The sequence below is a fragment of the Arachis hypogaea genome, chromosome 14 (genome assembly GCF_003086295.3).
Source record: "Arachis hypogaea cultivar Tifrunner chromosome 14, arahy.Tifrunner.gnm2.J5K5, whole genome shotgun sequence".
NCBI classification, from domain to species: Eukaryota; Viridiplantae; Streptophyta; class Magnoliopsida; order Fabales; family Fabaceae; genus Arachis; species Arachis hypogaea.
In genome coordinates this window covers 45,769,968-45,889,766 of record NC_092049.1, presented here as the reverse complement: position 1 = coordinate 45,889,766, position 119,799 = coordinate 45,769,968, and the positions used below count along the sequence as shown (strand labels likewise).

At 36.9% G+C, this 119,799-nt stretch overlaps 1 protein-coding gene, 1 long non-coding RNA gene, 3 other non-coding genes and 1 pseudogene across 5 annotated transcripts; 1 reads left to right on the top strand and 5 right to left on the bottom strand.

Moving 5' to 3' along the window:
• Positions 1-12,672: 12,672 nt before the first annotated feature.
• On the bottom strand, positions 12,673-12,779 carry LOC112746156 (small nucleolar RNA R71). The gene has a single exon (XR_003174052.1). It is a non-coding gene; the product is annotated as a small nucleolar RNA R71 (small nucleolar RNA).
• A 48,646-nt stretch (positions 12,780-61,425) lies between these two features.
• Positions 61,426-61,533, bottom strand: LOC112745117 (small nucleolar RNA R71). Its single transcript, XR_003173061.1, has one exon. It is a non-coding gene; the product is annotated as a small nucleolar RNA R71 (small nucleolar RNA).
• Positions 61,534-70,146: 8,613 nt separating this feature from the next.
• Positions 70,147-73,345, bottom strand: LOC112742027 (uncharacterized protein At4g06744-like). The gene is made up of 2 exons (XM_025791242.3): positions 72,152-73,345; positions 70,147-71,036 (listed from the first exon to the last, which is right to left on the bottom strand). The coding sequence occupies exons 1-2, from the start codon at positions 72,697-72,699 to the stop codon at positions 70,313-70,315; spliced, it is 1,272 nt and encodes a 423-aa protein (XP_025647027.1). The 5' UTR covers positions 72,700-73,345; the 3' UTR covers positions 70,147-70,312.
• Positions 73,346-76,100: 2,755 nt separating this feature from the next.
• On the bottom strand, positions 76,101-76,790 carry LOC112742029 (uncharacterized). Its single transcript, XR_011871797.1, has 3 exons — positions 76,661-76,790; positions 76,397-76,445; positions 76,101-76,263 (listed from the first exon to the last, which is right to left on the bottom strand). It is a non-coding gene; the product is annotated as an uncharacterized lncRNA (long non-coding RNA).
• A 2,689-nt stretch (positions 76,791-79,479) lies between these two features.
• Positions 79,480-108,135, bottom strand: LOC112742569 (uncharacterized; annotated as a pseudogene).
• Positions 108,136-115,934: 7,799 nt separating this feature from the next.
• On the top strand, positions 115,935-116,042 carry LOC112746211 (small nucleolar RNA R71). Its single transcript, XR_003174106.1, has one exon. It is a non-coding gene; the product is annotated as a small nucleolar RNA R71 (small nucleolar RNA).
• The last annotated feature ends 3,757 nt before the right edge of the window (positions 116,043-119,799 follow it).

Sequence of the window (119,799 nt, the reverse complement as noted above, 5' to 3'; positions counted from 1 at the left end):
ACTCAAACAAATCAAAGATTGCAATCATAGAAAGAGAACAATGCACACAAGAATGAAAATAAGTGGTTGTAAGATGTAACCACACAATTGGCTCAAAGGTCACATGCTTGTGTTCTTAACTCAACAACCAGTTCCAAAATAAATTCTTCAAGCAAGTTCAACAAGAAAAATTTTTCAAATTGGTAGGGTGCCCTAAAAACAGTTTCTTGAAAAAGAAATCATCACCCTAACCAAGTGGTCCTAACATAAAAAGAAATGATAGAATATATACAAATTATAACTAACATGCAACCTATCATGCAATGCAACAACTAACTAGCAAAGGAAATTAAGAATTGGTGATGAAAGAAAGAAATTGTTACCCATGGAGATCGGTCGGACGACCTCTCCACACTTAAAAATTTGCACCATCCTCGGTGCATGCAAAGAAGAGCAAGGTGGACGGGTTGCTATAACTTGTTGAGCTTCTTCAAAAGGTTGTGCAGATGACTTGTTTGTTGCCCCATTTAAAAGCTTTTCCTTTCCTTCTTTTGGTGGCCAACCTCAAAGGAGAGAAAAAGAAAGAAAATTAAGCCTACAACAAAGATATTAAAGCAAATAGAACATAGGCAGGGGCTAATGCCAAATAAAATTAGGGTTCTCACTACATGTTAGCTACGCATGTGAGTGAGAAAGCAATATAGGCAAAGGGCATATTAACTAACACTTGATGCAAGAACAAAGTTAAAGCATGAGTGAATGACATGAAGAGCACACTCGAAAGCATCAAGTTCAAACACAAAAGAGTGGGTCATGAGAGACATTAAAAGTTTATGTCAATGCAAAAAGGACACAAGAGTTATCAAAGATTAAGCATTAACCTAAAAATTTCATCACCCAACAATATTCAACAAGTCAAAAAGCACCAAAATAATGCAAGAAAGTCTTAACAATTGAATATAAGAATCCAACATCATTATTAAAATAAGAACTTAGAAAAGAAAACAAGAACAAGTTATGAAAACAAAATTAAGATGCAATGAATGACAATATGCAAATGCAACATATGAAAGAAAATGAAAATTAAAAAAAAATGAGAAGTGGGAAATTGAAAATAGAGGAAGAGAGAAAGCAAGAAAGGAATAAGAAAGAAGAAAGAAAGAAGAAAGAAAAGAGGAGAAGAATGGAATAGAAAACAGGGCAGAAACAGGGGAAAACAGAGCGCAGAAGGCGACGCGTAAGCGTCACCCATGCGTGCGCGTGGGTGGCAGGGTTGACAAGCGACGCGTAAGCGTCGTGCACGCGTATGCATATATGGAGAGAGTGCGAATCGATGCGTCCGCGTGATGCACGCGTACGGGTGGGATGAGAATTGTGCCTGAGGCACAATTCTGGCACTAAGTTGGCATAACTCTCGAGAAAAAGCATGGGTGCTGCACTGACCCATCAATGCGTACACGTGATGTACGCGTACGCGTGCCTACCCCCCTTTTTTTAAAAAAACATGGAATCATTAACAGGGCACTCTCCTATTCTACAAGCATTCTAAAACAATCAAAATTAAAATTCAACAACAAATCTTTTTTTTTTTGCTTTTGAAAAATTTTCAAATACACTACAAACAAAACTTACACTCCAAGCAAAATACTATTCAACAACAACCATTCTAAACAAATCATGAACCTAATAAGCAATCTATCAATCAAAACAAAATGTATAAGACTATAGAAAATAAGGAAAACTACCTACAATGGCAACTCAATTCATTCATTGATTATATATACAAGAGAATGGAAAGAGTTTACCATGGTGGGGTGCCTCCCACCTAGCACTTTTATTTAAAGTCCTTAAGTTGGACATTTGGGAGGCTCCTTGTCAAGGTGGTTTATGCTTGAACTCATCTTGGAACTCCTACCAATGCTTGGTTGTCCATTGTGCTCCAAGATTTCCAATGAGTTTTACCAAGTCTTGATGGAGTCCTTCACAGGCTAAGCACTCCCAAAATTAATCCTCAAACATACCCGGATCCCAAATCTTATTTCCACACCCATCTTCAAGTTGATCAAGACAATTCCATTTGGGTGGCAAGTGATCCGAATTCTCATGTGAACACCAAAGCATTCTCTTAGACCCTTTTAGTTGAGAATTATACCAACCATTGCACTTAGAATTTAAATTTCTAACCATAAATAACCTTGTTTGGCATTTCCACCCACTAATCAATTTCCTTTTGCTCTTAACCCCACAAAGAGTTCTAAGTTGCCCATCATTTTCAATCAAACCATATTCAAGTGGGAAAGTGAAGATTGGAGACACTACAAGAAAAACACCCATTCTGGTACACTTGAAAAGTGTAGCCAAAAGTGAAAAAATGATGCCTTAGGCTACGGCTACGCTTTCTGGGCTACGACTACGCTTTCTGAGGTGATTTCTATTCGGCCGTTGCCTATTCTCAAAGGGTACACTTTTCTGCACCAAGGGCTACGCTTTTGGTGTTTGGGAATAGGGTGCGCTTTTCAAGCGATGCTGTCTAGGACCAAAGGCTACACTTTTCAGCTTCCATTTTTGCCAGAATAGGCTACGCTTTTCAACGCTACTGCATCACCTATAAAGCGTAGTCACATTGTATACTATAGCTACTCTATATAAGTGTAGCCTTAGGTCCCTCATTATTTTTTTTTGTTTTCTATATATATATATATATATATAATATTCTAATAATCTTTTTTTCTAAAACCTAATATTTAGTGAAATGATTATATATATAATCTTGTATTTTTAATTAAATTAGTAAAAAATTATAAAATAAAAATAAGTACATAATAATACCATACAATATTCTTTAAATAATAAAAATTATCCTTAAACAATATATTTATAATGAACTAAAAATATTAGAATAATCATAATTGAGTATTCATACATCTCACACTAAATTAAACATGTCCATATCAAAATATACACTAGACCACTTAGAATTTATTACTAATAAACTACTCAAAAATAAAATATTGCATACTACATAATTATCTTCTAATAAAAGCCATAAATCTTTTGATAGTAGAGAAAAAATTGTTGACATCAAATAGAACATCTAGCATGACCAAATTGAACATATATTGAAGCAAATTCTTGGGTTCTCCCATTGAGCGCAACTGATTCCAGCGTCCCCTATTCATAAAGGCCCGTTCTCATTCCTTTGCCTCGAAAATCTGAGAAGCCATTAGCACAAGTGATATTCAGAAACAAAACATATAATTTTTATTCATAATGATATCAAAATCTAATACTTAAATACGTAAACACTCAAATTAAAAAACTAATTATTGAATAATAGATAATTAGAAAATTGAATAAAAGTTCATGAATCAGAACTATCTAATAAATAAAAGTGTACATCAGTTGAATAAAACTCTTAACAATGTAATAACTCTTCCTTTGTGATAGCAAGTTAATCTCTTAAAAAAATATCTTTATTCTGCTTTTGTTTTACCCTTTTGCCCTTGAGATCCCTTGAAAAATGGATAACTTGTGAAGGTATAAAAGTAATAAACTTCTCTATCTAATGTAAGTATTTCAGCAGCCCTGGAACTAGAATCTCATAAACATGAGAGTAGCCAATATGAAAGGAATCTATTTCAGCTAAATGTAAATAGTCGCTGAGAGAATACCAAACTCGTTTAGTAGCTAGCCACCTGGCATGTTTGAGGATATTTACATAGAAAACAAAGTATAACAGTACAATGACATTAACTGAGAAAACAAACCTTTCGCACAACAATGAAATCAGCCTTTGAAAAGCTCAACTCCTTTTCTGATTAGCACTAAAAGAATGCATTGCCTTCAAGATTATTAAATGTTAGTGACATCAAAGTAATCCTCAAGAATCAAATTGATACTTCAAAAACAAAATAAAAAAATAAAAATTCAAGAACCACAATGGGGATTTACTCATTGTTTTGTGATATCACATGCCACAAATTTTTATCAATGCTCAATAGTTCTAGTTTCTATTTCAGTAATGTAATAAGTAAGCCAGATTTTCATGGTAATGTTTGATTTCCATGATTGAAGTAATTAATCAGTTTTCAATATGTTAAATAATTAGAAACAAGGAAATGATATAAAGAGAAATGATAGGAATAAAAGTCAGAATAAGCAACCCCCACCCCCAAAAAGTCTCAGAATCAAAAACACCAGAAAAGATGAAGTTCAAACATGTTCTACTTATTCCATTTCCAGCACAAGGGCATGTGAACCCTCTAATGCACTTGTCTCATAAATTAGCACAACATGGCTGCAAAGTTATGTTGCAAGGAAAATATGCAAGAGCTCATTGATGATGGAATCATGGATACCAATGGTAATAGTTATAATTTTCACTCTTTACTCAACTTTACTATTTCGGATAAATCGCAAAAACTACTCATGCTAAATTTCATAGAACTACAGAACATTGAGAACAAAATTGGAAATAAAACTGATTTTAGTTTAAACCATGTTGTAGATGTACAAATTAACATGTCTCTAAAATGAATCAAGCAAGAATATATTATTATTTTCCTAGTTATTCACTTTTTTATAATAGATGATGATACAAAACAGCAGCATTAATGCATAAAATTTTAGTAAAAGAAGAAGTATAAAAAGGTATTCACAAACACCATTGCAAAGTGAAAACTAACAAGCGATGATACATCTTTATTATTACTAGCTATAGTAAATAACACACATAATAAAGTAGAAGAAGGAGTTTTTGCAACCTTGGATTAATTTCATTATTAACAGCACTACTAGGATGTGGAGGTGGAGATCATGGAAGTGGAACTCCTCCTCCTACTCCTCTTTTTCTTCCAGCATAATAATAAATTGCTCCTTTTGTATATGCTCCCTTAAAACCTGCATGTGTTTTTATGTATGCGTACCAAATTGGTCGATTAATAAATTCGTCTATATTGCTTAAATTAAAGATAGCTAATATATACAGAAGAATATATATCATACCCACAAATAGTAAAAGCCTTCTAATGGGTCCTTTCACTACCTGAAAAATTAAAGCATTATTTCTTACAACATAAATTAGAACTTATTAGAACACAAATTAAACATGGGATGGATGACATGATATACAAACCATATTGAAGGAGCTGAGTACTCTATCTTACCTTTGATTGGTTGGACCTCTCGAGCTACAGGAAGGCCATGCAAGCCAAAACTAACAATGCAATAAAAATCCCCTTCATGCTGTGATTATTGAAAGGTATCAAGAAAAATTGAACACTTGTTTACAATCTATTTAAATCTAAAGAGACAAGAAAAATTGGTTGAACAGATCTTGCAAAAATTTCGTTAAATCTAACGTATTTTTGAAATGTTTTAGTACTATCACAGTATCCTTATCCTCCACAGGTACTCTAATTTGCTTTCTCAGGTCCTGACATATTCTTCTTTTATCATAAACTCCTACCACTGTTAAGCTAGTAAAAAGAATATAAAGTACAAGCATTCATATTTTCATCTGTTTTGTCTATTAATAATTAATGTCTCACAGTTCTTACTATACATATCAAGGGGAAGGAACGATTTGATATTAGGGACAAGCACAAGAATTAACCTATGAGATCGCAGGAGAGTTAGGATAGTAAAGTTAGCATCTGTAAGGAGGATGTTCCCCTGGGCATAAAGTTCCAATATAACATAGTTTGCATTCTCCCCCAATCCAAATTGAAAGAGAATAATCTGACACAGTTTAAAGAAAACAAAAATCAAAACATAAAATAAATTTCTATAGATTAATAGGAGAACAAAAAAGGTAGGGGTAATACCCTATCATAGCCAAGCTACCTAACATCTTCAGGCCTCCTAGAACGAATATGCTTCCTCAATTTGAGAGTAAAACCAGAAGGAGTATTGCTCTTGTCACTATAATAATCATGATTAAACAACCAATTAAATTAAGATCATTGAATGCTCTATTATTAAAATTGAAACTATAATAAATAAATTAGAATATAATGATGTGAAGATTGAAGGATTACCACATGTACACAGTGGTGTGCAATCTGACGCCACTTTCCATGAGAAGGAGGACCTTTTCGCTTTCGCCGGATTTCGAAACTCCGCTACTGTTCATCAGCTTGAAGACATACATCTGCATAATAAGATTGAGATCAAAATCAAAATTAAAATAATTAGTAAGGATTTAATTTTGATTAAAGATTAGAAAAAAAAAAGAATATGAGAATAGAGAAGTGTTTTTCCTACCTTGGGAGTGAGGTCGTAGACATTGGAGCAACACATTCCGATCAAGCGACAAAGGCACTTAACCTCCACCGCCACATCAGCAGTGTTCATCTGCACCTTCACCATGTTTGTGTTATATGGCTTTAGTGTTCGGTGGATGGCGATGGCAGCGTTGCGACGGTGACCCCCTCTCACTCTCTGTTCTCTCGCTTGCGCTCTCATTTCTGTATTCCTCCTCTCCTCCCTCTAGTTCACTCATTCTCTCGGATCTGGGTGTGTGCATGAAAGGGTGCTTGGCGAAGGTGAGTTAGGGTTAGGGTTTTGAACAATTAATTAGAAGGTGATTTGCAAAGGTGAAGGGGTGAAATTTTTCTCTGATCTGACGGCGAAAGTAGGGTGTTCGAATGTGAATATGACTTAGTGATAAGGAGAAAAAAATTACTAAGTGTTTTGGGTGTATTTGGCTCTAGATACATTAGGTATCATTTTTAAAACGCCCAAAACTCAACAAATAGGCTACCCTCTAAGAGCGTCTTCTTTGATACGAAAAGTGAACCTATAGATATCAACCTACGGCTACGCTTTATAAGTGATTTCTATAATACCTAAGGCTACACTTTTTAAATGATGCCACAATTGTGTATCTTTTTCTCCTATAAAAAGGCAACACGGAGAAAAGCATAGCCTATTCATAGAATAGGCTACGCTTTTCAAATGTAGCTTAAATAAAGTGTGGCTAAATGGGTATTTTTCTTGTAGTGAGATAAGAACTTTACCCACTTGAATGTTATATTGGATGGTGAATTAGGAAGGGGTGTTTCCAACAATCTTGCAAGTTCTACTCCCTTATGCTCTTCTTTGAGTACCTCTACCTTTTGACAACTTCCCTCAACTTCTCCTTGCTTGTCAACTTCTTCCATTTCCTTATCATCATCAATCAAATCAAATTTGGAAGGTTGTGTGAAATCCACTTCAACATCAACTTCACGTCTATTAGGAGAATCTTTAACAAGGTTATCAATGTCACTTGGTGTGGAGTTGTCTTCAATTATGGAACTTGTCTCTTGCCCAACTTTTTCCAAACCTTCCTCTTGGTAGCTTCCTTCCAATTCAATCTCTTCTTCATTGCTTACCAAGGGTATGAGAGGCGAGGTGTCTTCTTTCATTACCTCAATTTCATGTCCAATGGGACAAGATTCAATTGTACACAAGAATTCATCAATGATTGAATCCACCTCTCGATCAACCTCTTCAAAATCTTCAACCATGATATGCATTGGAGGTTGCGCACCCTCCTCAACATCAATATTAAGCTTCTTGAAAGAGGGCTCTCTAATGCTACATTCCCATGGACTTCCAACATCTCCTAGGTTTTCAACCACTTCTTCCTTTTCAATCATCTCTACCTCCCCCTCTTGTTGCACTCCTTGCTTCAAGTTCTCTTCTTCACCTTGAAGCGCCAAACTCACTCCCTCACTATGCTCATTGATTGCTTATCTACATTCAACAATGGGAGTGCCTTGATCGCATAGACTTAGGTAGGAGGAGACCATATTGTGAACGACTTCCGCCACAATAACCATCTTGGCTTTTAACTCCTTAAATATTTTTTCCATCTCCTCTTGTTACCTTAGGATACGAGATCTAAAATCTCCTTGCTCTAGCATGAGGGCATGGAGAGACTCATCCATTAGAGGTGGTGTAAGAGAGGGTTCGTTGTTTGGGGAAAAGGGTTCATAATTAGAAGGTGGTTCAACTTGGTAAGGGTATGGAGGTGGTTCTTGGGATTAGTTGTGTTGGAATTGCGGTGGCTTCATGTATGGTTCATATGGCTCAAAAGGTGGTTGGTATGATGGATAAGGATTAGGGTCATATAGAGGTGATTGGGGATAAGGGACTTGTGATTAAGGTGGTTCAAAACCATGTTGAGGGGTGGTTCATAGGCATATGGTGGTGGTTGTTGACAATCACAATAAGGGTCACCACATCCATTAGATTGATATGCATTAGGATTGGAATTATACCTATAGGAATCCAGCGAGTAGTCATGTTGGGGTGGTGATTGAATGGCTCGGATGGAATAAAATGCCTTTTGTTCCTTGTGCATCTCCGTGAGAAGGGTAGTCATGTCCCCAAGCACTCTTGTCAAACTCGAATCGGAAGAAGGTTGTCGCCAAGAAGGTTGTCCATAAGCTTGGGGCTCCTCCCTCCTTTGATCTCCAAATCCTTGATGCATGTTATCATTGTAAATTTCATCTCCTACAACATAGTTTGAACCATACTCATAGCCAAAGTGATGAGAATTCATAGTGAAAGCGGAAATAAAACAAAAACTAATAAAACTAATAAAAACTAACTCCTAAAGCAAACAAAGAAACATATTCACATATATACAATAGCCAATAACATAGCACCATTGCAACTCCCCGGCAACAGTGCCATTTTGATGTTGAAAATTTATTGTGTCGGTCTAGAATTTCTCTTATAGAAATAAGAACTTCGTTGTAAACATAGCTCCAAACCAACAAACAATTCTCACATAAAAAAATTTGAGTTTTCATAAGTACAAACCCCAATAAAAATTAACTGAAGTATTTAAACCTCGGGTCATCTCACAAGGAATTGCAATGAAGTGCTCAATTATTGGCTATGAAGATGCAAGGGGTTTGATTTTATAAATGGCAAGAAAAGTAAACAACAAGAAAGTAAATGATAAGGACTAATAAAATAAATGGGAAAGAACTCTTGGCTAGACATAGGTAATTGAGATCACCATCCTTATCTACAAATCATGTATTGACAATTATGAGGAACCAAGCTCATTAAGTCTACTTTCAAAGGCCTTAAGTACGTAATATCTACTCCTAGGCTTGAAGTACGTCAAATGGCTTGATCAACATCAATCCATGAGTTCTAACCTAGCTACTAATTAACTTAGTAGTAGGCTAGAGTCAATGGTTATCAAATTGACCACTAAGGGTTCTCAAATCACCAATTCATTGAGACCCAATGACTCAAGGTCACCCAATCCCCTTAGCCTAAGCCAAGAGTAAAGAAAACTACTCAAAAACTAGTGTAAACATTTTATCAAACACCTAGAGTGCAATAAAAGTAAACATCACAAAATGCTAGAATTTATGAAACCCATGACTACCACAAGCATGAAATCAACAATAGCAATTAAGATGAACATAAAAAGGACATCGAAACATAAAATTTCATTAGAAGAAATCAAGATCCACAATGGTTCATCAACATAAAAGAGAGCGAAATAAGGAATTAACAAGAGAAACTAAGAAGATTAAGACAATAGAACACTAAAATATAAAGGAAATTGAAATCAAAATAAGAATTGAAAAAGAAAATTGAGAGAGATTAACCTAACTTTACCCTAATTTCTATCCTAAATCTAGAGAGACGCGAGAGTTTCTCTCTCTAGAATTCTACCCTAAAACATGATGAAAACTAAACTATGACTCCTTGGTTCATTCCCTCTTCAATCCTTGGGTTCAATAGCATCAAAAATGAATTGAATTGGGCCCAAAATGCTTCAGAAATCGCTGGCCACGAGTTGCCTTTAGTGAGTCATGTGCATCCTCCCATGCGTATGTGTGATGCACACGTACGCATCCCTAGATGTAGGCAACTATGGCAAATTTTATATCATTTTGAAGCCCCAGAAGTTAGCGTTCCAACACAACTAGAACCGTTTTATTTGGATCTCTATAACTCAAGTTATGATCAATTGAGTGTAAAGAGGTCAGGATTGACAGCTTTGCGACTCCTTCGTATCTTCATGAGTTCTCCCGCTTTGCATGCTTTTCCTTCATTCCTTCAATCCAATCTTTGCCTTCTAAACTTGAAATCACTTAATAAACATATCAAGGAATTGAATGTAATTAAAGTGAATTAAATTTAGCTATTTTAAGGCCTAAAAAGCATGTTTTCACACTTAAGCACTAATTTAGGGAGAATTATAAGACCATGCTATTTTATTGAATAAATGTGAGAAAAGTTGATAAAATCCCCCAAATTAAGTACAAGATAAACTACAAAATTGGGGTTTATCAAATGCCCATGGCTCCCCCTTTTTTTGTATCCTTGGTGCAATTAAACGCCCATTATGGACCTAAAACGCCCTAAAGGGATCAAAACTTTGCATGCGAACGCTCAAAGTGGGCATGAAACGCCCAAACCAATACTCCCCTCATGGCGCTAAATTCCCTCTGTGGTGTTTAGCCCCCGCAGCATTGATCCTCCAGGGTGTTCTATTCTTCTATCTGAACTCTTTTGTCCCTGTTCTAAGCTCTGCACATGATCACCAACATTGGAAAAACTAGGAAAACTACAAAAAGTAATGAAAAATAAAATGAAACGAAATCAAACTAAAATAGACTAAAGCAAATGAAAGGATACTGACGGTTGGATTGCCTTCTAACAAGCGCTTCTTTACATTAGCTTGACATTTACAACTGCTTTGTCTGCAGATGGGTGGATCTCTGACAGTCAATCTCATCTCCAAAGTAATGCTTTACCCGCTGGCCATTGACTATGAATTTGCGGTCTGAATTCCTATTTTGAAGTTTCACATGACTAAAGGGTGACACACCCGTGACCACAAAGGGTCCTAACCATCTAGATTTAAGCTTCCCAAAAAAGAGCTTGAGCCGAGAATTGAATAGTAAAACCTTCTGGCCAGGCACAAATACCTTCGGGCCGCGTTTTGACCCAATTTTCGGCCCAAAAACACATAATAAAGCCAGGGGATACGCAGAGACTCAACAACAGATTAAATACACATCAATACACATTCGCATATTCTCATTAGGATAGTTTTTAGGTTTTTAGATCTGAATTTAGAGAGGATTACTTCCCCTCTAGGTTCTCTTTACATTCATAGTTAATTAGCTTATGCTTTTGGATATTGAAGAAGTCATTACCTCCATTGAAGACATTATTCTAGTTTGTTTACTTTGTCCCTTATTCTTCCATATCCTTATTTATTTTATTTAGAGTTCTAATTAGGATTTTTTCATGAATTGTTGATAAAGAATATTACTTTTACTTTTAATTTATTTTCAGTCTCTATTTTATTTTAATTAATTTATTATGTCTTCTTATATTTTTATGAGCGTTATATTCATGTCAATGGAGTAGACTCCATACTTGACATGGGGGTTGATTAAGAGGAAACACTTGAGTTGGAAGGCTTAAGTGCTGTTTAATTTGGACGTTGTTGGCTAGTTCTGTATTTACTACTGCTAGACCTTCCCAAGGGAGAGGACTAGGATTTGTGAGTAAAGGTTAGCTTAATCACTTGACTTTCCTTTATTTAGTAAGGGATAACTAAGTGAAAACAACAACCTTTTTAATACTACACTTAAGAGATCCCAACAAGGATAGAACTTCCAATTAATCATTCCCCCGGTCAAGGCTTTTTATTTAGAATATCAATAATCATTTTTAGCTTATTGCTTTAATTTATAATTATTTAATTGCTCATTATTCAACTCTCAAAACTCTCGGAAAATTCCTAATTAATAAAATAGCATCCTTTCGTGCAACTCGTTGGGAGACAACCTGGGATTCATACTCCCAGTATTTTTATTTAAAATTTTTGTGACACCTTTCTAAATTGGTGAGGCAGATTTTAGCTGGTTAAGGGATATACTTACAACGCTGTTCTCTTATTAAATATCCCTTAATTGGTCAAACTTCTGCCACACACCAGTTTTTGGCGCCGTTGCCGGGGAGTTACAATTGTGTGCTAGATTATTAATTAGTGTACATTTTTTTATTTTTATTTGCATATTTTATTTTTATTTTTTTTTACCATGAGCTATATGTTTTTCTCATTGAATGACGCGTTCACTGCCTGATCCGAGCTTAGCTGCTTTTGATCTTGAAATTGAAAGAACTATTTCACGTATAAGGCGAGCTTGACGTCGGTTAGCCTCTGAGGGTGGTGAAGTAATTGTTATCAATTCACCAGTCTCATCTGAGGGCGTATCTGAACCGCCGTCTGAGAGCAAAACAAGCTCCTTTACTACTGATTCAGTTAATTCACGTGCAGATAGAATGGCAGAACCTAGGAAGATTACTCTCTAGGAAGCCGAAGCCCCAGATTTTACAATGCAGCCGTATCAAGTGCATCATCCAACTCTGGCTGCAGATTTTGAACTGAAGACTGCACTAATCATCTTGATGCCCAAGTTTCATGGCTTACCTGCTCAAGAGCCTATTAAGCACCTTAGGGATTTTCAGACAGCCTGTTGTACTGTTAGGCGTCAGGGTGCGAATGAAACTTCTATTCTATTAACTGCCTTCCCGTTTTCTCTTGAGGGAAAGGTGAGGGAGTGGTACTACTCTCAACCTGAAGGAACTGTTACCAACTGGGATACGCTCAGGAAAGAATTTTTGGAGAAATACTTTCCAGCTGAAGTTACAGACAGACTAAGGAAAGAGATCTCATGCATTGTTCAAGGTGATCAGAAACTCTCTAGAAGTACTGGGAGCGTTTTAAGAACCTCCTGGACGCATGCCCCCATCACATGATTGACAGGCTAGTGTTGATCAGCTATTTCACTCAAGGCATGAAGCCTCGGGATAAAACTACACTAGATGGTACTAGTAGTGGTTCTCTTAAGAAGTACAAGACCGCAAATGAAGCATGGCAACTGATCAGCGACTTAGCTGAGTCCACTAGGAATCACAGGCACAGGAGCACCCACTCAAAAGTTGTTGCAGAGGTTTCCTCTAACATTGAGACTACTGCTCTTACACAGAGTATATGTGAAATGACCAACCTACTGAAGCAATTACAGTTGAACCAACAACAACAAGCTCAGCCTTCCCTACCACAACAAAGCCAACAGTTAGTACCCCAAAAAGTATGCGGCATATGTGCTGATTATAGTCATTATAATGACGAATGCCTGTAGCTCCAACAAGAAGACAATACTGTGGCAGCTACTCATAACTTCTATGACCACCCGAATCAAGGATATAATCAACATGGTGGCAACCACAACCAAGGTGGGAACTATAACCAAGGATGGCAGGACAACTACAACCAAGGTTAGAGGGATAATTCCAATCATGGCCGAAGGGACAACTATAACAGAGGAGGCAGAGACAACTACAGAAACCAGAGGTGGAATAACAACAACAAACAATAGAATCAGAACCAACCTTACAGAGCTCCTTACTTAAGATAGTCACAAGGACCCCAGTAAAACCAACAACAAGTACCACAGATCACTTATCCTACTTCCTCATCAAATGACGAGATGCTTCGTTCTCTTGCACAAGGACAACAAGATATGCAGACTACACTAAACTCTACTCTAAATGGTCTGAACGCCACTTTACAAGCTCTTGCCGTCGGATAGATTCATTACCTACTTCCACTAACCAACCTTTAAACTCTAGCTGAATTCCTTCTTAACCCTTACCTAACCCGAAGGGTGGCATCAATGCCATCACTTTGAGGTCCGAAACCACACTGCCAGAGAGGAATCAGGAGGAGCCAAGCCCAATAGAACATGCCTCAGCTGAGGATGTGATAGAAGTAGAAGATGCTGAAATGGAAGATGTCGAAGAGGAAGATAAAGTACAAGACAAGGTTGAAAAAGAAACGGCTCAGCCAAGGAATGGAGCACCAAAGGATGCAGAGGCTACAAGTGGCGCCATCCCTATCCCATTCCCACACCTTGCAAGGAAGTCTAGAAAGCAGATGGAACTTGATCCCAAAATGGTAGAAATTTTCAAAAAGTTTGAGGTAACTGTTCCCCTTTTTTATGTTATTCAGCAAGTACCTAAATATTCAAAGTTTCGGAAGGATTTATACATACATAAAGATAAAATTAATGAATTAGAAACTATTCCTTTAGGTAGTTCTATATCTGCTTTAATGGGAAGTATACCTGAAAAATGTAGCGATCCAGGTCCATGCATGGTTAACTGTATCATTGGAGGTGTAATATTTTCTGATTGCATGTGTGACTTACGAGCGTGTGTTAGTATAATGCCATTGTCTACATATGATACCTTAAGGCTCCCTCCCTTAAAAAGGTCGGCAGCTCGTTTTGTGTTAGTAGATAAAAGCATTATTACAGTAGTTGGAATTGCTGAAGATGTATTAGTGAGCATTAACGGGCTCACATTTCTCATTGACTTCTATATCCTGGAAATGCCCCCTAATGACTCAGGAAGACCATCATCAATCCTGCTTGGAAGACCACTCCTGAAAACTTCAAAGTTCAAGCTGGATGCATTTTCAGGAACTTACTCCTTTGAAATAGATGGCAGAACAGTAAGTTTCAGTTTAAATAAAGCTATGAAGCACCCTCCAGAAGATCATTCTATCTTCCAGTGCGACATCATTGATGAAACTGTAGCTGAAGTTCACCAAGAAGAATTAGAAGAGAAGCACATGGAGCAAGGTCCAAGTGTGGGGACACCCTCTGAACATCATGACAACACTTTACCATTACCACTAGCCCCATATGATCCAGAACCTAGCCATGAGCAGAAATTGGAATTAAACCCCCTTCCTCCACACCTCAAGTATGCATACCTTGAGGATAATCAGAAGTTTCCAGTTATCATTGCAAGGGAACTCACTTCTCAACAGGAAGAGCAACTGCTTAGTGTGCTAAGAAAACATAAGAGAGCAATTGGATGGAGCTTGGTGGATATAGTAGGCATCAGTCCTCAAGTTTGTGAGCACAGAATATATTTAGAAGAGGAATCAAAACCCGTATGTCAACCCCAAAGAAGATTGAATCCCACCATCTTAGAAGTTGTCAAGAAAGAAGTGACCAGGCTACTTGAAGCAGATATCATTTACCCCATCTCAGATAGTGAATGGGTCAGTCCAGTACAAGTGGTGCCCAAGAAGTTTGGAGTCACAACAGTAAAGAATGAACATGGAGAGCTCTTGACAACTAGAGTGCAGAATTCATGGAGGGTTTGCATTGACTATAGGCGTCTCAACCAAGCTACTCGCAAGGATCATTACCCCTTGCCATTTATTGATCAGATGCTCGATCGTCTATCAGGTAAATCCCATTATTGCTTTTTAGATGGTTATACAGGCTACTTTCAAATTCATATAGCTCCTGAAGATCAGGAGAACACCACTTTTACATGTCCCTTTGGAACATATGCTTATAAAAGAATACCTTTTGGCTTCTGTAATGCACCTGCTACTTTCCAAAGATGCATGATAAGTATCTTCTCAGATCTTATTGAGAACTGTATGGAAGTATTTATGGATGATTTTAGCGTATATGGTGATTCATTTGACCTTTTCTTGGATAGTTTAGCTAGAGTATTAGACAGGTGTGTTAGTTCAAACCTTGTATTGAATTTTGAAAAATGTCACTTTATGGTAAAACAATGGATTATTCTAGGACATATTGTCTCTAAAACTGGTATTTCAGTAGATCCATCAAAGGTAGATGTCATTTCTAGTTTTCCTTACCCCTCCTCCGTGAGGGAAGTCCGTTCGTTCCTTGGCCATGCAGGTTTTTATAGGAGATTTATTAAGGGCTTCAGTAAGGTAGCATTACCTTTATCCAGACTGCTGCAGAAAGATATTGAGTTCGAGTTCAGTGAGGATTATATGAAAGCGTTTGATAAGCTCAAGATCGCCCTGACTCAAGCTCCGATTATGAGAGGACCAGACTGGAGCTAGAAATTTGAAATTATGTGTGATGCCTCCAACCATGCAGTAGGAGTGGCACTGGCTCAGTGCGAAGGTAAGAATCCTTTCGTAATTGCTTATGCATCTAAAATATTAGATGTTGCTCAGTCTAATTATACTACTACTGAAAAAGAGCTTCTTGCTATTGTTTTTGCTCTGAATAAATTTCGAGCCTATTTACTTGGTACTAAGGTAGTAGTATACTCAGACCATGCAGCTCTAAAATATTTATTAGCTAAAAAGGAGTTCAAACCAAGGTTAATACGTTGGATACTGCTGCTGCAAGAATTTGATTTAGAAATTAAGGATATGAGTGGTAACCAGAATTTAGTGGCAGACCACTTGAGTCACCTTGAGCACATTAAGAATGAATCCACTCCTATAAATGATGCTTTCCCATTTGATAGCTTGGATGCAGTATCTGAAGTAGTTCCTTGGTATGCACCTGTAGCTAATTATCTAGTTAGCCATACGTTCCCTCCAAATTTTACTAAACATCAAAAGGACAAGCTGAAAAGCGAGTCTAAATATTATATATGGGATGACCCATATTTATGGAGGTGTGGTGCTGACCAGGTAATTAGAAAATGTGTACCTCAATTAGAATTCCAGTCCATTTTAGAGATATGCCACTCTTCTAAGAGTGGAGGACATTTTGGCCCTCAAGGAACAACTAGAAAAATCTTAGACTGTGGATTCTGGTGGCCTACTCTTTTTAAAGATGCTGCTGAATTTTGTAAATCTTGTTCCCCATGCCAAAGATTAGGTAATATCTCCAAGAGGGATGAGATGCCTCAACAAATTATGCTTTTCTGTGAAATTTTTTATGTTTGGGGCATTGACTTCATGGGTCCATTTTCAAACTCTAATGGTTACCTTTATATATTGTTAGCTGTAGATTATGTTTCTAAATGGGTGGAAGCGATTCCTACCCGTACTGATGATGCTAACACTGTTGTTTCCTTTGTTAGAAATCATATTATATGTCGCTTTGGATCACCACGAGCAATTGTGAGCGATCAAGGCACTCACTTTTGTAACAGGAGACTAACATGATTACTAAAAAAGCATGGGATAGTTCACAAAGTAGCAACCGCTTATCATCCCAGACCAATAGATAAGCAGAAGTGTCTAACAGAGAAATTAAACGTATTCTGGAGAAGATAGTAAAGCCCCATAGGAAGGATTGGAGTGCCAAACTACAAGATGCACTTTGGGCATATAGAACAGCGTATAGGACACCCATTGGGATGAGCCCTTCCGCTTAGTATACGGAAAGGCTTGCCACCTTCTAGTGGAGGTGGAACACAAGGCTTTCTGGGCTGTAAGGGAATGCAATATGAATTTTGAAGAATCTGGTGCTGAAAGAAAACTGCAACTAGCAGAATTAGAAAATCTTCGTCTAGAAGCATATGACAATTCCAGGCGATACAAAGAGAAGATGAAGGCTGTCCATGACAAACACATAAAAAGGAGAGAATTCAGACCAGGGGAGTTAGTTCTTCTTTATAACTCCAGACTGAGGCTTATGCCAGGCAAACCAAGATCAAGATGAGAAGGTCCCTATATAGTAGAGAAGGTAAAGCCATACGGAGTTTTCCACCTGCGTCACCCTTCTAGCTCCAAATTCCTAAAGGTCAATGGACATCACCTGAAGCTTTATCATGGAGAGAAGATGAAGGATCACAAAGAACTAGAGGTTTTCCTTTTGGAAGATCCACCAACAGAAGCAGAATGAGCCTAAAGACGTCCAACTTAAGGACGTAAAAGCAAAGTGCTAGGTGGGAGACAACCCACCAAGGTATGATCGTTCAGTTTCAGTCTTAGTTTTATTTTTGTTTTTGTTAATGACTCTTCTTATAACCTCTGCATATAGCTGCATATAGCCTGCATTTGTATTTGCATACTGCATATAAAAAAAAGAAAAAAAAGAAAAAGAGGCACGCGACGCGCCAGCGTCGCTGACGCGTCCGCGTCATAGGTGCCTTGGATACGAGAAGAAAAGCAGCAGAGAGTCATGCGAGAGCGTGGCTGGAGGCGTGCCTTAGGCACAAACATGCCCACGCGACCGCGTCGCTGACGCGGCCGCGTCATTTTGAAAATAGCATCCCACGCGTCCGCGTCACCCACGCGTCCGCGTGCCCCTGCAAAATCGGCGTAAAAAGGTATATGGCAGCAAGTTATGAAGGAGCTGGGCTGGAATGGTGCTAGAAGCACAAGCCCTATCACGCGAACGCGTGCCCCATGCATCCGCGTCATTTTCAAAATATGGCCATTCACGCGATCGCGTCACCCAGATTTTTGGCAAAATACGTATAAAACACGGAGTTGTGCGTACGCGAGGCTACACTCGCGGTAATAGCACAAATCATGCCACGCGATCGCGTAACCCACGCGTCCACGTCACCTGAAAATTATCGCATACCACGCGATCGCGTGACCCACGCGTCCGCGTCACATGCGACGCACAACTTATCCAAATCGGTCAAGATATCTTATCTTTTCTTTCCCAAATCTAAATCTTTTCTTATCCCTTCTTATGTCTTTCTTCTCTCTTCTTCCTTCTTTATTCTTTCTCACCTTTTACTTTCTTCCTTCCCTATTTTTCACATCCATTATCAATGTTCTTTTCTTTCTTTCCTTACTTTTTACTTTTCTTTTATTATTTTTATTTATGTTTTCTTTTTCTTTTTCTTTCTTTATCTTTTTTTATTCCTTTAATTGGTGTTAGAAATTTATTTGGGTGATTATTTTCTTCTACAATTGCTTGTGGATTATTAAGGAGTTGTTTGACAATTATCAATAATTATTTTTGGGTTGCTTGCATGTTCAATTTAATAATTTCAATAACATATTCACCATGCATGCTATGTGTTTGTGAAAAAGCCCGTATGGCATTGTGCATTATTTTTATCTTACTCTACTCTAATGCCTGTTTTTCTCAAAACTTCTTTTATATTTTATTGATTAATTATAATTGTCAATACAAACAGTTTGTTAGTTTGAACGGGTTGGTAATCTAAGTTGGACATTTAATGCTTGATCTATGCTACTCATGCCTTTGCCGGCATGCCAATAAACATCTTGCATTTAATTGCCATCACATGCACTTGCTATATTTCCATTGATAAACTTCTCACATGTAGTCATGACCATGTGTTAACGACATCCTTCTTTACCGTGTATTGATTATCACCTACACTATCCCCTCCCTTGCTCGAACCATTAGCTTTACATATTACTTTCTTTTTCCCTTTTCAGGATGGCCACCAAGAAGGGTAAAGAGAAAGCTACTCCCAAACCACCAGCAAGGAAAAGAACAAAAAGAGCACTAGTGGCAGAGCCATCTTCAACAGCAGTAAAGCCCTCAACAAAATGAATCAAGAGGATCATCAAGGTCGATGAAAAAGAGAAAGCTTTTCCAGCAAAGGACACTGTGTGGTTCCCTAACCGCTACTGTGAGTAGATGTTCCCTATCCTGGCTAAGAGAAATTATAATAACGAATACCTTCTCATCCTCCCGACCAACATTATTGAATTTGTTGAGCTGCGAAAACGAAGACAATGGGGATTCCTACGGAGACAGTCATGGCAGGTTAATCTTTCATGGGTAGTTGAATTTTACTCCAATTTTCATATGCCAACCATGCAACCTGTCTATGTCCGTCAGAAGCAAGTTCTCATAATAGAAGAGGCCATTCAACGAGCTTTAGATCTTCCCCCTGCACCAGAAGGATTGTACGCATTTCAAGAAGCCTCATTCAAACGCCAGACCTACCAATTTGACTGGGACGCTGTTCTCAGAGTTATAGCACAACCTGGCAGCAGATGGATCTATGGATACCATCGATCTCGACCTAAGAGCATATTGGCTTCAGCACTCACCTTAGAGGCTCGAGTATGGGCACAGATTATGTCCTATTACGTCTTTCCGAGCACTCATGAGTCCTCCTTCACCACAGACATGGCAGTTTTACTCTGGTGTATCCTTACAGACTAGCACCTCAATTTACCAAGACACATTAGACATGCTATAGGACACGTACAGATTGTGGGTAACCTACCTTTTCCCGCCTTAGTTTCAGATCTAGTCTCAACAGCCAGAGTCTCCTACAGAGCTGGGGACACCAAGGCCATAATTCCATGGGATGATCAGTACGTCCTTAACGGGAAATATATCAGACCTCCAGCAGCCACTACTAGCCGGCCTGCAGAACCAGCCGAAGATATTCCTACTCCTTCCACATCACAAGCACCTTCAACAAATCAATTGCTCCATCAGATAATTGAGAGGCTAGACCAGCTTGACCGGAAAGGAAAACAAAGAAAGTGCCGTAACAAGTGCCGATTTACATACCTCAAGGAGCTGCTTGTTGGTCACCACCCACCTAAAGAAACCCCAGACACCCCGGACTCCACGTCATTCACCAGCACAGGGAGCCATGACGGTCTCGATTGTGGAGATGCTGCTACCAGCCCCCCGTTGTTCTTGACTGATGGCACCGAGGACGGTACCAAGCTTTAAGTGTGGGGAGGTCGGTCAGTACCTGACTTCTGGAGGTAATTTCTCTTCCTTAAACACCAATAAAATAGGATATTTAGTTTATTCTTCTTTTATTAGGATACGATAAAATTGCATAGTAATAGGTTATTTGCATGCATGTTCTATTTGGTTGAAAATCAATAAGTTTCTTTTTAAGACCCTGTTTTTGAAAAATTTCACTAATTTAAATCAAAACTCTTGTGTTAAACTTGTTTGGAAGTTGTATTTGGAACATAGTTAAAAGCTAGAACACACAACCTGTGAAACTTGAGCTTAATGACATAGTTACATTATTTAACCATAAAATTTTATTCTTGTGTGTTTGCTTCTCTATGATTGTGATCTATATCTTGTTCCATCCTATATGTCCAATATTTAATGTGTTATATGCATGCGTATGATTGAGGCCATTATTTTATTAACTCACTTACCCCAAATAGCCTACCCTTCCATTTACCTTTGTTAGCCACTTTTGAGCCTTTTAATCCCATTTGTTCTATATTTTACCACATTACTAGCCTTAAGAGGAAAAACAAGCAATACCCCAAATTGAATCTTTGGTTAGCTTAAGATAGAAAGTGTGTATCAATTAAGTGTGGGAACATTGGTTTATAAGGGAATGTGTCATATTTTTAAAATATTAGAAATTTGGATGCCTACTCATGTGAAACTAGAAAAATTAAAAATCCATGTGCATTGGCAATGTTATGTTTATTTTTTTATGCTTCAAAATATATATATATATATATATATATATATATATATATATATATATCCAAAAATATTTAATCAAATAAGAAATTAGATAAATGAATAAGGGGACAAAATTACCCCAATGCTAAGTTAAGTTCAAAATCAATTTATATGTGATACAAGTTAAGAGAAAAGTTGATGCATGAGTATGTAAAACAAAAGTGGGAGAATTTTGGGTAACCTAAGGATGATCTAAGAAGAAAATAGAGTATATATGTTAGGTGATAGCTTAGGATAATCAAGGATTCAATTTATAGCTCACTTAGCCATATATATACCCTCACCTTCACCTTGGCCCCATTACAACCTTGAAAAGACCTCATGATATTTGCATTGGTACATTAAATACTTGCTGATTGGTTAGGTGAAGAACAAGGTTTAGAAAGCATGATTAGAGAAGAGTAGAGTGATTACCCTATACACTAGAGAGACTAGAGTGCACATACACCATCAGTGAGGGTTCAATGCTTAATCCTATGTTCCCTGCTTTCATAAGCTGTCTTCCTACGAGTTTACTTGCTTTTATTGTATAATTTGAGTTAGTGGAATTTGATTTATTTTTGTCTTGAAAGAACTTATTTATTTTTAACTAAGTAGACAAAATTATTTTATCATATAGTTGCATTCATATACATAGGTTGCATTGCAATGCATGAGTCTTACTTTTCCCTACTCATTTGTTTTATCTCCTTAAGCTAAGCATGAGGACATGCTAATGGTTAAGTGTGGGGAGGTTGATAAACCACTATTTTATGGTGTATCTTTTGTTTAATTGAATGGTTTCATCAAGTCTTCACCCACTTATTCATACTAATTGCTTGATTTTATAATTCCTTCCTAGTATTGTTTATGGTTGAAAACTTGCTTTCTAGAGATCTTTAATTAGTATATTTTAATTCTCTTTTATACCATTCGATGCCGTGATCCGTGTGTTAAGTGTTTCAGGCTTTATAGGGCAGGAATGGCTTAGAAAATGGAGAGGAAGCTTACAAAAATGGAAGAAACACAAGAAACAAAGGAGATAACCAGCGAACACTGACGCGCGGGCATGGCTCACGCGAGCACGCGGAATGGAGAAAATCACAGTGACGCCTGCGCGTGCCTGATGCGTAAGCGCGGATTGGAGTCTGCACGAATGACGCGAACGCATGGACGATGCATACGCGTGACCTGCGTGATCTGTAGAATTAACAGAAAATGCTGGGGGCAATTTCGGACTGCGTTTTGACCCAGTTTTCAGCCCAGAAAAACAGAATAAAGCCAGGGGATACGCATAGACTCAACAATAGATTAGATACACATCAATACACATTCACATATTCTCATTAGGATAGTTTTTAGGTTTTTAGATCTGAATTTAGAGAGGATTACTTCCCCTCTAGGTTCTCTTTACATTCATAGTTAATTAGCTCATGCTTTGGGATATTGAAGAAGTCATTACCTCCGTTGAAGACATTATTCTAATTTGTTTACTTTGTCCCTTATTCTTCCATATCCTTATTTATTTTATTTAGAGTTCTAATTAGGATTTTTTCATGAATTGTTGATAAAGAGGATTACTTTTACTTTTAATTAAGTTTCAGTCTCTATTTTATTTTAATTAATTTATTATGTCTTCTTATATTTTTATGAGCGTTATATTCATGTCAATGGAGTAGACTCCATACATGACATGGAGGTTAATTAAGAGGAGACACTTGAGTTGGAAGGCTTAAGTGCTGATTAATTTGGACGTTGTTGGCTAGTTCTGTATTTACTAACTGATGCCAGGGCATCTTGGCTAGTTTCACTGACCCTTTCTTTACTGTTTTTAGGTTAGTTTCATGCATTTCCTTAGGAAATAAGCTAGTTTTGGGTAGATATTCACTTACACCTTGATTCAAGCATACATTGTGCATTTTACATTATTTCATGAGGATTTTGCATGAGTTTAGTGACAAATTGTATGTTGCATTACCCATGACTTGGACTAGAACTTTGATGCACTCTATTGCTTGATTTTAGGACCAAAGGAAGCAAGGAATGGGAGGTAACTTGCAAAGATAATGAGAAAAGTGATTGCCAATAACGCTCTCGAAGCCATCATTGACCACGTTAAGAGTCACGTTAACTAAGTTAACGTGAACTCTAACGTGGAGAAGGGAAGTTGAGCCAACGTTAGTGACACTTAACATTGTCACTAACGTTGGCAAATGCTCATAAGTGGCCACGTTAGAGTCCACGTTAACTTAGTTAACGTGGCCTCTAACGCTAAAGAGGGAAAGAAACGCCAACGTTAGTGACATTAACATTGTCACTAACGTTGGCCTAAGGAGAAATATACCACGTTAACTCCCACGTTAACTTGGTTAATGTGGGAGCTAACGTAAGAAGCAAGAGTGGTCGACAACGTTAGTGACACCCAACATTGTCACTAACGTTGGAAGCAACCACACAACCCCCCAAGGAGCCACGTTAACTTCCACGTTAACCTAGTTAACGTGGAAGCTAACGTTGATGAGTGAAAGAATGGCCAACGTTAGTGACACTCAACATTGTCACTAACGTTGGGGATGGCTAAGCATGGCCACGTTAGTGAGACATAGGGGCACCTTGGAACATTAGTGACAATGTTGAGTGTCACTAACGTTCTCGAAGGATGGCAAGCCCACGTTAAAGAGCCACGTTAACTAAGTTAAACGTGGGCTCTAACGAGGGAACAAAGGGGGCTTTTCAAAGTTATTGGAAATGTTAAGTCTCAATAACGTGTGCGAAGGACTTAGAGGCAACATTAGTGGCAATGTTTATGCCACTAACGTTGAAGTTAACGTGGCTTTTACTTAGTAACGTTAGTGAGAAAGTTGATTGTCACTAACGTTCTCGAACTTATATGTTTACTAAACGTTAACACCCCTAACGTCCTGAGCTAAAATCTCTGCCCACTTCACATTTTCTCTCTGCAAGTAAAGCCAAGCCCAAATGAAGAAGAGAACTGCTTCAAACTCAAGATCCAAAGGCCCAAGACTTGAAGAGCCAACTAGAAGCTGAGAGAAGTAGTATATATAGGAGTAGCTTTGAATTGTTAAGGAGTTCTGAAAGTTGGAAAAAGAGAATTACTCTCTGTATTTTACTTTCTCTGCAATTTCTAGTTCTATGATGTATTCTCCATCTTTGTTTTCATTTTCTAGAGCTATGAACAACTAAACCCCTTTCATTGGGTTAGGGAGCTCTGTTGTAATTTGATGGATCAATACTAATTTTCATTATTCTTCTTCTATCTTTTCTCTTGATTTTACTTGAAAGCTTTCGATCTTCATCCAATTGAGTAGTTATCTTGGAAAAGAAGCTATTCAAACTTGGATCTCTTTTGAACCTTGAAAGAGGAATGAAGAGATCAAGCTAGAAATGCTTTCTCATACTGGACTAAATTGGGTTTGGATGGGTATGTGACTATAACCCTCTCAATACTTGATTTGGGAAATGCATGTGGTATAATCAGTGACCATACTTCATCTCTTCTCATGAGCAATTGACCAAGGAATTGGCTATTAATCAAGATTTGAGAGATTGAATTGCAAGAAATTGTAATTCAATCACTTAAGATTGCCAAGGAGATCAATGAGTGCATTGATTGAGGAAGAGATGAAAATGAACTTGATCCGGAGAATTGCAACATCTCCTAAGCCCAATGAACTCCCCATCTCTGATCTTACCCATTCTCTTTAATTTCTGCCATTTACTTTATGAGCAAATCCCCCATTCCCATTTATAATTCTGCAATTTATTTTCAGTCCTTTACTTCCAGTCCTTTAATTCTAGCATTTACTTTTCTGTTATTTACATTCCCGCCATTTTATTTTCTGCAACTCTCAACCCAAATTCTGGATTCGCTCAACTAGAACATTCTTCTAATTAAAGTTGCTTGATCAATCAATCCCTGTGGGATTCGACCTCACTCTATTGTGAGTTTTTACTTGACGACAAATTCAGTACACTTGCCGAAGGGAGATTTGTTGAGAGACAAGTTTTCCGCGCATCACTAACGCTAGACCTTCCCAAGGAAGAGGACTAGGATTTGCGAGTAAGGGTTAGCTTAATCACTTGACTTTCCTTTATTTAGTAAGGGTTAACTAAGTGAAAACAACAACCTTTTTAATAATATACTTAAGAGATCCCAACAAGGATAGAACTTCCAATTAATCATTCCCCCAGTCAAGTCTTTTTATTTAGAATATCAATAATCATTCTTAGTTTATTGCTTTAATTTAATTGCTCATTATTCAACTCTCAAAACTCTCAGAAAATTCCTAATTAATAAAATAGCATCCTTTCATGAAATTCATTGGGAGACGACCTGGGATTCATACTCCCAGTATTTTTATTTTAAATTTTTATGACACCTTTCTAAATTGGTGAGGCGGATTTTAGCTGGTTAAAGGCTATACTTGCAACGCTGTTCTCTTATTAAAAATCCCTTAATTGGTCTAATTTCTGCCACGCACCAGTCAGTATAAACAATAACCTTAGAACCAATTAAGTAGGATCTAAACTTATCAATTGTATAGATAACAGCCAGTAATTCCTTCTCTGTATTGGTGTAATTCTTTTGCGCGTCATTCAAAATATGACTAGCTTAGTAAATGATGTGAAGAAGCTTATCTTGTCTCTGTCCCAAGACAACCCCTATAGTATAATCACTGGCATCACACATTATTTCAAATGGTAATTCCCAGTTGGGGGGGGCAATAATGGGTGTAGAGACAAGCTTTGCTTTTAAAGTTTCAAAGGCATGCAGGCATTCTTTGTTAAAAATAAAAGGAGTGTCAGCAACCAAAAGGTGGCTCAGAGGTTTCGCAATCTTGGAAAACTCATTTATGAACCTCCTATAAAATCCTGCATGTCCTAAGAAACTTCTTATTTCCTTAACATTAGTAGATGGTGGTAATTTTTCAATTACTTCCACCTTGGCTTTATCAACTTCTGTTCAATTGTTTGAAATCCGGTGACCAAGAACAATTACCTCAGTTACCATAAAATGACATTTTTACCAGTTCAAAACGAGATTTGTTTCTTGACACCGTTTCTAGACTAAGGCTAGATGCTTAAGGTAAGAATTAAAAGAATCACCAAAAATAGAGAAGTCATCCATAAATACCTCAATGAACTTTTCAACCATGTCTGAAAAAATAAAAAGCATACACCTCTGAAAAGTTGCTGGGGCATTACAGAGTCCAAACGGCATCCTCCGGTAAGAAAATACTCCAAAGAGACAAGTGAATGTCGTCTTCTTCTGGTCCTGAGGGTCTACTGCAATCTGATTATAACCAGAGTATCCATCCAGAAAGCAATAAAAAGCATGGTCGGGTAGCCTCTCGAGCATCTGATCAATGAAAGGTAGTGGGAAGTGATCCTTCCTTGTGGCATTATTGAGCCTCCTATAGTCAATACACATTCACCATCCCGTGACAGTTCTTGTGAGGATCAACTCATTCTTTTCATTCTGAATTACTGTCACTCCCCTTTTCTTGGGAACCACTTGTATTAGACTTACCCACAGGCTATTTGAAATAGGGTAAATAATTCCGGCTTCCCAAAGCTTTATAATTTCCTTCTAGACCACCTCTTTCATGGTCGAGTTCAGTCGCCTTTGTTGTTGTACAACTGGTTTAGCATCATCCTCCAGCAAGATCTTGTGCATACATTTGGTTGGACTGATTCTTTTTAAATCACTGATGGTCCATCCAAGAGCTGTTTTGTGACTCTTGAGCACTTGAATTAGCGCTTCCTCTTCCTCCTGTCTTAGGGAGGAGCTTATAATCACTGGATAAGTGTCCTGGTCACCTAAGAGGTATATTTCAAGGAGGGAGGCAGCGGCTTTAACTCTAGCTTAGGAGGTCTTTCTTCAATGCTAGGCGTACAAAGCTTCCCCCTCTAGGTTACTAGTTCATCAATCTCAAGCAGAGTGTCTACAGAGGAAGCGTGCAGATCATCTTCAAACCTTTCAGCTTCAGACACCTCTTCAACCAGAGGTTCAGTGATGTCAATCCTCATGCATCCTTCAGAATCATCTGGATGTCACAAAGCCTCTAATACGTTTAGGACAATCTCCTCTTCATTGACCCTCAGAGTTACTTCACCCTTCTATACGTCTATAAGAGCTCTTCCTGTAGCTAAGAAGGGTTTTCCAAGAATGATGAATGCATTTTTGTCCTCTTCCATATCTAATATCACAAAGTCAGTAGGAAAGATAAAAGATCCTACTTTCACAAGTAGGTCTTCCACCACACCGATGGGGAACTTGATAGAATGATTAGCCAGCTGGAGACAAATACAGGTCTGCTGTACTTCCTCAATTTGGAGCTTCCTCATCAATGATAGTGGCATGAGGTTGATGCTCAGTCCGAGATCACATAAGGCCTTCTGAATAAGGGTGCTTTCAATGGTACAAGGAATCACAAAGCTCCCGAGATCCTATAGTTTCTCAGGAAGATTCCTCTGGATGACTACACTGCCTCCTTAGTAAGTACCACTGTCTCTACTTCCTTCCAAACCCTTTTGTTGCTCAACATCTCCTTCATGAACTTAGCATACAGTGGCATTTGTTCAAGGGCATCTGCAATGGGGATGTTGATTTTATGTTTTTAAAAAATTTCTAAGAACTTGGACAATTGCTTGTCCTTTTCTGCTTTCTGAAGCTTTTGAGGATATGGTAATTTGGCCTTGTACTCTGGGGCCTTGGGTAGTGCATGATGAGTGTCAAGAGTGATTGGAAAGGGATTATTAGGGTGTCTGAGGTTGTTCTCTCAATCCATGGTTTTTATGGTTCCTCCATTCCTGGTTAAAGTTCTGAGAGTAAGGAACATCCTTCGGACTTCTAGAGGAACTTCCCATGTAACTGACATGTTCAGGTAAATATTTACCATTGTTGTAAGTTTAAACTTGAAGGACGCCATCTTTCATCTCATAGAGAAAGGCGCTCTGAATTTTTGCAACTGAGCTCTGTACACTATTCAATTGTTGCATGAGAAGGCTCATCTGTTAAACTATGAGCTTGTTGTGAGTAAGAATTACATCTGTAGTATCCACTTTCATAACTCCTTTCCTTACTGGAGTCCTCTTAGATGAGTATAAGTACTGGTTACTAGCAACCATCTCAATGAGCTCATTAGCCTCTTCAAGTGTCTTCTTCTTGTGTAAAGAGCCACCCGCAGAATTATCCAGAGACATCCTATCTATATCAGAGTGTCTTTCGTAGAAGATGTGTACCCTGATCCCATCTAAGAAGATATCAGGAAGGCATTTCTTGAGCATCAACTTTTACCTCTCCCATGCATCATAGAGGGACTCGCTCCCCTCTTGCCTAAAGGTCTGAACATCTGCCTTCAGCTTAATCAATTTCTGAGGGGGGGAAAACTTATTCAGGAACTTATTTACCACTTTATTCCAAGTGTTCAAGCTCTCCTTGGGTTGAGCTTCAAGCCGTTCTCTTGCTCGTTCCCTCACAGCAAATGGGAAGAGCATTAGCCTATACATGTCAGGGTCCACTCCATTGGCCCACTACAACAAATATGAGCTTTCGCAACGTCAAATTTTACAACGCCTTAAAACTGTTGTCTTATATGGTTTTAAACAATGGTTTTTTACAGTGTTACTATTAAAGTTCAATTTTTCATTACTTTATAACAACCAAATAAAACCGTTCTCTTAGACTATTTTAAAGAACAGTTTTATAACTGTTACCATTATTTGTATTTAAGCAACGATTTTTTAATGTTGTTTAAAAAATTGTACAAAAATCATGCCTAAAAATTGTTGCCAAAATGTGACTGATGAGAGAGCTATTGTCGATCTAGAATTTTCTCAAAATAGAATGTGTTCGTTGCAAGTATAGCCTAGACCAACAAACAACCCTCTCAATCAAAGTTTAGTACTTTCTAATTCAAAACATATAAACCGAGAGTCTTTCAACCTCGGGTCGTTCTCCCTAGGATGCAATTGGAAGTGTTACTCTTTCGGTTGTGGAAGCAAAAAGGGGTTTTGAATCAAAGAACAAAAGATTAAAGGAACTCAAGCAATGAAAGAACTAAGGAATGAGCAAAATTGGGATTAATGCACGTAAAAAGAAAACAAGATCAAAACTAGTGAAAATGCTAAGATATGCATAGAAGAGCCTTGACTTGGGAATGAGAGTCCAAGGAATGCTATCATTGCCATAACCACCCGTGTTCCTCTTCCTCCTTCTTCTTGTTTGCGTTCCTCCTTCTTTTTCTTCACGTGTTTCCTCCTCATCATTGTTCTTTTATTATTGTTGTTATTGCTGCATTTTTTTTCTTTTTCTCCTCCTCTTCTTGGTGATTTTGCAACATTATATGTTTCTTCTTCTTCTTCTTTGTTTGATGATGATGATGATGGTGATGGTGATGGTGATGGTGCTGAGGAGAAGGAGGAGGAGGAAGAGGAGGATATATCAGAAAATAGCACCGAAACTTTTTAATTGTGACACCAAAATTTCTAAACCGTGACACAAGTTTTTGTAAAGAGAGAGAAACAATAATTATGAAAATATGAAAAAAGAAGAAGTGACACAAGTTTTTATAAAGAGGGTGAAACAATAATTATAAAAAGGAAGAGGAGGAGGAGGAGGAGGAGGAGGAGGAGGAGGAGATCTCATATATGAAACAATACATAAAAATCTAAAAAATAATATCGAAATGTCTTTATTCTAACACCGAAATTTCTAACTAAATGATCTGATATAACTAAGAACATATTTCATAAAGACTTAAGTTACAGATTCACAAATTTTAATGGAAAAGAGAATAAGTGAAAAAATTATGTAGATAGCACAGCGAAATTAAGTAGAACAAGCGCAAAACTTTGAAAGATAATGAATAGTAGCATTTACATATAAGAAGCAGACGACGCATCTGATATATAAAATAACACATAAATTTCTAAAGAATAACACCGAAATGTCTTCACTCTAACACCAAAATATCTTTACTCTAACATCAAAATTTCTAACTAAATGATATTGTGGAACTAAAAATTTATTTTATGAAGACTTGAGTTATAAATTTACAAATTTTGCTAGAAAAGAAAATAAGTTAAAAATGTGTAGATAATGCAGCGAAATTAACTAGAACAATTGTAAAAATTTGAAAGAAATGAATGATGATGATGGTAGTGGTGGTGGTGGTAGAGGAGGAGGAGGAAGAAGAGAAGGAGGATGAGAAGAAAAAAAAGGAGGAGAAGAAATTCAAATAAAAAAAGACCACTACAAGAGAAATACCCATTCAGGAACACTTGAAAAGTGTATCTAAAAGTGAAAAAAAAATGATGCCTTAAGCAAAGGCTACACTTTTGGGGTTTTGGAAACACTTTAGTGGGGGATGCCTATTCGGCCGTTGCCTATTCTCAAAGACTACGCTTTTCAGCTTCCATGCTTACCAGAATAGGCTACACTTATTTTTGCTACTGGATCACCTTTAAAGCGTAGCCACATTGTATGCCATAGCTATTTTATATTGTAGCCTTATATCCCTCAATTTTTTTATTTTCTATATATATATATATATAATATTCTAATAATTTTTTTGTACAACTTAATATTTAATAATATGATTACATATAAGCTTGTATTTTTAATTAAATTAGTTAAATATTATTAAATAAAAATAAATACATAATAATACTAAATAAATTTTTTAAATAATAAAAATTATCCTTACACAATTCAAAGACATAATCTTAAGAAGCAATTAACAACCAAAATATAACCTAAAATAATCTAAGTCACATAAAACTTGTATCACATATTAATTAAAATGCAAAGTCTGCACTCTATATTCGAAAAGAGCTTAACAAGCAGAAAATCGTTATAATGACTAAACAATGTTCTCAAGCGCCTTCAAATTCTTCTGGAACACATCTTTTTCATGTTGATCTTCATCACCATCAAGTAAACTCTTGGCCTTAACAATTGCATCAGTGATCATTCCCTTTTTCTTTTCTTTTTTGTCTTCAGCCTCATAATCTCTAGCTTCTTGAATCAATCTCGCAATTTTCTTCTGCAACGATTGACCTGTATCATGGCTTATTGCAATCTCATTACTGTTGCCAATTGTTTCATATTCAGCAGTTATGATAAACCCCATTTTTAAGTTTTATCATGCATAGAATCTAAGGGTTTTATCAATGATCTTCCACACTTATCCATATAAAACTGCAGGATTTTGTGTCTCTTTCCCATTTTACCTCAGATGAAAATATGGTTCTTTTGCATCAAAATTGAGATATCTCCTCTATTACCATTAGATGCCTTGATCTGTTTGTTAAGTGATTTCAGAAGTTATAGGGCAAAAATGGCTAAGAAAAATGAAAGAAGCATGCATGAATGGAAGGAGCATGGAACAAATCAAAGAATTGGAGTTTGGACATGCACGCGCACGAGCACCGTACGTGTACGCGTGGATGCGCTCATCCAGAGCCAGCGCAGTGGAGCCGAGCGAGGAGCCGGCGCGCCTATATGGTTGGACCATACCCCTTATGACGCTCGCGCGCACCTTACGCCTGCACACAGATTGCAGAAGACCCCAGGGACGCGTACGCGTGCAGTGCGCGTAGGCGTCGATGTGCGCACATGATTTTTTAAATGGAACACGTGCCCAGCAATTTCAAGGGGTTCCCAGGCCCTGTTTTGGAGCAGATTTTGGAGGGAAAAGCTTAAGAAGACCAAGGATTAGGAGTGTTGGGACAATTTAGTCATAATTCTAGATATTTTAGGAAGTTAGTTACATTTTGTTTTTAGAGAGAGAAACTCCAACTTCTCTCTAGGTTTTCACTTCCTCCATTGCAAGTTCCTTTGATTTCTTGGTGAGATCCATTGCTAATTCACTTTTGTTTTGGTACAAGTTGTAGATCTACTCTTTTTCTACTGTTAATTGATGCTCTTTTGATCAATTTCTTAGATCTAGATTTGGTTGACTTTGTTACTTTGAATTTGGATTAATGAATTGAGGTTTCATTCAATTGTTTGATTGATTGATGATTGTTTAGATTAGATAGCATTAATTCAATTCTCTTCTCTCAATTACATCATGTTTTCTATAATTGCCTACCAATTGTTTGTGATAATGACAACCCTAGCTATGGAGTAGAATTCTCTTACTTGGCTTAGGGGTTGAGTTATTGGAGACACTTGAATAGTGGATATCAATTGTAGATTATGAATTGAGAAGTTGCTAATTGACTTGGAGTGCACTAAAGCTAGACTTCCCTAGGGTGAGGCTAGGATTTGTTACTCAAGTTAGTTACTCTCACTTGACTTTCCTCCATTGTTAGGGGGTTAACTAAGTGAAGCAATAATCAACTCTTATCATAATTGAGGGAAACTATAATGATGGAACTTCCAATGCTTACTCTTAGCCAAGGCTTTTATCTCAATTAATTGTTGTTTGCTTTGCTAGCTTGAATTCTTGCACCAACTCTCAAAACCATAAAAGTTTTCCTAATCAATGATGTACATTCTAAAGCAATTCCTAGGGAGAACGACCCGGGATCAATACTCTCAGTCATAGATTTTAGGATTATTTGATGCGGTATTCGCATGTTGGTTAGACTATACTCACGATCAGATTCATTACTAGTCTCTAACCGGCATAAGAATATTTCCGTTCATCAAGTTACGTTTAAGATACCATCTGCATCAATATCAAAGGTTAACATAATAGGATGACCTTTAGCACCTTTAGATATGCCTAAAAGATTAAACCAACTCAGTAGTTACACGAACATCAAGCAGAGCACTGTTAGAGTAAACAAAAGACACCCCGATCCCTAAATAACAACAACAACTAACAAAGTAAACAACAAGAACATGAAGAAGAAAGATCTCACTGTATTGGCATCTTAAGAAGTTAACTTAACCTAGCTGAGGCTTAATAAATGTAAGAAAAGAAAAAGTAATAGAAACACATGCTATATAAGAAGGAAGAAGATGTAACACCCTAACTACCAAATCTCACGTTTCCGGCTGCGCAACTCTGATAGCTCGGACCTTATGACGACACTTATACTATTTAATACCAAAATATGAGCCTGTTTAAAACTTTAAACCACCATACCGCTCCCAAAATTACTTTTGTTCGATAACGTACATCCATAGATACCACACAACTTACAAAACTCATAAAGAGTACACCCATACATATAAACATACATATATATAAATAATATTACAAACATTACCCAATACAATTCCTATCCCTCTTACAGAATATATCAAGATAAAGGCGAGGGTACAAAAATAATAATCTAACACAATACAGAGCATTTCAATAACAAATAAATAAACTTTTCGTGACCTCTGCGCCCATATCCTGAAAGGGGAAAAATGTAGGGGGGTGAGAACATCATCCTCGAAAGGGTTCTCAGTAGAGGGTTTTTTCGGAATTACTGTAATAGGATACATGAAGATAAACTGTACCAGTGATTAAAAACCGTCTTATGCCTCTTTTCAAAAACAACGGTTTACAATAAAAGTAAAGTCGGAAATCTTTTCTGAAAGAGGAACCGTTCAGATTTCAAAACATCAAAAGCCTTTCAAAAAGGTTTATCTAAATTGAATCAAAATAGCCTTTCATATTCTATTCCAAACCAGAAACGCAAAACCGAAATTAACCATCGGTTCATCTCATTCCAACCACGGCCCTAGGCCCAAACAATCCAACCATCAACCAATCACCACAATCCAACAGAGTCCCAGATGCAAACACAGATAGAAAGTTCAAGCACAAACAAACAGTTACAGCAAGTAGAACAATTAGCAGTTAATCACAAAGGCAAACCAAATACAATATGCACACCCAAACAATGTCACATAGATGCATATGATGCATGCCTGTCCTAGTGGCTGATGATATCATCTGTCGGTTATATAGCCAACCCGACACGTCCTGGTAGCTAACCATGGATAGAAACACCCATCGCAGAGCAAGTAGGTTTGAGCTACAACCCCATTGCTACTACCCACTCAACCCAGAGCCAGTGGAATAACCACTACTGCGGCTACTACCCAGGCGGGTGTTTAAAAGCTCAACATGGAGCGAGTGGAATCACCACTACTACCACTACTACCCAGGCGTCACAGTCTCTGACCTGGAGCAAGTGGGACGAACCACAACCCTTGCTACTACCCAGGTATCTCAAGCATATATTCATTCAGTCCCAGCGATGGATCAACATCCATCTCAGCCATCCGGCTTAAATTCATAATTCATAGTCAGCCATACGGCCCATAATTCATTCGGCAATTAGCCGTAAATCAATATCATACACAGCCATTCTGGCTCACGGTTCAATCCGAAACCAGCCAATATTCATAATCGTACACAGTCATTCCGGCCCATAACAAAACATCACTTCCACCATTCAACATCATCAAATTCATAAAACCGGCATTTAAGCCATAAATCACTTTTCTCAAGCCATTTCACTTTGAAATCAAACTTCAACTCTTTTCAGCCTTGGCTTTAAAGATCTCATTTCTCAAATCATCTCAGGCTCATAAGCCAAATTTACTCAAAGTGAGTTCACTTTTTAAAACAAAGCCACTCTCGGCATTCTCTTTCCAAAACTTCCAAAACCATGGCAAGTTAAGGATTTATTTCAAAGTATTCAAAACCACCCATCCAACAATAGGATTTTATAACAAAAGCTTCTCGGCAGAGTCCCAAGTCTTTAGGGGAGAATAATAAAACTCAGTTCACCAAATTCATTTAAAATCAATAAAACATTGGCTTTCCGTTTTGAGTAATAAAATAGGATCTAAGCCAAACCGAGTCACGTAATCATTCACTTCTTTCAAATCCGTTTCCTCTACTTAGGCAAAAACCAACTTCAAGCCCCATGATAAATTCTAGAACGTTTCAACTGTTCAAAATTGTTTTAGTCTTGGAATAATTCAGAATTCAAAGAGTACTTAAAACCTTTCTCAAAACATTTCAAAATGAAACAAGTCAAGAGGCATTCAAGTTCATTCAAAGTCATTGAAACTCCTCTAATTGAAACCCTCAAGTCAAATTCAAAGGCATTGCCCTTGTCACATTTAAAATAGCTCAAAAACATAAGTTTCATCTATGTAACTTTCTCCTGAAAGAGATACAATGCCTTTCTTAAGAAGCAAGACTAAATCACAATTTCCTCTTTAATAATTCATTTCAAAAGCATGAATCATCCTTTTCTTGATAATTCAAATAAAATAGTAGAAGTCTTTAACCCGTCATTTCTCCATACAACATTCAAAAGAAAGCTAAAACCAACAATCGCCTCAGTGGCATATCTCAAGGAAACCATTTCAAAATCAACTCAATATCAACCGATTTAACTCATTTCCAAAGTTTAAAAGAATCAGTTCAGCAATAAATTATTTATCAAAGACCAAATTAATTAAAGCATCCCAGGCTGAATTTCAAGAGTATTCTATCTTTCACATCATCAAAATAATTGACTCAATCCAAACTAATCCTCAACGGATTAAACTCATATTTCAAATCTTTAAAGAATCAACTTGAAAAGTATTCTGTTTCACAAAACCACACAACAATCTGTTTATCAAAACCAAATAATAATCCATTCAAACATATAATTACATTCATCTAGGATAATCAACATCACATAAGGCTTATACAATCACCAAATACATTATCTCACAACAGTATCTATATGTAATAATTTCGACATATAAAATATACTTTTTGAAAAGCGCCCCTACCTTAAAACGCAATTCCATAACCCAAATGCCTTATCAAGTCCTTTCCGTCTCAAACCGAACTGACGGCAACCAAAACCTCAGCTCCAAGCCACTATCGCAACAGTCTCAACAACTCTAATCACAACATACAACAACCGAACTCAATCTCATAGCAATTAACGCCACAACCTCAGTGCATGATAACAGAACGGTAACTAAAGGGCTTTCAAATCGAAAACGCTTACCGAAACGTAGAAAGAGCGGCTGAACCGAAACAGCGACGGTCTCTGAACTGGTTCGGCGATAGCCCGACAGCTACCTCAAGCGGCAGCGATGACCTGAACCATATGCAGTGGCAATGAGGTTCCCAGAAACTCAACAGAAAGGAGAACCAACGTAAACCGATAGAATTTTCCGGCGACGGCAAAAGCAGCCAAAAGCTCTGGCGGTGCTCCTGGAAGTCACAGAACCACTCCCGGCGGTTAGAATCACAGAGACGCAGCTCCCTTTTTTCGGCAGTGACACCTGCGGCGGTTGAAACCCCTTTCTGACGGCGGCGGCTCCGGCAGAGGCGGCGCCGGTGATGCAAGCACGGCTGGGCACGGTGGTTGAACCCCAAAAGCGTCGGGCAACTCAACCGGGACGAGTTCCTCCAGCCCGTGTAGCGGCGGTCTTCCCTGGACGACAGTGGCGGTGCGACAGACCGGAGCAACGCGGCGACAGCGAGCTTCGATCGCGGCAAGGGGCGGCGTCGTTCCTCCTCGCACGGTTCTAGCAGCAGCTCGTTGCTGGACCGAATGGCGGCGGCACAGGGACCGCGACGGCAGCGCGGCCTCCTCTCCCTCCTCCTCTCTTCGAATGCGTCGCTATCTCTCTCCTCGGTCCCTCTGCTGCGGTGGTGGTGAGGCAGTGTGGCACGGCGGTCTTCTCCCTGCTCGGTCAGGCGACGGCGCGATGGTGGCGGTGAGGCCGGCACGTCGGCGCAAGTCATTCCCTCCTCCTTCCTTCTTCCGCAGCAGCTCAGTCTCCCCCTGTCTCTTTGCTTCAGATTCTTTGTTCATAGAGGAAGGGGGAATCGTGTGGTTTGCAACTGCTGGGTCATGGGGGGAAAAACGGGTATTGGCTAGGGTTTTAGGGTTTCATTCTTTTTGAGTAAAAATTAGGGTTAGGGGCAAATTGGTAATTTCAAATAAAAATTGGAAATAATATAGTAATAAAATCCAAATTAAATCCAATACTAATTGTATATAGAAAATACGATTTGATCATCCATTTTTACAAATTACTTTTAATAAAATACCCAAATTAAATAATTAGAAATAATATACTTAATTTCTTCATTTTCCAAAATAGCAGTATTAATATTTAAAATATTACTTATCTAATCCAAATCATAAAAAATCCTTATTATTTCATAACTATCAACTTTATAATTCAAATATAGAAAATAATTCAATAATTATAAAATTAGATAATAATCATAACTCATCTCAAATTCAATAAATCAAAACTTGCCTTAATTATCTTTAATAAAATAATTTCTGAAATTAAGGCTATAACTAACTATGATTTGAGACTTGATCATAATAAGACTTTTTAAAGGTTTTGGGTCTTACATTCTACCCACCTTATAAAAATTTTCGTCCTCGAAAATTGATACAAAACGAAAGAAGTCTCATAACAGTTCACCCTCGAACACATATAAGGAATAACCAAAAATATCTCATCGTATAAACATATATACGGTTTTCAAATACTTGGATGGTTGTATGCATAAAGATACAAAGGTAGGAGTGTGATTGTAAAGATAGGCTCAAAGTAAAAGATGACATTGGTCAAACATGTGATAGTAAGGCAAGGCATTGAAGGTTATAAAACAGGATGAGGTTACAACGACGTGCTCATCATCCGCACACTAATCTCATCTCAACCTCAAAGCTTCAACCTTCCAACCCCATCAAGCACTTTACAATTCCCATATCCGATCATAAGTCCAACGATCGCAAACCCGTCCGCAAGGAACAAAACACCCACAACTCATAACGTTGCACACCTACCGCTTCAGCTTCCGCATTCACATATCACGTCTTAAAGAACTAACGCATCGCTCTACTACGTCTACAAGTCACACGTGATATCAAAACAATTCTCGAGTCTACTCAGAAGGATACAAGATTTAAAAAGGAGAGTCAAATGTCAAGGATAGCAATAATAGATTTGAGAGAATATATCCAATCCCAGATAACCAAGGATACTCAAGCAATGAAGTTTGCTAGACACAATTCAATTGACAACTTCAAAGATAACCCTTGAATCAAGGAAATCCAATAGGATCAATAAGGAGAAAATCAGCACCTTAGTTCGAAACAAATTCAAGTTGAGTCGAAGAAGTATGAGGTTCATAGAGAAGAATTTCTCAAACCAAAGACAAAGCTCACAGAACTCAAGAGCACGATTACAAACACTTTCGGATACATTGTTCATGAAAGAGTCGAAAACTTGCGGAAAAATTACTTTGCAGTCTAGAAGAAAAGTTAAGCAACAAACATTCTTCAAGAGAGTAGCAAAAGCATAAATGTGGCTTTACTCCAATACAATTTCATGTTGAAGTAGATTTTGTAGAGTTCCAAAAACGAATGCACACAACTTTGGCTAAGAGCTGAAATATTTCCTCAAATATTTTAGAAAGATAATTAGATGCACAACTTAACCAAAAGCAGTTCATAAAAACTCGGAAGTAATCAAATGCTTGTTCAAAATTCACAAAATTTCATATTCAAACAAGCGTGTATAACATTTAAGTAAGTACGAAAGAGGAAGTTAAACTCTTTTTAAAAAAGAAACTCCAAAGTAAAAATTTGCTTACAATTTGGTAAAGGAAATAAGTAGTGCGTTACAAACGAACCGATTTCCACTAAACAAGGAAGCTTTCCAAAACCTCATTTAAAATAGCGCATGCCACTTTAAAACAACTTTGTCAAAGTTGAACGATGGTTTCCATTACAATCAAGCAGTTGAAAAATAAATTTAGTTTAGAACTGCTTTAAAGAGAATTCAAAACTTCTTTTAAAAGTTCAAAACAAGACTCTAAAAGTGTTCTTGAAATCACCATCTCAGAAGGATATTCAAGAAGATTAGAATGTACTTAAAAGGAGTCAAGCCATACCAGAAAGGATCTTAAATCAAGATAGTTCAAACAAGATCCACTAGGCATGAGGCATCAAACAAGCTTTCAATTGATTCAAAAGAATACGAAAGTCATAGGAAAATACAACCCAATAATTAGTAATTTCCCAAGGATAAATCTTGGACTAAAAACTCTTGTAATGACAATGAGAATAAACGATGCACTATTTTGAAATGAATCAAACTAACTCACATAAGAATGAGATTCACAAGGTTGGAAAAACCAAGATCAATAGTAATGCTCACAAGATGTAAGAGATCAGTTAAAAACAAGGTCAAGCATGACATTCATGGAGATGGAAAGCTTAAGAGAGAATGAGTTCGCTCATAAGAAGAAAGCCATGAGTCCAACATTTTCAAAAGAACAACAATGGCATAAGCCATGTAGTATGCTAAATCAAACTCAAATCAAAATGAATTAAGTAAAGTTTATCAAACGAAACTCAACCGAGATAAAAGTGGTAAATCCTTTCTTTTCAAAATTTTGAAAAATATCCAAATACATAATCAAATGAAGATGTGCACTGGAGCTATAGTAGAATTACTAGAAAGTCAATTTACTTTTAAAGTAAGTACTGTTCCGTAAACCAGTAAAAGTACATGCGAGGTATTAGAGATAAATAGTTATTAAACTATATAAGAAATCTTCAAAGATTCATATATAGATAAGTACATATCTAATCAACAGCAACTTTATAAAAATCTCAAAATTGGTTGTGATCACTATCAAGTAAGAGAAAAACTGAATCAATAATTTCTCAAAGAATGGACTCGGAACCCAGAGTTAAAAGGTACAGTGCATTAAGACAAGTTCAAAGCTATATCAAAGAACACGTGAATCAAGAAGAGCTGAAACAGAGGAAGATAAATGTAACAAGGATTCCAAACAAGCATATGCAATTAAGATCAAACAAGAATGCATATGAATAGAGGAATAGAGTTAAAAAAATCAAACTACTTTTCCAAGGATTAGCAAACAAGAACTTCAAATTAGGACATAAAGGAACAGGTCAACTCGAACAGAATTCAAGACACACAACTGAATAGCCTCGAGAAGTAGTTCCTAACGTTCCCAAAACTCGTGATTCACTTTACTCAAAACTCGTATATCATCTATGATAACCCATCAGTGCTTTCATGTACATAATTCACTAGTATTAAGCCGGCCAAACTTAATACCAAGAATCATGCAATGCAAGACTAACAGCGTTAATCAATAGATCGTCATGTGCATAAAGCTCTAATTCTCGTCATCAGACAAAACCTATTACATGACAAAAGCTCAGAGTATGCAATTGAAGCATAGTCGGTCCATTCCTCAGGCTCTACAGGAAGGACTACTCTGATACCATAATGTAACACCCTAACTACCAAATCTCACGCTTCCGGCTGCGCAACTCTGATAGCTCGGACCTTACGACGACACTTATACTATTTAATACCAAAATATGAGCCTGTTTAAAACTTTAAACCGCCATACCGCTCCCAAAATTACTTTTGTTCGATAACGTACATCCATATATACCACACAACTTACAAAACTCATAAAGAGTACACCCATACATATAAACATACATATATATATAAATAATATTACAAACATTACCCAATATAATTCCTATCCCTCTTACAGAATATATCAAGATAAAGGCGAGGGTACAAAAATAATAATCTAACACAATACAGAGCATTTCAATAACAAATAAATAAACTCTTCCTGACTTCTGCGCCCATATCCTGAAAGGGAAAAAATGTAGGGGGTGAGAACATCATCCTCGAAATGGTTCTCAGTAGAGGGTTTTTTGGGAATTACTGTAATAGGATACATGAAGATAAATTGTACCAGTGATTAATAACCGTCTTATGCCTCTTTTCAAAAACAACAGTTTACAATAAAAGTAAAGTCAGAAATCTTTTCTGAAAGAGGAACCGTTCAATTTTCAAAATATCAAAAGCCTTTCAAAAAGGTTTATCTAAACTGAACCAAAATAGCCTTTCATATTCTATTCCAAACCAGAAACACAAAACCGAAATCAACCATCGGTTCATCTCATTCCAACCACGACCCTAGGCCCAAACAATCCAACCATCAACCAATCACCACAATCCAACAGAGTCCCAGATGCAAACACAGACAGAAAGTTCAAGCACAAACAAATAGTTACAGCAAGTAGAACAATTAGCAGTTAATCACAAAGGCAAACCAAATACAATATGCACACCCAAACAATGTCACATAGATGCATATGATGCATGCCTGTCCTAGTGGCTGATGATATCATCTGTCGGTTATATAGCCAACCCGACACATCCTGGTAGCTAAGCATGGATAGAAACACCCATCGCAGAGCAAGTAGGTTTGAGCTACAACCCCATTGCTACTACCCGCTCAACACAGAGCCAGTGGAATAACCACTACTGTGGCTACTACCCAGGCGGGTGTTTAAAAGCTCAACATGGAGCGTGTGGAATCACCACTACTACCGCTACTACCCAGGCGTCACAGTCTCTGACCTGGAGCAAGTGGGACGAACCACAACCCTTGCTACTACCCAGGTATCTCAAGCATATATTCATTCAGTCCCAGCGATGGTTCAACATCCATCTCAGCCATCCGGCTTAAATTCGTAACTCATAATCAGTCATACGGCCCATAATTCATTCGGCAATCAGCCATAAATCAATATCATACACAGCCATTCCAGCTCACGGTTCAATCCGAAACCAGCCAATATTTATAATCGTACACAGCCATTCCGGCCCATAACAAAACAGCACGTCCACCATTCAACATCATCAAATTCATAAAACCGGCATTTAAGCCATAAATCACTTTTCTCAAGCCATTTCACTTTGAAATCAAACTTCAACTCTTTTTAGCCTTGGCTTTAAAGATCTCATTTCTCAAATCATCTCAGGCTCATAAGCCAAATTTACTCAAAGTGAGTTCACTTTTTAAAACAAAGCCACTCTCGGCATTCTCTTTCCAAAACCTCTAAAACCATGGCAAGTTAAGGATTTATTTCAAAGTATTCAAAACCACCCATCCAACAATGGGATTTTATAACAAAAGCTTCTCGGCAGAGTCCCAAGTCTTTAGGGGAGAATAATACAACTCAGTTCACCAAATTCATTTAAAATCATTAAAACATTGGCTTTCCGTTTTGAGTAATAAAATAGGATCTAAGCCAAACCGAGTCACGTAATCATTCACTTCTTTCAAATCTGTTTCCTCTACTTAGGCAAAAACCAACTTCAAACCCCATGATAAATTCTAGAACGTTTCAACTGTTCAAAATTGTTTTAGTCTTGCAATAATTCGGAATTCAAAGAGTACTTAAAACCTTTCTCAAAATATTTCAAAATGAAACAAGTCAAGAGGCATTCAAGTTCATTCAAAGTCATTGAAACTCCTCTAATTGAAACCCTCAAGTCAAATTCAAAGGCATTGCTCTTGTCACATTTAAAACAGCTCAAAAACATAAGTTTCATCTAAGTAACTTTCTCCTGAAAGAGATACAATGCCTTTCTTAAGAAGCAAGACTAAATCACAATTTTCTCTTTAATAATTCATTTCAAAAGAATGAATTATCCTTTTCTTGATAATTCAAATAAAATAGTAGAAGTCTTTAACCCGTCATTTCTCCATACAACAATCAATGAAGACTCGAATTTTATAGAAATTTCGGCAGCACCTCCCCTAAAACTTGGACTTTTGCCACCCGGTTCGGGTCCCAACTAAACCGTTTTTCATTCCTTTTCAACAGCTCAAAACCAGAAATCAATTCAAAAGCAAGCTAAAACCAACAATCGCCTCAGTGGCATATCTCAAGGAAACCATTTCAAAATCAACTCAATATCAACTGATTTAACTCATTTCCAAAGTTTAAAAGAATCGGTTCAGCAATAAATCATTTATCAAAGACCAAATTAATTAAAGCAACCCAGGCTGAATTTCAAGAGTATTTTATCTTTCACATCATCAAAATAATTGACTCAATCCAAACCAATCCTCAACGGATTAAACTCATATTTCAAATCTTTAAAGAATCAACTTGAAAAGTATTCTGTTTCACAAAACCACACAACAATCTGTTCATCAAAAGCAAATAATAATCCATTCAAACATATAATTACATTCATCTTGGATAATCAACATCACATAAGGCTTATACAATCACCAAATACATTATCTCACATCAGTATCCATATGTAATAACCCAAATGCCTTATCAAGTCCTTTCCGTCTCAAACCGAACTGACGGCAACCAAAACCTCAGCTCCAAGCCACTTTCGCAACAGTCTCAATAACTCTAATCGTAACATACAACAACCGAACTCAATCTCATAGCAATTAACGCCACAACCTCAGCGTATGATAACAGAACGGTAACTAAAGGTCTTTCAAATCGAAAACGCTTACCGAAATGCAGAAAGAGCGGCTGAACCGAAACAGCGACGGTCTCTGAACCGGTTCAGCGGCAGCCCGGCAGCCACCTTAAGCGACAGCGATGACCTGAACCATATGCAGTTGCAATGAGGTTCCCAGAAACTCAACGAAAAGGAGACCCAACGTAAAACCCTTACCGATAGAATTTTCCGGCGACGGCAAAAGCAGCCAAAAGCTCTGGCGGTGCTCTCGGAAGTCACAGAACCACTCTCGGTGGTCAGAATTACAGAGACGCAGCTCCCTTTTTCCGGCAGCGACACCTGCGGCGGTCGAAACCCCTTTCTAACGGCGGCGGCTCCGGCGGAGGCAGCGCCGGTGACGCAAGCACGGCTGGGCACGGTGGTTGAACCCCAAAAGCGCCGGTGCAGCTCAACCGGGACAAGTTCCTCCAGCCCGTGTAGCGGCGGTCTTCCCTGGACTACAGTGGCGGCGCGACAGACCCGACCAACGCGGTGACAGCGAGCTTCGATCGCGGCAAGGGGCGGCGTCATTCCTCCTCGCACGGTTCTGGCAGCAGCTCGTTGCTGGACCGAATGGCGGCGGCACAGGGACCGCAGCGGCAACGCAGCCTCATCTCCCTCCTCCTCTCTTCGAATGCATCGCTATCTCTCTCCTCGGTCCCTCTGCTGCGGTGGTGGTGAGGCAGTGTGGCGCGGTGATCTTCTCCCTCCTCGGTCAGGCGACGGTGCGATGGCGGCGGTGAGGCCGGCACGTCGGCGCGAGTCGTCCTCTCCTCCTTCCTTCTTCCGCGGCAGCTCAGTCTCCCCCTGTCTCTTTGCTTCAGATTCTTTGTTCATGGAGGAAGGGGGAATCGTGTGGTTTGCTACTGATGGGTTGTAACAACCCTGATTTTCGAGTACATGAGATCTTTTCTGAAAGTACGGATTTCTCCGGAAGATCAGTAAAGGGAACACCTCTGCTATATCATCAAGCATCTCAATCCTAATTAACATTATGTCATCCTTAAGCTAGAACCTCCTCTGAGGCAAGCTCGATAATGCAATCGCGAAGAACCTAGTTTTTGAACCGTATCGGTTGGCAGTTTTGATTCTGATTTTCGTAAATAGTCTCTATTTGACGAACCAGACTCGATTCATGAGAGGAGAGAGATAATATTATAATATTATCATTATATTAGTATTAGAAAATGCTTGAATGATATTATAAGGTTACCTGGTATGTTTTTGTTAAAAATAGAAAATCGGTTTAACCGGGTTTACGGTTTACTGGTGCAGCTTAGCACCAGCACTCTCTGATGAATTTAGCAATGCTAAGGCCTCATTATACATGTTCTATTCTCAAAATAAATATGTTACTAGTGTCATTTATGCTAGTAGCTCAGAAAATAATTTTTAGAGATGTTTTTACGAGTGTTCTGGTACACCTAGTTTTAGTAGTTGTACACCAGAGATATTTTAATCCACCTCCAAGCCAACCAATCACAACTCACCTTACACCCCCAAGACCTCAAGGCTATCTCATTTCATCATTTTGGCCAAAAATAACAAGAGAGAAAAGAGAGAAACTTTCATGAACACTTAATCTTCAAAGCTTGATTTCTTCTGAACTAAAACTCAAATCAAAACTCCGATTTCACCAAAATGATCCTCTCTTCTTCCTATACATAACCATGTAACATATCAAGGATGGAAATAAGGTGAGATCGCTGCCTCCCTCCCATTTCAATTCGGTTTTCAAGGAAAACCATGCAAAACATGTGTTTTCTTTATGTTCTTCCTTAGGAATCATGCTTAACTTGACTTGAGGGCCAAAAAACGTGAATTTCCAGCAAGTCTAAGGTAAGATATCTCTTCCTAACATACTGAGTGAGATTTGGTCAGTTGAGAGTTTTTGGATTTAAAGTTGTTCTTGATGTGATTTAGGAGGAAAAAGTGCTTAAGGACCACCTGAAAGTTTAACCGAATTAGGAGCAGCAAAACCAGGTAGGGATTGACGAATTTAATCTTGATTGATTGTGTTTGAGTTGTGTGATTATGATATGGTTTGACTGTGCTTGAAATTGATTGTTTGTATGAGTAATTCTTGTTGAAATTTTGGTGAAAATTTGATGAAATTTGATGAAATTCAAGCTATGAATGTGTGTTCTTGTGGCTGCTGGAAAACGAAATCCTAGAGCTTAAATTGAGGTTCAATTTGTGTTAAAATCATGTAGAAAAGATGGGGTTTTAGTGGCTGGAAATTTATTTTGAATTTTGGTAAAAATCGGTTGCTGAAAAGACTGAAAAACGGGTAAAAACAAAGAAAGAATCTGAAGAATTTACGAAGAACACGAAGAACACTTTGAGTGTGGTGAAGAACAATGAAGAACACCTTTTTGATCCATAAAAGGGCAAGGAAGTAAATATTTTGGTGTTTGGGGGGTTATTTTGTAATTTCCAAAAGTTAGGGTGGTAAAAGTAGAAATATTAAAAGTTACGGGTGGTAAAAAGTGAATTTTAAAGGTTAAAGGTTAAAGTAAAGTTAATTTTCAAAAATTTAATAATAAAATAATAAATAATAATAAAATATTAAATAATAATATTTAATTAAAAATAATATTTTAATAAAAATAATAAAATAATGCGGAAAAGGCAGTTTTCTGTAAAAGCTTTAGAAAGACAACTTTAAGCGTAGAATCTCATAATTACCTTCATAAAATACTTAGGGAGTGGTAAGAACATATTAGTGAGGCAAAGATAAAAGAAAGATAAAAAGTTTAAGAAAAGATAAAAACTAAAGAAAAGTCTGTAAGGTTTTAATAACAGAAAAACATACAGAAATTAGTGAACGAACTAGGGCAACATAGTTAGTCCTTGAGTTGCGACTAGGGTTAGGTATTATATGAAAAGTTAAACTGTTTCAGTATAGACTTAATGAACCTATACTTGGGACAGGCGAACTATTCATACCGAAATTTACATAAACCTTAAATACAGACGTTAAGCAGAGAAATCAGAGCAGAGTAGAGAAACACAGAAAACAAAGTAACCAGAGTAAAGTAAAGAAATAAAGAGAAAAAGAGTAATATAGATACCAATGAAAATAGTAATCAGAGAAGAGAAAATAGATACAGAGAACAGAGTAATTAAAACAGAGTAAAGAGATACAGAGAAAAGAGAAACCAGAACAGAGTAAAGAGATATAAAGAAAAGAGTAATATAATAAAGAGATATTTATATATATTAGTTGCTTAATGCAACCCAGAGCTATATTTATATATATATTAGTTGCTTGATGCAACCCAGAGCTATATTTAATATATATTAGTTGCTTAATGCAACCCAGAGCTTCTATAGGGAAACTAAGTTACCTACAGCTATTTTCCGCTTCCCCAGAGTAGAGCAGAGTATATATATATTTTTCTGCAGTAAGCAGAGGCTATCTCAAATGAGCGGCTATTATTATATGCGCATTTATTTAGTAACGAAAAATCGTATTCGTGAAATCGGGATTACTCGTGACCGGATAAATGTCAGGATTGCGGGCAGCCAACCGACACATGAGCTCATGGCCTGCGCTAGGGCTAGACATGCATCATTCTTGTCTGCGCATCATTCTCTGTTGCATTCCTTTCTGTGTGTGATCTACTTCTTTATGTTTGTCTGCTCGTATGCTATTTATGTGTTTTATTTTCTTGTATTCTTTTGTTTGTGTTCTGCTTTTTGTTGTCTCTACTTTCTCTTTCTATCTTTATCTTCTGTTTACTGCTTCGCTATATTATGTTACTCGTCTACTAATCGACCCCAAATAAATGAACGTAACTAATAACCCCGACCCTACTAAGAACTCCCCAGTTCTTACCCCTTCTCTCTCCCTTTCCCCTTCAGATGGAAGTAAGAGTACCTTCCCATAGTTCGCTGATGACCGTTCGCAAGAAGAGGATTCTGCTCTAGATAGTCTTCTTAGTCTAGGATGAATATCGTTCTCTGATTATATGTATATACTGTGAGACCAGCCAACGTCTGCACCCCGTTCGTATGCGTACTTTAACCTAAATCCTGTGTACGAGATTCCTATTGTGTGGCTACTTCATGAGGTACCAGAGAGACGTCCTGTGGAAAAGTCTGATCGTGCAGAGGAGTAGCAGATGATGTTCTATCTTTTGATGATGTTCCACTTGACTTGAGTTTTGAAGACCTAGAACGTACTTTCCCCGCTTTAGTAGTTTAGAGGGACTAGGTGAGTATAGAGTCTAGGCTAGCCTAGGTGCCAGCTTAGGGACCTCTTGAACAGGTCAGGACCTGGGATGTTGTATGTATATATATATGTATATAGATATTATTTAGCTATATCTAGGGGTGTTCTAACTAACAGTCTATATGCTAATAAAGGCTGAATCACCGAATGTTGTCAACTACTTGTGACGTATTTTTGTGTGGTTGTTTATAACTGTTTTATCTGTTATTACTTGTGAATTGATTATAAATGATTCTGTCTATTATCCAAATGTTTTCAAAAAAAAAATACACCACGCAAATTAACTACGCGTTTAACAACGAATCAGGCTTATATGATAAATAATAGATAATAATTAGGAAGACAAATTGGTAGTGCTCAGTTTCCGGTATGATCTAGACATATTGAAAATTGGGTCATTACAATTTGGTATCAGAGCAGTTCGTTTCCAGTAGAGCCTGGGGAGTGGACTGACTATGCTTCATTGCATACTCTGTTGTGTGTCTCATGCGTATAGGATATCCCAGTGATATATGTTGCATGATTGTCTCTGTGTTTTCATTTTGGGAATGTTCACACTTGACTTGAAGTGTTAAGACTGATCACCTTAACAATGATTGTTTGGTGTGAACAAGACTACAATGGGTTCACGGAGACGAGGCGTACGGGAAGGAATTCCTAATGTTAACTACGAGAGGGAACAGGAAACGTTTATGGCTACCATGAACAACGTGGCTGAAGTAGTGCGTGAAGCTGCTGTAGCAGCGGCTAGGGCTGTTGAACGTCTCGGAATGAGAAATGGGAATGAGAATGAATACGGAGAAGATAATGGGAATGATGAGAACAACTTAGGGCATCCTGAAAGACCTATGACCCTTGCGACATTTCTGAAGGTTAATCCGCCTAAGTTCAAGGGTACACTCGTTGCAACTGACACTGATAATTGGTTTCGAGGTATTGAACGATCACTGAGAGTGCAACATGTTCCAGAAGGACAACACGTGGAGTTTGCTACTTATATGCTCGAGGGAGAAGCTGAGTACTGGTGGCAGAAGATACAGCGACTGCTACAACAGAATGAAAATGACATTCCTTAGGATATCTTTAGGGACAAATTTTATAAAAAGTATTTTCTGGGAGCAGCACGAGATGCTAAGGAGATGGAGCTTATGCAATTGAAACAAGGGGATATGACTATTGCTGAGTATGCCCATAAGTTCGATGACTTGTGCCGTTTCTCCAAGATTTGTCAAGGGAACCCAGAAGACTTTGAGGAATGGAAGTGTTTAAAGTTTGAAGGAGGACTCCGAGAAGAACTGATGAATTCTGTTGTTTCGCTGGAGATACGAAATTTTGCTGAACTGGTGAATAAAAGTAAACTAGTGGAAGAATATTCAAAGAAGGTGGCGATAGCTCGAGCAAGTCGTAGGGAGGATTCACAAAGAGACTTTGTTCAAAATTTAGCCCCTCAAGGTCGCAACTTTAAAGCCATTGGTCAATTCCAGTATTGGAATGGAAACCACCAAGATGTCAGCCTTTTAACTCGCAATAATGGTAGTGACAATAACCGTGACATTGAACAAGGACATGAGATTCAACCTCACCAAGCTCAAAGTGGTGTAGTATTCCCAACTTGTGGAAAGCATCATGGTAGTAGGCTTTGTCGGTTCAGAACAGGTTTATGTTACTACTGTAATAAGGAAGGACATCGGGCAAGAGACTGTCGAAAAAGAATGGTAGATGAGTCTGCTGGCAATACTATAAAGTTTGGATTTATCGCTCGACGTAAAGTAAGGCAAGGCAATGGTAAACGAGCCCGTCAGGCTTACATAAACCCTGCATGTAAGCAATGCGGAAAAGAGCATAGTAACAGGTCTTGCCAGTTTGGATCACCTAACTGCTATGCTTGTGGAGAACTTGGACACGTTGCCAAGGATTGTCCGAAGGGATTTACTCAAAATTCAGTTAGAACCCAGCAACAAGGACGAGTGTTTGCTATCACTATTGATGATGTTGTGCAATCGAACGCCCTCATTCAAGGTCAGGTTATGTCAAGAATCGATTTCTAACTGTACTGTATGATTCGGGTGCATCGCATTCTTTTATTTCTTTAACTATTGCTCACGAGTTAGGATTATATTTCTTTAAATTTAATTTTTACTTGATTGTCCATACACCTGCATCCCAAAATGCTTTGACCAGTTTAGTGTTCCTGCATGTACCATTCGCTATTAGGAACATGACTTTTATACACAATCTAATCTGTTTACCTCTATGTGGTTTAGAAGTTATTTTAGGATTAGATTGGTTATCTAAGTATCATGCTTTCCTTGATTATTTTAAAAGAACTGCTGTTATTCCATCTGATAGTCTATGTACTAAACCATTTTTGTCCCACACCTTATATCTGAATTCTGTAAGAGTTACCTTAGGCGGGAGTGATTGTGAGGGGTACGTTTTGTTAGCGGCTAGCTCGAATGATAGTGAATTAAGCTTAGAACGAATCTGAATGATGAAGGAATTTCCTGATGTTTTCTTGGACGACATACCTAAGTTTCCTCCTCAGCGAGAGATAGAATTCAGCATTGATCTAGTACCTAGAGCCGGACCGATTTTCATAGCACTGTACTGGATGTCACCATTGCTTGCAGAGCTGAAGAAGCTGTGAGATAGGATCGTAGTGGCCTATGGAGGTACAAGAAAAGAATTTGTGTGCCTAACTCTGGGGAATTACGACAAAAGATTCTTGCTGAAGCTCACCAAAGTAGATTTTTTATGCATCCTGGAGTGACAAAGATGTATCGAGATTTGAAACAAATGTTCTGGTGGCCGGGCTTAAAGAAAGAAGTAGCTGATTATGTCTCAAAATGTTTAACCTGCCAGAAGATGAAGGTGGAACATCAGAAGCTGTCAGGAACCCTGTAACCCTTAGAAATACCACAACGGAAATGGGAGCAGATTTCTATGGATTTTGTCACGGGATTGCCAAGGACCTCAAGTGGACACGATACCATCTGGGTAACTGTGGACAGGTTGACAAAGTCAGCGCACTTCCTTCCGATTCGAGTTGACTATACTTTAGAAAGGCTGGAACGAATATATATTCAAGGAATCGTACGACTACATGGGGTACCTTCATAAATTGTCTCAGATCGAGTTTTGAGGTTTACTACTAGATTTTGGGGAGCTTTTCAAAAAGCGTTGGAAACAGAATTGCACATGAGTATAGCATACCATCCTCAGATAGACAGACAATCAGAGCAGACAATCTAGACATTAGAGGACATGTTACGATCATGTATGATAGACAACCAAAGCAGCTGGGATAAGTATTTGCTTTTGGTTAAATTCGTCTACAACAACAGTTTCCAATAAAGTATCGGGATGGCACCATATGAAGCTCTCTATGGAAGAAGATGTCAGACACCATTGTGTTGGAATGACGATGGAGAAGCTAGTGTCTTAGGTCCAGAATTAGTATAAGAAACTACTGAGAAGATAAAGGAGATTCGTCGGAAGATCCAGACAGCACAAAGCCGTCAAAAGAGCTATGCCGATAATAGACGTAGATCCTTAGAGTTTAGTGACGGAAACCGTGTCTTTCTAGAAGTAACCTCGATTACTGGAATAGTAGAGCCCTTAAGACTAAAAAGCTTAACCCACGATACATAGAACCTTTCCAAATACTTAAAAGAGTCGGTCTAGTAGTTTATCAAATAGTCCTTCCTCCTTATTTATCAAACCTTCATGATGTTTTTCATGTCTCGCAACTTAAGAAATATATTCCTGACAAGAGTCATGTTTTACAACCAGAGACAGTACAGTTATGAAATGATTTGACATATCAAGCATCACCGGTTCAGATAGTAGAAAGAAGTGATAAGCAGCTAAGAGGCAAAGTTGTTCGCTTAGTCAAAGTAGCATGGGAACCAAGAGGAGAGGAAGAGCACACTTGGGAACTGGAAGATAAGATGAAAGATGATTACCCGCATTTATTCCTAGGTAACTGAAATATTGAGGGCAAAATTTTCTTTTAGAAGTGTAGAATGTAACAACCCTGATTTTCGAGTACATGAGATCTTTTCTGAAAGTACGGATTTCTCCGGAAGATCAGTAAAGGGAACACCTCTGCTATATCATCAAGCATCTCAATCCTAATTATCATTATGTTATCCATAAGCTAGAACCTCCTCTGAGGCAAGCTCGATAATGCAATCGTGAAGAACCTAGTTTTTGAACCGTATCGGTTGGCAGTTTTGATTCTGATTTTCGTAAATAGTCTCTGTTTGACGAACCGGACTCGATTCATGAGAGGAGAGAGATAATAGTATAATATTATCATTATATTAGTTTAGAAAATGCTTGAATGATATTATAAGGTTACCTGGTCTGTTTTTGTTAAAAATAGAAAATCGGTTTAACCGGGTTTACGGTTTACTGGTGCAGCTTAGCACCAGCACTCTCTGATGAATTTAGCAATGCTAAGGCCTCATTATACATGTTCTATTCTCATAATAAATATGTTACTAGTTTCATTTTTTCTAGTAGCTCAAAAATTAATTTTTAGAGATGTTTTTACGAGTGTTCTAGTACACCTAGTTTTAGTAGTTGTACACCAGAGATATTTTAATATTATTTTAATCCACCTCCAAGCCAACCAATCACAACTAACCTTACACCCCCAAGACCTCCAAGGCTGTCTCATTTCATCATTTTGGCCGAAAATAACAAGAGAGAAAAGAGAGAAACTTTCATGAACACTTAATATTCAAAGCTTGATTTCTTCTGAACTAAAACTCAAATCAAAACTCCGATTTCACCAAAATGATCCTCTCTTCTTCCTCTACATAACCATGTAACTTATCAAGGATGGAAATAAGGTGAGATGGCTGTCTCCCTCCCATTTCAATTCGGTTTTCAAGGAAAACCATGCAAAACATGTGTTTTCTTGATGTTCTTCCTTAGGAATCATGCTTAACTTGACTTGAGGGCCAAGAAACGTGAATTTCCAGAAAGTATAAGGTGAGATATCTCTTCCTAACATACTGAGTGAGATTTGGTCAGTTGAGAGTTTTTGGATTTAAAGTTGTTCTTGATGTGATTTAGGAGGAAAAAATGCTTAAGGACCACCTGAAAGTTTAACCGAATTAAGAGCAGCAAAACCAGGTAGGGATTGACGAATTTAATCTTGATTGATTGTGTTTGAGTTGTGTGATTATGATATGGTTTGGCTGTGCTTGAAATTGATTGTTTGTATGAGTAATTCTTGTTGAAATTTTGGTGAAAATTTGATGAAATTCATGCTATGAATGTGTGTTCTTGTGGCTGCTGGAAAACGAAACCCTAGAGCTTAAATTGAGGTTCAATTTGTGTTAAAATCATGTAGAAAAGATGGGGTTTTAGTGGCTGGAAATTTATTTTGAATTATGGTAAAAATCGGTTGCTGAAAAGACATAAAAACGGGTAAAAACAAAGAAAGAATCTGAAGAATTTACGAAGAACACGAAGAACACTTTGAGTGTGGCGAAGAACAATGAAGAACACCTTTTTGATCCATAAAAGGGCAAGGAAGTAAATATTTTGGTGTTTGGGGGGTTATTTTGTAATTTCCAAAAGTTAGGGTGGTAAAAGTAGAAATATTAAAAGTTACGGGTGGTAAAAAGTGAATTTTAAAGGTTAAAGGTTAAAGTAAAGTTAATTTTCGAAAATTTAATAATAAAATAATAAATAATAATAAAATATTAAATAATAATATTTAATTAAAAATAATATTTTAATAAAAATAATAAAATAATGCGGAAAAGGCAGTTTTCTGTAAAAGCTTTAGAAAGACAACTTTAAGCGCAGAATCTCATAATTACCTTCATAAAACACTTAGGGATTGGTAAGAACATATTAGTGAGGCAAAGATAAAAGAAAGATAAAAAGTTGAAGAAAAGATAAAAACTAAAGAAAAGTCTGTAAGGTTTTAATAACAGAAAAACAGACAGAAATTAGTGAACGAACTAGGGCAACATAGTTAGTCCTTGAGTTGCGACTAGGGTTAGGTATTATATGAAAAGTTAAACTGTTTCAGTATAGAGTTAATGAACCTATACTTGGGACAGGCGACCTATTCATACCGAAATTTACATAAACTTTAAATACATACGTTAAGCAGAGAAATCAGAGCAGAGTAGAGAAACACAGAAAACAGAGTAACCAGAGTAAAGTAAAGAAATAAAGAGAAAAAGAGTAATATAGATACAGATGAAAAGAGTAATCAGAGAAGAGAAAAAAGATACAGAGAACGGAGTAATTAAAACAGAGTAAAGAGATACAGAGAAAAGAGAAACTAGAACAGAGTAAAGAGATATAAAGAGAAGAGTAATATAATAAAGAGATATTTATGTATATTAGTTGCTTAATGCAACCCAGAGCTATATTTATATATATATTAGTTGCTTGATGCAACCCAGAGCTATATTTAATATATATTAGTTGCTTAATGCAACCCAGAGCTTCTGTAGGGAAACTAAGTTACCTACAGCTATTTTTCGCTTCCCCAGAGTAGAGCAGAGTATATATATATTTTCCTACAGTAAGCATAGGCTGTCTCAAATGAGCGGCTATTATTATATGCGCATTTATTTAGGAACGGAAAATCGTATTCGAGAAATCGGGATTACTCGTGACCGGATAAATGTCGGGATTGTGGGCAGCCAACCGACACATGAGCTCATGGCCTGCGCTAGGGCTAGACATGCATCATTCTTGTCTGCGCATCATTCTCTGTTGCATTCCTTTCTGTGTGTGATCTACTTCTTTATGTTTGTCTGCTCGTATGCTATTTCTGTGTTTTATTTTCTTGTATTCTTTTGTTTGTGTTCTGCTTTTTGTTGTCTCTACTTTCTCTTTCTATCTTTATCTTCTGTTTACTACTTCGCTATATTCTGTTACTCGTCTACTAATCGACCCCAAATAAATGAACGTAACTAATAACCCCGACCCTACTAAGAACTCCCCAGTTCTTACCCCTTCTCTCTCCCTTTCCCCTTCAGATGGAAGTAAGAGTACCTTACCATAGTTCGCTGATGACCGTTCGCAAGAAGAGGATTCTGCTCTAGATAGTCTTCTTAGTCTAGGGTGAATATCGTTCTCTAATTATATGTATATACTGTGAGACTAGCCAACGTCTGCACCCCGTTCGTATGCGTACTTTAACCTAAATCCTGTGTACGAGATTCCTATTGTGTGGCTACTTCATGAGGTACCAGAGAGACGTCCTGTGAAAAAGTCTGATCGTGCAGAGGAGTAGCAGATGATGTTCTATCTTTTGATAACGTTCCACTTGACTTGAGTTTTGAAGACCTAGAACGTACTTTCCCTCGCTTTAGTAGTTTAGAGGGACTAGGTGAGTATAGAGTCTAGGCTAGCCTAGGTGCCAGCTTAGGGACCTCTTGAACAGGTCAGGACCTGGGATGTTGTATGTATATATATGTATATAGATATTATTTAGCTATATCTAGGGGTGTTCTAACTAACAGTCTATATGCTAATAAAGGCTGAATCACCGAATGTTGTCAACTACTTGTGACGTATTTTTGTGTGGTTGTTTATAACTGTTTTATCTGTTATTACTTGTTAATTGATTATAAATGATTCTGTCTATTAATCCAAATGTTTTCAAAAAAAAAAAATACACCACGCAAATTAACTACACGTTTAACAACGAATCAGGCTCATATGATAAATAATAGATAATAATTAGGAAGACAAATTGGTAGCGCTCAGTTTCCGGTATGATCTAGACATATTGAAAATTGGGTCGTTACATGGGTCATGGGGGGGAAACGGGTATTGGCTAGGGTTTTAGGCTTTCATTCTTTTTGAGTAAAAATTAGGGTTAGGGGCAAATTGGTCATTTCAAATAAAAATTTGAAATAATATAGTAATTGAAATCCAAATTAAATCCAATACTAATTGTATATAGAAAATACTATTTGATCATCCATTTTTACAAATTACTTTTAATAAAATGCCCAAATTAAATAATTAGAAATAATATACTTAATTTCTTCATTTTCCAAAATAGCAGTATTAATATTTAAAATATTACTTATCTAATCCAAATCATACAAAATCCTTATTATTTCATAACTATCAACTTTATAATTCAAATATAGAAAATAATCCAATAATTATAAAATTGGATAATAATCATAACTCATCTCAAATTCAATAAATCAAAACTTGCCTTAATTATCTTTAATAAAATAATTTCTGAAATTAAGGCTATAAATAACTATGATTTGAGACTTGATCATAATAAGACTTTTCAAAGCTTTTGGGTCTTACAGAAGAACTTCCACCAACAACAAAGAAGGGGCCGGCCAGGCTGCTACAAAAATACTTGCACTTCTAAGAAGTTAAAAAAAAGTGTAAACAGAAATTAACTAAACCAAAATACTAAGATCACAAACTGAGTTGAAATACTAAAATATATATGATCATCATACTATTCCAAAACAATAAAATAGATTTGAAACTCATATTAGAATTTAGATTTGAAACAAGAAAGGTAGCATGAATAGCAATCACCAATTAAAAATTTCTTAGCCAAGACTACAACAATTTGTTGCTGATTCTGAAACAGCTAAGCTGAGGCAAAATGTTGCCCATCAATTGTATGTTAAATTAGTCCAAAACTCTGTTTCAATTCCATGCTAAAATTGTCATATAGAAATACTTGCCGCTTGTGCAATTTTCCGTTTGATAACCTGATTTGTAGCTTCAGCAACTTGCCCAACTTCTATAAAAAAAATTCAGTTAGTGGAATCTAATATAAGGATCATTTATGTAACAAAATACTTTAGAAACACACATATTATTTGTTTTCCCAGCTATCATAGAAAACAAAATAACCATTTGGTGTATATGTCTCTATTATTACATCATACTTGGCCAATTATTTTACAAAATATTAAACATAAATAAAAACAATAGATAAATGAAATGGAAATTAAAATGCATATAATAAATGGACAAAGAGAAAGAAATTAATTCTGGAATATACCATTCCCATCTTCACTCTAAATAGCCTTACTACCAATAGGATATTTATCACCTAAATCAATCCTAATATTATTTACCAAACAATCCTCTGTGGACAAAAAACACACAAATGAGATGATACAGTAAATTACCTAGCTACTGCCAGCAGGACCCATAACAAGTTGTGCATAACCCATAACACTTTTGTATAATTTTAATCGTGAGCAATCTCAATGGCAGAAATTGAACTTCTCGATGGCAGCATTTGCAAATTCCTCTTACTCAAATTGAACAAAGCCATACCTTTTCCTCTTCCCATCCTCCGACATCTCAACTTTGCTGGACAAGACATTTCCAAACTTTTGAAATAAATAATGTAATTCCGCATTGATGAGCGGATAATTTATACGCTTTTTGACATTGTTTTTAGTATGTTTTTAGTAGGATCTAGTTACTTTTAGGGATGTTTTTAATAGATTTTGTGTTAAATTCACATTTCTGGACTTTACTATGAGTTTGTGTGTTTTTCTGTGATTTTAGGTATTTTCTGGCTGAAATTGAGGGACTTGAGCAGAAATCAGATTCAGAGGTTGAAAAAGGACTGCTGATGCTGTTGGATTCTGACCTCCCTGCACTCAAAGTGGATTTTCTGGAGCTACAGAACTCGAAATGGCGCGCTTCCAATTGCGTTGGAAAGTAGACATCCAGGGCTTTCCAGCAATATATAATAGTCCATACTTTGGCCAAGAATTGACGACGTAAACTGGCGTTCAACGCCAGCCTTCTGCCCAAATCTGGAGTCCAGCGCCAGAAAAGGATCCAAAACCAGAGTTGAACGCCCAAACTGGCACAAAAACTGGCGTTCAACTCCACAAATAGCCTCTGCACGTGCAACACTTAAGCTCAGCCCAAACACACACCAAGTGGGCCCCGGAAGTGGATTTATGCATCAATTACTTACTCATGTAAACCCTAGTGACTAGTTTATTATAAATAGGACCTCTTACTATTGTATTAGGCATCTTTGGATTACCTTATGATCCTTTGATCACGTTTTAAGGGGCTGGCCATCTCGGCCATGCCTGGACCTTCACTTATGTATTTTTAACGGTAGAGTTTCTACACTCCATAGATTAAGGTGTGGAGCTCTGCTGTCCCTCAAAGATTAATGCAAAGTACTACTGTTTTCTATTCAATTCATCTTATTTCGCTTCTAAGATATCCATTCGCACCCAAGAACATGATGAAGGTGATGATTATGTGTGACGCTCATCATCCTTCTCCCTTATGAACGCGTGCCTGACAAACACTTCTGTTCTACATGAATTAAGCTAGAATGAGTATCTCTTAGATCTCCTAACCAGAATCTTCGTGGCGTAAGCTAGAATGATGGCGGCATTCAAGAGAATCCGGAAGGTCTAAACCTTGTCTGTGGTATTCTGAGTAGGATTCAATGATTGAATGACTGTGACGAGCTCCGAACTCGCGATTGCAGGGCGTTAGTGACAGACGCAAAAGGATAGTAAATCCTATTCCAGCATGATCGAGAACCGACAGATGAATAGTCATGCCGTGACAGGGTGCGTGAGCATATTATTCACTGAGAGGATAAGATGAAGCCATTGACAAGGGTGATGCCTCCAGACGATTAGCCGTGCCGTGACAGGGCATTGGATCATTTTCCCGTGAGATGACCGAAAGTAGCCGTTGACAGTGGTGATGTATCACATAAAGCCAGCCATGGAAAGGAGTAAGACCGATTGGATGAAGATAGCAGGAAAGCAGAGGTTCAGAGGAACGAAAAGCATCTCCATTCGCTTATCTGAAATTCCTACCAATGATTTACATAAGTATCACTATCCCTATTTTATTATTTATTATTCGAAAACTCCATGATTATTTTATATCCGCCTGACTAAGATTTACAAGGTGACCATAGCTTGCTTCATACCAACAATCTCCGTGGGATTCGACCCTTACTCACGTAAGGTATTACTTGGACGACCCAGTGCACTTGCTGGTTAGTTGTATCGAAGTTGTGACAATTATGAATTAAGATCAGAGCACCAAGCTCTGGAGCCATTACCAGGATTTGTTCGAGCCTGGAGATCACAATTTCGTGCATCAAGTTTTTGGCGCCGTTGCCGGGGATTGTTTGTGTTTGGACAACTGACGGCTCATCTTGTTGCTCAGATTAGGTAATTTTCTTTTCGTTTTGTTTTCAAAAAAAAAATCTTTCAAAAATATTTTCAAAAATCTCTCATATGTTTTCGAAAAAAAAATAAAAATAAAAATGTTTTCAAAAATTTATTCAAAATTTTTAAGAATGAATTCTAGTGTTTCATGAAGCATGTGGAGCCTGGCTGGCTGTAAAGCCATGTCTAAATTCTTTTGGACTGAGGCTTCCAAACCATCAGAGGCAAGCTACATACTTGGTAAATGATGAGCAGCAATTTGTTATCAAGAGCAATATACTCTGGTGTTACATGCTGAAGCTTGGCTGGCCATTGGCCATGTCTAGTGTTTTGGACTGGAGCTTTCTTTGAAAGCTTGGCTGGCTAGTGAGCCATGTCTAATTCCTGGACTGAAGCTTTAGACTAACATGGCAAGATTCCTAGAATTCATATTAAAAATTTTGGAATCCTTATTTTTTCTTTTTCATATTATTTTCGAAAAAAAAAATCCAAAAAAAAATTAGAAAATCATAAAAATCAAAAATATTTTGTGTTTCTTGTTTGAGTCTTGAGTCATATCATAAGTTTGGTGTCACTTGCATATGCATCTTGCATTTTTTCGAAAATATCATGCATTCATAGTGTTCTTCATGATCTTCAAGTTGTTCTTGGTAAGTCTTCTTGTATGATCTTGATGATTTTTTGTTTTGTGTCTTTTCATGTTTATCATATGCATTCTTGAATTCTTAGTGCGCAAGCATTAAAGAATTCTAAGTTTGGTGTCTTGCATGTTTTCTTTGCATTAAAAATTTTTCAAAAATATGTTCTTGATGTTCATCATGACATTCAAAGTGTTCTTGGTGTTCATCTTGACATTCATAGCATTCTTGCATGCATTCATTGTTTTGATCTAAAAATTTCATGCATTGCATATTTTTCATGTTTTTCATAAAAATTTCAAAAATCAAAAAAATATCTTTCCCTTTTTCTCTCATCAAATTCGAAAATTTGAGTTGACTTTTTCAAAAATTTTTAAAAATCAAGTTGTTTCTCATGAGTTAAATCAAATTTTCAATTTGAAAATCTTATCTTTTTCAAAATCTTTTTCAAAAATCAAATCTTTTTCAAAATTATTAGTTATTTTCGAAAATTCCAAAAATATTTTTCAAAAATCTTTTTCTTATTTTTATATCATAATTTTCGAAAATAACATAATCAATTAATGTTTTGATTCAAAAATTTGAAGTTTGTTACTTGCTTGTTAAGAAAGATTCAAACTTTAAGTTCTAGAATCATACCTTGTGATTTCTTATGAATCAAGTCATTAATTAAGATTTTAAAAATAAAATCTTTTTCAAAACTAATTTTATCATATCTTTTCAAAAATATCTTCTTATCTTATCTTTTTCAAAAAAATATCTTTTCAAAATATCTTTCCTAACCTCCTAACCTCTTATCTTTTCAAAAATTTGTTTCAACTAACTAACTAACTTTTTGTTTGTTTCTTAACTTTTTCAAAACTACCTAACTAACTCTCTCTCTCTAATTTTCGAAAATATCTCCCCCTTTTTCAAAAATTTCTTTTTAATTAACTAATTATTTTTATTTTTATTTTTATTTCAAAAAAAATTTTCGAAAAATACTAACAAATTTTCAAAAAAACCAATTTTCAAAAATCACTAACTCCTTTTCAAAATAATTTTCGAAAATTATACCTCCCCCATCCTATTCTATTTATTCATTCATATCCTAACATCTCATCTCACATCTCTTCCATTCGTACAGTTGCATTTCTTCTTTTACATCACATTCTTTGTCTCCCCCTTCTCTTCCACTCACAAAGGGATCCCTATACTGTGGTATAAAGGATCTCTATTATTATTATCATTTTTCTGGCCATTCTTCCTTGTCATATGAGCAGGAGCAAGGATAAGAACATTCTTGTGGAAGCAGATCCAGAACCTGAAAGGACTCTGAAGAGAAAATTAAGAGAAGCTAAAATACAACAATCCAGAGATAACCTTTCAGAAATTTTCGAACAGGCAGAGGAGATGGCAGCCGAAAATAATAATAATGCAAGGAGGATGCTTGGTGACTTTACTGCACCTAATTCCAATTTACATGGAAGAAGCATCTCCATTCCTGCCATTGGAGCAAACAACTTTGAGCTGAAACCTCAATTAGTTTCTCTGATGCAGCAGAACTGCAAGTTTCATGGACTTCCATCTGAAGATCCTTTTCAGTTCTTAAATGAATTCTTGCAGATATGTGATACTGTTAAGACTAATGGAATAGATCCTGAAGTCTACAGGCTCATGCTTTTCCCTTTTGCTGTAAGAGACAGAGCTAGATTATGGTTGGATTCTCAACCTAAAGACAGCCTGAACTCTTGGGATAAGCTGGTCACGGCTTTCTTAAGCCAAGTACTTTCCTCCTCAAAAGCTGAGCAAGCTTAGAGCTGATGTTCAAACCTTCATACAGAAAGAAGGTGAATCCCTCTATGAAGCTTGGGAAAGATACAAACAGTTGACCAAAAAGTGTCCTTCTGACATGCTTTCAGAATGGACCATCCTGGATATATTCTATGATGGTTTATCTGAGCTATCAAAGATGTCACTGGACACTTCTGCAGGTGGATCCATTCACCTAAAGAAAACGCCTGCAGAAGCTCAAGAACTCATTGACATGGTTGCTAATAACCAGTTCATGTACACTTCTGAAAGGAATCCTGTGAGTAATGGGACGCCTATGAAGAAGGGAGTTCTTGAGGTTGATACTCTGAATGCCATATTGGCTCAGAATAAAATATTGACTCAGCAAGTCAATATGATTTCTCAGAGTCTGCATGGAATGCAAGCAGCATCCAACAGTACTCAAGAGGCATCTTCCGAAGAAGAAGCCTATGATCCTGAGAACCCTGCAATAGCAGAGGTAAATTACTTAGGTGAACCTTATGGAAACACCTATAACTCAACATGGAGAAATCATCCAAATTTCTCATGGAAGGATCAAAAGCCCCAACAAGGCTTTAATAATGGTGGAAGAAACAGGTTTAGCAATAGCAAACCTTTTCCATCATCAACTCAGCAACAGACAGAGAACTCTGAACAAAATGCTTCTAATTTAGCAAATCTAGTCTCTGATCTATCTAAGGCCACTGTAAGTTTCATGAATGAAACAAGGTCTTCCATTAGAAATCTGGAAGCACAAGTGGGCCAGCTGAGTAAAAGGATCACTGAAATCCCTCCTAGTACTCTCCCAAGCAATACAGAAGAGAACCCAAAAGGAGAGTGCAAGGCCATTGACATAAGTGCCATGGCCGAACCTGAGAGGAGAGGAGAGGACGTGAATCCCAAGGAGGAAGACCTCCTGGGACGTCCAGTGATCAACAAGGAGCTTCCCTCTGGGAAATCAACGGACTCTGAGGCTCATCTAGAGACTATAGAGATCCCATTGAACCTCCTTATGCCCTTCATGAACTCTGATGAGTATTCCTCTTCTGAAGAGAATGAGGATGTCACTAAAGAGCAAACTGCCAAGTTTCTTGGTGCAATCATGAAGCTGAATGCCAAATTGTTTGGCATTGATGCTTGGGAAGTTGAACCTCCCTTGTTCATCAATAAACTAAGTGATCTGGATCAACTGACATTGCCTCAGAAGAGACAGGATCCTGGAAAGTTCATAATACCTTGTACCATAGGCACCATGATCTTTAAGGCTCTGTGTGACCTTAGTTCAGGAATAAACCTCATGCCCCTCTCTGTAATAGAGAAACTGGGAATCTATGGGGTGCAAGCTGCTAAAATCTCATTAGAGATGGCAGACGGCTCAAGAAAACAGGCTTATGGACAAGTAGAGGACGTGTTAGTAAAGGTTGAAGGCCTTTGCATCCCTGCTGATTTCATAGTCATGGATACTGGAAAGGAAGAGGATGAATCCATCATCCTAGGAAGACCTTTCCTGGCCACAGCAAGAGCTGTGATTGATGTTGACAGAGGTGAAATATTCCTTCAATGGAATGAGAACTCCATTGTGTTTAAAACTCAAGGATCTCCCTCTGCAACCATGGAGAGGAAGCAGAAAAAGCTTCTCTCCAAGCAGAGTCAACTAGAGCCCCCACAGTCAAACTCTAAGTTTGGTGTTGGGAGGCCACAACCAAACTCTAAGTTTGGTGATGAACTCCCATATCCAAACTCTAAGTTTGGTGTTGGAGAGTCTCAACAAAGCTCTGCACATCTGTGAGGCTCCATGAGAGCCCACTGTCAAGCTATTGACATTAAAGAAGCGCTTGTTGGGAGGCAACCCAATGTTTATCTAATTCTTATTTTTATTGTTTTTCATGTTTTCTTAGGTTCATGATCATGTGGAGTCACAAAATAAACAAAAAATTCAAAAACGGAATCAAAAACAGCAGAAGAAAAATCACACCCTGGAGGAGCATCTGTCTAGCGTTCAAACGCCAGAACAGAGCATAGTTCTGGCGCTGAACGCCCAGAATGGGAGCATCCTGGCGCTGAACGCCCAGAACAAGCATGGTTCTGGCGTTCAACGCCAGAAATGGCAGCAAATGGGCGTTGAACGCCCAGAGTTGTGTGCAAGGACATTTTGCATGCCTAAATTGGTGTAGGGATGTAAATGCCTTGACACCTCAAGATCTGTGGACCTCACAGGATCACCTCAGGATCTGTGGACCCCACAGGATCTCCACCTACCTCCACTCACTCTCTTCTCTCTTCTCAATCATCCTCTATTCCCAATAAACACTCTTCCCTATTAACTCTTTACCACTCACATCCAAACACCCACTTTCCTTCAAAATTCAACATCTCTTTCCCACCCAATCCCACCCATATGGCCGAATACACATCTCCCTCCATCTCCTCCATATCTTCTTCTTATTCTTCTATTCTTTCTTCTTTTGCTCGAGGGCGAGCAACATTCTAAGTTTGGTGTGGTAAAAAGCATAGCTTTTTTGTTTTTTCCATAACCATTGATGGCACCTAAGGCCAGAGAAGCCTCTAGAAAGAGGAAAGGGAAGACAAAAGCTTCCATCAAGGGTCTATAGCTCAGTGGTAGAACATTTGACTGCAAATCAAGAGATCCCTGAGATACCTCAGGGGATACATTTTCTTCCACACAATTATTGGAAGCAACTAAGGGTGGAACATCAAGAGCACTCCATCATCCTTCATGAAATCAGAGAAGATCTAAAAGCAATGAAGGAGGAGCATCAAAGACAAGGAAGAGACATAGAAGAGCTCAAGGACATCACTAAGGTGGACTCATTCCTTGTTCTTACTTTCTCTGTTTTTCATTTTCTATGTTATGTGCTTATCTATGTTTGTGTCTTCATTACATGATCATTAGTAGTAGTAACTATGTCTTAAAGTTATAAATGTCCTATGAATCCATCACCTCTCTTAAAAAAATGTTTTAAATCAAAAGAAGAAGAAGTACATGAGTTTTGAATTTATCCTTGAACTTAGTTTAATTATATTGATGTGGTGACAATGCTTCTTGTTTTCTGAATGTATGCTTGAACAGTGCATATGTCTTTTGAAGTTGTTGTTTAAGAATGTTAAATATGTTGGCTCTTGAAAGAATGATGACTAGGAGACATGTTATTTGATAATCTGAAAAATCATAAAAATGATTCTTGAAGCAAGAAAAAGCAGCAAAGAACAAAGCTTGCAGAAAAAAAAATAGAAAAAAAAATAGGCGAAAAAAAAATATAGAAAGAAAAAGAAAAAGCAAGCAGAAAAAGCCAAAAGCTCTTAAAACCAAGAGGCAAGAGCAAAAAGCCAATAACCCTTAAAACCAAAAGACAAGGGCAAATAAAAAGGATCCCAAGGCTTTGAGCATCAGTGGATAGGAGGGCCTAAAGGAATAAAATCCTGGTCTAAGCGGCTAAACCAAGTTGTCCCTAACCATGTGCTTGTGGCGTGTAGGTGTCAAGTGAAAACTTGAGACTGAGCGATTAAAGTCAAGATCCAAAGCAAAAAAAAAAAGAGAGTGTGCTTAAGAACCCTGGACACCTCTAATTAGGGACTTTAGCAAAGCTGAGTCACAATCTGAAAAGGTTCACCCAATTATGTGTCTGTGGCATTTATGTATCCGATGGTAAAACTGGAAAACAAAGTGCTTAGGGCTACGGCCAAGACTCATAAAGAAGCTGTGTTCAAGAATCATCATACTGAACTAAGAAAGTCAATAACACTATTCGAAATCTGAAGTTCCTATAGATGCCAATCATTCTGAACCTCAATGGATAAAGTGAGATGCCAAAACTATTCAAGAGGCAAAAAGCTATAAGTCCCGCTCATATGATTGAAGCTCTGTTTCATTGATAGTTTGGAATTTATAGTATATTCTATTCTTTTTATCCTATTTTGATTTTCAGTTGCTTGGGGACAAGCAACAATTTAAGTTTGGTGTTGTGATGAGCGGATAATTTATACGCTTTTTGACATTGTTTTTAGTATGTTTTTAGTAGGATCTAGTTACTTTTAGGGATGTTTTTAACAGATTTTGTGTTAAATTCACATTTCTGGACTTTACTATGAGTTTGTGTGTTTTTCTGTGATTTCAGGTATTTTCTGGCTGAAATTGAGGGACTTGAGCAGAAATCAGATTCAGAGGTTGAAAAAGGACTGCTGATGCTGTTGGATTCTGACCTCCCTGCACTCAAAGTGGATTTTCTGGAGCTACAGAACTCGAAATGGTGCGCTTCCAATTGCGTTGGAAAGTAGACATCCAGGGCTTTCCAGCAATATATAATAGTCTATACTTTGGCCAAGAATTTACGACGTAAACTGGCGTTCAACGCCAGCCTTCTGCCCAAATCTGGAGTCCAGCGCCAGAAAAGGATCCAAAACCAGAGTTGAACGCCCAAACTGGCACAAAAACTGGCGTTCAACTCCACAAATGGCCTCTGCACGTGCAACACTTAAGCTCAGCCCAAACACACACCAAGTGGGCCCCGGAAGTGGATTTATGCATCAATTACTTACTCATGTAAACCCTAGTGACTAGTTTATTATAAATAGGACCTCTTACTATTGTATTAGGCATCTTTGGATTACCTTATGATCCTTTGATCACGTTTTAGGGGGCTGGCCATCTCGGCCATGCCTGGACCTTCACTTATGTATTTTTAACGGTAGAGTTTCTACACTCCATAGATTAAGGTGTGGAGCTCTGCTGTCCCTCAAAGATTAATGCAAAGTACTACTGTTTTCTATTCAATTCTTCTTATTTCGCTTCTAAGATATCCATTCGCACCCAAGAACATGATGAAGGTGATGATTATGTGTGACGCTCATCATCCTTCTCCCTTATGAACGCGTGCCTGACAAACACTTCTGTTCTACATGAATTAAGCTAGAATGAGTATCTCTTAGATCTCCTAACCAGAATCTTCGTGGCGTAAGCTAGAATGATGGCGGCATTCAAGAGAATCTGGAAGGTCTAAACCTTGTCTGTGGTATTCTGAGTAGGATTCAATGATTGAATGACTGTGACGAGCTCCGAACTCGCGATTGCAGGGCGTTAGTGACAAACGCAAAAGGATAGTAAATCCTATTCCAGCATGATCGAGAACCGACAGATGAATAGCCGTGCCGTGACAGGGTGCGTGAGCATATTATTCACTGAGAGGATAAGATGAAGCCATTGACAAGGGTGATGCCTCCAGACGATTAGCCGTGCCATGACAGGGCATTGGATCATTTTCCCGTGAGATGACCGAAAGTAGCCGTTGACAGTGGTGATGTATCACATAAAGCCAGCCATGGAAAGGAGTAAGACCGATTGGATGAAGATAGCAGGAAAGCAGAGGTTCAGAGGAACGAAAAGCATCTCCATTCGCTTATCTGAAATTCCTACCAATGATTTACATAAGTATCTCTATCCCTGTTTTATTATTTATTATTCGAAAACTCCATGATTATTTTATATCCGCCTGACTGAGATTTACAAGGTGACCATAGCTTGCTTCATACCAACAATCTCCGTGGGATTCGACCCTTACTCACGTAAGGTATTACTTGGACGACCCAGTGCACTTGCTGGTTAGTTGTATCGAAGTTGTGACAATTATGAATTAAGATCAGAGCACCAAGTTCTGGAGCCATTACCAGGATTTGTTCGAGCCTGGAGATCACAATTTCGTGCATCACGCATCATCTATGGATTTAGCTAAGTTCTATCGTAGTACAAGAAAAACAAAAGAATTCACTTTACAAATGATATTGATCCTGGCATATGATTAAGTATGGTGTACTGTAAACAAATAGACATATACCTTAACAAAAACATCCCCTCTGCCATTTTTTCTCACATCAGGATCGTGATGAGACCACATGACCCTTATCACTTTTCCATGTAGTAAAGAATGATTCTTCAACTCAATTGCATGACTTGCTATTCATGAAAATCAAAGACAACGAATTAAATTAATAGTAATTAGACTACATTAATTAACAAGATAACATTCTTAATATGCTATGATTTTATTTTTTCAATCCTTTTTAGTTAGTGGAAACTTAGAATTTTTACCCTACATATGAAAATCAAGAATAGTAGTAACACAACATAGTTAAAAGAAATTACTAGCAAAAATAATTGAACATTGTAAAACCTATCTTGTATGTTCCAAGCTGATACGGTTTAATCAAACTCAATCACATGTATGAATATCCTTTACAATTTACAATTTCCAGTTTATTAAAAATCGATACACAAGCCCAGCTTGATGGAAGCCTGAAACTTATATCAACATATCCCCAAACTAATAAGATAAAAAGTAATTAAATAAAATCATCGACAATACGAGAAAATCTCATATCACAAGTTATTTGTCCTTCTCCTACAGTATAAACTTCGTTCACATCTCAATCATATAACCCTAATTTTCAAAACAAAACTGACTCAGATTTTTCTCAAGATGCTGCGCTTCAATAATAATACCCAAAAAAATGACACACAAAGATTTCTACAACTCGAGTTCACCATTTAGCTCAACGCAGAAAAAGCAGAAAGAATAGCAATCTAATGCAGTAGCCAGCAGGGGAAAGAATGTTAACGCTACCAGCTAAAGATCCTCCACTCTTTGGAAAATCAAGTTCTTCCTCAACGAAAAAATGAAAAGGAAAAAAAAAGAAAACAGAAAAGGAAGAAGACCGACAAATACAAGATCCATTCAGCTCATGCTAGTTGAGTCAGACTGCACGACAAAAATTGAATACGATATAGAAAACCCTAATTAAATATGAAATTGTGATATAGAACTCTAATTAAATTTAACACAGGCTAGTGATTAGGAAGTGTGGATTAGGAACCCTAATTGCCTAAATCAGGAAAAAAACTAAAAGCCTACCTATTGTGATGAGGGAAAGCCAATTGAGCAGGGATGGATGGAGAAGAGGTGGCACGAGTTGCAAAGGAGACGCGGAGCACAAGAAACCAGCAGCGAGCAAAGAAGCAAAAGAGCACAGCGAGGCAGTGGTACGACGTAGGAGAGCTGCAGCATTGTTGCGAAGTAGCAAAGCACGAAGGCGGTGCATCGTAATAGAGCCGCGGTGGTGGTGTGGTGTAGCAGAGCCGTGTGAGGATGTAGTGCAAGGAGAAAAGGAAGGTATGGACGAGGTTGAGGAAGAGAGTAAAGATCTCTCTCTTAGCTTTCTGCGAAAGGAGAAGGAGGGCACGGGCGTTAAAAGGGAAAAAAATTCCTAGTAGTGCGCATATATTAGGAAACGCTTATAAAGCGTACCCAAAACCTAACGATTAGACCATCTTTGAAAAGCGTCTTTTTTGGTGAGAAAAGTGTACCCATAAATATTAAGATAAGACTACGCTTTATAAGTAATCTTTATAATATCTAAGGAGACACTTTTCAAGTGATGCCATAACTGTATTTTCTATTTTCTATAAAATAGTAACACAGAGAAAAGTGTAACCTATTCTATACGTTTTTCAAATGTAGCGTAAGAAAAGTGTGGTTGAATGGGTGTTTGTTGTAGTGGAAGGAGGAGAAGGAAAAGGAGGAGACGAAGGAGGAGATGGAGATGGTGGTGGTAGTGATGACGACGATAACGAAAGAAAAGATGAAGAAGAAAAGAGAAGGAGAAGCAGCAGCAACAGTAACAAGGGTGTAAGGAGAAGGAGGGAGAGGAGGAGAAAGAGAATGACGAGAGGGAGGAGGAGGAGGAGAAACGTGCGTACACGTAATGTGAAAAACGGTTATAACAACTTATTAAATTTGGTTAAATATTTTGCTTAGTTGTAGAACTTTATTCTTTTAATATTTTTATATCAATGAGTACTTTTGGAGTTGTTTTGTAGCAGTAGTGTTTTCTTAAATTTTGAAAAGCGTAAAACTTCTAAAATAAAAATATTCACGTATAGACTAAAATAGTATAGACAATACACTCACATATATACTAAAATAGTACATACAATACGAAAAGTGTTTATTGCAAATTAAAAAGAGGAACTCGCGCCTAGATTTCTCTCATGTTTGCAATATGCCTGGAAGCATGCACCCATCTATAATGACTATTATTTCCGGAGTTATTTGAAATACTGGTTTGGGTCTGATCGTGAGGTCCAAACTTTTTATAGGGCAGCGTCTGACGTGTTTTTGCGCTTAAGTGCTGTCGTCTGATTTTCTCGTAGAAGGTAGCTAAAGAGTGGTACCTGCAAGACACTCTGATGCTTAAGTTATCAAGGGTTTTAAGCAGGTTTTTAGTAGATTAGAAAGTGTGTATACCTAAAGAGTGTCAGTGTATTTATAGTAGAGCTAATAACCACCTTTGTTGAAGTAGTTCCACCTTTATCGATGGATAACTGTTCCATTTATCTTGAGAGTTTGTTAAGATCTATCTTTCAGATAAGATAGAAATAGTTTGAGAGATTTGAGAAGGCAGTTACTTGCTTAACCAAGTAGAGCTAGACTCCCTTCGTTGTATCCGACCTCCTTTAAAGAGGTTGGATATATGGTGGAGATCCCCCTTTAAGTCAGACTTTTTATCTTTATTGGGCCTGATTTTTATACATTGGGTCAGGACATAAACAACTATCATTGCTTGAAAACTTTATTAAAATGTAATTTTTCCTAAATAAATACGTGCAACTCCAAAGTCCTAATCCTAACACCCAAAGGCATAGCCATTTTGTCATGGACAAACATTATTAATATTAATTTTTAGATTGTTAAATACAAACATTATTAGCATAGCTATCTACTAGAGTCTGTTCTCATTTTCCCATCAAGTTCTCTTCTTACGTTCTTTTTCAAGTTATACGTATATATCCTTCATCCACCAGATATATATTGCTACAAAAGCACTCTATTTCTGGAAGGAGCAGAATATGAAAGCAAATTCCTCTTCCTCGTCATTGTTACTGTACTATTGCTCTCACTATTAGGTTTCTTCCACGGCGGAATCTTACACGGTAAGAAGTTAAACCACGCCGGGTTCCCACAACTTCTCCGCGACAAGAAAAACGCAAAACACTCCTGCGCCGATCTCTGATTGGGAAGCCCCAAAATACAGTTCTTCCTCACATCAGCAACACCCTTCTTAATCATATTCCTGCACAGTGGTCCCACCTTGGTGAAGTAGTTATAGGACAGTGACAAATTCGCCAAGTTACCAAGCGCGCACACCACTTCCGGAATCTGTCCGTACAACAGGTTCCCGGCTAGGTTTAGCTGCTCCACGCTCTCCAAGCAGCCCAAGGAGGATGGCAACGGCCCTGTGAGGAGGTTGTTTCCGGCGTCCAAGAGGGTGGCCTTTTTCAAGAACCCGATCTCATAGGGCAGGCAACCGGTCAGGAGGTTGTTAAGGAAGAGAACCTCAGTCAGCGTGGCCGAGGCTTTTCTGATGCTTCGCGGAATGGGGCCGGTGAATTTGTTGTTTGCGAGAGTGAGGTAGAGAGCCTTTGTGTCCCCTAAGTTGTTGGGAAGAGTCAGGGCGAAATTGTTGTTGTTCAGAAAAAGTACGTCCAAAGCTTCGGTAAATATGCTGGGTGGCACTGTACCGGAAAACAAATTGTACCTTATACAAATAACAAGATACAAATATAAGTTCTAGGTCTAGTTTATACTAAAATTAGTTACTAAACACTAGTTATTAATATAAAATATATATTAAAAATAAATTAAATAATATATATTAAATATATGTTTACTAATTTTAATATTTATATAATATTTTTTATATTTTTATTTTTGTAATTATTCATAAAGCTTAAAACTCCACATGAGTAAGCAAAGTGTACATACAAGTTGAAGGTATTTGATTATTATTATCCAGAAATTTAATGGTGAAACAAAATTGAACTTGCTTAAAATTTTTTTAAAAATGAAACATGATATTTAAAAGCTATTGATAATAAAATAATACACTTAAAATATTAAGAACTAAATTAAAATTTAGATCAAATATTGTGGAACAAAATAATATTTTACTCCAAAAAATAAGAAAAGAAAGAAGACAATAAAGACTAAAGAAGGTGAAAAAACAATAAAAGAACATACTTTTATCATGTCTAATAATTAAGAAAATGAAACTCCTTTTACAACTAATAATCATCTAACAAAATGCCAAAGAAAAAAAAGATAAAGGTAAAAAAATTATACGTACATTTTAACAATCATTTATCAAATTAGTAACGATGTATATATGTAGAAATATATATATGATATTTAATTTATTTTTTAATATATATTTTATATTTTAATATATATTTTATATAAGCAATTGATTTTTTCCCCTTAATTTTGATATGCAGATTGCACATAGCATAATTAAAAAGTAAAATAGTTGAATAATAATTGAAAAAAAAAGGTTGTTAATTTTCAATATTTTATTTTGACTAACAATGGTGGCTGGTTAGTGATTTTATTACCTAAACAATACATGTTTGATTAGTATTCAATGTAGAACATACGGTTAACATATTGTCTGAATAAAAAGAAAAAAAGAAATTTAGAAATTAATACTTTTGGCCGACGTTTAATTAATTTTGTTATTTTTTTCTCTTGTGTTTTTTTTTATCTTTGTGGTTCATCTTGAGTTGTTAACGGGAAAATAAATATTTACGTTATTTTTATCATGGAATTATTGACTGAGAAAAATAAAACAGAAAAAAAGAAAATTGTGCATGGTACCTTATGTCGAGAAAGGACAATGTGGGCATGTTGAGAACGGAAACGGGGAACACGCCGGAGAGGAGGTTGTTACTCAAGTCCAGTTCGTACAGGAACTTTAGTTTCGCTATGTTCGGAGAAATGGTGCCAGAGAAGTTGTTGGAGTTGGCGTGAAATATTGCCAAGTCCGGGAGCTGGTCTATGAAGCCGTCGAGGGACGGAGCGGAGAGCTGGAAGCCGTTGAAATCTATGGATGCGACGGTTACCGCGGTTTTGTTGTCGGGTGGGTTGTCGCAGTAGAAGCCAGTGTAGTTGCATATGTTTGGACCACTCCATGTTGAGGTTATACCCAACGGGTCAGAAGTTATTGTGGTCTTGAATGCTTGAATTATTGGGAATATAAGAGCTAGTCTCTCGTCTAAGAACCCTAAAATGTCTGGGATCGTCAAATCTAGTGATAGTGATGAACTTTCAAGGGTTTTGCAATTCACAAAGATAACACAACAAGAAGGAATTAGTAGTAAAAAGGTGATGAACAATGTTGTTGAAATTCCTGAACTATTTTCCATGATTTCAATATCTCAACAACCCTAAGGGAGTGGGTATATAGCATTGTTTGAAGAACCAAACCGAAACGGTCAATTTAATCGAATTAATTAGGAATCAATCACTAAGTCAGTTTTGTTCAAATAAAAAATTAATTGACAATGAATTAATCAAAAAAATAAAAAAACAATTAAAAGCTGAGTTAACCGATTGAATCAGTATAATTTTTTAAACAATTATTAATCAATTTAAAATAATAAAATACAATAATATTTTTTTAAAAATATATATATTATATAAATATATTATTTTATTATATACGATTCGATTGAATTTTAATTAAATTTTTAAATTTTTAATTCTATCAGTTTAATGACCAATTTGGTTTTTCGAATGAAGAATGCTTAGGGGCCAGAAACTTTGGTGATTTGTAGCTATCAAATAGCCATCAATAATGGTTTTAATGGTGTAAGATTGGTGTGAGATTTCATCAAATAGCTCACTTTTCTTTGCTGGTTACATGCTGGTCAGAATTTAACAAAGTTGCTGGCCCTAGACTTTTCCTTTCCAAATATTGTTATACAGTATATATGGGCCTTGCATTGTTTAATGATTTATAATGGATGATGGTTTTGTTTCTTCATTTGTATCATGAGAAGATTTAATTACATGTGGTTCTTCTTTCTTTTCCCCTTGATAACGGTGGTGGGATGATTATTGTTATATAAGAAGGGGTTTGAAATGATTGTTGTCAACAATGGGCACTAATGAGTAGAAGTCCAGCACATACACCAAGAACTTTTGATTTTGGAGATTTGATAAGCTAGCATTATAAGCGCACCGACTACAAATGGGAACATATATTTATGGGTTTTGAACTTTTTAAACCACATAACTTGGAAGAGGAGCATGAGAACACGCATTATGGGGTTTGAACTTTGTATAAAGTATAAACCACTTGAGAAAAAAGACATCATTTCAAAGGATGTGTATTTGGTTTTCTACATGTTGCTGCAAGAGTCAAAGAAATGTGAAATTGAAGTGTTATACTGTTTGAAGTTTGAACATCCACATCAAATGCAAAAGAAATATAAATGCTAAATGGATTTCTCTTTCACTTGATACCTCATTTTTAACTGATCTATTCATATCTCCAAATATTTTGAAGAGATTAGGGATCAGCAACTTTTGTAATTTATAGTTATCAAGTAGTCATTAATAATATTTTTAATAATGTGAAATTTTATCTAACGGTGTGAAATTATTTACTTTTCTTTTACTGATTACATGCTAACCAAAATTTAATAAAATTCTTGTCCCTAGACTTTTCCTTTGATTAAAATAGAAATAGATAACATTAATCAACTAATACTTTTTCTAAACTTCTTATGAGTTGTGACGCATAGTGATTACAACTCGATTAATTAATTTCAAAGCTTAACCAGTCATAAATCATCATTTTAAGATTTTTATTGAATTTTGGTCTGAAGATGGGACTTCTAAGTGGAATATTTGAGATCTGAGATTAACTGATGAAGTACAAATGTACAACATGGGCAACTGTTTGTAGGGGTGTTCAAATCTAAACCGATCCAAATTAAACTGTTCATCCAATCTAATTCAAATCGAAAACCGATTAAAACCGCATTAATTCGGATTTGATTGGATCTTATTTTTTATAAACCACTGGCACAACTAGAAAATGCATTAATACAGACAGATTTAGTCTTTATTACAGACGGATTTTTGGTTACCAACGAAATTACCGAGGGATTTTGTCCATCTGTAAAAGCCCCGTCAAAAATTATTTACCGACGGATTTTTTTTTTCGTCGGAAAATTACAGACGGATTTTATCAGTTACCGACGGATGTTCTCTCTGTAAATTCTCCATCCATTTCCCGAAGACGACAAACTTTCCGACGAATTTTTCGTCTGTAATTACAGAAGGATTTTCAGACGGATTTTCAGACAGATTTTTCGTCTGTAATTACAGAAGGATTTTCAGACGAATTTTTCGTCTGTAATTACAGACATATTTTCCGACAGATTTTCTGTCTGTAATTTGAACTTTGGAAAATCATCTCACACTGATTACAGACAGAAAATTCGTCTGTAAATCCGTTAGGAAGGTAAAATAGAATTTTTTTTTATTTTTCCAATTATAAAATAAACTTGTTTTCATACAAAATAAATATAAATTTAATACAAATTTTTATCTAATTTATATTCAAATATTAATATTTCAAAAAATAAACAAAATTCATCGTATTATCAAACTAAAAGAAAAGTACCATAAACAAGCAAGTCAATATAATTCAAAATATAAACAAAGTGTATTGATACATCAACTATAATAATAAGTAACAAACATACATCAATAAAGTCTATTTTAAGTAAATTAAAAGTTGTTAATAGGTATCCAAAGGGCTCTAAATGATTTTTCTCATACTAGTAAATTAAAAGACCTATATTGCAAGCAGCTCCTATTCAATTTCCTAACTTATTTGAACAATTTTCGCTGCTCTAATAATTAATAGATGAAGTTGGTGAAGGAGGTCCTGTGTTAATTCCACTTATCCCATCTACAAAATTCACTTCACTTGCTCTTTCTGCTGCTGCTTCTTCTTCTTCTTCATCACTGCTTTTCTCACAAGAAAACTTTGCCTTTTTGTTCCTCAATAAAAATGCCCAGAGTGAGAACATAGACCCTATCATTAATAAATTCAGATAAGTGATCAACAAAATAAAAATTGATATCTTTAAATTAATAATATGCAAAATAACAAACCATATCAAGATTAGCTGGCTGAGCAAATAGCAATTAGCATGAAGAAATGAAGCTCAACCAAGAGATGCACTATCATATACCAAGGGAAAATACAACTACACCCTAATACAATGGAGGCTACATCATGCTACATTAAAATGTACTCATTCTGAGATCACATTCATGTGGTGTAGACTAAAGTAAACAAAAAGCTAAAATCGTCATCTAATCTTTTCAGTTTTCATAGCTTCAATATAGAATTTTTGAAAACAAAGTACAGAAATAAATCAAATGGATGAAAAATGTAAAACACAATCATATGTGAATTGATTTTGGTATCATTTAGGGTGGCAGATCAACATAATTTCACTATTTCATCTATAGAATTTTTTATTTTCACTTTTTTCAGTTCTATGTTAAAAATTGTTCAGCAGCCAAAAATTGGAGAAGGATACAAAACATCTTCGTTGAAGCTAGAATCCGGCACAGCAAAATACAAACCTTGTCAGCGAAGGAAACTTGAGTTCAATTTGATCTGGCAAAATTCCATGTTAAAGTGAACTGCATTTATTGAACTAATCACAAACTTTTGGGTAAATTTTCATCTTAACTTAAAGAGTAAATAATCTGACATCAGACTAATAAAGACTCTACTCAATTAACTGGTCGAGAAAATTAGTGCAGTGATGGTATCAGAAAGATAATTGTGATCCCAGGACAACTCTATTGTTCATCAAGATATGACACTTGGTGAAGAACAGAGTCATACTAGTGGCTGGTGTTCTCTCACAGCTTCTTTTCCTTGGTGTTTGATTAGCCTGAACATAAGACGGAAAATATCATAATTTAATCTTTAATTTTGTGAAATCAATTTAAAAAGAAAAATAAACTATTGGCAACATGGTCAACCAAATGCATGAAAAAAATTACTAATTGCAAGTAAGTTCTCACCCCCACAGTGTTGCCATCACTTCCATCACTAGAACCCCCAGTATCCACACTGTTCATATCATCAAAAATGTAGTTATCCACAAGCACCTAATAGAATAACTAACTCATGGACTAGTCTTCTAAATAGAGGGATAAAATTTGAGTTTAATCCCACTAAAGAGTATCTGATTTCCCCTCCATGACCCCACAACGTAAGAATTCAAAAAATAAAAATTAAAAAAGAATCTGCAGAAATTTATATAGAAAGAAAATAGACTAACAAGCCTCTGTGACAGCTTGTTTTCAGTTCTAAGCTCTGTACTATCAGTATGGCCATTCCCAATTGACATTGCAAGCCCCTCAAACCCTTTCAGATAGTTTCTCTCACAAGGTCTGACTTAAGAAAGGAATGCTATGCAACTTTACTAATAACTTACACTTTGAACTTTGAAGACAGCATTCTCATACATACCATCTATGTTTTAGACTTGTTATTATCTCTAATATCATGAGTTCTGTTTCATCCAGAAATTTGTGACCTTGTTTCCATATTCAGCTTGGTTTCAGCTCAGTTAAAGAAGGACACTGTGTCAGTTACATTTAAAACGAATGCAACTGAGCTGATTCTAGGAGGTCAGACGATAGCAAAGCATGGATCTTGGACTCTGCTAAAAGGTGGCATAGTGGCCAACCACTCAAGCCCTGCTGAGATTCTTTTTTAGGTGAAGTGAATTACTTTCTAGACTTAACACCTGCATGTTTCTCAGCTTTAAGAACATGAAAAAAATAGTCAAATGCTCAAATGGTTCTGGTTTTCTTTTATTTAGATATCTTTCAAATTTTGTGAAGTGAAACTGATTCACCTATGCAAACCAAGAACTCAAAGGTGGAAATATGGACTGATAGTGTTTCCTTACAATCATTCACCAAAGAGCAATGGAGGTCACATCAAGATGAAAGGTTTGAGAGGGTAAGCAAGTGCATACCCTTTTGATTTTTTAGTTAAAAGTGTGCATACCAAACATGAAAGTTTATGCTTCTGTTCTACTTCCATCAAGACTAAGTGTTTGAATTAAACATGTAGGTACGTAGGAGTAAGGTGAGCTTCCAAATAATACATATAAATGAAACATCATTAGAAGGAGCAAGTGTCACCATAAAAAAAAAAACTTGGATTAGTATCTAAATCATACCAATCAACGGTAGGTAAACCCGCCATTTTGTGTCAAACCGGTCTTCAACCCTTGCGTTTTTGGAATTAATTCTAAAATGGTACCACGAGGATACGAACCTGCAACATGAAAGATTAGCACGCATAGCCTAAACATTGCACCAGCCTTGCATTTGCTTTTGTATGAGCTAATTAATATATATATTACGTAAAAATTATATATAATTAAGGACTGAAAAGCTTTTATGATAATAAAATAAATAAATATAAATATTTGAATTATCTAGGTCCACAAACAGGATCAAAGGAAACACATTTGACATTTCAGTATATTAGTTTCTCTTATTCTATTGTGAACTATTGATTGATATCATTATAGTAGAAGCCAAACATTCATGGGCAATGAACAAGACAAGCTCCAATTTTTCATAAACCATGAAATAAATTGCATGAAAGTAGCTAGACTTACAATAAGAATGGCAGGATGAGTATAAATCCCTCCAGGTGAATAAAGTGCTGCATAAGGTGGCATCATAGGCTGAAAGAAGTAGAAAAAGTTGGCAAGTTAGATCTGGCAAATTGTCAGCGAAACACCAATAAAATTAAACCTTGAGTTCAATTTGAAGAAGGAAACTTGTGAAAAAACAAGATTGGAACAATAGCAGTTCATTAAGAAGCAAATGAGATGGTTTTACTAACCAATGGTCAGTAATTCCAGTAAAAGCAGAAGCAAGATATACTAGGATTGCATGGCTGCCAAAAGGAAACAAGATTAATTCCACCACTTACATAAGCATTGTAAAAAAACACAAATTCACGTATTTATAAAGTGAATTATACAAATTAGACTAACAGAACCAAAAAGTGAATAGAATGGAGGATACTTAAATAAAATACATGTCATGTTTCAGATTTAAATTAGGATATCCCAACATGTTTCCTTCATTTTGATAGCCATGATGTACATAAATAACCTTGACAATAACCTTGACAACCCAGTGATAACCAACAGGTGCAATGGAGCACCGCCATAAGCATTAAAATAAGAAAGGAGGGTTAAAAAGCATGGTTCCTTATCAAGAATTACCTTTCGGAGAGTTTCAAGTTTCCATGAACAATGGCCAAAACTTTCTGCAGATAACTATTGCAAGAACTCATCGGATTGCTTCCCAGCCTTAACAACCTCTCTCTCAAACCCCTGCACAAAAACTCGAGTTATAAAAAGCATCAAAGGAACAATAAAAAGACAAGGAGGTTTTAATTGAGTAAACGGTTCTTATAGCATACCTCGTAAACTGAGATTCTTGCAACATGTGGTCCATTCTGTTCCAAAAGAAGTTTTTTTTCTGGGAAAGAGAATATCAGTCTCAGAGAAGAAACACTGCCCTATAGTAAAAGGAATTGAGCAAACTAATATCACAGCAAACAAAACTCAAGTTTCTATAGTAAAAGGAATGATGAATGAAAACACAAAAATCAGCACTGAATATTAGTAGCAACAAAGCATAGAATTCAGGGTTAGTTGAGAAACCTGGCATGTTTGAGACAAAGTCACCTCTGTTCTCAATGATGCCCCACTCAGTATTAGGTTCATGGTCAGTAGTCATCTGTACAGCCTCCCCTCCCCTTGACAGAACTTGCAACATAAAAATAATTAATTAAGAGTGAAATAGCAAGAATAAAGATACATATTACTACTTATGTACACATAAAAGAAAAGCACAGCAGTGAAGAAAACAGAGACTGAATCTGAATTCAAAAATGGAGACTCAATTGAAGATACTAGTATAATTACTACGAGCAGAAGCTAGTCACTAATGCCTAAACACCACAAAAGAAGTAAAATCAAAGCCAGATTGAGGCCTAATCAATTTTCAAAACCTAATCTAATCCTATTTTAACAACCTAAAAATCCACTAATCAGAAAACAAATCTAACCAGATCGCTTGTCCCTGACAACTCTCGCCATGTTAAACGAAGGGAATCTTGTGAAGGCCTTCGACAAAATGTCATCGTTCACCTCGTTCCCTAGGTCGCCGCAGAACAAGCGATGGTCGTTCTCCGGCCACTCGGCCAGCGAGGGATCCTCCCACGTCTGCCCGGCGGCACGGCGGGGAACTGCCTTTCACTTCGCGTCGGTCTTGTGGTCGACGTCGCTGCTGGCTATGGCGGCCTTCACGCTCTCGAGAGCCTCCGGGGTGATGGTCTGGGCGTCGCGCTAGAAGAGTTACTGAGCATCGCGCTGGAATTGGTGGTGGTGTGACGGTGGAGGAGGATAGCTGTATGCGGCAGCAACGGGGGCAGCGGCGACGGTGGAAGGAGGGGGACGAAGGGGTGGGGCGTAAGACGGTTGTTGAAGGTGGAAGGGGGTGGGGAAGTAAGAGGGATCGGAGGAGTAGGTGAATTGAGACGAGGAGGAGAAAGATGAGGAAGGATTTGCCAAGGAATTCGATCGATCTATTTGGGATCGAAATTAGGGTTTGTTATCAGACACATGTTAGAAGTTGAGTGTTTATTTCTTTTGATTTGTGTGCTGGAAATGGGGCTCGGTGCAATGGTAGGTTTAGTTTATTATTTCCGACGGAAAAATTTAAATTACTGACGGATTTTCCGTCTGTAATAATTTCATAAAATGAAGTATTTTTGTCTATTTTATTACAGACGGATTTTTTGTCTGTAATTATTTTACACAAAAAAAAATTAATTTTTCCAACAGAATTATTGACGGATTATTTTTTTCGTCTGTAATTTATGTTAATTCATTTTTTTTATTTTCCGACAAAAAATTCCTCTGAAATTTCGTCTGTATTTCTGTGGGATAAAATCCGTCGGAAATATCCGTCTGTAATAACTAGTTTTCTAGTAGTGTGGATCGGATCGGATTTCGGATCTACTTTTCACAACCGATCCAATCCAATCCAAACCGCACAATGTGTTATAATATTATTATGTTTACAATTATACTTATAACATATTCAATTTGTTATACATATTTATATTTTTCATGTATTATTATTATTTAATAGATGTTTTATGTTCAAAATGTGATTTATTTATTTATTTTAACTAACCTATAATTTTATTTTTATTGTTATGTTATCGTTAGTTTTTTAAAATATTGTTAAGACTTGCTATGCCATTGTTGATTATTTGAAATTTGATGTTGAGACTTGTTATATATATTTATTTTTTTTAATTTACAAAACCACAAATCCAATCCAATCCAAACCGCTCGAAATTGGATCGGATCGGATCGGATTTTTTAAAAAGATCATTCAATCCAAATCGCACCGCAAGTAAACATAGTGTTCGGATCGGATGAATTTTTGACTCAAAACCGATCCAAACTGCACCGCAAATACCCCTAACTGTTTGTTTCTTTTGATGTCTGCGTGGACAAATGTTAAGGATTAAGGCGTACCGAATCATTTTCCTAGCTAACAGCTGGATGGATTACGAATTCTCTCAATTGCCCATACTATAACGAAGAAAAAAAAAGGCCCCATTAAGTTACATCTGTTGGTCCTGAAATTTCCATAATTTTAGAACAAAACTGCTAGGAATCACATTTTTTTGGGGCAGGGTTGGGTGGATGCTTGTTGGGTTGGTTTGCCCAGTCCAAAAAAACAAAAAAAATAAAACTGTTATTTACATACTACAACTCAGTCACTATCAATTTATGTATAAAAATATGTGATATTTAAATTATTTTATTTTATATTTTAATACGTATTATTCTATTTGGTTGCTTATTTTTTATATACATATAATATAGTTAAATTTAAAATTAACATTTTAATTAAGTGTGTATTTAGGTGTCATTAAATCAATAAATTTTTTAAAAAAAAATTATAATTTATATTTTTTTGAAAAAGATTTTTTTCTTAAAAAAAAGATTTTTTTTAAATAATAAATGAACAAAAAAATACTTTTATCTTATTTTATCCAAATATATTTGATAAATAAAAATATCTTTTTACATGAAATATTCAAACATAAAATCAATTTTACTTTTATAAAAGATTTTTTTCGAGAATGACGTCCAAACAAGCCCTAACTTAAATTAGTTAAGCGATTAGCTTATTCGTTCTCTTAAATAAATGTCAGAAGTTCGAATCTCATATTATATATATAGCAGTTTATTAGTTATTTACAAACTTTTAAATAATAAAATTTAAATATATGACAAATTAGTCTTTTATTTATTGGATAAAAAGATACAATAGAAAAAAAACAGCGTTATCTTCTTTTTCTGTTTGTTTTTATTTTTCATGATCTAATTAAAAAGGTGAAAAGCCTGATTTGGATAGAAAGAATAAATCTAGAAGCCGTATATACCAAATCTCTGCATTCGTCAATCATAAAAAAAATAGCTTAAACCAGTTTTGATTGAGTTAGGCACTGCCGCGTTTGTCTTTGGCGCTATTACCTCTGTTATAGTCTTATGTGACTATATAATTAAGCTGAATTTTTGCATGAATGTGTGATTAACAAGTTAGGCGTACTAACGACGATATATTGATTCATCAATTATTCTCATATATAACTCATTTTTTTTTTACAAATTCTTCTTTTTTTTTTTTTTTACATCCTCCTCTTCCTCTTTTTTTTTTTTTTATTGAAATTTCTTTTCCTCTTTTCCTTTTTCTCTTATTCTTCCATTAACTTCATCACCATGATCATCATCGTTATAGTCATCGTCGTCGTCTTATTCTTTTTATACGTATCATTGTTATTATCAATTTAGGAGGATTTGATGAAAGGACATCAATTCAAATCCTGGATTTTCGAATTGAGAGAGATCAAGAATTCTCGCTATTTCTTAGATTCATGGACCCAATTCAATTCATTATTGTAGAATTTGCCATATTGATGACGTTACCTGGTTCAAAATTAAAGAAAATATTTTTGTGCATTTATAGCAAATGTTCGATGTATTTTAGAAAACTTGCGGTGTATTTTGAAAATATTGCCGTATATTTTGGAAATATTTTGGTGTATTTTTATTTTGATAAGTTCTGCATAATTCAAAATTCTTTCTCTTCCTCTTTCTCATCTTCTGCTGCTGCTTCTTCTTCTTTTTCATTATCATCATCATCTTTTTTTTTTCTTATTCATTTTTATTTTCTTGTTTTACCTTCTCAAGTTTTTTCTTATTTTATCTCTTAACAAGAATAAAAATAAAAGAATCAAACAAAGAACAAAAAAAAAACACATAATGCTGCAAAATTACTTAGAAGAGGCAATGAACCTACATTCATTCAACTAAAAGAAAAAAAGAAATAAAGAAAAAAAAAAGAAAAAATGCATTTAAGAAGAAGAAGCAGTAGATGATGAGGAGGAGGAAGAAGAAGAGTTTTGAATTATGCAGAACTTATCAGTACACATACACCGAAAATTCTTAAACAATACACATAAATATCTTAGTTTTACACCGAAATTTGTATCAAATACACAAAAATGCTTCCTTTAATGCTGCATTTTATTTTCTTCTTTTTTTCCTTATTTCTTTCTTTCTTTTAGTTGAATGAATGTAAATTCATCATTTTTCAAGTAATTTTGCAGCATTATGTGTTTTTTCTTCTTTTTTGTTTGATTTTTTTTGTTTTTATTCATATTAAGAAAGTAAAACAAGAAGAAACTTGAGAAGGTAAAAGAAGAAGAAAAAGATGAATAAGAAAAAAAAAGAAGAAGAGGATGATGATGATGATGAAAAAAAGAAGAAGAAGCATCAGCAGAAGATGAAGAGGAGAAAGAGGAAGACTTTTGAATTATGCAGAACTTATCAGTACAAAAACACCGAAATTGTTAAACATTATATTCAATTCAAACCATCAATGATGAACAGCAATTTCCACAAACAAAAACAACATTATTCACCTATAGAATCATGAACTACTAATGAAAACATTAACTAGAATCGAAATACACCTCAATCACTTGGTTGAATTCAAAACAATAATCCACTTCACTCTTGTTCAATTGACAATCTGAACTTGAATCATTCATTATCTTCAACAACGAGATAACTGTTCAAAACTGATTTCAGAACTTGACTTTATCATCTTCTTTTTTCTTTATTATTCATTATTTTTTTCATCTTATTCTATCTTCTCAAGTTTTTTCTTATTTACTCTTTTAACAAGAATAAAAACAAAAAAAATTAAACAAAGAAGAAAAAGAAACACATAATGCTGTAAAATTACTTGAAAGATGATGAATCCACATTCATTCAACTAAAAAAAGAAAGAAATAAGGAAGAAAAGGAGAAGAAAAGATGAATTAAAGAAAATATTTTTGTGCATTTGTTGCAAATTTCTATGTAAGAATTCTGAATCTGATTTGTTATTGTGATGAATCTGTTCCATTCGCGTTTCGGTGTATTTTGGAATACTTGCGGTGTATTTTGAACATATTTCAATGTATTTTTATTCTGATAAGTTCTATATAATTCAAAACTTTTTTTCTTCCTCTTTCTCATCTTCTGCAGCTGCTTCTTCTTCATCTTCTTACTTCATATTCTTAGAATTTTTTTTGGGAGAAAATAATCAAACAAAGAAAAAAATACATAATGTTGCAAAATCAATAGAAAGAGGAAGAGAGAAAAAAATGCAGCAACAACAACAGTAATAAAAAGAACGACGATGAGGATGAAACACGCGAAGAAAAAAGAGGAAAAATGAAAAGAAAAAAGATAAGAAGAAGGAAGAAAAGGAGGAGGAGAAGAAATGCGGGATACAATTATTAGAGGAAGAACGATGTAATTTCACGTATGCATTATGTAAGTGAATTTTGTTGAGCTAGGATTAACTTGTATGAACTTATATGTCCAAAATACTTATATGTATAACGAGACTGTAAATTCATTAAATAAATATTGTGCTAAAGCCGTACGGCACCACATTCTAGTCCCTTCCGCATTATTAGAGTATCATTAAGATTGGTGTAAAGGCAGTTGCTATAATAGAAACTACAGAACAAGCAGAGCAAGACTTAAAGCTAATAACATGAAGTTAGTTAGTTAGGTATTGTTAGAGGCTTCTTTCAGAAGTTACTGCTATGATAAGATTAGAAAAGTTAGTTGTTAGTTACATCTCCCAATAAATGTAATTTTTTTTTGAAGTAATGCAACTCAATACAACAAAGCATAGTTGTTAGAATAAAATTGGTGATCAAACCAGTTAAACTATTGGGTCATTGAATTATTAGTTTAACTGGTAGGTCATTAGTTGAACTCGTTGACTCGATCCTACATAAATATAAATATAAAATAGTCAAAAATTTAAAATTAAAATTTAAAATACATATTTTTACTAATGTTTTAAAAATAATTAAGATATTCTGAAACAATATAAAATAAGAATAATAAGTATTTTATTATTTTTACTCTATCAAAAGTATTTTTATTTTGTTTTTATATTAAAATAATTATTATTTTTAAATTTTAATAATTTATTAATTAGTTTATATCTATTATTTTATTATATACTATAAGTATTTATTGAAAAAATAATATTAATTGTTATCATATAATTATTAAAAAAAAATAAGTGAATTGATAATTATTGTTAAATAAAAATATTATTATTTTAAGAATGAATGAGTTTATAACTAAAATAATAATAAAATATATTCTTAGGATAACATGTGTATTAATTAGGATATCATGTGAAAATAAAATATATACTTTAAAAAATATTAAAAATAACCAAAACAAGAATTAGCCTAGTGGTTGTTAGGTTGGTCCTTATATAAGAAGACCTAGGTTCAACTCCCCTCTATTGCAACGCCTATTGACTATTGACCAGTTCACGCCAGTTTTATCGGTTCTTACCGATTTAATCTGTATTGACTGTTGACCGGTTCATGCTAGTTTTACCGGTTCTTGCCGATTTAATCTGATTTGTTTTCTGAAATGGTTTTAAAATTAAACCGGACTGGATTAGTGTTCGGTTCACCAATTTTCTGGTCGAATCGGTTGGTTCGGTCCCGTTCTGACAACTATGCAACAAAGATGGAGTGATAAACCACTATTTTAAGTTTTCTTCCTAATTTTGTGCTACTATTGAAAACATTCTTCTTTTGCCTTAAAATTGCTAATTTGTGATCTTCTCTTATTACCATTTGATGCCGTGATATGTGTGTTAAGTATTTTCAGGTTTTATAGGACAGGAATGCCTTAGAGGATGGAAAAGAAGCATGAAAAAGTGGAAGGAACACAAAAAATTGAAGTCTTGAGAAGTTGGCCTCGACGCGCATGCATGGATGACGCGTACGCGTGATCGGTGCAGTAGACAAACGACGCGTATGCGTGGATGACGCGTACACGTGACAAGCGTCACGTGCCTCTGTTACGAGAAAACACTGAGGGCGATTTCTGGGATATTTTTGACCCAGTTTCAGTCCCGAAAACTTAGACAAGAGGCTGCAGAGTAGGAAAAATTAGGGGATTCAATCATTCACTTCTCATTCATACACACTTTAGGTTTAGATGCAGAATTATAGAGAGAGAAGCTCTCTCCTCTCTCTAGATTTAGGGTTTCTTCTTCCAATTTCTCCTTAGGTTTAGGTTTCAGTCTTATTTTAATTTAGTTTTCTCTTACTTTTATTTGTTCTAGCACTTTAGTTATCTACTTCCCTTATTAATTCCTTTGTTTTGCTAATTTAGTTTGAGTTCATGTGTTACTCTCAACTTTCATTAATTCCTTCGTCATGGAGCAACAAGAACAAAGAACTAAAACAAAGCATAAAGAGAACTAATTAACAAAGAATAAAGAAATTCAATCCGTAGTCACACCTACTTTTTGACTTCTGAATATTCTTTTTTTCCGTTTCATCCATGTATTTCAGATGATAGCAAAAAAAAAAACTAATTAACCACCTCTTACGTTGTTCCTTTTTTAAATGCATTCTTGTCCAACTCTCGAAATACTGCTTAATTGTCTTTGGAATAGCTCATAATCTATCATAGGCAAACAACCACGTATACCACACCACACCTACCAAATAAACTTACAACCAAGAAATAAGTGATGAACATTCTCAACATTCCTGTTACATAATACACATACCTTATTAGTATGATCAATAACGCCTAATCTAACTAACCTTTCCTTAGTATTCACCCTATCAACTAATATAAACCAGGTTAATAACTCAATTCGTGGAGGTACTAGACCTCTCCACATGGTACTAATGAAATCGTAGCTTGTAATTTCATTTGACAATGTTTTCATCTACAAAACTTGCACAAAAGAGTTGGTAGAATAAATGTCCGATTTATCAAATTTCTATAAAAGTTGGTCCTTTCTATTAGGTACTAATTTGATTGATTGTAAAATTTCATGAAGTTGGTTAACTAGTTCCAACTCCTATTGGAATAGTTCCCTTTTCCACTGAAAATTCTATATCCACTCTAAGCCATTTCAAAACTCACAATCCCCTATAACAAATCCATTTTGATTTGAGACCTAAAAAAAAAATTAGAAAAATGTCTTTCAATACACTACTTGGTAACCAAATGTCCTCCCAAAATCAAATATTTCTACCATTTTTTACCTTCATAGACACTATAAGTGTAATTTAAATGACACAATGATGTGAAATCTTTCAAGCTTATTCAGATCAAAATTAAACCAACCTTATTCATTCCTAATTCATTACAATTTAGCATTTAGAGAATCCTCCTTGATTGTTAGAGCTAATAGCTGCTCCACTACTTGTTTCTTAATATACTACAAGAAAATAGCTCTATTGCAATGCTTTTGAAGCATGACAAAAAGTTGAAAAAAGCGTAGCAATAGCTTTTCTTCACACTTTTTCAGCTACATCCACGCTTTTGAAAGGGTCACATCTGCAAGCTTGGCGGTTGCTCTATCGCCACACTTTTTTCATCCAATCACCATGCTTTTTTTGCCACGTCTTTTATGGATTGCCATGCTTAAAAGAGTGGCCGTAGGTGGGAGATATGGCCACACTTTTAAAGCGTGGCAATAGAGGGAGATATGGCCACACTTTAGAAGCGTGGCAATAGAGAAAGATATGGCTTTATTAATGTTTTATTTAATACGCTTTATGATTTGTCGTGCAGTAATTGTAATTGTACTGGCTTTCTCCAATCTTTTGTGATATTATTATTGCTCTTATTTTAAAAATATTAGACAATAATAAAATTCTTTTATATGTTTAATACATAACAAATTACATTAAAAAAAGCAAACACATGAGAAATTTGTATCTAGTACCAAAAACGACACTTTTCTTATTGTATCGAAGTTTATATCATCTCTCAAAAAGAGGACCAACAATATTTTCAAAATTTGACAAATTTGGATAACACATATATAACTAGTTACATACTTAATGCTAAACTCTATACCAACACCAATGTTTAAATCCGAACCCAACCCATTAAAATTTGCACCATCTTTTGAAGAGAAGATTGAAAAAGGATGATGATCACTATGGAGAAGGGGCATATGCTGATAAAATTTCTTAAAGAGAGATTAGAAATAGGTCTTGGAGCTGCTTCTCCTGAGCTCATTAACCATGGCACGGTGAGGGTTTGTCTTGTGCTTCTCACATAGCTTTGGCAAATACACTCCTGCAAAAATTTAAATGTAAGAGGATTTAATTTATGTAATTAATATATATATATATTTTAAGGTGAATTTTATGGTAGTTATTATTCCAATAATTATGGACTTATGGTGATTATATATTTTGTTGATAACACTTAAAAAGTATAGCTAAAATTAATGTTACATTTTTTTATTTGTTTGTATTAAAGTATTACAGTACCACAATACACCTATGCTAATATGACCATACTTAATAAACATGAAAATTAAAGAAATATAAACTTGAACTCAGAAGTAAGAACTGAAGCAAAACATAATAAAGGCATTTTAAATAAGTTAAAATTAGAACCATTTTAAAAAAAGCAAACCATTTGAAGATAATTTTAAATAAGCTAAAATTAAATTCATCACTAATCCAAAAAGAATGAAAACCTGTAGAAGTTTTCAGATCCTCCTATGGCAACCAAACAATAGGCATTAGTAAGTTTAGAAAACACTCCAACTTCACAATTATTCTCAAATTGTAGTATTGCAAGGAAATAATATACATTCAATATCTTATCTCAAAATAGCAAAAACAAGTTCAAGTGAGGAAGACTAAAGTAGGGAAGGCATATATGATTGCTTACTAGTTGCCATGATTGAGAATAACAGAGATCTTTACCCCAAATAAGCAGATTGAAGATTTGCAGTGAAAGAATGCAAGTTAGAAAAACAACATAAAGCATCCATGTTCTGTATATTAAAATTATGCTCAAATAGATACATAACAAACTTCATATACTCAATATGTGGGATACATATCCCCAACTTAACTTCTACCTAATCATGCATAATCAAGCTATATAGTTTGGACGGTTTAGCATTGGATTTCAGGATGTACCAATTTAGTCAAAATAACAATAATTTTGAGGAACTACTTTCCACCAAATTGGAACAGAAAAAGGAAACAAACATATTCACCATGGAATTTTCTTTATTTTAAAAATGCATAGGTTTCTTAACTTAAAATATGAAAAAATTCCCAGTTTCCCACTGCATATTTTATCAACTTCAATATTGAAACATTGAAGAACACCTCCAGTGACTCTTAGCATTAGCAATTTTGATTATGATAACTCTCAAAACTAACAGCTCCTAGGAACCCCTCAAATATGATAATGCATATAAATGATATCTACTAGTGAAATACGAACATGCTTCACTTTATAATTTCAGCCAAACAATGCAATCACAACTTGGGAAATTCTAGTAACAGAGAAAAGATTATAACTTTACATTAAAATCAGAACCTCAAATTCCTAAAAAATCTATAGCTAGATTATAGGGTGAAAATTGCTTTCAAGTAACAAACCACAATAAAACAGGGTTGATTTTGCAATTAATGAAGAGAATACCTTGGTGAAGCGGGGAAGAGAGGCGGGGAAGAAGACAACGGTGAGGGTTAGGGCATGGTGGCCAGAGTAGGAAGATGGCAGGAGAGCACAAAACGACGACGCTGGCGTGTAATAGAGATGATGCAGAGAAGAGTGGCGAATGGCAAGGTAGACGAGGTAAATGAGGACGACGTTGTTGGATGCTAGGGAAAAGGCAAGGAGGAGACGAGGCGGAGGGGAGGCTAATGGCGCAAGGAGGACGGTGCTGGTGCCAGCGGGGATCTGAGGTCTTCCAGGGTTGCCATAGATGAGAGTGACGGTAAGAGTTGAGAGTGAGAGAGTCTCGAAGCTTTTGGCCAAGTTTTAGGGTTATTAGGATTTTGGGTTTGGAGTTATTGGGTTTTTTCTTTTAAACCTTTTGGTCATCCGTTTAAAACATGCCAAAAGAGTACCAGGATATGGCGATGCTTTATAAATGCTACTATAATGAAATTCTGTTGTCACGCTTTCAAAACGTTCTTGTTTCTCCCTATGGCAACGCTTTTGAAACGTGGCATAAAAAAGCGTGGCCGTATCTCTAATCAATTGCCACCCTTATAAAAGCGTAGCCATTGAATTATTTTGCCATGCTTTTGTAGCGTGATAAAAAAAAAGTGGCAGAATCTCTATTCAATCGCTACCATCACAAAAGCATGGCCATTGACCACTTTTGGCCACACTTTCAAAGCGTGGCAAAAAAAACGTGGCCATAGGCCCTTTTTCTTGTAGTATTATATTAACATGTATCAATAAAAATAGACGACTTTTTCTTTCTTTCCCTCTTTCTTTTTTTTTCTCGTAACATAGTATTATTATGACTTGGTAAAGTTGAATTCAACAAGTATATTTTGTTATAAGCTATAATTTAATTTGGAGTAGATTTGAGAGTGAAATGTCCGGAATCAATGTCTGGACTGAATAAAACCCTTATCTATATAACTGTGTAGTACCAATTCATCTTTTTTACTGATTTTTTATGCTATTCTTTTGCTAGAAGACACAGAAGAAAGGCAAGAGAAAAGAAAACTAGATTAATTGTTTATTTGTTTTTTAGAATATATAATAAGAAACTATTTGCTTAACTGAACTTTTCATTCATATCTCACAACAAAAGCATATTTATATTTGAACAGTTCTACCATAGTACCTGTTCCGAGGGTTGCCTGAAATGGTGATTTGGGACTGAACGTGAGGTTCAGATCCCTTAGTATGGCAGCGTCCGACCTCTTTGGTATTGAGGTGCCGCTTGTCCGAGTTCCTCATGAGGAGGTGGGGGGTGGTATCTACAAGAGACTCTAATGCTTAAGTTAGCAAGGTTTTAAGCAGATTTTTAGTATATTAGAACATGAATTATACCCGGGAGTTCCAGTGTATTTATAATAGAGCTGATATCCACCTTTATTGGAGCAGCTCTATCTTTTCTGATGAATAAGCGTTTCCTTTATCTTGGGAGTTTGTTGGGATCTACCTTCTAGATGAAGTGAAGATAGTAGGAGAGATTTTCGGGGGTAATTACCTGCTTTGGGGCAGGTAAAGCTTTTCCCCCTTATGCTGATGTCAGACCTCTTTAAAGAGATCGGGTTGAACATAAAGGCCACCTTTAATGGTGGGCCCTTTCGTTTTGTTAGGCCTGGCTTTTATTTATTGGGCCAGGGTATGAACAGTGTCCCTGCTTGAGTCCAGATCCTTTTTATGGGTCGAGGTCAAGTATTCTATGGTTTTTGTTGTTGACGATGTGTTTAAGCACGTTGGGTTACCCGACATGTTTGAGATTTTTGAACATTGATTCTTTAATAATGGGCAAACATTGTGCGGCAGTTTTCTTCGAAATTCGCGTATGTTTAAAGTGAAATAAAAAGATCCGTTTGCCCTTTTATTTCTCATAAAAAGGTTTTTCAGTTGTTCTTCTCCATTTTCCTTGTTTCTAAAAAGACTGCTTCACTTTCTATTTCACAAAAAACTTCTCTTTGCCATTTCAATCACTTCTATTTCTTCCAAGATTTCTTTATCTTGGTCTTTGAAGAATTTTGCTTTCGCCATCGTGAAGAAGATTGTCCGTGTGTTTGCTGTTTAGACGTGCTTTTCCTCTTTTTCGCAGTCTTTCTTGAGGTTGGTATATTGTCTTCTTTCTTTTCTTGTGTCGTTACTCCTGCTTGCTTGGGATTGTTTGTTTGTTTTTAATGAGCTTTCATCTCCGCCATCATCATCCTTTTTCCTTCCGTATGGGGAAAAGTTCGCTTTTGATTCTCTAGCACTTTTTGTTTGAAAACTTCTATTTTTGAAAAGATTCTAAAAGATTCTATTTTCTCTGGAAGAGCCTTTGTGTGTTGACATAGGTGTGTTTACTATTTATGTGTTGTGTTGCCCCTAATAGTACCACTTTGATATGACGTTGTTATATAAGAGAGGCACCATTTGGTTGTGCTATAGGAGAAGTTTTGAAAAGAGCAGCTTACTTTTTTATTTTGATGTTTTACCCGACTTGCATTGGACAAGCTCCGACTTCTTTTAATAATGGTCTGCTTTACTTTTGCGTTTGTAAGTGTAGCATTTATGTCTCACCATGTTATCTTGAATATGACGACTAAGGTTCCTCCTGCTCTTTGGGTTTGGGTAGATAGTAATGTTCTTAGTTGTGTCTCAGTGACCGATAAAGAGTATGGTGATAAGTTCTGTAGGCACCATATTATATGTGAAAATAGGGAGGATGAGAGAAGATATGTTTTAGAACCACCTGACCCAGAGGAAAGAGTGTATTTTCTCCCTTTAGAGGAATCTGAACAACCTTTCATTTACGCATATGATTGTTTCTTCACCAGGTTAGGTGTCCAACTTCCATTTAAAAACTTTGAGATGGAGGTGTTGCGGTCTTCTAACCTTGCCCCTTCTCAGTTATACCGAAAATCTTGGGCATTTATGAAAAATGTACTAGCTCCTATGCAAGAAGTTGGATGTACGACCTACTTTAAACATATTATTCTATCTCTTTGTTGCAACCATACCCTATAGTTCAACAAAGAAGTCGGGGTGGATATCCTTACGAGATGTACAAGGTCGGAAGGTTTTCTCTATCTTTGAAGATTCTTTTCATGATTTCGAAAATCACTTTTTTAAAGTCTGGGGTGATGAGGGTGTCCGACATTTCTTTTTGCCCGAGAACCAAGAACCTCCTTTTCCCTTATACTGGCAAGATACCCTTATAACCGTTAGGTGTGATCTAGCTGAGTTAGATGACCTAGAGAGGGGTGTTGTAGATTTTTTGTTGTGTATATGGGGCCAAGCTCTGATGAGGGAAAATTGATTCCGCACAAACTAACTGGCAATTGTACCAGGTCACATCAAGTAGTAAAACTCACGAAAGTGAGGTCGATCCCACAGGGATTGATGGATCAAGCAATTGTAGTATGGTGATTAGTCTAGTTAAGTAAATATTGATGAATTGAGTGGAATTGGATTAACAGAAAGTAAATTGCAAGAAATCTAAAGTGCAGAATGTAAAGAGCTTGAAAAGTAAATGGCAAGAAGCTTAAATGACTAAAACATAAAGTGCAAGAAATTAAAAGAACTAAATCTTAAATTGCAAGGAATGTAACTAATTGAATCTTAAAGTGCAGGAAAATAAAAATGCATAAACTTAAATAATCAGAAAACTTAAATTGCACAAATTATAAAGGAAATTGGGTGCAGAGAATCAAAATAGAGATGGACCATGTAAACTGCAGTGAAATCAGAGATCTAAGTTGAAAAGAATTCAAAGAAAATGGTTCATTAGGGATTGGAGATATCCTAATCCTTCATAAATCAAATGGGTCTCAACTCCTTTCTCAATCATATGAATAGATCTATGGCAGATTGAAATTGATTGGATCCCAATTCCTTGGCAATCCTATCTCTCTAATCACAATCAATCTTGCCAATTCCTTGATCTAATTGTCATGAGAAGAGGTTAAGTGCATGTCTCTCATCCATAAGCCACACTAACTCTCAAGATCTCAATTCCTCCCGAATGGTGTTGATCAAGAGAGTAGTGAAGGATAGAGCTCCAATTCTAATGCAAGTGATTCCCCTTCTGAGGCTCACACAAGCATTCAATTAAATTAAACCCCCTTTTCGAAGTGAGTAATTCACAATCAAAATAGAAGTTATCCTATAGCTACACAAATGAATTGAGAAGAAGAAGAATTTCATTGATTCATTGGAATTACAATAGAGCTGCTCCCCCTAATGAATCTGGGGTTTAGTTCATCATCGCTCTAATACAAAACAGAAAGAAAAGAAAATGCAGAAAAATTGCAGAAAAGGAAAATATCTGTGAAAATGAGTGCAGGATTTCCCAAATGGGTTCCCCGACTCCTTAGCCTTCCAAAATCTGCTAGCTAGCTTCCGTTTTAAATCAAATTCCCCATTATTTATACACTTTCCAATTCAGTCTTCAGGTACTTAGATTGGGCTTTTTAGCATCTGTTGAAGCAGGTCAGAATGGGTCTGTGTTGGTACTTTTTTTCTGCTTCAGGAGAACGTAGCGTTCTTAAAGAGAGCGCAGCGCTCAGGTACCCACGTGTACGCGTCTTCTACGCGTGCGCGTCGTCACTGGTTCAGTACTTGTCACGCGTACGCGTGATGCATGCCCACGCGTCCTTTGGTAGCGCTCTCCTTGAGAACGCAATGCTCGCTTTGAGAACGCTGTCCCACGCGTATGCGTCTTCCACGCTACCGCTCCATCCACGCGTTTTCGCGATCCTCCACTATAGCCCCACCCATGCGTATGCGACACTGACACGTACGTGTCGATAGCCAAAGTTGAATCCCAATTTTGAAAGTTTTCGCAGGTGCTCGTTGATGAAGAGCGTAGCGCTCTTGGCTTGAGAGCGTAGATCACACCCACACGTACGCATCATCTACGTGTTCGCATGGATCTTCCAAAATGCTTGTTCTATGCGTGCGCGTCTTGTAGGCGTGCGCGTCACTGAAGAGCGTAATGTTCTTTGAAAGTGAGCGTAGCGCCAAGGCTTATGCTGCAGGGGAACGTAGTGTTCTCCAAATAAACGTAGCGTTCCTCTGCCCTGCTTCTTTCTCTATTTTTTCCTTGCATCTTTTCATCTGTCATCAATCAACCAAATGCAATCAAAGCCTTGCCAAAATCATAAGATTTGCATCACTTTACAATAATCAAATAAATCTTGCATAAATCTCATGGTAATGCATAAAATTAACAATGTTTGATTGAATCAAGACAAGCATGAAATTTCAATCCAATCACTTACTTATTGCTCAAGAAGATGCATGAAACCTAAGGAAAAAAAGTAAAAATGCTAGTAAAACTAGTCTAAGATGACTTGTCATCAAGCTCCCCATTTGGATACAGAAAGATATTTGGGAGATCCCAGCCTTCTAAAGTTTGATCTCGATAGTTCTTTCTTCCTTTACTTGTTGAATTCTATTATTTGTAAGTGTTGTTTCTGAGTGTGTTTGATTTGTTTTGTAGAAAGTCTAGCTCTAAAATCAGCCCTAAAATTTCTTTAGAACACCATGAAGACAGTCATTGCCAAGATTCTCCAGTAGCAAAAGGAGGTTAGGGCCAGATCTTCTGTCTGATCTTCCCCTAGGAAGTCGGGATCAGGTCTATCTGAGCAGAAGGTCGTCATTCCTACTCTTCTCTCCAAGGTTATCCCTCCTGAGCCTTCCCCTACGTGTCCTTCTTCCACCAAACCTCCCTTCAAGAAACAGAAGTTGGATGACAATGAGAGCATTTACTCAAAGAGTTTTGGCGCCCTGGCATGGGGAGGGGGGAAGAATGTCCTCCCTTTCTACCACCTGAGCACGGATGATGTGGCTCATTAAAACCACCTCCATTACTTGGCATGTGGAGGGCTTCGTATGGTTGGAGGGTGTACTACTCTAGCCAGGGAGTTGAGGAACTCTCCCATTCAAGCGACGGCGAGTGTAACACCCTACCACATAAAATCTTATGCTTAAGTCATAAGACAGAGGTGGTGAGGTATTACGACCTCTAAAAACAAAATTATATATATAATATAGTGAAAAAGATTTATAACTATGAGCCTTTGAAGAAAGGGTAAAGCAAAATCATTTAATCGAAAAGCACAATGCTCACGAAGTGATAAAGTAAATGAAGCAACATAAAAGTAAGCTGACATGGATATAAATAAATGAGAGTTCCAAGGTACAAATATCAAAGCTCAAAACTCGGCTCGCGAAGGCTATATCGGCCAGAGCACATATGTGTATATACGGATATATAAGAGAATCCAAAAGAACCCAAAATTCAGAGTTATAGAACCTGTTTCTCTAAAATAACCTCTAAGAGAAAGTTAACACATCATATATATAATAAGTGGAGATAATAAGTATCTATATAAATACATATAACCAAAATAAAGTTCCAACAGCTCAAAGATCTTCGCTATCAGAAGCATCCAGCATGCCTCAACGAGGTCCTCACATTCTACATCTGAAAATGACAAAAATTCGTATGGGGTGAGAACCAGAGGTTCTCAGCATGGTAACAGTGCCCACATATCTAACATATAATGTCCTGGGAAAGCCGGAGGCAATCTTAGAACTTCTGACATATAATTAAATCTTATAAACAAAACTAAACCATAGAATAAAATAGACAACTAGCTAAGGGTCTTCAGTCTATCTAAAACTCTCCTTTCCAACTTTTCTGAACCTCCCAACCACCACCGGAATCAAATGTTACAAACACAATTATTACATACAAGGAAATCATAGATAGAAAGCATATACAACAAATAAACAAGTAGCAAATAGTTTATGCAATCACTTAGGCAATCCAAATAAGGCATACCAAACAAACATATAGATGCATATGATGCATGCCTGTCCTATTGGCTGATGAGTCTCATCTGTCGGTTATAAATCCAACCCGATAATTCCTGGTAGCTAACCATTGGACTGTCCTTCTGTTGTGCATCCCCTAAACTCAAACAATTCATAATTATAATCAATCAACATACACCAGTGTTATTCCACGGGGGCGAGCTCATCCGAAACTTTCACAGTGTTCGGCCACACTTACGACATAGGGTCAGCAAAGTATCGAGTCTCAACTTGGAGTACGTGGTGGCTAGCCACTGCTTTCACCAGGAAAACTTGTATCTCAGATATTTGGAAGTGAAACAATCACATTATCAAATTAGTAATCATACATATTCATGCTCAGCCATAATTCAATATTAATACAGCCATCCAGCTCATAACTGATGACTTGCATCATCTACCTCTTTCTCTTTTTTAAAAGGACCATAGAAATAGTGAAATCTCATTCAACTAATGTAATTTCATGAACTAAATGATGAATTTTATAGTACATTTCTTTGAAATGAGTTTTGTTTGAATTTTAGGTGAAAATAGCATCAAAAGAAGAAGGAAACAAGAAAGAGAAGCTGGGCGTGCCACTTGGCGCAAACGCCAACAAATTGAGTGGGTGTGGCACGCTAGCTATCAAGTTCAGAGAGCAAAGTGAAAGAAATACAATGGGTGTGCCACTTGAGATCGAAGGCGTGGCACGCCAGTTAACAAGTCTAGAGAAGAGTCCATGAAGCTTTCAATGGGCGTGGCACGCCAAGGCCAGGCGTGGCACACCAAGGAGATAAAGCATAAGGGGCGTGGCATGCCAAGGCCAAGCGTGACACGTGAACTTTAAACTCCAGAGAAGGGACAACAAAGCTTCAGTATGGGTGTGGCACGCCAGGGCTAGGCGTGGCATGCCAACTATAAATTCCAGAGAGCATTAGTGAAGACCCATAATGGGCGTGGCACGCCAGGCTGGGCGTGGTATGCCAGGCTGGGCGTGGTATGCCAGGCTGGGCGTGGCACGCCAACTTCATCATCCACAAGGTGTGTGCCTGATGCCAGGGCATTTTGGCCAGTTTCACTGACCTTTTCTTTATGGTTTTAAGGTAGTTTCATGCATTTTCTTAGGAAATAAGCAAGTTTTGGGTAAATAATCACTTACATCTTGATTCAAGCAAACATTGTGAATTTTACATGATTTCATGAGAATTATTCATGAATTAAAGGACAAATTGAATGATGCATGTCTCATAACTTGGATTAGAGCTTTGATACACTTTATTGCTTGATTTCAGGATAAAGGAAGCAAGGAAGAACCACGTTAGTCTAGCTAACGTGACCACTAACATGGAATGAAGGCTAGCTTGCAACGTTAATGAGAAAAGTAATTGCCAATAATGCCTTCGTGAGCCATCATAGCCCACGTCAGTTGCCACGTTAACATAACTATGTTAACGTGGAAGCTAACGTGGAAGAAAAGTAGAACTCCAACGTTAGTGGTAAAAGTAAGTGCCACTAACGTTCCAAAAGGGGCAATTGGCCACGTTAAGAGCCACGTTAACTTAGTTAACGTGAGCTCTAACGTGGAAGAAGAAGAAGATGCCAACGTTAGTGACACTCACCTTTGTCACTAACGTTGGACTAAGCCCATATTGGCTACGTTAAAAGGCACGTTAACCTAGTTAACGTGGACTCTAACGTGGAGGGAGCAAGAATCACCAACGTTAGTGACACTCACCTTTGTCACTAACGTTGGATTGAGCCACTATGAGCCACGTTAGTTGCCACATTAATTACATTAACGTGGAAGCTAACGTGGAGAAGAGGGATGATGAGCCAAGGTTAGTGACACTCACCTTTGTCACTAACGTTGGAGATGGCTATCAATACCACGTTAGAAGTCACGTTAACCTAGTTATCGTGAACTCTAACGTGGGAAGTAGGGGCATTCTGAAGCGTTAGTGACAAAGATAAGTGTCACTAACGCTCTCGAAGATTTGGCAAGCCTACGTTAAAGGCCACGTTAACTATTCTAACGTGAACTCTAACGTAGGGAGAAAGGGGAACTCTCAACGTTATTGAAAAAGGTAAACCCTAATAACGTGCACGAAGGACCAAGAGGCAACATTAGTGGTCATGTTGGTGCCACTAACGTTGAAGTTAACGTGGACCACTTTGGGTTCGAAACGTTAGTGAAAAAGGTGATTGTCACTAACGTTCTTAACCCCACATTTTCACTTAACATTAACACCACTAACGCCCTAAGCTAAAGTCCCTGCCTACTTCACACTTTCTTTGCAAGTAAAGCTGAGCCCACTGAAGAAGATAACTGCTTCAACTCAAGATCCAAAGGCCCATATCCAAGACTTGAAGAGCCAACTAGAAGATCAGAAGAATAGTATAAATAGGGAGAGCTTTGAACTAGAAAAGAGCTTTTGGGCATTATTAGAATTACTCTCTGTATTTTTACTTTCTCTGCACTTCTAGTTTAACTTTCATAATGTACTCTCCATCTTTGCTTTCCATTCCCAGAGCTATGAACAACTAAACCCCTTTCATTGGGTTAGGGAGCTCTGTTGTAATTTGATGGATCAATAATAGTTTTCATTATTCTTCTTCTTTCTTTTCTCTTGATCTTACTAGAAAGCTTTCAATCTTCATCCAATTGAGTAGTTATCTTGGAAAAGAAGCTATTCATACTTGGATCTCTTCTGAACCTTGGAAAAGGGATGATGAGATCATGCTAGAAATGTTTTCTCATGTTGGACCAAATTGGGGTTTGGGCGGATATGGTGACATATAATTCTCCCAATACTTTGATTTGGAAATACATGTGGTATAATCAGTGACCACACTTCATCTCTTCTCATGAGCAATTAGACCAAGGAATTGGCTATTGATCTGATTTGAGAGATTGAATTACCAAGGAATTGGAATTCAATCACTTAAGATTGCCAAGGAGATTAATGAATGCATTGATTGAGGAAGAGATGAAAATGAACTTGATCCGGAGAATGCAACATCTCCTAAGCCCAATGAATTTCCCATTTCTGATCTTACCCATTCTCTTTACTTTATGCCATTTACTTTCATGCTAAACTTCCCTTCCCCATTTAAGATTCTGCAATTTACTTCCCGTCATTTATTTTCTGCTATTTACTTTTCCGCCATTTAATTTCCTACAATTCTCAACTCACTTTCTGCTTAGTTCAACTAGAACATTCTTCCAATTAAAGTTGCTTGACCAATCAATCCCTGTGGGATTCGACCTCACTCTACTGTGAGTTTTTACTTGACGACAATTCGGTATACTTGCCGAGAGAGATTTGTTAAGGGACAAGTTTCCGTGCATCAGTGCCACTTGAGGTCGAACCCAAGAGGAGAATGCAAGGCCATCACACTAAGAAGTGGGAAGGTGGTGAATGAGGCATCCTCAAGTCATAACTTGCAAAAAGAAGAGGCTACAAATGACTCAGAAACCAAGAAGGAAGCAGAGACACTTGATCCATCTCTACTAAAGCAAGTCTTGAAGCTTTATGTACCAAATGCTCCCTACCCACAAAGGCTGGGAAAAGATGGGAAGGACAGCCAGTTTTCTAGGTTCTTGGATATCTTTAGGAGGCTCCAAATTAACATACCTTTTGCTGAGGCATTAGAGTAAATGCCCCTCTATGCCAAGTTCCTAAAGGAGCTTATAACCAATAAAAGGAATTGGGGAGAAAAGAAAAATGTGGTGCTCACAGAGGAATGTAGTGCCATCATACAAAAGAAGCTTCCCCAAAAGATGAAGGACCCTGGGAGCTTCCAAATCCCCTGCATCATAGGAGATATTAGCATTGAAAAAGCATTGTGTGATTTGGGAGCCAGCATCAATCTTATGTCCTTAGCCATGATGAAGAGAATAAGAATTAAAGAGGCCAAACCAGCAAGAATGGTACTTCAATTAGCTGATAGAACATTCAAGTTTCCTCATGGAGTGGTGGAGGGGATTATCCCTTCAATGTGCATGCATAAAATCCTTCTTGAGGAAGATGCCAAGCCCTCAAGACAGCCACAAAGAAGTTTGAATCCATCAATGAAGGAAGTCATATAAAAAGAGGTGCTAAAGTGCTATTGTACAACTCAAGGCTCAAGTTTTTCCCAGGGAAGTAGAAGTCAAGATGGTCTGGACCATTTACAGTCATCAAGGCTTCTCCTTATGGTCATGTGAAACTTATGGATGACAAAATACAGAGGACTTTCACTATCAATGGCCACAGGCTTAAGCATTACTTGAGGGACTCATTGGATGAGCAAAGGGTAAACTATAACCTCAGCTAAAGAGGAAAGATCGTGTAGCTAATGACGTTAAAGAAGTGCTAGTTGGGAGGCACCCCAACACTCATATCCTTTCAATTTCATGCTTTCTAGAGTAGTTTATGTTTAGTCACTTAGATTGTTTCAATTTCAGTCCAGTTGTTAGATTAATTGGTTGATAGTTTCCATGATTTAAGCTCCAAAAGTTTTAGCATGCTGGAAGTGCAACCTTGGTTGCCACAATATAGGATGTCGTTAATTGGGTTGAGAAATTAGCTAAAGAGCTAAGTTTGGTGTGGCCACCAACCCACTTGTTTTGAGCTTACATGACAAAACTGAATTGATTTCAATAGTAAGCCCAAAACTAAGTTTGATGTGGCCACCACCAAGAGGGATCCACACGTGCAATCAATATTCAGCCCAATTAATTAAATCCTAATGCATATGGTATATTGGTGCGATGAATGAAAGGGATAATTAATTGTGTACATATGAGATGGAAGTGGAAGAGTATGAAGGAATTAAAATTATTCCATTCATAATGTACACAATAAAGTCCAATAATGAGACCAATAACTGTATGCAATGAATCTAAGTTTGGTGTCCAAGAGACACCCATTAAATACAATTTAACAAGAGAAATTTGAAGCAAATTTTAATCACTAATAAGGGTTATAACTGAATTTTCAAGAAGAGGTGGGGCCCACATGCCATTGATCACTCATCAAGTCAAGGAGTCAAAGTGTACTTCACACTTTGGAACTCAAAAACCTGAGGAAAGCTGAAGAGATAGGGGTTGGCACCTCTTCCCACTCTGGGCGCCACTCCCAAGTGGGAAAACATTCAAGTTTGCTTTCAATCCCCACCTTCCAGATTTCCTATCTTACCCTATATAATGGACTCATCCAACCCTCTTCTTCACACTTCAAACTCCTCTCATCTGACACCCTTACTCTCCATCTTTCTTTCTTGGCTTCCTTTATTTCTTTCTTACCCTCTTTCTATCCTTCTTTCTTGTTCTTGATTGGGATAATCAAGTCCTAAGTTTAGTGTTGGAGAAAACCTTCGATTTGCTTTCTTCCCTTTTCTTCCTTCTTTAACCTTTCATCACTCTTTCAAAACCCTTTCATCACAACCAAATGGCACCTCCAAAAGCCACCACTTCAAAGAAAAGAAAGACTAAGGAAGCTAGCTCAGGTTCTATGAGCTACAATGAGTTCAAGTTCCTTTCCTCCTTCCACCAAAACTAGTTTTATAGGTGGGTGAGTGAGAGGCAGATTATCCCTGAGATTGGCTTCTAACTAGGAAGAGATGAGCATAGGGAGATCAACATAGAATTCAACAATAGAGGCTGGGCACTCTTGTGCAACTCACCTAAGAAGGTGGTGGAAAGCTTGGTCAGGGAGTTCTATGCCAATGCTGTCCCTCAACCTAGGCAACCATATGACTACCAAAGTTATGTGAGGGGGAAAAGCATCGACTACAGCCCTTCCAACATAGATAGAATGCTGATGGTGAAGTGTACAAGTTCCACCCAGAGCTATGAAGAATGGGTGAAATAAATTGATCTTGGATTTTAAGAGATCTTGAGTGAAATTTGTGTCCTCAATGTTCAGTAGATCAATGGCAAGGATGGAAGGCTAAACCAGCTGAGAAGAAGAGACTTGAGCCCTCAAGTTAGAGGGTGGCTAGACTTTGTGAGGGGATCCTCAACCCCACCTCCAACACTTCGAAGGTAACATTGGAAAGAGCTATACTAATCTACAGCATCATTGATGAGCGGATAATTTATACCCTTTTTGGCATTGTTTTTACATAGTTTTTAGTATGTTTTAGTTACTTTTTATTATTTTTTATTAGTTTTTATGAAAAAATCACATTTCTAGACTTTACTATGAGTTTGTGTGTTTTTCTTTAATTTCAGATATTTTCTGGCTAAAATTGAGGGACCTGAGCAAAAGTCTGATTCAGAGGCTGAGAAAGGACTGCAGATGCTGTTGGATTCTGACCTTCCTTCACGTGAAATGGATTTTCTGGAGCTACAGAAGCCCAATCGGCATGATCTTAATTGTGTTGGAAAGTAGACATCTTGGGCTTTCGAGCAATATATAATAGTCCATACTTTGCCCGAGATTTGTTGGCCCAAACTGGCATCTAAACGCCAGCTAGAGATCCTTTTCTGGCGTAAAACGCCAGAACTGGCACCAGAACTGGAGTTAAACGCCCAAACTGGCATCCAAGCTGGCATTTAACTCAAGAGAACACCTATGTATGTGTAAAGTTCAATGCTCAGTCCAAGCACACACCGAGTGGGCCACGGAAGTAGATTTCTACACTATCTGCACTTAGTTACTTATTTTCTGTAATCCTTAGTAAATAGTTTTAGTATAAATAGCACGTTTTACTATTGTATTCACATCTGTGAATTATTATCCTATGTTTTATTTGGGAGGCTGGCCATTCGGCCATGCCTAGACCTTTTTCTCTTATGTATTTTCTACGGTGGAGTTTCTACACCTCATAGATTAAGGTGCGGAGCTCTGCTGTTCTTCATGAATTAATGCAAGTACTATTGTTTTTCTTTCAATTCACACCTACTTCTTCTCCAAGATATACTCTCGTACTTAATTCAGTTAAGTCAGAATGAAGGGGTGACCCGTGACAATCACCCACTATCTTCGTTACTCGCTTAGCCAAGATCCGCATGCTTGACAACCACAAGCGGTCTACATGATATTCAACGTAGTCATTGGATGACAGCTGGAGTATAATCTCTTGGGTCTCTAATTCACGAAATGAGTCTGTGAGATTAGAACCTTCGTGGTAGAGGCTAGAACCAATTGGCAGCATTCCTGAGATCCGAAAAGTCTAAACCTTGTCTGTGGTATTCCGAGTAAGATCTGGGAAGGGATGATTGTGACGAGCTTTAAACTCGTGAATGTTGGGCGCAGTGACAGTGTGCAAAAGGATAGAGAGATCCTATTCCGACATAAGTGAGAACCGACAGATGATTAGCCGTGCGGTAGCTGTACCTGGTATTTTTCATCCGAGACGAGAAATCCGACAGTTGATTAGCCGTGCAGAAACCGTACTTGAACCATTTTCACTGAGAGGATCATACATCTTCCCATGGAAGGGAGCACGCATGATTGGATGAAGACAATAGGAAAGCAGAGGTTCAGAAGCAAGAAAGCATCTCCAAACACTTATCTGAAATTCCCACCAATGAATTACATAAGTATCTTATTTTATTTTATGTTTTATTTATCTTTTAATTATCAAAACCTCATAACCACTTGAATCCGCCTGACTAAGATTTACAGGAGAACCATAGCTTGCTTCAAGCCGACAATCTCCGTGGGATCGACCCTTACTCGTGTAAGGTATTACTTGGACGACCCAGTGCACTTGCTGGTTAGTTATACCGGAGTTGTGAAAAGTGTGATCACAATTCTGTTCACCAAGTTTTTGGCACCGTCGCCGGGGATTTTTCGAGTTTGAACAACTAACGGTTCATCTTGTTGCTTAGATTGGGTAATTTTATTTTATGTTTAAGTTTTTTTATTTTTATTTTCAAAAAAAAAGTTTTAAAAAAAAATGTTCTTCAGAGTTTTTAAGAATGCATTCTAGAGCTTCATGAGATATGTTGAAGCCTGGCTGGCTGTTAAGCCATGTCTAATCTTTTGGACTGAGGTTTCCACTTTCCATTGTAGAAAGGACATGTCTGTATTTGTTATGCTAAAGTTTGGCTGGCCATTTGGCCATGTTTAATTCTTTTGGACCGAAGCTTTAGACTAACATTGCATGAATCTTGGAATTCTTATTAAAAAATTTTGAATTTCTTTATTTTCTTTTTCGAAAATAATTTTCAAAAAAAAAATACAAAAAAAATTTAATAAAATCATAAAAAACCAAAAAAAAAATTTGTGTTTCTTGTTTGTGTCTTGTGTCAAATTTTAAGTTTGGTGTCCATTGCATGTTTTAAATTTTTCTTAGATTTTCGAAATTTCATGCATTGTGTTCTTCTTTGATCTTCAAGTTGTTCTTGATGATTTTCCTTGTTTGATCTTTAACTTTTCTTGTTTTGTGTTTTTTGTTGTTTTTCATATGCATTTTTGAATTCATAGTGTCTAAACATTAAAAATTTCTAAGTTTGGTGTCTTGCATGTGTTTCTTTTCTTAAAAATTTTCAAAATTATATTCTTGATGTTCATCATGATATTCAAAGTGTTCTTGGTGTTCATCTTGACATTCAAAGTGTTCTTGCATGCATTATTTGTTTTGATCTTAAATTCTTATGTCTTGTGTCATTTTGTTGTTTTTCTCTTTCTTCATTAATTCAAAAAAATCAAAAATAATATCTTTCCTTATTTTACTCATAAATTTCAAAATTTTGGGTTGACTTAGTCAAAAAATTTTAAAATTTAGTTGTTTCTTGTTAGTCAAGTCAAAATTTCAATTTAAAAACTTTATCTTTTCAAATCTTTTTCAAAAATTAAATTTTTTTCATTTTTCTTCTTAATATTTTCGAATTTCTTAAATAAATTTTCAAAATCTTTTTCTTACTTTTATTTCAAATTTTTGAAAACTTTACTAACAATTAATGTTTTGATTCAAAAAATTTCAAGTATGTTACTTTCTTGTTAAGAAAGGTTCAATCTCTAAATTCTAGAATCATATCTTTTAGTTTCTTGTTAGTCAAGTCATCAACTTTAATTTTAAAAAATTCAAATCTTTTTAAATCTCTTTTTCAAATCTTTTTCAAAATAAATTTCAATCATATCTTTTTCAAAATTTAAAAATCTTTTTCTAACTTCTTATCTTTTCAAAAATTTGACTTTCAACCCTTTTCTACTAATTACTTGATTTGTTTGTTTTAGTTTTAAAAAAGTTTACTATTTCTTATCTTTTTCAAAACTACCTAACTACTTTTCTCTCTCATTAATTTCGAAAACTAACTAATAATTTTTTCAAAAATCTTTTTAATAATTAATTTATTTAGTTTTCAATTTGCTTTTCTTTCTTTTCTTAAATTTCAAATTCTAACTTATAATTAAAATAAAAATAAAAACATTTTTCTTTTTTTCAATTAATATTCGAATACTCTCTCTCTCTCTCATCTCTTTCTATTTATTTTATTTTATTTACTAACACTTCTCTTCTCCTCATCTAATAATTTGAACCCTCTCTCTCTCTCTGTGTTCGAATTTCTTCTTCTTCCTTCTTCATTCTATTCTTCTACTCTTATAATCACATAAAAGAATCTCTATACTGTGACATAGAGGATTCCACTATTCTCTTTGTTCTTTTCTTTTTCATATGAGTAGGAACAAGGATAAGAACATTCTTGTTGAAGCTGATCCTGAACCTGAAAGGACTCTGAAGAGGAAGCTAAGAGAAGCTAAAGCACAATACTCCGGAGAGGACCTTATAGAAAAGGTGGTGGGCATCAACCCATTACAAAGAGCCAGGGAACATAGAACTCATGTGCAAAGGCCACAAGGGCCACCACAACAAGAAGAAGTTTATGTCCAAGCACCATTCCCATAATTACCAGCATCATATCCACAATTCCCTGAAGGTTTTAATTGGGAGGAAATGCAAGGAAACATTCACCAGATGCAAGGGGATATCAACCATTTGAGAGAAGATGTAACTCAACTAAGGGAGCAGCAGAAACAATGGGACCAAATGCAAGAAAGTATTCAGCAACTCTAAGGGAGTATGGAGTACATGAAGGAGCAGCAAGGACAATTCCACTGGGGAGAGATGCAAGGTAGCCCCAACAAAATCATGGAGCAAAATCAAGTGCAGGTAATGGGGGAGAGATAGTAGGTAATGAAAGACAATATAAATTCATGTCAATGCAAAAAGAATACAAGTATCATAAAAGATTAGCATTGATTTAAATAATATTACCCAATCATAATAAAATAAGGCATGAAGCACCAAAATAATGCAAGAGATATTTAACAGTTGAGCAAGAAAATTCAACACCGAAGAAAAAGTATCAAATTTAGAAAATAAAATGAAAACATGCACAAAATTAAAATGCAATGAGTGGAAGTATGCAAATGCAATAAGGAAAATAGAATGAAAGTGAATAAGGATGAGAAGTTAAAGAAATGAAGAAGAAGAAAGTAAGAAAAGAGGAGGAAAGAAGGAGAAAGGAGAGGAGAAAGAAGTAAGAAATAAAAAAACAGGGTGCGACGCGCGCGCATGCATCACGCGTAAGCGTGAAAACTAAATTAGTCATGCGACGCGTAAGCGTCTCCCACGCGTATGCGTGCGTGGCCAAAAATGCACACTGACGCGTGAGTGTCGATCACGCATACGCGTGACTGCTCACGCGATTCCAGCACAATGGCAGACCAACTCTCTATTCAATCACCTTACTACGCCAATTTTTCATTGCACGCGTACGCGTCGCTGACGCTTACGCGTGGATTGGCAAAAACGCAGGGGACACGTACTCGTGAGGCACGCGTACGCATGGGTCTGCCTATGCGCCTAGCACCCCTCCCGCTCGGCTCTTGCGCAACTCTTTGTTCATTTGCACATACACATACGACGTGTGTGCGTCGTAGACGCTTGCGCGTCGATTCCCTCTTTTTTTTTTTTTTTGCAAAATAAAAGTAAATATGCAGAACTGGAAATGAAGACTGACATAAATAAATTAAAACTAATAAAAAGGAGGATCATACCATGGTGGGTTGTCTCCCACCTAGCACTTTTAGTTATTGTCCTTAAGTTGGACATTTGGTGGGCTCTTTGTCATGGTGGCTTGTGCTTGAACTCATCTTGAAACTGCCACCAATGCTTGGATTTCCAATAAGCTTTAACATCTCCAAATAAATTTGCCAAGCCTTGATGGAGTTCTTCACAAGCTTTGAGCTCCCAAAATTGATCCTCTTGTATGCCGGGATCCCAAATCCTGTTTCTACACCCTCCTTCAAGTTGATCATCATGATTCCATCTGGGTGGTTTAGCCTTGGAATTATCATCTAAGTACCCAAACATCCTCCTAGACCCAATCAATTGAGAAATATACCAACCCTTGCAATTAGGCCTTGAGCTTCCAACCATAACGAACCTAGGATGGTGTTGCCAACCCCTAACCATCTCCCTTTTACTCTTAAAACCACAGATAGCTCTAAGTTGTCCATCCGTTTCAAGAAGACCATATTCAAGTGGGAAGGTAGAGTTTAAGGATAATAATTTTACCTACTTGAATGTTGTGTTGGATGGTAATGGCTTGGGGGAAGGTATCTCCAGTGGCGGCCTTGCCAATGTATGCTTCACTCTCTTGGGCTCCTCTTTGATGATCTCCACCTCTTGACAAGCTTCTGCAACATTAACCTCATCCTCTAGTTCAATGGGAGAGGGTTCAATTGTAGGTAAAATCTCATTAATTAGTGAACTCATCTCATGATCAACCTCCTTAATGTCTTCAACCATGATATGCCTTGGAGGTTGTACACCCTCCTCAACATCAAATTCAAATGTCTTGGAAGGAGGCTCTATGACTTGAGTTTCCCATGGAGGTTCCACATCTACTAAGTCCTCAACCACTTCTTCTTCTTCGATAATTTCAGTTTTCTCCACTTGCTCTAGTACAAAATCTAACTCCTCCTTGATAACTTCCACTTCTTGACAACTTTCTTTAATTCCCCCTAATTCTTCAACTACTCCATCATCTTCAAGGGCCTCTCCTACCTCCACTTTTTGGACCTCCTCTTGCTTCTCTTGAAGTATGTATGCGTGAACCCAATCCATTACGTCCCTAAGACGATCCCTTCTCTCTTGTTCCATGTCAATAGCGTAATTGGGATCATCTTGCTCTTGGATTGATGGATATGGGTGAGAAGTAAGTGCACCAGATCTTGAGGGTTGAGTATTGGGGGTAAAGGATGGATCCACACGGGATATAAGAGCTTGGAGAGTAGAGGTGAGACCGGTGAGAGCAGAGGTAAGTATGGTTTGAAGCTCCTGTTGTCCTTGGCGAATAACACTAAATGTATCATCTATAGGAGCTTGGGGTGGATAGGAGGGTTCATTTGTTAGGAGAAAAGGCTCATAATGGGAATGTGGTTCTTCTTGATAAGGATATGGAGATGGTGTATATTAAGGTGGTGGTTCTGGGTATGGTTCATATGGTTCGTATGGTGGTTGGTGTGGTAGATAAGGGTTAGGGTCATATGGAGGTGAATGGTGGAAAGGGGCTTGTGAGTATGGTGGTTGAAAGCTATGTTGAGGAGGGGGTTCATAGGCATATGGTGGGGCTTGTTGGTAACTACAAGGGGGTCCACCATATCCATTGTCTTGTTATGCACCTTGGAATGGCTCTTGCTCATAGTAAGTTGGAGGAGGCTGTTGCCAATATGGTTGATCAAATCCTTGTGGCTCCTCCCATCTCTGATTGTCCCAACCTTGATGCATGTTCTCATTATAACTTTCATTCCCTACAACATAATTTGAACCAAACTCATAGCCAAAGGGATGAGAATTCATAGTAGCAAGTAAAAGCAAAAACTAATAAGAATTAATGAAAATAAGCTCCTAAAACTAGAAACACTAACAAAGAAACGAAAAAGAAAAATTATTCACAATATTCATAATAACCAATAATAAGGCACACGTTTGCAATTCCCCAGCAACGGCGCCAAAAATTGATGGGGGAAAAATTGTCGGTAAAGAATTTCACAAAATAAGCGCGTTGTAAGAATAGATCTAAACCGACAATTAAACCTCAATCAAATTTAATTTGTTTGTCACTTAAACAAATCCAATAAAAATAATCGAAGTATTAAACCTCGGGTTGTCTCTCAAAGAATTGCAAGGAATTATGTTACTATTGGTTATGAGATAGAATATTTTTTTGGGTTTTTGAAAGGTTTAACAAGGAATGTAAATGACAAGAAAATAAACTAATAATTAAGAAAAGTCTTAACAAGTATTGAGAATTGGAATTCCTATTCTCATTATCATCATCAATTATGATAGTAATTGCCCTTTTGCTTTTACTTAGTTAACCTCTAACAATGAAGGAAGTCAAGTGAGAAAAGTTAACTTAAGTTCACAAGTCCTAATCAAAGACTAGATTTAGTGAAGCTTAAACCAACTAGCAAGTCTCAAATACCAATCAATAAAAGACCCTTGATAATTTAAGAGTCTTCAATTAATCAATCCAAGTTAAGAATAGGAAAAACTAATTTAAAATCCTCCCAAGGATTTTATCAAACACTTGGGAGGCACAACATAAAAACATAAAAAACTATCAAGGAATATTAAATCTAAACAACCAATTGCAAACATCAATAATAGCAAATAATAGAAGAAGCAATCATAAATATGAAATACCTCAAATTGCATTAAAGGGGAAATCAAACCTAACATGAGAATTCATAAATTAAAGTGGCAACATAAAGTAAGCAATAAGGGAAATAAATAAACTAGAATCCGAGAACAATTAAAAGTAGAAGAGAAACTAAATTGAAGTAAGATAGAATTCAGAAATTGAAAAGGAATAAAACTAAGACCTAAAACCTAGAGAGGATAGAGCCTCTCTCTCTAAAAAATTACATCTAAAACCTAAAATTATGTGAATGAATTGTTGTCTGATTGATTCCTCCACTCTGCAGCCTCTAATATGTGTTTTCGGGCTTGGAACTGGGCCAAAAGGAGCCCAGAAATCACTGGTGCACGAAATTGTGATCTCCAGGCTCGAACAATCCCTGGTAATGGCTCCAAAGCTTGGTGCTTTGATCTTAATTCATAATTGTCACAACTTCGATACAACTAACCAGCAAGTGCACTGGGTCGTCCAAGTAATACCTTACGTGAGTAAGGGTCGAATCCCACGGAGATTGTTGGTATGAAGCAAGCTATGGTCACCTTGTAAATCTCAGTCAGGCGGATATAAAGTGATAATGGTGTTTTCGAATATTATATAGTAAAATAGGGATAGAGATACTTATGTAAATCATTGGTAAGAATTTCAGATAAGCGAATGGAGATGCTTTTCGTTCCTCTGAACCTCTGCTTTCCTGCTATCTTCCTCCAATCGGTCCTACTCCTTTCCATGGCTGGCTGTATGCAAGGGCATCACCGTTGTCAGTGGCTACATCCCCTCCTCTCAGTGAATCATATGCTCACGCACCCTGTCACGGCACGGCTATTCATCTGTCGGTTCTCGATCATGCTGGAATAGGATTCACCCTCCTTTTGCGTCTGTCACTAACGCCCAGCACTCGCGAGTTTGAAGCTCGTCACAGTCATTCAATCATTGAATCCTACTCAGAATACCACAGACAAGGTTTAGACCTTCCGGATTCTCTTGAATGCCGCCATCATTCTAGCTTACGCCACGAAGATTCCTGTTAGGAGATCTAAGAGATATTCATTCTAGCTTATTTCATGTAGAACAGAAGTGTTTGTCAGGCACGCGTTCATAGGGGAGATGGTGATGAGCGTCACACATAATCATCACCTTCATCACGTTCTTGGGTGCGAATGGATATCTTAGAAGCAAAATAAGATGAATTGAATAGAAAACAGTAGTACTTGCATTAATCTTTGAGGAACAGCAGAGCTCCACACCTTAATCTATGGAGTGTAGAAACTCTACCGTTAAAAATACATAAGTGAAGGTCCAGGCAAGGCCGAGATGGCCAGCCCCCTAAAACGTGATCAAAGGATCATAAGGTAATCCAAAGATGTCTAATACAATAGTAAGAGGTCCTATTTATAATAAACTAGCTACTAGGGTTTACATGAGTAAGTATTTGATGTATAAATCCACTTCCGGGGCCCACTTGGTGTGTGTTTGGGCTGAGCTTAAGTGTTGCACGTGCAGAGGCCAATTGTGGAGTTGAACGCCAGTTTTTGTGCCAGTTTGGGCGTTCAACTCTGGTTTTGGATCCTTTTCTGGCGCTGGACGCCAGATTTGGGTAGAAAGCTGGCGTTGAACGCCAGTTTACATCTTCAATTCTTGGCCAAAGTATAGACTATTATATATTTCTGGAAATCCCTGGATGTCTACTTTCCAACGCAATTGAAAGCGCGCCATTTCGAGTTCTGTAGCTCCAGAAAATCCACTTTGAGTGCAGGGAGGTCAGAATCCAACAGCATCAGCAGTCCTTTTTCAACCTCTGAAGCTGATTTCTGCTCAAGTCCCTCAATTTCAGCCAGAAAATTTCTGAAATCACAGAAAAACACACAACTCATAGTAAAGTCCAGAAATGTGAATTTAACACAAAATCTATTAAAAACATCCCTAAAAGTAACTAGATCCTACTAAAAATATACTAAAAACAATGTCAAAAAGCGTATAAATTATCCGCTCATCACAACACCAAACTTAAATTGTTGCTTGTCCCCAAGCAACTGAAAATCAAAATAGGATAAAAAGAATAGAATATACTATAAATTCCAAACTATCAATGAAACAGAGCTTCAATCATATGAGCGGGAGTTATAGCTTTTTACCTCTTGAATAGTTTTGGCATCTCACTTTATCCATTGAGGTTCGGAATGATTGGCATCTATAGGAACTTCAGATTTCGAATAGTGTTATTGACTCTCTTAGTTCAGTATGATGATTCTTGAACATAGCTTCTTTATGAGTCTTGGCCGTGGCCCTAAGCATTTTGTTTTCCAGTATTACCACCGGATACATAAATGCCACAGACACATAATTGGGTGAACCTTTTCAGATTGTGACTCAGCTTTGCTAAAGTCTCCAATTAGAGGTGTCCAGGGTTCTTAAGCACACTCTTTTTTTTGCTTTGGACCTTGACTTTAACCGCTCAGTCTCAAGTTTTCACTTGACACCTACACGCCACAAGCACATGGTTAGGGACAGCTTGGTTTAGCCGCTTAGACCAGGATTTTATTCCTTTAGGCCCTCCTATTCACTGATGCTCAAAGCCTTGGGATCCTTTTTATTTGCCCTTGCCTTTTGGTTTTAAGGGTTATTGGCTTTTTGCTCTTGCCTCTTGGTTTTAAGAGCTTTTGGCTTTTTCTGCTTGCTTTTTCTTTCTATTTTTTTTTTCGCCTATTTTTTTTTTCTGCAAGCTTTGTTCTTTGCTGCTTTTTCTTGCTTCAAGAATCATTTTTTTATGATTTTTCAGATTATCAAATAACATGTCTCCTAGTCATCATTCTTTCAAGAGCCAACATATTTAACATTCTTAAACAACAACTTCAAAAGACATATGCACTGTTCAAGCATTCATTCAGAAAACGAGAAGCATTATCACCACATCAATATAATTAAACTAAGTTCAAGGATAAATTCAAAACTCATGTACTTCTTGTTCTTTTGAATTAAAACATTTTTCATTTAAGAGAGGTGATGGATTCATAGGACATTTATAACTTTAAGACATAGTTACTAACTACTAATGATCATGTAATGAAGACACAAACACAGATAAGTACATAACATAGAAAACGAAAAACAGAAGAAATAAGAACAAGGAATGAATCCACCTTAGTAATGGTGGCGTTTCCTTCTTGAGGAACCAATGATGTCCTTGAGCTCTTCTATGTCTCTTCCTTGTCTTTGTTGCTCCTCCTTCATTGCTTTTAGATCTTCTCTGATTTCATGAAGGATGATGGAGTGCTCTTGATGTTCCACCCTTAGTTGCTTCCAATAATTGTGTGGAAGAAAATGTATCCCCTGAGGTATCTCAGGGATCTCTTGATTTGCAGTCAAATGTTCTACCACTGAGCTATAGACCCTTGATGGAAGCTTTTGTCTTCCCTTTCCTCTTTCTAGAGGTTTCTCTGGCCTTAGGTGCCATCAATGGTTATGGAAAAAACAAAAAAGCTATGCTTTTACCACACCAAACTTAGAATGTTGCTCGCCCTCGAGCAAAAAAAGAAAGAATAGAAGAATAAGAAGAAGATATGGAGGAGATGGATGGGAGTGTGTATTCGGCCATATGGGTGGGATTGGGTGGGAGAGAGATGTTGAATTTTTGAAGGTAGTGGGTGTATGGATGTGAGTGGTAAATGGAAAAAAAAGAAGGGATGATCATGAATGGAAAGAGAGATGATGAGGTAGGTGGGGATCCTGTGGGGTCCACAGATCCTGAGATGATCTTGTGGGGTCCACAGATCCTGAGGTGTCAAGGCATTTACATCCCTGCACCAATTTAGGCATGTAAAATGCCCTTGCACACAACTCTCGGCGTTCAGCGCCAGGTTGGTGCCCATTTTGGGCGTTCAACGCCCCTTTGCTGCCATTTCTGGCGTTGAACGCCAGAACCATGCTTGTTCTGGGCGTTCAGTGCCAGGATGCTCCCATTCTGGGCGTTCAGCGCCAGAACTATGCTCTGTTCTGGCGTTTGAACGCCAGACAGATGCTCCTCCAGGGTGTGATTTTTCTTCTGCTGTTTTTGATTCCGTTTTCAAAATTTTTTTATTTATTTTGTGACTCCACATGATCATGAACCTATAAAGACATATAACTAAGAAAAACATAGTTAGATAAATAAAAAATTGGGTTGCCTCCCAACAAGCGCTTCTTTAATGTCAATAGCTTGACAGTGGGCTCTCAATGAGCCTCACAGATGTGCAGAGCTTTGTTGAGACTCTCCAACACCAAACTTAGAGTTTGGATATGGGAGTTCAACACCAAACTTAGAGTTTGGTTGTGGCCTCCCAACACCAAACTTAGAGTTTGACTGTGGGGGCTCTGGTTGACTCTGCTTGGAGAGAAGCTTTTTCTGCTTCCTTTCCATGGTTGCAGAGGGAGATCCTTGAGTTTTAAACACAAGGGAGTCCTCATTCCATTGAAGGACTATTTCACCTCTGTCAACATCAATCACAGCTCTTGCTGTGGCCAGGAAAGGTCTTCCTAGGATGATGGATTCATCCTCTTCCTTTTCAGTATCCAGGACTATGAAATCAGCAGGGATGTAAAGGCCTTCAACCTTTACTAATACGTCCTCTACTTGTCCATAAGCCTGTTTTCTAGAGCTGTCTGCCATCTCTAATGAGATTTTAGTAGCTTGCACCCTATAGATTCCCAGTTTCTCTATTACAGAGAGGGGCATGAGGTTTATTCCTGAACCAAGGTCACACAGAGCCTTAAAGATCATGGTGCCTATGGTACATGGTATTATGAACTTTCCAGGATCCTGTCTCTTCTGAGGCAATGTCAGTTGATCCAGATCACTTAGTTCATTGATGAACAAGGGAGGTTCAACTTCCCAAGTATCAATGCCAAATAATTTGGCATTCAGCTTCATGATTGCACCAAGAAACTTGGCAGTTTGCTCTTCTGTAACATCCTCATTCTCTTCAGAAGAGGAATACTCATCAGAGCTCATGAAGGGCATAAGGAGGTTCAATGGAATCTCTATGGTCTCTAGATGAGTCTCAGATTCCTTTGGTTCCTCAGAGGGAAGCTCCTTATTGACCACTGGACGTCCCAGGAGGTCTTCCTCCTTGGGATTCACGTCCTCTCCTCTCCTCACAGGTTCGGCCATGGCACTTATGTCAATGGCCTTGCACTCTCCTTTTGGGTTCTCTTCTGTATTGCTTGGGAGAGTACTAGGAGGGATTTCAGTGATCCTTTTACTCAGCTGGCCCACTTGTGCTTCCAAATTTCTAATAGAAGACCTTGTTTCATTCATGAAACTTACAGTGGCTTTAGATAGATCAGAGACTAGATTTGCTAAATTAGAAGCATTTTGTTCAGAGTTCTCTGTCTGTTGCTGAGTTGATGATGGAAAAGGCTTGCTATTGCTAAACCTGTTTCTTCCACCATTATTAAAGCCTTGTTGAGGCTTTTGATCCTTCCATGAGAAATTTGGATGATTTCTCCATGTTGAGTTATAGGTGTATCCATAAGGTTCACCTAAGTAATTTACCTCTGCTATTGCAGGGTTCTCAGGATCATAAGCTTCTTCTTCAGAAGATGCCTCTTGAGTACTGTTGGATGCAGCTTGCATTCCATGCAGACTCTGAGAGACCATATTGACTTGCTGAGTCAATATTTTATTTTGAGCCACTATGGCATTCAGAGTATCAACTTCAAGAACTCCCTTCTTCATAGGCGTCCCATTATTTACAGGATTCCTTTCAGAAGTGTACATGAACTGGTTATTAGCAACCATGTCAATGAGTTCTTGAGCTTCTGCAGGCATTTTCTTTAGGTGAATGGATCCACCTGCAGAAGTGTCCAGTGACATCTTTGATAGCTCAGATAAACCATCATAGAATATATCCAGGATGGTCCATTCTGAAAGCATGTCAGAAGGACACTTTTTGGTCAACTGTTTGTATCTTTCCCAAGCTTCATAGAGAGATTCACCTTCTTTCTGTCTGAAGGTTTGAACATCAGCTCTAAGCTTGCTCAGCTTTTGAGGAGGAAAGTACTTGGCTAAGAAAGCCGTGACCAGCTTATCCCAAGAGTTCAGGCTGTCTTTGGGTTGAGAATCCAACCATAATCTAGCTCTGTCTCTTACAGCAAAAGGGAAAAGCATGAGCCTGTAGACTTCAGGATCTACTCCATTAGTCTTAACAGTATCACATATCTGCAAGAATTCAGTTAAGAACTGAAAAGGATCTTCAGATGGAAGTCCATGAAACTTGCAGTTCTGCTGCATCAGAGAAACTAATTGAGGTTTCAACTCAAATTTGTTTGCTCCAATGGCAGGAATGGAGATGCTTCTTCCATGTAAATTGGAATTAGGTGCAGTAAAGTCACCAAGCATCCTCCTTGCATTATTATTATTTTCGGCTGCCATCTCCTCTTCTTGTTTGAAAATTCCTAACAGGTGCTTACTGGTTAGTTGTAATTCAGAGTCCTTTCAGGTTCTGGATCTGCTTCAACAAGAATATTCTTGTCCTTGCTCCTGCTCATATGACAAAGAAGAAGGCACAGAAAAAATAATAATATGGATCCTTTATACCACCGTATAGGGATCCTTGGGTTAGTAGAAGAAAGGAAGGGAAGAAAATCTGAACTCAGAGAGAGAGGGGGTTCGGATTTTTGGAGAGTTGAAGGAAAGATGTTAGTATATCAATAAACAAATAGAAGAAGATGAAAGGGGGAAGTGAATTTTCGAAAACAGTTTTTGAAAAAGAGTTAGTGATTTTCGAAAATAGTTTTTGAAAAAGGTTAGTAAATTTTTTTTTTTCGAAAAATTTTTAAAATTAAAAATAAAAATAATTAATTAATAAAAAAAAGAAATTTTTGAAAAAGAGGGAAGATATTTTCGAAAATTAGAGAGAGAGAGAGTTAGTTAGGTAGTTCTGAAAAAGTTAAGAAACAAACAAAAAGTTAGTTAGTTAGTTGAAACAAATTTGAAAAGATAAGAAGTTGGGAAGTTAGAGAAGATATTTTGAAAAGATATTTTTGAAAAAGATAAGATAAGAAGATATTTTTGAAAAGATATGATTGAAATTAGTTTTGAAAAAGATTTGAATTTTAAAACCTCAATTAATGACTTGATTCATAAGAAATCACAAGATATGATTCTAGAACTTAAAGTTTGAATCTTTCTTAACAAGCAAGTTACAAACTTCAAATTTTTGAATCAAAACATTAATTGTTATTGTTATTTTCGAAAATTTGGTATAAAAATAAGAAAAAGATTTTTGAAAAAGATTTTTGGAATTTTCGAAAATAACTAAGAATTTTGAAAAAGATTTGATTTTTGAAAAAGATTTTGAAAAAGATAAGATTTTCAATTTGAAAATTTGATTTGACTCATAAGAAACAACTTGATTTTTAAAAATTTTTGAAAAAGTCAACTCAAATTTTCGAATTTGATGAGAGAAAAAGGGAAAGATATTTTTTTTTTTGATTTTTGAAACTTTTATGAAAAACATGAAAATTATGCAATGCATGAAATTTTTAGATCAAAACATGTGATGCATGCAAGAATGCTATGAATGTCAAGATGAACACCAAAAACACTATGAAGATCATGATGAACATCAAGAACATATTCTTGAAAAATTTTTAATGCAAAGAAAACATGCAAGACACCAAACTTAGAATTCTTTAATGCTTATGCACTAAGAATTCAAGAATGCATATGATAAACATGAAAAGACACAACAAAAAATCATCAAGATCAAACAAGAAGACTTACCAAGAACAACTTGAAGATCATGAAGAACACCATGAATGCATGATATTTTCGAAAAATGCAAGATGCATATGCAAAAGACACCAAACTTATAACATGACTCAAGACAAGAAACATAAAAATATTTTTGATTTTTATGATTTTCTAATTTTTTTGGATTTTTTTTTTATTTTCGAAAAACTATTTTGGAAAAGAAAAATAAGGATTCCAAAATTTTCAATATGAATTCTAGGAATCTTATGCTCTAAAGCTCCAATCAAAGGGTCAGGCATGGCTCAATAGCCAGCCAAGCTTTAGTATGTAACTCAGACATGACACGCTTGACATTCCTTACATTCAACAGCCAATTGGCTAAGAAAGATAAAGAAGCTCTTCTCTTGGGTATAAGGATTGAGACATGGCTTTACAGCCAGCCAGGCTTCAACATGCTCCATGAAACACTAGAATTCATTCTTAAAAATTCTGAAAGGAAAATATATTTTTGAAAACATTTTTATTTAAAAATTTTTTTTTTTTTGAAAACAAAGGAAGAATTTTTGAAAGATTTTTGAAAAATTTTTTGAAAACAAGACAAAAAGAAAATTACCTAATCTGAGCAACAAGATGAACCGTCAGTTGTCCAAACTCGAACAATCCCCGACAACGGCGCCAAAAACTTGGTGCACGAAATTGTGATCTCCAGGCTCGAACAATCCCTGGTAATGGCTCCAAAGCTTGGTGCTTTGATCTTAATTCATAATTGTCACAACTTCGATACAACTAACCAGCAAGTGCACTGGGTCGTCCAAGTAATACCTTACGTGAGTAAGGGTCGAATCCCACGGAGATTGTTGGTATGAAGCAAGCTATGGTCACCTTGTAAATCTCAGTCAGGCGGATATAAAGTGATAATGGTGTTTTCGAATATTATATAGTAAAATAGGGATAGAGATACTTATGTAAATCATTGGTAAGAATTTCAGATAAGCGAATGGAGATGCTTTTCGTTCCTCTGAACCTCTGCTTTCCTGCTATCTTCCTCCAATCGGTCCTACTCCTTTCCATGGCTGGCTGTATGCAAGGGCATCACCGTTGTCAGTGGCTACATCCCCTCCTCTCAGTGAATCATATGCTCACGCACCCTATCACGGCACGGCTATTCATCTATCGGTTCTCGATCATGCTGGAATAGGATTCACCCTCCTTTTGCGTCTGTCACTAACGCCCAGCACTCGCGAGTTTGAAGCTCGTCACAGTCATTCAATCATTGAATCCTACTCAGAATACCACAGACAAGGTTTAGACCTTCCGGATTCTCTTGAATGCCGCCATCATTCTAGCTTACGCCACGAAGATTCCTGTTAGGAGATCTAAGAGATATTCATTCTAGCTTATTTCATGTAGAACAGAAGTGTTTGTCAGGCACGCGTTCATAGGGGAGATGGTGATGAGCATCACACATAATCATCACCTTCATCACGTTCTTGGGTGCGAATGGATATCTTAGAAGCGAAATAAGATGAATTGAATAGAAAACAGTAGTACTTGCATTAATCTTTGAGGAACAGCAGAGCTCCACACCTTAATCTATGGAGTGTAGAAACTCTACCGTTAAAAATACATAAGTGAAGGTCCAAGCATGGCTGAGATGGCCAGCCCCCTAAAACGTGATCAAAGGATCATAAGGTAATCCAAAGATGTCTAATACAATAGTAAGATGTCCTATTTATAATAAACTAGCTACTAGGGTTTACATGAGTAAGTATTTGATGTATAAATCCACTTCCGGGGCCCACTTGGTGTGTGTTTGGGCTGAGCTTAAGTGTTGCACGTGCAGAGGCCAATTGTGGAGTTGAACGCCAATTTTTGTGCCAGTTTGGGCGTTCAACTCTGGTTTTGGATCCTTTTCTGGCGCTGGCCGCCAGATTTGGGTAGAAAGCTGGCGTTGAACGCCAGTTTATGTCGTCAATTCTTGGCCAAAGTATGTACTATTATATATTGCTGGAAACCCCTGGATGTCTACTTTCTAACG

What these genes read in the sequence shown, in the direction of transcription:
- LOC112742027 (XM_025791242.3), bottom strand. Translation starts at nt 72,699, where the DNA reads ATGGAAAATAGTTCAGGAATTTCAACAACATTGTTCATCACCTTTTTA. An exon ending in TTGTCCTTTCTCGACATAAG is followed by an intron (nt 71,037 to 72,151) that starts GTACCATGCACA and finishes TATTTGTATAAG; the next exon opens with GTACAATTTGTTTTCCGGTA.